The sequence below is a fragment of the Platichthys flesus genome, chromosome 2, assembly GCF_949316205.1.
Source record: "Platichthys flesus chromosome 2, fPlaFle2.1, whole genome shotgun sequence".
NCBI classification, from domain to species: domain Eukaryota; kingdom Metazoa; phylum Chordata; class Actinopteri; order Pleuronectiformes; family Pleuronectidae; genus Platichthys; species Platichthys flesus.
This window is the reverse complement of record NC_084946.1, coordinates 23,813,144-23,957,322: the sequence shown is the minus strand read 5'-3', so window position 1 is coordinate 23,957,322 and position 144,179 is coordinate 23,813,144. Positions and strand designations below refer to the sequence as shown.

Below are 144,179 nucleotides of genomic sequence, written 5' to 3'. Positions count from 1 at the left end.
TGACATTTACTTTTATTCAAACAATGGATATCCATAGCACAGTTACAAACCATAAATGATATGTTAATATCCAGCTAATGAATTTCTCTAGCATAGGTATAGATCATAATGACGTGTTAATATCTTAAGGCGCCTTGAATCTTATGTTCAAACCTTTAAGTATTATCTCCAGATGTTTTCAGTTTGTTTCTCCTTGTCTAAACTATCCTTGAACTGCCTATGGAATAATGAGAGGAGAGATGGTTTTCAGCCAGTCCTTAAATCTTAAGGTATGACAAATTCTCAAATTTAGGCAGAAGGCCCTGTTGTGTGATGTCATTTTATCTCTAGGTTTGTGATAAACAACTCCCCTATATAAGTACTTGCCTTGCAGAGGCGAGTCAGATTTTCACTATTCGGCCTGTGTGATTTCTCCGGGCAAACCATGGTGCCCGTCTGACCTGTGAAACTTCTGTGTAATAAATTCTGTTATGCTGCAAGTTCTGGGTCTGCGTCTCCTCTCGTCAAACACCGACTTCGACAAGACACTGCTGCTTGAAAGATACGATAACACAACAAAATAAAACAGGAATACTGCTATGAAAATGAAAAAAAACAGAAAACGTGACCTGGGAGGTGGACGGGTCAGAAATGATCCTCCACGTCCAGTCCGCCCTGACTTTTAACTGCATGAAAAAATATTGGTCTGTCATCATCTTTACTTTGAGTCCCTGAGGTTAAAATAATGCATTGTTCATTACGCTTAAAAATGTTGGATGAAAAACAAGTACCCCCCAGAGCATGAATTTGCCTCTGATAATTTCACGGTACTCTGGTTATTAAATCACTTATTATTTGCTTTCTGGCCATTTAAAATCAAAATGATTCATCCTCAGGGGAGCATAAATGTTGGCAGTGTTTTGTGGGTAAGAGCAAAATGTGGCCTGTTGGTGGCGCTAAACCAAAACCCCAGTGGATCATCAAGTATCAGCAATGAATATCCACATTTCCTAGTAAATTTGGCTAATGTCTGTTATAGAACTCTCCTCTGAATCAATGTTGGACATGTTGACTCACAGGCCGACCTCAACGTCCTCAAGGCCGCAGCTATTGACACATGAAATATGCTGAAACTAAAAAAATCGCTCTTGCCCGTGGATATCTGCGATGTTAGCATGTCCTTCATTGGTTGATACATGAGAGGAGAGTCAGTATTTTATCACAGACACCTCAGCAGAAATCCAACATGTCGCAGCACAGACTGCAAAACTGAAGGTTTATTTCCACCTCCTTCTTAGGGATCCAGGAAACATGCTGGTGATGGCACCACCCAGTGAACCTCCCACTTCATAAAGAGAGGAGTCGACTTCTCCTCTGTGAGGAGTCGACTTCTCCTCTGTGTCCCTTTGTCTCTAACGCTTCATCCACAGTGTTTCATGGTGTCATGTGTCTTTTGATTTACCGTCACTGTAGCTAGCAGTTTATTTCAAATCATTTGGATTTACATGAAGAAGAATAACAAAAAGTAACCATTCATCTAGTTTGTTTGCAGTATTACGATAAACAGTGTTCAGCAAATCATAATTTTAAACTTAATTATGAATTAATGGTTGAATTTATCATTTGAATCGTTACGAGAATCATCATTTACATCAGTCAGGAGAAATAAACAGTATCTTGTAGATTTTAATATCCGTAAGAAAAACTTTAAAGCAACATGACCTAACTTTTTTAAAGTGACAGCGCCCTCTGCAGAAACACGTGGGGATGTTTCTTTTGGGCCTCATGTCTGAGCAATAAACGGGTTGCTCTCACTGCAAAGTCCCAGTCCCTAAGCTGCAAATGAACAGTGCCTATTTCCCTTGATGCCTGGTTTCCCGACTCAATAGAGCTGCTGCTGTAACAAATCCACCAAACTCTGTTTAGAATCTGTCATACTTTGAAAGTTAAATTCTCCAAATGATAAAAAATGCCAGGTCTATAAAGATCTGGTGTTCAAGTCCCTGAATCATCAAACTGAAGCTGAAGCTGCTGTTTCATGGTAAAACCCAAGTTCCCTGGTGTGGCACTGGAAACAGTTACTGCTGCACATCGACACCAGTTGCTCCTGTTTATGTTTGGAAGATGAAATAAGAGTCAGAAAGAGAGGAGAGGGAAATCCTCTGTTGACTCTCTCCTCTTTAACACATGCCAAACAGCCGGCAGCGGTGGATCTCCTCTCGTGTAGCAGCATTATTTTGATGCATTTTAATGAAAAGCGAATTCCCTCAGACACCAAATCTCACCGTTGGCGGCCCAACCTAGATGAGGGCCCAGGGGGGGGGGGGGCTATTTGTGGACTCCCTAACCAGAATTTGGGATATTGCCTTGCTCTAGTGTGAATAGATTGGACGCTTTAGGCTGCTGCTAGACAATCCCAGAGAAGACGAGGCCTCACACCGACACTGTATCTCCTTTTTCTATCTTTGTTGTTCCATTTTCCTCTGACAGTACCTCACCTCTCGTCTCTGTCATTGTCCTCTCGTCTTCTCATGTCTTCATTTGCTAGTTTGCATCCACAGCTGATCCTCAATCAATACACATCCACGGATCAGAATCGATCCTTCAGCAGCGGCTTCATCTTTCTCCCCTTCGAGGAGTTTCATGAGCACCCTCAGGGGTTAGGTGAATGCGGCTCGCTGTGGTGACAATAGATCTTTCTGTACACAGCCCATTTTTCCCCCCGAGCGAGGACACGTTTAAAGCTGTCAGTGCACAGAACATTTCTCTGTCCTCCCACGCTCTTAGCTCTGAACTCTCCATTCAAGTCACTGCCCTAAAACCATCACTGCCTCGGACTAAACCAGCATCAGGTGGGAAAGTCTATCAAGTAGCAGAGCTGCTGTCAAACAGAGAAGAGTCCAAAACAACGACAATATGTGAGGACCACACAAATATAAGAATCAGCCAAGTGAACAGGTTGTTTTTGCTTTTACTACACAAACCTATTATTGTTTTGTGTTCATAGTACCACTGCTTGTGTCTTTTATGCTTTGATATACTTTTATATTAATAATTCTCTCACTAATATGGAATGGACCAAATATCAAAACATTACTGAAATATTTACATTGTGAAGCTTTTGTCTGCATCGGAGAGGTAAAGATTTGCTTCCTTCTTCCCCTCGTGAAATAAAAGGTCATATTCTAATCGGGCTCATATGTCGGTCCGAGTTGTAATATTCACCAAACAGATATTTGAGTTTTGAAAACCACCTGAAGCCAATTGAAAGCAAATGCTCTCATCTGCTCTGACCCGGTGTCATTAGCTGGGAGGTGATTGGATCTGTGGCCTGGGAAAATCCACTTTCAGAAATCACTGTGCGACACAGGCCACGGTTATGGATGAACGTCATTTGTGTGGAAGTTGCCTGAGGAGACAGACACTCCATCACAATAAAGCTCCGGTTAGTGGAGTTTAGCTGCACTCACAACTTCAGCAGATGTTTGAAATGTGATGTTTTGCCCTTTGAGAAGTTTTATTTGGGTCGTTTTTTACACATACTTTTGTTTCTGGGCCAGAGGTTGTAATCCTGAGAAACCATTATATCATCATCGTTTTCCTATTTCGTCTCTGAAGCATGAGCCTTGTGTTGTTGCGTCTGAGCAGAGGTGGCAAAATGATGTTCTTTACTCCAGTAGAAGTTGTTTAGGTATATGTATTGAATCAATCTCTCTAGTATAAAAGTATAAAAGTACCCCTCTGAGAGATATTTAGTCTGTGCAAAGCAAATGAAACCAGCCTGTTTTGAAAATGTAAGTAGTAGAAAGTAATAAAATAATCAGCCAAGTAAAGTACAGATACCTGAAGATTCCACTTAAGGACAGTAGCAAAGTATTTGAACTTCACTTCCCACCTCGGCCTGTGAGGACTTGAAGACTGAGGCAGAGTCCCAGTCGAGCGGTGGAATTGGTGAACAACCTGCAGACCTGCTGCCGAGCGAGGACACAGTCTGTCTGCCTGTCGGGAGGAAGGAAGGGAGGGAAGCATCAAGGCTGCCTCTTAGATCTGTATTCATTATTCAGACCTTGGCTCGATGCCGCACAGAGACGAACGGAAATGTCAACATCATGCGTCTGTAACGAGCTGCAGTCTCGTTCCATTCCAAAGACAGAGCTGACGAAAGGATCTTTTCTCTGTTTGGTGTCGTGAAGAACAGGTTGTTCCTCAGGCAGGTTCGTCCTTGTGCCTAAACATCACCAGCTACGTCTTCTCTCTACTAACACATTTTAACAGGTGTGCATCAAAGATTCCTTCGATCTAGGACCACTGACAATGTCACTGCAGGAGTGGAGTTGTTTGTGTGACATAAAATCGATCCTTGAGTCAGTGTTTATCTCCCTCTTGCTGAGATGACACTCATCTCAATTTGAAGCTGATCTGATGTTAGCCCTGGGACAAGTACCTCAAAGTAGAAATGTGGAATATGGCCAAAATGGCCACCAAATGCAAAATAGCAGGCTTCCTGTTTCATTTTTCCAATTGCACCTATAGACTTTTTAGATTTTATGGTCATGATACAACTGAGTATCGATTTTTGTGAAGATCGGTCAATTTGAACGCGTTCCAGGGATCTCGGGGGGGAACCCGTTGAGCCATTTTGCAATGCTCATTGAAAATTCCTCCAGAATACTTTTCACCACTTTCTAATATCCTGCAAATTTTTGTAAAAATCCAAATATGTTGAAGCCCTCAAAAAGCCAATTAATTTGTTATGTAATTAAATTGAGTTGATTTCGGCTCAGGTCCCATCCACACACATGGAGGAAGCAGTGTTCATGACCTTCACTGAACCACCAGGGGGCTCACTGAGTGGTGTTTCCCTTCTGGGGATCTTTTGAAACCGTTTTACTATCAAATGTAACTCGTAGCAACTCTTCACCAAAGATGAACCTTCGACACGAAGACCTTCTATATTCAGAGTTCATTATAAAACAATGGAGTGCTCACGCTACATGAAAGATGACGACCTTGTGGCACGCTGCCACCGCCGAGCAGAACAACCCCGTCTGCTGCTTTGTTCTGTTTCTTTTATCTCCATTAATTATTTTGTTCCTGTCTGAATGTGAGACGAGGCAGAGCTTCGACGCCTCCGAGGACCAAACGGCTGCTTTCACCCAATCTCCTTGTTTTTATACTATATCTTTCATTGGTAGTTGTATTATTACATCTGCCTACAGTGATTTTAATGCCCCACTAGTTGAGACCTTGTTGTACCATTAGCTGTTCAGTGAAGTTGAAGCCTGATACTTATATTTAAAACTGTGAACATTAGACCTTGTTTCCTGGCGCCATTACTTCCTCTTCTTTTTCTTCTTCTTAGTTTGGTTTATTGGCGGATGGTGTCAAGGTGCCTTACCGCCATCTACTGTGCGTTTCATTAACCTTTTTCTTCTTAGTTCAGTTTATTCTCAGATAAAAAAAAAAAATACAACTCCGTTCCATCATCTCTTTGAAAATGGTTCGTCACTGAAGCTCAATGAATCCTGGGATTGATCGGCCTGAGAAGGATCCGCCTGTTGGAGCCTTGGCCGCTCAGTGGATTGAAGGATGCATGTGTTGGCAGCATCGGACGGGGCTTTTGAAATGGGACTCGTCACGCCGCTGTGACACAATCAGTCCCCGAAGGATCCGGCTCCTGAATTGAGACACAGCGTCTGTCAAATCCCTAATCAGTTGATGAACTGTACCACTCACACTGCTTCTCCAGCATGTGGCGGAGGCCTCGCTCCTCACAGAGGGCCGTCTGTCAGCTCAGGTTTTATAGATGTCCCACACTAGAGGAGCTTCATCAGTTCAGTTTAGTGACCTAATTCAGAGCTGCGCTGCTCACAGGCTCCGGCTAAAGAGGACAAATCCTTCTATCCAGGTAAATTGGAGATGCAAGTGGGCATTATGATTCTCCACAAGTCAGGCCCGGGCTCTGCTGTTAACCAGGGAACATTATGCTCCACTCTGCACCGGTGGCTCCTGTATAAATCGGCCTCTCCACATGAGTCAGGATGCACTCGCATTTCAGAGTGAGCAGCAGCGTGACCCGGGAGGAGGATGATGGTGAAAGTCGGGACGGTGGCTGTGATCGCTGCGCGCTGGCGTTTCAGCGGCGGCTCCCTGTCGACACCATTTGTGAAATGACATGTTTGACGATGGGTGTTTCATTGGCAAGTGGAAATTTCATGTGAAAACATGGCTTTTATTCCACAGATGACAGGTAATTATTCATTCCAGCTATTGTCCCTGCCGGCGCGTGTAGAGCCATTGACTCCCCTCTCCACATGAGTCACGATCACTGCACATACAAGAGTGGGAGAGCGAATGGGGGGGAGGGCTGGTGACACAGTTCTATGTGTGCTGGATTTCCAATAAGTCGTGCAGTAACACTCTCTCTCTCTCTGCTGGAGCTTACATCCCTTTATGTGTTTTTCTGCTCTTTGGGAAAAAACAATCAGCTGCAGAAGAAGCCTCTTTTCTATCAGTGGATTGGAAATGATCCAGTTTCTCCATTGAAAAGCTCAGTTCTGCTCTTTCAGCTGTGAATGTCAGAAATGGATCATTTGCAGCTATAATTATGTTTATGTGGGCGGGAAGAATAAAAAATGCGCCACAACTGCAGGTCTTTGTTATTTGATCCGTTGTCCTAACAGAGCGGGCTATGTACAAATTGTGCGATGCTGTTTGTTGTAACTTGATTTGTCTGATTTGACAGTTCAATCAATTAAGCTCCACAGGAATCCTGTATCGTCTATTGGGATCTTCTTCATCCGAGGATCTGAAGTGGATTACATTGTTTAATAGACGCTGATAACAGGAACAGAATGTCACCTGTCATGCTCACATTCCTAATCCATCCATCCATTATCTATACAGCTCATCCTTTCAGGCCTGGTCTTTTTGCTTGAGCAGATATTTTCACCTCGGTCGTTTTAGTAAATATCTCCCAACAGGCGAGAACACAAAAAGAAACGCTCAGAGAAGCATGTGGAGACAGAAGGTGGCGATAAAGTCTACACATCAATGATCCGTCAATTACCAGAGAAGAATGCTGTGGTCCTTGACCCAAGCTGTGATGTCATTGTTGCATTAGCGACTTAAAATGTCACTTCAGTGTGGACACGAGCGGCTCAAACGCAGAGGAAGACCTTTGTGTAATAAGTTACCCACATCACTGTGGACAGGGTATTGACCCGAGTGTCACAAAGGGCTCTAGGCAATCCCAGTGGACATTGGATGAGAGGCAGGGTCCAGGTGACAGGTCAAACAACCATTTAATCTAACCCCAATCTGTAAATCATTGGATTGTGGGAGGACGTCAGCGAACCCAGGCAGACACAGGAGGACCCAACTGGGAATTTAACCTTCTAGCTGTGAGGCGACAACACAGGATTATAATTTGAAACCAAGGTGAATGTGATCTGCACCTTAACGTCCTCAGGCCAGTGAGGAATCTAAACACTGAGGATTCTCAGGTGAAATTTAGCTGGAAGGGATTCTGCTTCCTGTGTGATTACTGAAGGTTTTCCCAGGATGTGTTTTCTCCGCTCGGGCCACAGAAGGAATCCGTCTCCTTCCCTCTGGGGGCGACGCAGCCTGGTGATCTGTGTCTGCTGGTCCGTGCCTCAGGCGCCATTGAGCCTGGGATCGATCGAGCTCATTTAATCTCACTGGCGGTGTAACAAACTGGAGCATTACTGTTGTAAAGGTGCGCGTGAGAAAATAACTTCCCCCTGTCCTCTGCACCTTCTCCACCGTGATGGAAAAACACATAAGTGGAGAAATGGAACAGTGCGAGGAGGGAGGGAGGGAATGACTGTGTGTGTGTGTTCCTGTGCATTTTGTGTGTGTAGTGTTATTTCCGAGTTCAGGGGTGAGTAAGCGGCTGTTTGTCGTCTCCCGAGGCAGAAACAAGTCTCTGTATGGCTTCATAACTCAGCGTTACTGCGATGGATTAAAGTTATTCGCACAGTTTCAATTTCAATTCCGAATTCAATTTGCCCTCTGAACACTGATGACCCCGTAAGAAAGCCAATGGCGCTCTCCCAGGTGTTTCCCCTCGGAAGACAAAACAAAACACTTATTTTTACTGCTTCCACACCGTCCTGATGGAGCAGATGGAACTCTTCATAATTGAAACCTCAATAATTGTGTCTATAATTTCAGCTCAGACATTTACTGTTATGCAGAGATAAACATCCGTGTCCATCCAAATATCCATTTCTGCTTTAGCTCCTCACACACTTCACCTACATCAATTGTGTTTCCATTACACTTTGTTACTTTTGTTGATGCAGCACCTTTACCCAATACACAGAAAACTCTTTTTCAAGCTGTCGGGGTTTTTATTAAATGTACAAATTAAAAAATTCACAAACGGATAAAAAACACATTTATTCTCTCTTGCATTAAATTGTCCCTGGAGAACCTGGGGGACGTTAGATGACAGGTCACTCAGATGCTGCCACAGTGCAACGTGACATCTTTAAACTGCAGATCTCTTATCGTATTCCCGTGTGTTTCCACGGCCTCGCTTGCATCAGCGGCTTCATTCACGCTCCACCGACAGTTTGGCAGATCAACTTCTTCTAATTGTTCATGTCACTTTTCTTCTGATCTTTGTTTTGGCTGTCGTACAACTTATTTAATTATCTTCCAGACAGGAAAAGCAGCTCTGGAAATAAATCATTGGGAAACTGCAGTGTTCCCTGAGGGATGTTGGTGTGTGTGTGTGGGGGGGGGGGGGGGGCTTGTGAGCTTTAAACGTATTTATTCACCTATTGAAATTAGATTTTTTTTTTTCTGTTAAAATCCAAAACAGAAATACGAAGGCAGAGGTTTATAATCATGTTGTCTCATTAATGTCTCGTTGGGTTAAATTAATGATGGTTTCTGTTTAAACGTAACAATTTGCATATATAGCAGCATATTTGCATTTTGAGCCGATGTTCTCATCCAGCGCAGCAAACTTTCTGATGAGCCAACGAACCACCATGTTAATTATACTGCGCACCCGTGTTGAACTTGGGTCACTTTATTCAGTTTCTATGCATCCAGCTCTTTTCTGTATTTCCATATATGGGTTTCCTGGTTTCCCCCCTCAGGACCTGGAGACCCCGGTTGGTCCACTCCCCGCTCTCCTGCCGTGCACCCACAGCGCTGGTGGAGCCGCTCACTGTGGGGTCCTGTGGGATGGAGGCCGGTGGAGGTGGAGGATGGGAATCAGGGGCTCACTGTGGCAGAGCTGCTGAATAATACATGCTCTCCCCCACCCTGCCTGCCTCCGCTCCTTCCTGCAGTGCATCCACCCAGAGAGCTCCATAACCGTGTGAGGGAAAGATCTCAGTCTTCGGCCTCTACATCTCAAATGAGGAGTTCTATCTTGGTTTTGGAGAGATTCATACGGAGGCAGCAACAAGACACAGAAGCTTCGATTGAATTTTAAACACTACTCATCCAGGAGGTTGTTTCAGGATCGCTGTGTTCATTTTATATAACAGTGTGAAGAACAACACACAAAGACTGCACCCTAACTACAATCAGTATTTCTTGGCACGCGGCACACACACGTGCACTCTGTCAAGTTCAAGATAAACATGCCACGCGCACGCCGAAGACCTGCAGGACCCTGCTGAGTGGGGGTGTTAATGGCCGAGCTCGCCTTTGTATAAATAGGGGGCTCTAAATTTGTCTGACCTCAGATACAGTGGAGAGAAATGGATCGGCCGGAGGGGACGCTTGTTCTTGTTCCTTCCCGTCAGCCTCCTTCCAAATGTCAGATTTGCTTTTCACCTCACAGACACAGAGACTCCATGTCCACCAGCGCGGCAGCAGTCCTGGCTAATGAGAATCAGTTTTGCTCTTCATTAGTATTCACCAGGGTCACTGGAAGGTTGGCCTACCTTGTTAATACGACTCACCACAGGCCACTGTCACTCATGCTGAGTTCTCTGCTGCACGGCTGATCAACACACAGAGAGTTAGACCTGTCATTTCTCCACATTTACATCTCTGGATAAAACGTCACTTTTGGATTTAAGTGGAATTTGTTGTGTTAACATGTTCTTTGATGTTCCTCCTGCTTATCTTAAAGGGATAGTTCACTCATTATCTACTCACCAGTCCGCCGATGGAGGGGTGGGTGAAGTGTTTGAGTCCACTAAACACTTCTGGAGTCTCAGGGGGTAAACAGTGTTGCAGTCAAGGTCCCTCCTCTTCTTCAGACGTTATAAAAAACAACAGAAAAAAAACAGGAAATGCCTCCATGCTGATCCTGTGATGTCCTCCATTCGACTCCAAACTGGGTCATTGAAACTGTGTTTTAGGCCCAAATGTCCACTATCGGAAGTAGGGATGTGAACTCACACCCCGCTTGTGTCCCGAGGAGAGAGAGTGAGCGCTTCTCCTGTGTGTCTGTGGACGAGCCTCCGAGGATATCAGATTACATTTCGGCTCAATGACCTCGTTTCGAGTCGAATTCGAATGATGACACCACAGGAGCAGTATGGAGACATGTTGTTTTTTATTTATTGTGTTGTTTTATTACATTTGAAGAATCTGTCACCATTAACTACAATTGTCTTGGATTTGGCTGCAACGGTGTTTAACCCTGAAACTCCAACAGTGTCTTGGGGACTCAAACACTTCACCCACCACCTCCATCGGCAAAGTGGTGACTAGATAATGAGTGAATTTGCATTTTTGGGTGAACTATCTCTTTAACCACCCCCGGATGATATACCCTGTTTTTTTTAATTGAAAGACCTGTTTGAAAACACAGAGACAAAGGTAATCTGCATCCCAACGCTGCTCCGAGGGGAGAAGGAGGAACGCCATCTGGTCCCATTAAGCTTCCAGTTCATCGTCTGACACCAGTTTGAGTCTCATCATCGCAGGTTTCCTTCTCGTTTATCTCTGCAGCCACACAAATAAAAAAATACAAAGCGCTAAAGTACAAAGCGCTGGGGGCGGGCTGCGTCTCCCGCTGTGTTTTCAATGCATCATAATTTCCTTTTCCACGACACACTATGCCCATACGACTGTGGTGTCCTCCAGATCTCCCTCCCCACAGCAGCATCCTCCTCCTCCTCCTCTTCCTCACCCTCCTCCTCACCCTTTTATTTCCACTTCACCTCCTGGTAGTTCAGCCACCACTTCCGGGCTCTTTGCTGCAGACACTCTGTCTCTCCGTCTCTCGGCGTCTCGAGCTTCACTTCGTTGTCATGTCTCTTACACTGTCAGTCCTCTCGAGCTGTCACAGTTGATGTGCGATGTCAGAAATAATTGCCCAAGATGGAAAATGAATAGCACCATGCTCTCGGGCCATGTTGTTCTCTCTCTCTCTCTCTCTCTCTCTCTCTCTCTCTCTCTCTCTCTCTCTCTCTCTCTCTCTCTCCTGCTCTGAGGTCAGCAGCTTCACTGAGTTGCAGAAAGAAGAGACAGAAAAAAAGAATGTATAGGTTTTTGTTTTGTATTTATTGATGCAACATAAAGATATATATATATATATATTATATATATATATATATATATATATATATATATTTAAGCTACAGCCAGCAGGCAGTTTGATGATGTGTCACTACTTCATACGACTTTCCAGAAATGCCAAACTAGCCAAACTATTACAGATATGAACCCTGCTGTGTTGAACCGAGTACATCAAGAACTACGTAAAAGGACAGAAACCTTCATTGAGAATATTTTTTTTTATTTTGGCCCATGTCCCATCCACTAACATAGAAGAAGTGGGGTTTATGAACTACACTGCAGCCAGCCACCAGGGGGGGGTGGATCCTCTTTCAACATTTTGCACCACCTCGTGTGTCTACAGTGGAGAGGGTCTTGTTTCTCAAACTGCCTGAATGCCACACCACTGCAAACAAGGAAAGAGTCCCATGAAGACAATAAATAGTTTTCTTTCAAATCAGGCTTGCACTGTACATATGGCTGCAAGCAGAATTAAGTTGCAACTGAAAAATAAATACACCTGGACTGCATTACTGGGTTTTTCAAAAACGTTTCTCACTTCATGTCAGGCAGCATCTCCCTCCCCCTCATTCAAACATCACTGATTAATTTGTCTGTACAAGGCCACAGGGACTTCCTCTAACTCCCGTGCACCTTCAGCTCGGCTTGTTCACTCAGCTTTATGTGGTGGCTCGGTGGCAACAGCAGCCTGGAATCTGTAGATTACTGTCACAGGAGAGAGGTTGAAACCCAAAGTGTGGCTCCATCTTGACAGAAGCCACTGGAGCATGGGCCTGTGTGACCCCCAGGGAGCAGGGATTTGCATAATCAAGTCTTGATTACACAGAGATTGCAATTGGTACCAGAAGTGGGATTTTGCAGTTGATAAATTGTGGGTGCTTATGAAGACACCAACTCCGCTGGATGCTTCCCATGCCCTCCATCCTGCCCTTCACTCTTCCCTGAGTGCTGCTGAAACACTGGTCGCCTGCTTGTTTCCCCGGCTGACAAAGTTCAGCACAGCGGGCGGACCGACTGTGCACAGCTTCCGAAATCGATCGTTTGCAAATTAAATTGCAAATGTCACAATTATAAAGCTGCAGGACACTGAATACATATTTCACCCAGAGCTCAGTTTGATGCAATGTCGTGCTCCGTAGGTTTCAGCTCAATTATCTCATTGCAATTGTTGTGGCCAATATATTTATTAAAGGTAAATAGAGTGTACTTAGTGTATTTTCCGGTTAAACGTTGTACTTACAGATAGTTTTGTGCTTTAGATACACTTATTTTCAGTTTTAAAGTTGAAGGATCAATTACAACATCATAATCTACTGTAACACACTTTTTCTGTAACACACAATCCATTTGTTCAGGTTTCCCACTCACAACTCTACATTTGATATTCAAATGTCAGCCTCTTTCTTTATAAATATTATTGGGGGAAAAAATTCAATACAATTTCTTCTGTGACTGTGACAGGAAAATGAAAAATTACTGTGTAATATATTATACTGGTCATCACAAGCCAGGTTCTCCAAAGGGCAACTGCTCAACACATTTTCACCATCCATCCATCATCCATATGTTTATCCTGTGGGGAGGAAGTCTCCAATCAACCTCATCCAAATTTGCATGTCCTAGGCATGTGGGAGGAAGCTATAGAGAACTCAGAGAACACAGATGTCGACACGGGGAGAGCAGCTTTGGTTTGCATCCTTTAAAATTAACCAGTTCCTCCTCCCAGTATGCCCAATCAGTACACATAAATCATACTTACATAATGCAAATGCCCTATTCTAAAATGTCATTGCTCACACACGCACGCACACACACACACACACACACAGACTCCTGGTGTTTAGACACTCACTACAAATCGGTGTGAGCTTAATGGCTGGTGTTTGATCAAGAAGAAAAGTTTTTCCTTTCTGCCAGCATCTGTGGCTCCCCCCCCCCCCCAAGCTGCCATCGTCCACACATGAACGTGTCCATGTGAGAACTCCTCAGGTCAGTGTGTTGGAGGCAGAGAGCCAGAGAGAGGAGGGGGGAGCAGGGAGGAGCAGGGAGGAGCAGGGAGGAGCAGGGAGGAGCAGGGAGACTCTGAGGTGGTGTGATCACCGGAGGCACCGGGCTAATCAACACACAGCAGGGGCAACAATAACAATAACAACAGGAGGCCTCAGCTCCTCCATGCACTGTGCATCCGTCATCATGTCCTCCATTTAGCACCATATGTTTCAGATCATAATACATACAAGGGTTTACTTTCACTCGTATGCTCAGTTTCCTGTATCAACAAGCTCTGAGGCTTTATTTGGTGCTTTGCTTTTATTATTAGTCTTAGATCGATCTGTGTGTCTCCACTGTCAGTTCCTCTGCTGTTGCTGTCTGTTGACTAATGGCTTCATCTCATCAGTGTTACTCACTCATCTTGTAACAGTTCTTCACCAACATCATCAATTATAACTCCAGCAACATGCAAAACTACACGAAAAGTATCTCTCTCCATGCTCGTGATGTTTGAACTTTTTGTTCCTTTACTCTTCTAGTGTCCTCGTGGGTTTATTGTTTTGTGGTTTTTTATTCCAGGGGAATAATGTCAGCATATAATTTGTCAAGCATTAGTGACATGGTTATGAATTAAAACATTTACAGTTTTTTAATTGATTATCTTCGTCAGGTTCATATTCTTAAATTCCATCGTATTTGTCAATTGAGAGCATGACTGGCTCCACTGAAGTCAAATCATGTTTTGGTTCAGGGAATGAAAAAAATGTACAAATCTAGAGTTAATGTTTAAAAGTAAATTGATATCTGATATTTAATCATTCATCTTCCTGGAGATATGTTCTCAGATGATGATTCCTGATGCTGCAGTTGCTTGATCCTGGATGTTGTCTTGTTCATCAATAACGATGTTGACCAATAGATGGCAGCAGAGTAGCTCACCTAGTCATTTAACACACTTGGGTATTGCTACGACAAAGAATACGATTATCATTATAGAAAATAGTCTGCAGTGCATCTGTCTGAGCTTTCTGAACTCGTGTATCAGTTTTGTAGGAGTCTTGTTAAAAAAAAAAGTACTTGTTCAATATATCGTTGTCAAATAGACTCAGTGTTTGTTCTGTGCTGTGAGATGAAACTCTGTGTTTTCTCCAGTGTGTTGATTCATCATGTTCCCTGCTCCTGTACACTGTGACTGACTGACTGACTGACTGCTGGGAGACCTGGGGACCCTGTCACACTGCAGGATCCAGTGTAATGCATTGTGGGAACAAAGAGCTGTGACAATCACACAAGATGCAAACGCCAGCGAAGCGTCTCAGCTCTTTCTCTGGTTTGTGTTTCCTCCTCGCAGCAGATCAAATCCTGCAGATACATGAGAGAAGTATCATTAATCTGCTAAATATTACAACTTCAAGGTCCTAGGTGGCCCACTGAAGTGCTAAATATTTCAAAAGGTAATGGTTATATGTGGATAAATCACTGTGTCCAAGATGATGAAGCAAATTATTTGGTATTCATGTTTTTATTTAGTTATTTTCACTTTCAGAACCACCAGCACCAACTGATTGATTAATTGATTTGCCTTGATTCAACGTGGAAGGACAATTTAACATGTATCAAGTATGTAAAGTGCAAAACAATTTAAATACATCATGTCCTGAATCCATACAACACACTAATGCTCTGCAAGTGTTTAGTGTGTAGCGTGTTCATACTGGAAAGGTGACAAAATAAATTATTCTTAGACTGGAGAGCATGCATATTAAATATGTATGTTGTTTTGTTTGAGTGAGATGTTAATGGATACCAATGTCCCACAATGCAATGCACAAAGAAGATGCTAAGGGCTGAAAAAGAATCAAACATAATGATCTTTTAAATAACTGTTGTCATCACATGCGATGACAGTGTATTGTGATGATTATAAAGACGATATAAAACTGTGTGTACGGTGGCCCTGAAGTTCAAATCACATCGACAAGTATGAAAACACAATGGAATTAACATCTTACACATCAGGTAGGTGTCTGCAATTGCCAAGATTTATTGTTGAATTGGAAGGAAGCATTTTGGTTTGTTGTGTTTTCTTATTTCCTCTCATGTTGTCTTATCTATCACAAACCTCAAGGCGAACAAATATGTCAAATAAATACTGAATAAAAATGGTAGAAGTCAACTTTCATTGTTTCTCATTATTCAGAATCAACTCCCAATGTCCTGCTCGACTCGGAAACTCGGAGGTTTAAGCCTCAAATAGCTCGGAGTCTTTTTTTTATTTATTTGAGAACCACCTCTGGCAGCAGGAGTTATGATGAAGCATTTCACAGTAAATATTGTATCACACCATGAAGCCCTGGGAAAAACAGGAAGGATCCTGTTGCTGTGTTAAGTGTGAGACGCCTGCATGGAAATGAGAAAAATATTATCTAGACAAACTGTGGCGTTGAAAGAATCATCAAAGAAACCTCTCACCTCATTCTTATGAAGAGCAGCATTTATGTTTCAAAGCGTTGTCCTGGACTCGGGATGTTATTTATTCAATGGTTTATTAATCCCTGTCTGGGGACGGACTGCAGAGCGGCTGCTTCACAGGAAAAGGTGCAGAGACAACATTTGGCTGCATGAATATCACATTATGCTTCCATCCTGTCGTCCTTCTCCTACTGCTGGATGGTTTGGATGTTCATCCTCCTGTGGAACCACCGGCCTGTGAGCTCTGGCTGCTGCTGAGACTCCACCACAGCAAATAGGAGCTGAATGGTTTTTTTTTTTCCGCTCAAAGACAAATTGACAGAGTGGCTTTTGATCACTTCCCCAAGGCAGCGAGCGGATGTGGGCCACTTAGGGCACTGGTGCGGCACTTCAGCTCTTCTTGTCGTACAAAAGGGTCACGAGCCCTGTGTTACACACTTGTAGAAGAGCAAACGTGCAGGGCTGTGAGCACAGTGAAATCTGGAGTTGAACCTCAAGGGGCCTTAAGTGTAAATGGTAGAAAATGACTCTAAATAGCCCAAACTAAAAACATTGCACCTCATCATTATTCATGTATCGATTTCACCTCCGTCTCATTTCCATCTTCGGTCCGATCTCGTTCCTCTCAGCTCCACGGGGTCCGTGAGCTTGTGGCTTTGTTTGCACACAGAACAGAAACTGAATGTATAAAATATCAAGCGCCGCTGCCTCATATCGATCTGCAGCCTGTTACATGATCCACATCTCAGCTGTGTCAACGATTCAGGATTATATTCAACCTTTAAGTTTTTACAGTAATACCTGTGATAGAATCCGTTCCTCTCATTAAACACAAAGCGAGGATTGTGTGTTATTATTGCACAGAAACATGGGATTAGTCAACAAAAGAGGACAATCAAACAGATTCTCCAGTGGCGACAACAATTACACACATTAATCCGAAGGTAGTCTGTGGAAATTGTGGAAATTTGCTTTTTAAAAGGGGGCCGGCCCACCCTGTGTGCGGCGTACAAACCTCCTTCCCCTCGCTGGAATCAATAATGGCAGGACATCAAACCACGTCACAGTTATATATAGCAAACATGCCTTTGAACTGCTTTATCCCATCTATCAAGCAGAGGGGAGGGATTTATCTGTGTAATTACAAGTGAGGGAAATATGGAAGCTTTACCCAGGGTCCCCGGCGTTCAGAGCCTCTCCGCTTGGTTCCACCCTGGAGGTTCTGGCCGCCTCGCTGTCTGTCCGGGCTACAAACGCTCATGTGCCAGAGTGGGATCCAACATATTCAAATGCTCGTCCTGTATCTCATTATTCAGTGCATTGCTCTCGGCGACCTTGAGAATTCTTTAAACGGCAGCGGAACACTCCAGGACTTCAGAACGTGTGCCGGTTGTTTGTCCTCTGCCGTTTAAGTGGCTCTCTTGTGAACCGGTCTAAAGCCGAAAGGTCACAGATGATGGATAAATGTTGTGGTCTAGTGTTTTGAATGTGTGTGGCTGCTACTGTGCAGCCATCAGAGGAGAATGAGACATTATCCAGAACAAACAAACATCGAGAGTGAGAGAGGGGAGACTCTCCGGCTCTTTACAGTCAGATGGAGGACGTGAGTGTCTGTGGAGACGATAACCCTGATGTCTGTCCTCTGGAGGTCGTCCATGGAGGTTAACATAAAGGCCTTTCGTGAAAACGCAATAATAAGCTTGTTATATTTCCTCAGTTGTTCTTATATTTTATTCTTAGAAGATGCACAGTTTGAGTTGCAGCTCACACCAGTCAAAAACGTGCTGATCCTCTTCTGGACAGAGATCTTTGATGTTTTGTTCTTCAGAGCAACTTTCCAGTCCCGACTCCTCTGACCCTCCCTGTTGCCTCTGCTCACCACATCCTCTCCAGCTGCTCCCTCAGGGTTTGGTCTTTTTCCAGCCTCTCGTGCTCCTTCTTCTTCTTGATGCTGCTGTCTCTTGGGGTCACCACATTGACCACCACATTGACCGGTTGGTAAGCCAGCACCACATTACCTGTCTTAAGCCAGACGTCACACAGAATGTTAGCTCTCTCATTCCAAACCACCTTCTGGAGGCGTCCGAAACCGTCACCGTCTCTAATCTCTTCAACCGTACGTCGACGATACACTTGTTTTTATCAACAAACTGCGAAACCTTCCATCAGATGAACCTAATAACGATTATTATTATTAATCAGTGACATCTCCAAGTCATCTCCAGGGAAAATGTGTAATGTCTCACATTGTCGTAACAAAATAATCCAAGCTAAGGGTCCGGTTTCTGGTTTTGTAGTTGTCAACCACATTTCAGGGTCTCCTCCAGCGAACAGAGACGTCTCAGGGTCATGTACAATCACTTGGTATCATGTGAGCCGAGTTACACATAATGACCCCCCAGGTTCCACTGGCCACTGAAAAAATCAATTTCCATGCTTTGCTGCTGCGATCAATATTGTCATACATCAGTAGATTACACTACGCCTGCAGCGCATCACTTGTAGTAATAAATCCAGAGATAATCACCACCTGACTCCACTCAGCTCCGCTCAGGCTCTCATCGCTTCATCAGGGACCAAAACAAACACACACACACACATTCACTCACACTCTGCCGGTGCATTTGTCAGGGGTCAGACTTTTGGATTCATGTATCTTGCCGAAGGACAAGGGACAGGGGGAGAAAGGGATCGAACGGCCCACCCTCTGGTTGGTGGACCACCGCTGAACCTCCTGAGTCACAGCTGACCAATGCAATGCACGGTGTGGTGTTCACGTATGGGCTGTTAATCCATGTTTTACCTTTTAACTATTCTAGTGTCACATATGTTCTATCAACAGAGGTTTACGTCTCTGGCTCCAATTTTAACGGTTGGTTTTACTTTAAGTATTTGTGTATATATATGATATATTGTAATAATCTAATATTATTTTAAAACGCTGGTTACTTGAAAGAGGACACTAGATGTGAGTGATTTGTTTTTGGATAAAGCTAAAAAAGGGAAATCTGTTTATTTTCCTCCTTCTCTCGTTTAACCACTGATGAAGAAGCTTCCTGTGTAACTTCCACAGACTGGATTCTGAAGGATAGATCAGAAATTGTTATCATTATTAAATTCGTTTGGGTAGGAATTTGTGTGTCTGTATATTCAGATAGGTGAGGGAAGGAAGACATGAGAAAATATATATATTTATTTATTCATATGATATTTTCATCTGTCGGGGGGGTCAACAGTAGACGACACAGAATGGAGCAGACGCGGGCCACTCTTTGGGTCTTTGTATCCAATTCACATTCAAAGTCAGCTCATCAGTCACTATGAGCCTCCCCCACCTTCACAAGTTACTGCAGCTACTCAAAGGTAATAATTTTGTAGTTTGCTGCCCCCAAGAGGAAACTGTGAGTTTAAAGAAAAGTCCAAAACTTCATTTTTTGAATGTATGATTTCTTTTTATTCAGCCTTTCAATCCCTCGTACAAAACTGTAGAAGCTCCGATTCCCATCCATCACATTCCATGGTCCCCCTCAGCAGAGGCTCACACTCCAGCACAATTACACACACAACTTTTAATACAACAAACATTAAAATATGATATGTGCACTAAAAAGCTACCGACTACATCTCATTGGAACGATCTTTCAATGTAAAATCTGTATTAAAAACTATTAAAAGTTATTAGGCCACAATATTGTCAGATAGTAAATCCCCCCAAAAAGGTAATAACGTGGAAGATATTCAAGACACTACACTAAATCTTTAATTTATCTATAAAAAATGTATAATAATAAACCTAAAACTTAAATATGTTATGGATTGGGAGCGGGCAAGGCTGTGGTGACCATCATATTTACATCTACCTCTGTGCTTTCGACCACCAACCCAGACCATGAGGCTACATGAAAAATGAAATGCCCACGCAGGAGTGTGAATCTATGTACAAGATTTTCTTTTTATAGCTATGCAGTAGACATGATGTGTGGGGACGTGTGTGTATTGGTGCCATCGCCCGAGTTTACTGGTGATGTTGTGTGTTGTGATGTGAAACTAGCTGCAGCAACAGAGACGTGGATGTTACAGTGCATTCCAGGACAGGTGAGGTGACCCACTCAAAACAAATAATATATATATATATAAACTATAGAGTACTACTATTTACAATAACGAACAACTATGGAATGATTACAATTTGTTTGGGTCTACTGGGTTTGGATTTGGATCAAAGTCCTTTGACGTTATTGAGATTATGAATATCAACGCATTCGCTCCCAATTGACCTGTGGAGTGTGTGTGTGTGTGTGTGTGTGTGTGTGTGTCTATGTGTGCGTGTCTTAATGTGCTCGATACAAGAATGTACTAGATATGAACAAATGACAGATTGACATACAACTTAAAAACATCAAGTAATCCATCAGCAGTACTTCAGTCTCTCTTCAGTAAAAGTTTCCACACTGTTTAAAAAAGACGACAGAGAAACATCCCAGTGAAGAAAATAAAGTGCGGCTACAACAGGTGAGCTTTCCCCCGATCAAAGCACTTTGAAGAGAAGAAGCAACACACGTGACACAGCAGTCGTGGACTTGTACGGCAAAGTGAGCAAAGCAACAGGACACGACTGAAAAGAGAGAGAGGACTACACAATGCTGCTTAGTGCACGAGGCACTGCAGCGTTGAGTGACCACCTCCTATGACTAGAAGCTGTGGAGTGCAAGGGACTCTGGGAGTTTGGTAATGGGAAAACCGTTAAGGTTGATGTTCATTCTGGTCCCCATTTTTTGTCTTCCTTCCTCCTCTTTCTGAAGATACCCTGTTATGATTGTTTGTAGAGGAACAGCCTGCAGCTCCGGGTTTGTGTGAAACAATCCCAGACACGTGTCGTTCAGAGGCTCCACAGCTGACCTCAGCTCAGAGAGGCTCGACACAGAGGTGAAGATCCTCCACTGACAGGAGCTCTGGGTCTGACCCGGGAGCTGAGACGGGCTGTGATAGGCTGGAGGCAGAGGAGGCTGGATTGTGTTCGACAGGCACTTAAACTCGCAAGCGTTCTGGTTTTTGCAAGACAGTTTTGGGATTGTGTGGCTGCTGATTGCCGAGCGTGTACTTTCCTCATGTTATAGTAAAAAAAAAATGGATTTATTCATGCAGCTTCACTGCCAAGTTCAGCGCTGTGTTACAGATCTGTGCAGATTCTGCTCCTCCACCGCAGACCTGATATTCATTTCATCATCTGCGATGACCGAATCTTTTGATCTATCCAACACAGTCGTGACTTTATGACCAATAATAAAAGGACAATTTCAGTAACAACCGTAAACAGAGTAAAATATTGTCGCGTACGAGTAAATCAGTAACAAATCTGTGTAAAAATGTGGATCACAACCACTGGAATCCTCGCAGACATGCAACAGATTGTGTTTTCAGTAACTTAAAAAGGTGCAAACAACTTAGTTTTGATCAGTTTCTTCAGGGGAAGGCTCCACCTGGTGGAGACAACGTGTAGCTGTGCAGCTTCTACAGTGTGAGAGTCTACAGTGATACAGCACGGTCAACCGAAAGTACTTTTTTTGCACAGTGAACGGATTCTACAGCTACAGCGCTCGTCATCCATATAATAACAGACCTACTGAGTTGTAACAGGCTACAAAGAACAGAGCATATGCAGGTATAATAATAAATTCAGTGAAAAATGTTTAAAAAAGAAATTCATTTTTCTTCTTTTAAATATTTAAAATCTTCCCCGTCTATCCTCGAGTCCCCTCGTCAGGCGTCAGCGCCCTCTGAGTTCTTAGATCGACGTGACGTGGACGGGGCAGCAGGAGATGTCATGTTGGGAGAATCACGCTGGGCTTGTTTTTCCTTGTTTGGTGAAGACGCCCGAAATGTGGTGACAGTGTTAAAGTTATTCTACCGATGGATCTGTCTACGTCTAGTCAGTCGTTCCTCCCCCCCGGTCTGAGAAAGTAAAAGTTTGTGGGAGCGTTGGAGCTCAGAGCTGAGAGTCGGCTCCCAGGCTGTTGAGCTCCTCCGGTGAGTGCTTCTCTCCGCCCGCGGCCGTCTGCCGGAAGCCGGCCGTGATCTCGTCGAACGTCCGGCCTTTGGTCTCCGGCACTTTGAAGTAGGTGAAGACGAAGAAGAAGAGCAGCAGCACGGTGAAGATGACAAACACGTAGGGGCCGCAGTATTCCTGTGAAGAGATTTCAGGAGGAGAATCGGTTATTTAGTCGTAGGTTCGGTGAAGGTGAGGACGTAAGGTGGCTTCGACAATTTGGAAAGAGTGCAAATAAATAAATAAATAATTTGTTTGATAAACTTTGGTTTAATGAGGTTATGTGTTCAGGAAAATTCCAATAAATATCGACAATTGAATCAAATCCAAACTAGAATAATGTTTTCTGCAGAGTTAGCAAACCACGTAGAAACTAAAAACACATTTCACAGTTGCTTGATCCAGTGTTTCCTCATGTTCTCGACTCACCTGTACATACTGGAAGCTCATTCCCACTATGAAGTTGGCGGTCCAGTTGGACAAACCAGCGATAGCCATGGCTGCAGGCCGGGGTCCCTGCGAGAACAACTCGGCCACGATGAACCAGGGGATGGGACCCGGTCCGATCTCAAAGAACGCCACGAAGGCGAAAATGGCCACGATGCTCAGATACGACATCCACTTGTACTCCTCCTACAGGGACAGAGCACAGGAAATAGAATACAAAGATTATTCATTGTCATTTTTAGCGCAATCGCTGCAGATCTAGTTAGATGCGTTTGTTGATTTACCAGCAGTGCCAAGGCAATGGTCATCAGGATGGCAGACCCGGCCATTCCCATCAGCCCCAGCAGGTGCAGAGACCTACGTCCTGCACGCTCCACAACAAACAGCTACAAGAAGAAACAACAAACCTCAATGAAGACACATTTCAAAAATGTCATTCCTACAGGAATGAGCATTTGCTCTGGTACTACATGACAGATCCTCACACTGTTAAATGGAAAGTGATTTCTAGTATATTGGTTTAACAGCTACTAAGTATCTTGAAAATCACCCGAATCATTTCTGGGTAAAGAGTTCTCTGTGGCAAAACAATTTCAAGAGAAAAGTCTAAAAATTAGGAAAATAAAGTCTAAACATTACAAGAAAAAGTCAGTTTTATCAGAATAAGGTCTTAATACAATGAAGTAAAGTATATTGTAATATTATGACTTCACTCCTGTTATATAACATTATTCTTTAAATCTCTTTTTCATTAATATGGCCCTAATACAACGTTGTGCAATAATTTGATGATGACACAATTTTACACTGTACTCACCGACACCACAGTAAACGCTGTGTTGACGACCCCGGCACCGATGGTGGCGTAGACAGGCTGCGCTACCCCGGCTTTCTCAAAGATTTGGGTGGAGTAGTAGAAGATCTAAAGACACGACAATAAACAAAGTGATGGTTACCATTGGGTTTGTGTGTCTGTTCTCCAGAACCTCAGCCGCGGCCTCACGGTGAACAACAACATGAGGTGTGGCAAACTCACGGCGTTGATGCCGGACAGCTGCTGGGACAGCTGCAGGATGACGGCGACCAGGAGGGGCTGGCGGTAGTGAGGCGACATGAAAAGCTCCTTGATGTTCACCTTCTTCTCCCTCATCATCTGCCGGCTCTCCTCCTTCATCTCCTGCATGTCGGCGCTCACGTCCGTGGTTCCTCGGAGCTTCTTCAGCACTGAAACGAGAGAACGGGTCGACAGCGGTTCAGCCACGTTTCTCTTTGTCTTTTTAGATTTCGGAGGATTTTTTCTACTGCAGTTATATCGAATATCATCGACTTCATGTATGTGAACCACAGACTATTTACAGAGATTGACAACAAGACAGCTCTCAAAAGTGAAGCCAAAACGTCTTGATTGCCCCCTGGTGGCTGGTCATAAACCCTACCTCTGTATTAGCAGGTGGGACATGGACCACGCTAAAATGTCAGGGTACACATCAAATACAATTTCCCCAACAATGTTTTCTATCATTTTCTGTAGTTCAAGTGTTTATTGCTCCAGTAAGTTTGTTTTCAGTTTGTTATTTAATGCTAAATGCTAATAGACTGACGGCATCTGTATCTGCAGCTCCACACCAGGTTCAGAGTTGCAAAAACCCGGCACCCGGTAAATTTAAGCTTCAACAATGGATGATGCGCCTCTACTTCTATTATTGCAGTCTATAATGTCAAGAACTCACCGTTCTTGGCCCTGTTCTCTTCGTTCTTGTTGATGAGCAGGAAGCGGGGGCTCTCGGGGCAGAGGGGCAGCAGGATGCACTGGGCCACAGCCGGGATGAAGGTGAAGCCCAAGAGGAGCGGCCAAAACCTGTCGTTGCCCATTATCGCCTCCATTCCAAACACCTAGCACAAGCCCACACAATCCAAACATGAATCTCCTGCAGAGCCTCAACCATGCATTGGTATAAACGACCACACATCTGACGAGGGCAGCTTTGCACCAACCTGTGCGATGAGGATGCCGAGGACGATGCCCAGCTGGTGCAGCGTGCCCAGGGCTCCTCGCAGAGCCGTGGGGGAAACTTCTCCCACGTACATGGGCACGAAGCCCGTGGAGAGGCCGGAGTAGAGGCCGATCACGAACCGACCGATGATCAGCATCTCCCAGGAGCTCGCCATCTTGGAGAAGCCCATGAAAGCAGCGGAGACGAAGGCCAGGATGTTAGCCATGAGCATGGAGTTCTTCCTGGAGACGACACGGAACAGGACAAGGTCAAGTTACGTTTCTCAAAACTTCTTATGTGTCTCAGCTGAACAATAGAACTTATTCTATTCTATGTAGCAAACTAAATTCAGTAAAACTTTTTATCATTTACATTTCACGAGCACAGAACCACTGGATGTTGTGACTGCCTTGATTCTTCACTACTCCTGAAATATTTGATTTCATTGTGTGTTTGTCTGTATAGTTCTTTTTTATTCTATTTACTATTCTATTCCTTCCACCTGTTTTATTCTTTACTTGGGCAGCTGTAATACCCACAGGTCTCCGATGGGGATAAATAAAGGAAGTTCTTTATAGATTATTTCTACCTATGTAGATTTTCATGTTGACACTGGGCAGCTGTTTTATATAATCTATAGAACTTGTGTTCTCTCTATATAAAATCCAGCTTGCACTACTCTCATCCTATCCAGCCTGTGCCTTTGACTGCACACCATGTTGTACTATGTGCTTTGTTTTAATTACTTAATATGTTGCATACTTCTATCTACACCGGGGATCAGAGAGAAACAGCTTTTCATGTCCTGTACAAAGCAGACTTGACAATAAAGTTGACTTTACCTTTTATTTATTTTCTTATGACTTTCATAATGTACAATATTGTTTTCTTTCTGTGCCGTTTGTGTGTTTATGTGGAACCCGGGAAGAGGGAGGCTCCTAATAAAAACATGATCAAAGAGCAACTCAACCCTAAATCCACGTTACCGTCCTGACACTGGTATCTACAGTGTCCATTACACAGGAGGTTATTTGATTTTTTTAGGATTCATGTAATAGTGGATAAGTAAAGTAGAAGAGCGATGACTTTTCCTGGAACTTGCAGAGGAACATTTTGAAACCTCTAAAGAGGGTGTTCCACGGTCTCAAGGCCGAATGCATCAGTGTTTGTTCTGTGAGGTGGGTGGACGGATCTACCTGCGTGTGCACAGGAGCAGATGTTTATTGGGAAGGTTATATAACATCCGAGTGTGTTCAGCAATAATCCCTTTGTTAAAGGCCATCAGGAAGTTTGATTCAATTTGTTTTGCAAATTGATTGAGAAATGTTATCACAGATCCATCTATTAGACGCCTAGTTCCATGTTGTAAGTGGTTTGTATCCACATCATACCATTTCTATTTTATTATATTTCAATACCAGCAGGGACTTTATCCGGTACTTACCGTCCTAAGCTGTTGACAAAGAGCCCGACAGAGAAGGATCCTATGATGCCACCGACGGAGAAGATGGAGACAGAGATGGACCAGATGGCCGTCAGGGAGTTCTTGGTGATTGGTTCGTTGTAGCGCTGAAGCCATGTTTCATTGATGAAGGACTCAATGATCTAGAACCACAAACAAAGAACAAATGTTTTGTGAGCTGAATCAGAAAAATAGGAATTTAAACATTACCACGAATAGGATCTTTTTTTTAAGTTTTGCTGAATCACATTTAAAGAGGATCTTCGTTATGTAAGTGGTGTCACACTCAATGTCGTCATTGCATTTACTCAGCAGCAGATCAGGTGCCTCTGTGTTCCTCTTGCTCAGGCCCATACATAGTGTTTCTCTGTGACCAGCGGATGGCAGCACTGTGTGATCATCACCATAACCTGGCAACCAGGAAGTTTACCAGTGTGGTTTAGTTTCCATTCCCCCCCCTCCCCCCATCTCCTTTACGGGACGATTTACGCATGTTTACAAACACACGCCCACAAGAGCTGTGTCTGTTTACTTGTGTCATACACCTCTCATGTGATTCAGAGGTCACCGCTCCGTCTGTGACTTCAACGGCATGTCTCTCACCCCCCCCCCCCCCCCCCCCCCCCCACACACACACACACACACCCCCCCCCCCACTGGCCTTAACAAACCTGAACCCTAGCCCTGTCATGTGCCTCCCTGATAGTGTCACATCATCCATATTTGTTTTGAAACACTTGGCCTCGTGTCAGAGCTCATGATGTACTCAAGCTCTTCTGTGGTATCTGGATTAAATACTCCGCCGTGTCCTTGTGAACTATTTAGGAATAGAAATTCTGTCACCCGCTGTCAAGGGCTTCCCTGCGGTGTGGGAATACATATAGAGTGACATCTTGAGCTCGGGTCATTTTTCCGCTATCGTCTAGCGCTCACAAGACCTCGCTTGGCCATAAAACAAGTGCATCATCGTGCGTGCACTGTACTGCCCCCCCGACCCGCATGATTATTAGCGTTTGGTTTCAGCTGGTGCCGTCGTTAACCAATAAGGAGCCAGGACCCAACATGATGATGAAATACAAATTCTGACTGTCCAGCCTCAAACAAATAAAAGGACAGTTGTTGTGTATGTATTGTGTTATCTGGCATTTGTGTCAAGTGCTTCTGTTAAGATTTAATTCCCTGGTTCTGTTATTTCTATTTAATGGATATTAGTATTTAAATGCAGTGTACTGGATCTGTGTTATCCTTGTTCCCGACATCTGAAATTCATCCGACTTTTCCACGACAACGGCTGAAGAGAAAGGAAACGGCAATTCAGTCTTATTACCGGAGCTGCAGTAGCAAACCTGCACCTTCCCCTGCTTGGTAGACGATGAACCCGAGTGGCTGATCTTGAAAAGTTCCGCAATTAGTTTGTGTTCTCGGCCCGAATCTAATCTGATCACACCGCACAGTACAAACCCGCCAGCTGGCTCTTACCGTACAGAGGAACAAGCTGCCCATTCATTCGTTCAGCCTGTCAGCAGCATGTGTTGCTGGAGCTGACTGGTGACCAGGCTGTCAAGGTGAGCACTGTGTATGGTGCACACACAGGGAGCGTGTAGAATCAAGTGGAGTAATCGTCCTTCAAAACTCTGCATTTGTTTGTTTGTTTTATACCAGGATGAAACTTGGTGGAGGCAGATCCAGGAACTTTTTTTTATAATCACTTTCGTCAATATTGTGTATTTGATGTTTTCTAAAATTTCCCCGGGACAAATTTATATTTAGGGGACTGATATCTATGAGTGTGCACACTGTTGTGTAGCCTGGTTGTATTTAATGGGACTGTTTGGCCTTGGAGGACGTATGTGATCCGTCTCAGTGAACTGTGTGGGAAAAAGATAAAGGGGGGTTGGATTCAGTGTTGTGCAATTTCATGTGAATCCAATCTAAAATCTTGATCTAGCGGACATGGGGTTGGTTTCTGGGTGTATACCAACAAATAGGACAAAACAACTTTCTGTGTTGTTGAAAAACGTAATGTGTTCTTTAGTTATAAAGCTTGTTTGAATTGAAAGAGACCTGCAGACATATGCTCCACGGAGTCCATTCCTCTGATCTAGAATTTGTATATATCCAGCAGCATGTTCTTATTTATTTATGTATTGCTTCAGGAACAGTAAACTAGAGGTTTGCATGTTTAAATATCATTAATCACAGATTGTGTCCTCCTTTGGTGCACAACTTCCCAAATAAGGACACCGTGTGCAGTGTGGAGCAGAGACAGGCATGAGGAAGGAGCGTGTCCAATCAGAGACGCTATAACACAGTGGAGAGCCAGCGTCACAGGCAGCAGCAGCATCGCCACCATGGCCTCTATCACAAAGAGCGGAGAGGGGCTGCTGATAATCTGAAGTGCTGTTGCTATATATAAAAGTTGTGTTCGCGCAATTTCAGCCTCTTAACTGGTTATTAACAAATAAAGGTTTAAGAACCTCTGCTGGGCAACAACTTTTGCGCACACTGCACGTGATGCTGCTTAGACCTGAGACTTTTGTGTGTGTGTGTGTGTGTGAGGCCAAAGCTGGGGAATGGTAAAGGGATAAAGAGCCAAGAGGGCAGGCTCATACTGGCCCAGTGTGTAACAGGTGACAGGTTCCCCGCCTCCCTCCCAGCGGGCGGCCACTCGAAACGCAGTCAGTGGCTGAGCCGAACGGGAGCACGTGTTGTTTTCATGGTGGAGACAAATCTTTGCTGCTGACAAAGTGTCGTGCTATTGAGGCAAAACACAGGATTAACTATCGGAAGAATGTGCAGGACTTTTCAGGAACTTAGAGCCGCTGCGATTAGCCGATAAATAGGAAAATTAAATCGGCCGCTGGATTTAGCTGCTTAAATGTGAGGGTTGGCTGGAAACAACCGACTGATTTGTCTAGAAAAGCATTGGCTCATGAAGTAATGATAATTCAAATTATTGTTAATAATAAATTATTGATATTTTTATAGCCGCAGTTTACGAAACGTAAGACAATGCTTTCTAAAAAAATTATACCACTGTAGTTTGTCTTTTGATAACTGTGGCAATAGGACAAATCTGAAAAAATGACCCAAAGCCTAAAACGTTATGACCCGAGAAGAAACGTACATAACAGCAGATCTGGAGTCAGATTCTCTCCTCTGTCTATTTCAGCTCTTTTCACTCTAACGAAACACAATAAGAGAATGTATCCGGTCTTTCCACGCGGCTTTGACAGTGTGACGACAGTCCTGATAAAAGTCGTCCTCACAGGGAGAGCAACACAACCACCTGCGGCTCTGGATCCACGTGACAGTCGGATCTCCTGCTCACGAGGACTCAAAGGAAACTTTAACAAAGAGCGGAGGAGGCGGCGCTCTGGCGCGTCTGGTGACACACCTGTGACCCGTGGTGCGTCGGCTGTGTAGCCGGGGGGGGTGTGTACAGACCAGTGCAAACCGGCCAGACAGGAAAGTTATTTACACCAGCTCAATAGAGACATTCCCCAGGAAATGAATATCTTTAAAGTAGCTGTCTGTTAATCAAACCTACTGTAGATTTAGTCCTCGTGGGGGGGGGTTTGGAAAACACATCTTCAATTAGATTGTTTCTATACGGGGATAAATGACTCAACTTTAATTTCCTCTGAATTCCCTTGTCTACATTTTCCCAGCCTGTTCCCTGCAGCCCGGCTCCAATTTTGGTCATGGACTCACTCTTTTACACAGGGATCGCTCAGGGCCTGTTAAGACAGATGTCCTTGGACTTTTGCCTAAACGCAGCTATTATTATCTCTGCAACCCGCCCCCACCCCCCCCCCCCAACCCATCAACTTTCTGTCTAGCTCTTCAATCCTACATGTGAGTGAACAGCAGTCACTGAGTCTCGGGCTGTGCAGCCATGCTACCATGTTTTCATTTACAAACACACTGCACCACTCGGGAGTTTCAGGGACGCCAACACAGAGAAGTTTGGAAATGCTGCTGGACACGTTTCAGTTTGAAAGACTCCAGGGTTGCGTTTGAGAAGTTTGGAAACGGTGACGTGGAACGCTCCCAACCATTTGCTCATTGGGTCTTTTTTGTCGGGGCCAATCCTGCATCGATTTATCATGAGCCTCTTCCAGAAGGAAACAACCGGCATTATGTGTTGCTGAGCCTCTTGGCCATCAAGCGTTGTGTGATTAAATTCTGTATTTTGCAACCGCTACTTACATTTTCTTCCTGTGTTTACACCGGCACGAGCATGTCCAGTGTAAGCGAGTGGTCATGTGATCTCTGCTTCAGGCATGTTTGTATTGATGAGTATTAAAACTGATTGTTTAGCACGCACACAGGTACTTCACACTAATGACTAACAGTGTCTGATTCATGTCCTGGAGATGCTGTTTGAGCAGTTCCATCCTGGGTGCACATTCCTCGTCACTCACCTTCTGAGGGGCATTGATGACGCCGGTGTTGTAGCCGAACTGCAGGGAGCCGATCACAGCTGCTCCGACGCTCATCAGCAACGGGAACGTGATTTGCTGCAAGGGAACAAAGAGAGGAGAGGAGGACAATGCTGTGAGCGACTCGACCAGTTTGACCAGTTGTTTGACATTTTTATCCGACGGACGGAACAGAGGGTTTGTCTTAAGAGCTGGGACATGATCTGCAGTGGTTTCATCTTTCCAGTTGCACAAAACTTCCACTATCCCCATGTATCACTGACTGAGATCTTTTATTTTCTGATATTTGTGCTTCAGCTGCTGGAACATCATGACTTCAAAATAACATTTGAGGTTTGTCAGCCTCTAATTTTATCTGCTCTGTGTGTTCCTGTCCTGAAAAATGAGTAGACTATTAAAAACCTGAAATATGTTGACGGTGTGGTCGTCTCAGACAACATTATGCAACAAGGTGAGAAGTGGACTGCTTGTACAACTTTAACCTTTTGACCCCTGAAGCCAGGAGGAACAGGGAAGAGACTTTTCTCTTGTTTTCAGGTTTTATGACTTGTGTTATTGTCTGCGTTCTTGTTCCCGTTATTGCAAAGTTCATTTCCAGCTTGATCTCGGCAGAGCCTGCTAGATTAGAGGAGATTTGTCCTCATACCCAAAAGCTAATAAACCAGAGCAAAGTATGTCGCTGTCTGTGTCCAGTTCCCAGGCAGAAAAACTGCCTCAAGCCACAATTTACCTTTTTTTTGGTCATTCCACCTTAAGCCACAATCATCTGTGTTTGTTCTGCTTCTTTACTCATAGTGTGTGCGCGAGGATGAAGATCTTATAAGATGAAAACACACGTTCCGTTTTCAGAACAACTATATAGAAAAGCAATAAGCTGAGTTTCCCACTATTTCCATTTTACTATATCTCATAACCAGACATCATGTCTGGAGGATGGACATTTGCCTCAGTGTCTTGCGATTCACACCAAATCCTTTGCTACACTGAGTCACACCAGGTTCCTCGTGTTGTGAAAACAAAACGACCCGACCTTCACCGGTGGGAGACGTCACCTGTAAATCGTTTCTTTATCGTGTGGAGACCAGAAACATGACTTCTTCTTCAAAAACACGATATGAATAATTTTATCAGGAGAATAAACCATTTAGACTTTGATACCACAGAGGATACACACACACACTGGAGGGGGGGGGGGGGGGGGGGGGGGGGGATCTAAGCTTGATATTTACTCTTTTACTCCTTCGTGGCTGGTTTTTAGTCTCCATTGATCTCTGAGGGAAACACATAGACTGTATATAAAGACTTGGAAAGTTTATTTGATGTCTGTTCTTAGATTTTTAGTTTGGCCTTGTGCATCAACTAACATGGAGGAGACTGCAGCCAGGGGGCATTTCCGACACTTTGGTTTTACTTTTGGAAAACCAATCATGTCGGCCATTTTTATGTGAAGTCCTTGGGGCAAAATGTGTTTTTTTTTAGACTAACCCACTCAGCTTTGGTCACCACCTGGTTGTTAAGCAGATTTGTGGTAGACAGGCAGAACACAGTGGGTTTTACCTGAAGACAAAACAGTAAAGTTGACATAAAAGATTCTAAAAAAAACTCTGTAGGGCTGAGAACTGCAGGGCTGGCTGATTATTCAACTTATTTCTTAACAACCAGTTGATCCACAATTAATATGAAAATATTGATTAAAGAAGCTTGAAGTACAGAGTCAGGTTTGCAAAGTTTTCCACTTTTAGTCACACCCTGAAGCGGACTCTGAAATATGAATTTCCTGAGAAGATAAACAAAAGGCCACTCCCTCGGAACTATGTGTGCTCTTCTTTAAAATCTACTTTTAAACAGCAGTGGCCAGACACACGAGTTTAAAGAGCTTCTGTGTATGAGCCTCAGAAGCACTTTCTTGCATAATGAAAAGGGCGGAGAAAAGGAGGAAGAGGAAGAAAAACCTCTGTGTGTAGTTGGGGAGGCAGTAACTCTACCATGCTCCGTCTAAAAAAATGGGGCTGGCTAGAAAGACTTAAAGACCCGAGAACATCTCTAAGCCAATCAGGTTTCTTGTAGGGGAGGGTCATCAGGTTCATGACACAACTGTTTAGGCACAGTATGTAACACAGACACACAAAGAGACACACACACACCCACCCAGCCACGTTGCAGACGAGAGAACCAACCAGAAGCTAGAATAAGAGCCAAGCCCATGGCTGCTGCTGATTCAAGAACAAATGTACACACCACCAGCTGCTTTTTACTATAAACACAAAACGCCTGTCTTTCCCATCTGGGGAAGGGCTGTAATTGTTTGCAGAAACTCCCCCTGAAGGTGGACCTCAGGATCCAGATGCAAGCGTGGAGACGGCAGCGTGTGTTCTTGTGAAATCAAACACGCCTCTGTGACATCTTTAACTTTAACCCACAAACCAGGAGACCTCCCTCGGCCTGGCCTCTGTGAACAAACAGCGTTTCATGGGGGCATATGTTTCTTAAGTCCACATATAGTGATCGCACTGTTTCTTTAAATGACTAAAACATGTGGAGCGTTTTGATAATCAACAACCCTCAGGGCAGGAGAGGGTATTGATATGGTTTCTCGTACGAGGGAAGTGGCAGCAACACAAAACAATGGAGTCACACCCAATAAAAGTATTTTTGTGACTTTGTCCTTGAAGCTGTGGTAAGTGACCAGTCCCTATCCGCTGCTGTGGTTCTATCTGCAGTAATCTGGAGCAAATCTCAGGAAATGCCATCGTAATTTTTGGGGCTAAAGGAATACACTGTCATTAAAGAATCACGAAATCTTGATAGGTTTTGAGTTTTACTGAGGAAGAGAGATAGAGAGAGAGAGAGAGAGAGAGAGAGAGAGAGAGAGAGAGAGAGAGAGAGAGAGAGAGAGAGAGAAAGAAAAAAAGAAACGTGACTCTCTGGAACTAACAAGCACAACCACTCAGCTGCCAAGATCCACCAGGATCTGGCAGGACTCTGGAACCTGGCCTCTGAAAACAAGCTTTTCCTCTTCCAAGACTGACTCAACGAACAGTGTGGCTGCTGGAGAGTTTTCTTCAAGCCACAAATAAAAGGACAAAATCTTGTCTGCGTCATCTTTATGTAAAAGTATCAAGACATAATTGCAGGAAGGCGATATTCCATTATCTACTTCATATGCTTTTATTTTATGTAAATGCACCCTAGAGCCCAAACACGAATTAATGCAAATGTGCCCTCTTTTGCATGTGAAAAGTAAAATGTGATGTGGGGAAGCAGCCAGAACATTCTAGTTGAGTCATGGCTGTGGTGCATATTAACACTGTTGATAGCAGCTTCCGTTGCGTGACAACACGGCCTCACGACTGAGGGCAGGCACCAGGACTTATAAAGAGCCCGTTAATAAAGCACATGATGCAGCTTATTGGCAGAAGATCCGTGCAAACATCGAGACAGCAGCTCAAACTGTAGACTTACCATAGGCTTTGAAAAAAAGTGTTACTAATGCTACTAATGCTAAAACACTAAGGAAGACAACTGTATTAACTTGCGGTCTAACGAGCAAAGTCAGCGGCCAAAGTGTGACAACTTCTTTGAAACACAAGGATGTTGTGGTTGATATTAAAAAATAAGAGCCTGGTCACAACCAAGTATGTAAACAGGATGTGAGTCTATATAGAAACGGCAGCAAGACCAGATGATATGAGGCTTTATGGGATGATCACTTTACCAGCACTATAAAATAAGATGTATTATAGCAAGAGTGGTTATCTTTAATCTAAGTGGATTTCTGGCCACTGTTAGGCCACAGGTCGACTGGAAAGTGATCCTGTATTTCTCTTGCGCGATGCTTTGACACTTTATTGTTATCTCTTAATTAACTTCACACTACTTCAACTAAACACTACTTGTATCATCAGAGTCAGACTCACAGGGGATTTCCTCTACAGGAGCTCAGACAGTATCTAACTTTAAAGAATAAAAAGGAAGAAGTGGGCGATTCTCTGTAATTCGTCAGGGTTTAGTTCCTCCTCGCCCGGGCTGAGGCAGAGTCGAGGCGATGGCCTACGCTGCCACCATCACATCTCCGCACGTGGCCTCTTCAGGTTCAGCTTACACAGCGGCAGGGAATCCAATCTGTCCCCCCCCCCGAGCTCACCTCCTCCCACTACGGTCTATTCAGCCCTGAAGCCTCCTCGTCCTGATCTGATCTGCCCCTTTGTTGTATCAGAGAATATCATTCACCATAAAGACAATTTACAAGCTGTTCAAATAATAGCCCCAGAAAACAAGAATAACTTTCCATTTTTTTTCTTTACTTTAACTCGTGACAAAATCAATCGATGAATTCATGTAAAACTACAATGTTGAAGAAGAGCATTGTGTTTTCTTTGATAAAATATCTTCCTCTGGTTTATATCTCTGTTAAATCTCATCCAGGTTAGTCTGGGACTTCCTTGTAATGAGAGTATCACTCACTATGAGTCTTGAAAAAACATTTCCTGGTCACTTGAAGCAATAAAGAATGAAAAACCTATGTTGTTTATCTTATCAAGTGTTTTCCTGGCCTCTATGTATGTACAGTGGTGCTCTCTGTTTGGGAACATTGTTGTACAGTACCTCCGCCAAGGACCAACTGTCCTGCAAAAATATATCTATCTAGCTGCACCAAATTTTACAAGTAGATATAATCTCCCCAAACGTGTCTGATTTATCATCAAGACCCATGAATGATTCCCTGGGAAGCAACGCCCCACCTTGAAATGTTAAAGAAAGGGGGGGGGGGGATCCTGGATCAGCACCAAAGTGTGAGTATTTCTTCCATGGACCAACCCACATCCTTCCACTGAATTCTGTGGTGTTCCAACGGTTCGTTTTTTTGCATATTCCTTCTGACTAATTTACAAACAATCAGACGGGATAAACAGGACCTCATTGGTGGAGGGAGCAGTGGGACTGTGGTGCCTCTGTGAGCTCAGAGTTAGTATTTGTCATGATGATATCGATCAAGGCAGGTTTTGACCCCTTTGTGAAGGGTTTCGATCAATTTAGGTTTGTGCTTTTTTTTTTCCAGCGACATTAAACGGAGCCTGTCGAGAAGGCGGCAAGCAAAATCGAGCGATCGGTCCAGTGACTATAAAAAAAAAAACATTACACATGCACTCTCGCTTACTGGTTTATCTCAATTAAACCCCGAACAGATCTTTTAATCCCAACTTTCGCAGCACAGCCTCTTTATGACTCATTAGGACGTGGTCCCACTCTAAGACGTACTGAGCGGAGCTAGTCATGCAGACATAAGTCCATCTACTGGACCCGGGTCTTAAGGAGAGCAGGAGCTGGCAGATTTTATGAGCAGCAAGAGAGGACGGAGGGGGAATTAAGCCGCATGTGCAATTCATTTCGGTACAATGTGAGGCTGGTTGTTGGCTCCAGGCCCCCAATCAAAATACCTGTGCTGTCGAGTCGGTCAGAAATCAAATGTGTAGGAGCTGGTTTCGCTCAAACCAGAGCTGGTCAACTGTATGCTTGACCCCAATTAGCATTTTCCATTCTTTGTGGGGGGAAGATTAGAGGATGAGGTGAGTTTTCAGGCCCAATCAAAGCTGAGTGTTGTTGAGAGAGACGCTCGTAGACAAAGTGGGACAGCGGGCTTCATTCGTGTCACGTTTTGACAGAGAAGCACGCAAGCTGTTTTTTTTTTTTAAATGGAAAGTTACAAACCAGAAGACGGTTGAAGTTGCCTTGTGTGAATCTGCACATGAACCTGGACAAAAGGCAAGAGCGTGACATTAACTGAGCCACACCTTGCTGACTCGATGACAGGACAGGTTTTAATACAAGCACTGATCAAACATCCTACACCCTTCCCTGAATTGGATTCATGTCACCAGTACCATGAAGCTGCCACTTCCTTTACTCTGGAGGATTTCAACACTAAGTGACCCACTAGTCCAAATCTGATGGAAGCAACAAAACCCCCCAGAGGGAGTGAAGCCCAGTCTGGGAGGGAGAGGGTCAAGGCTTTCCCTCCCCCAGGGTTGACCACTTCTCCCTGCAAATGTGCCTTCTGCACATATCAGCGGCAACTGGGACCATTTCCCATCACGTCCACAACAAACCAGTCCAGCTGAAGGGGGCTCGGCAGGATGCTGTGCACGCTGAAGCACAGCCTGGAGACAGGGAACAGCACCAGCTAGGGAAACATGTTCTGGCCACTGTGTCAAACTGAGCTGCCCTGCACAGCTCTCCTGGGTGAATGACGTGCGCACCTCACTGGACTGCTTGACTCCGTTTACGCAACAGTTACCGCAAGCCTCAGCTGGATGGAAAACGCTCCATCACACGAGATCCCTTCTATTTACTTTCTGAGCAGCGAGCGTCACAGACTGAGAGAATAAGGGGCGTCTTCACTTTAAATCATTATAACCACCCAGTTGGGATTAGTGATTGTTTACACTGAGAATATCAGGATTTAACACTTTAATAAATTACATTATTCACAAGTGAACATTTTGTTTCCAGTGCGTACTCATTTCAATTTGGGCCAAATTTACGATTTCAACAAATCTGCAAATATTGATTATTGAACATGTCTAGATTATTAAAAGAGACTTAAATCATTATTTCTTAAATGTCCTGTTTGGTTTCAACAAACAGTCAAAAAACAAAACACAAGCTGAAACTATTGATTGATCGATCAGTTCATTTATTTTTTATAAGTCGTTATCAAGCAAAATGCAGACTTACTTGGTATTTAATATTTTTGCATTGTTGTATTGCCATTTTACAACTGGAATAAATCACAGTAAGCCACTTCTTCCTCAGCTGTTCCTATACTATATACATTAATATATACATTAATATAAGTACAATATATCCCTGTGAAAATGTTAAAACAATAACTCGATACTTTGCACTAACTTATGGCAATAAAGAAATAAGCAGATATCAGTTGTAGTAGCAGTAGTAGAATAAAAATATCCAAGTCCTCTTTTAGTTAAATACTACAAAAAATACTACTCAACAAATAAGAGACTTAGCGGATATAGTCAACTCGATGTTTACCCTCCATCATTTCACATGAAGCACAACAAATACATATTTCTAACCCACGTGAGCAGCGGAACTAGAAGTCGGTAGAGTTGGGGGGACTATTTAGGGGACACACCGGTCTCATCGCACGGCTCGTTGACAACAAATGAGTCGAGGAAGTCATTTACCTTTCCCGAGTCCATAATGGCAGCGATACGGAGGAAATAGACTCGGTCTTCCTTCCTCCTTCACAACGTTGCCCGAGATGGAAGAGCTTCCTCCGGGGAAGAAGTGGGAGAAGGCGGTGTTGGTGGCGGCGGCAGAGGCGAGGGTCTCCCGGTGGGGTCTCTCAGAAGGAGTCGCTCATCACGGAGGTTGGGTTTTAAACTTAAGTTGGAAGTTCTGGTCTTCTTCAGCTTCGGTGAGTCTCTCTCCGCTCAGTTTTCGGCCGACGTGTGGAAAGTCTCTACCCCCAAGATGTGAGCGTCTGGCTCCGGAGGCTGCACCGTGGCTTCGGCTCGGAGGAGTCCTGTCCCTGGTGCCTCGGACCTGCTTCAAATATTGGGGCTGACGCAATGCCTGTTTGGGGCGTGTCTCCATCAGAGCCCCGCCCCCGCCTCACCAGAAATGTGCTTTCTGCCTAAAGCATTTATGAGCTAAACTAAATTTGATTATTTACATTTTTCATTTAGCAGAACGCTTTTATCCTTAGCAACTTACAATAACTGCATTCAACCCCGCAAGGTACAAACCCAGAACAACAATAATTAAGAAAGTAAAAAAAATTCCAAAATAAAGCAAAACTACAAAGTGCTATAACTAAGTGATATTTAAGTGCTACTAATTGTTAGTTTAAAAAAAAAAATGTATTCAAGGTATAGTTGGAAGAGGTGTGTTTTTAGTTTGCGGTGGAAGATGTGTCAACTTTCTGAAGTCAGGATGTTTATAGGGAGCTCATTCCACCATTTAGGATATACAATGTCATAAATATATATATATATACATAGCCTTTATTGTTTATTCATATTTTACAAGATAATTACTAATTAATGACTTACGGAGAAGGGATGAGATCAATAAGGTTTGTACTTCTTCTCACTCCTTTTCGAATACGTAGATTAAATCATTAAAGGTTCAGTGTGCAGAATGTAGTGACATCTAGTGGTGAGGTTTCATGTCACAGCTGAATACCCTTCTCCTCACCCCCTCCCCTTCCAAACAGGAACCTGTGGTAGCCTTCGGGTATCATAAAAACTCAAAAGGTGTTTAGTTTGTCCAGTCGGGGCTACTATAAAATAAAACATGTCCACCTCCGTAGAGAGGAGCCACTCCCGGGGTAAATATAAAGTTATTGATTATAACGGCCCATTCTAGGGTCAAGAAAAAACGAAAATTCAAACAAAACATCACCAGGATTATTTTATATTCGATTCTGCCAATAAATCCCTTTCAACTGAATATTACACACTGAACCTTTAAGTGGCTGTAAATACTTTTTTCACTTGGTTGTATAATTTCTCTTTTTTTCATTTACATGTGTGTTAAAAATGACTGAATGAATAAATTAACTCTCTATAAAAGCAAAACGTCACATGCACATTAATGCATCCAAATCCCAGTCCAATACAGAAATGGGGTATTTTTTATTGAAAAAAATTATAATTTATTTGTAATATACGTTTGGTTGATTATGCATTTAACTTTTACTTGTACGTGTAGGAGTTTTACTTGTAATGGAGTAGTTGTATACAGTTGTTGTGTATTGACAGCCTAAGTTTGTCCCTTCACGGCTACTGTTACGCCCCCTTTTATGTTACGTGCTTGTGTTGTTGCGATCCTCCGTTCTGTGTAAAAACTAATACACGTTTACGAGAAATTCTCCCGTTCCTCCTGTGTATTAATTATTGCCGATAGTACCTGATAATAGAGTGAGTACAGCACAGTAGTATACTACTTTTCCTTATTGTTAAGTGAGTGCCAGTGTTTATTCAATTAAGCCATTGGTTGTTACTTTGAATTCAATGAGGGATTTCATATAACTGCCCAATTAGTAAAAAAACATTTATGTCAGAGCTACTAGTATATATTTCTGATCTTTCCACTTTTTTTGATATATGTATATATGAATATACTGCATATGTAGCAACTATAGCAGATATTTCTATTCTATACGGATCTTTATTCCATGTTGTGTTGAAATGGTTTTGAAAGTGCAGCATCTTCAGTGAATAATAAGTGAATCGTTCCACATGTCTGCCCTCCATTTCACCTCCTGTGATCTGCACTGCTTGTTTGCAAAGGCTTGAAAAAAAAAGAAAGTACAAAATGAAAAGTACGCACTACCTTTTGTTTGGGATTAAGGGGAGGTGGGGGGGGGGGGTCTCAGAGTGAATGTGAGAAAAAAATTAAGAAAACAATTGGAGTAGCCAAAAGGGAAATTTGTGTGCTTGCACTGCGTATGAAAGCACAGGGTAACTTGTTGAATTTGTCAAAATTGGTTCCCTTCATATTATACCTGCTGCCTTTTGAAACCTTGGGGAAATGATAACAGTGAAATAATGAGGAAGAGAGGGGACCACAAATGGATAAAACTGTATTTCCCACCAAATTAAATAAATAAATGAAAACAAATACAGCTACTTTAAGTTTTGACTTACTATCAAACATGGTCAGAACCATTTTTCCAGGTATCACTCGTCCTTCTCACTCACTTACACTAAATCAGTCATATATTTGTATAAATTTTAACAAGAGAGGTATCTGTTTAAGCCCTGAAATACAACCATGTATATTCTATTCAACATTAATATGTAGTTTGTGAACTAATTCTTAAATAAAATATGTTTTGAACCAATGTAAAATATTTCCCCCGCATCCTCTTCCTGTCCACAGCTACTGTAGTCGATATCCCATACACAACTAAATATGAAGTGCCATCATGACTGTACCTGTGATGCACGCCTCTCGCTACAATGGAATGGAAAGAAAATAATCGTTATAGTAAAAGGGGAAGCGCGTCTGCATTCATACGACTGCAAGTGGACAAGGAGAAAATGTGTTCCAGTTTGTTGATGTTTCATTTCTAACATGTTAATCCTTTGAAAGCCCAACAAAAACAATAACAGACATTTTATGGAACAAAGACGCAGGCGAAGGTTCTGAAGGATGGTATTGTGCACTAAATCAAACGCTCAGGATGCCAGTCGCGAGGAGTCCCAAGTTTTGTCCTGTTTAGGCAAAGCCTTTGCTGAACAAATAAAATACATGGCATTATTAACTGCAAGTTTTGCGGCGCACAATAATCCTGGAAGTTATTTTTTCAAAGACGAATCCTCTTTTACCCGAATGCCATTGGAGTCAAGAGAATTTAAAGAAATAATATTTTCCGGTAAACCACTCTTGACTCCCTTTCTCGTATTAAGTTAGAGGACCTGGTTGATACAACTGATGACCTGTACAGTAAATACAGTATAAATCACCAGTCGGCTGGCTCAATGGAAGATAAGATAGCATCTCGATAGGTCACTAACACACATGTTTTAGCTCAGTTGTTTAATCCTTACAAACACTTACATTTAAAGGCAAAAGGTTGTAAATAAACAAAATAACTTTTTATAAGTGCTGGAAGGGTGGATTATATTACATAATATACTCTCAATGAAGCTGGCAAACTGGCTGGGTGCTCCTGTTCCAGTCGAAAGTAAAGCTGAGTAAGACTCCTCATCATTTAAAGAATGTAAACCAGTTTATATTTGATGTTTTTACATTTTATACAAACAAGATGTGACCAAAACTAGGCTGGCCACTTCTCTCTGCATCTCACTTTCATTCTGCTCTGAGATAGCCACCTGCTTGCTCTCGCTTATCTACAACCATAGTGTCAGTGGAAGGGACACTGGCCAAATTAAAAAGGTCAAATAGTGGAGCATGTGTTTCCGTGTGGCCTCACCACCAAGGTTCCAGCTCCCATTTGCCACTGAGCAGGCTCTCCTCATGACATGTCTGGCGCACGATTAGCACATTCATATCCTTGACATTGCCGCCTCATCTCGGGATAGTGAGATCAAATGTCCATCTCAGGCATAACACTGATATAGTCTCGTCCTCTACCTTGCAACAAGAAAGTGGACAAGATGTTCGGATCAAATTTCATAATATTCCATTTACAACACGTCACCCCTCTGTGGTTTTTTGCTGTTTATTTCATCGTAGAAGATTTTGCATGGTAGATTAAGTCAGACGCTCCCCTCTTTACACGTTTTTTTTTTTTTTTTGCAAATTTTCACCCGAGTCAACTGGCAGCTCAAATTCTCGTGTTCACAATAAGAGCCTCGGACCCGCTTTGTGCCCTCGTGCACGTAGGCTCCCCTGCCATGTTATTCTCACGGGTCAGTGTCCAGCACCGGCCTTTGTTTGGCTAATACTCTTCTCGGAACAAGCTTTCAATGCTCTGGGAGCTCAGAGTTTTCTCTCCCTGGCTCTTCAGTGACTCCTCTGTTGGTATCTGTTGTAAAAACAGTGAGCTACACCCAATCTGTACCTTGTAAAAATAATCAGCAGCAAGCATCCTCCTCATATCCGCAAACTCTGAGTCACTCCCCATGTCTAGGAAGCCTAATACAGGTGCCCGTCTGGGAATGTACTAAAATGGGTGTTTTGGGCTTTATGCATGAATGGTAACTGACTTCTGTTGCAGAGCAAACCTCACATGAGATAAATGGTTCTACAATAACTGAATAAGACAACTAACCTTATAAAACCAATGATAAACTATAGCTTCAACGCTAGAGAAAGATTTAATTTACATTTGTATTTTACTGGATTGACGTTGAAACAGTTTATACACCTTAAAGTGTCAAACACAAAAGCCAAATAATCAGGTGAAGACTTCTGGAGAGCATCCAACCTAATTTCAGCCTGTGTTGGTATGTGTTAATAGGTAGGGCATGGATGTGGGCGGTGGAGTATTTAAACCCCAATGCACATGACTGGAAGAGTGATTTAGAATATTACAGGTATGCAGGACAGTGGAAAATCACTGCAGTGTTAGCATGGAGCAGTCATGGGTTTTAAAGGAATAGTTTGAAATACTCAGGTTAATTTCTTACAGACAAGCATATCTGTACAATAACATTGAGCCAGATCTAATGAGCAATGAGCTGCATTAATGCTGGTTGGTGATTTGTTTAACTATACAATAGCTACTAGCTGAAGCAACATGTTAATCGTTGACATATGAGCGAGTCAACCTTTTCATCTAAAATAAACAAATATTCAAAATACATCAAATGAGTCCTTTAAAGTCTCTGTAACTAATCTTTTGAGTTTATCTCTGCATAAGAATGACTTCCATTCTTAAACTGATCTTATCTGATCACAGTATATTGATGATGAACGTCATCGGGGTATTCTGTGAGCGGAAATGCGACAACAGGATACGTATTACGGCTTCCACCTCTTTGCAGGAGCTCTTCCGTTAACCGAACATGCAGACGCAATGCGGACACTCCCAAGAGCCGGGGCTTCTATCAAATACACAAATAAACCTGGGTTGTGGTCCAGAACAACCCGGAATGCTTCAAAGTCCTTCTTTTATCCTGGGGTCACAACAGTACATCATTGTCTGTGTCTGTTGTTCTCGTCACGAATGTTTACAGTACATGGGAGATTAGACCGTGAGATGTCAGATATGTTGTTATCTTCAGACATTACACGTCACAAGATTCAGTTGTTAAATTAATTAGATTACAGATAACAATTTCTGATAAGGATATCATTTAAAGGCTTTATTGTATATACTGCCGCAAGGGACTTTAAGATACATTTGAGCATAAGCACACTGTTTTCCCCAAAAAATATTTAAATCATTTGAAAAAAAGTGTTTTATAAATAAAAAAGATTCTATAGGATGAGATTGTTTCTATGATTTTATTATGATGTCACATTTGTGGATCTTCCATATTTGAGCTGTGAACACAGAAGCATTGTAATGGAGCAGTGACCCTCCAGTGGACCTGGTTTTCTGCCACTGCCCGAGAGTTATGGACTTTGCCTCTTTGTTGAAAGTGTACCCCTTGGCTCATCACTTACATGTCTGGTAGGCCAAGCCCTTAAGCTGACCTGTCATTCATCTCTCTAAGCATTTGGTATTTAATTGGCCAACTGGACTTAATGCCAAGTACTGCTGCCAGTTATGCCAACCCTCTGAATGGGGCTTGTACTGGGCGGCCATTACTCCGGGCTGCATTACTTGTAAAACCATGGATACAGCAAATGTAAACAAATGTATTCTGGGACAAAGAGAATGAACCACAGTTATTGGAACACCTTTTCAAGGCTTGCTATTGATATGGCTAGGGATAGCAATGTATGTCTGTCGGTTGGTCCAGACTGAAATCTAATTTTCCCAGGAGCATTTAAAGACGCTTTGGAGGTGGGGGGGCCCTACATCCAACCCAACCGGAACCGGAAAGTGTCCAAAAGTTGTATACACATACACATACATCTTTTTAGAGGCTTTTAAGTTGATCGTAGACTTTATTGTTGTTGCTGTGGACTGACCTATTCTGCGGAAATTGAGGCCCCCACTTAGCTTGGGCCCCCTGCACGCTATTGCCTGCTTTGCCTATCCGGTTGCAAGGCCCCCGAGGACAGCATTGCAGCATTAAGACATACATGTTTATGTCTGTCACAAAATTGTCGTGTCTCATCAACTGAATCTGAATACCAAAACTCTTCCATATACTCAACAGCGAAAAAACAACAACAGCAAGCAAGGGCCCAGTGCCTATGAATGTAGACTTCATTGTTCTACTCCATCACCTCATTCACCCTCCTCTGGGCTGTGAAACGAGAGCTGACGCAGGACAATGTCAACACGTCTAAAATTGGGACATCTGATTCGGCTAATCTCTAATGTGCTGTCCCTATCAGCAGGGACTGATGTGTTCGCACACACTCAAATATCCCCATTGAAACATCCAATCTGTCACTAAGATAAACCAATCAGCTTTGATACGTACCCCTGAGAAAACAACAATAGGTTATATATCTACACTCAACGGGAATATTGAGGACTGTCTGCTGGAGTTTTCCTCGCACTTCACATTCTGCTGCTGCCTCTGTCGCAAGACAATGGTTAAAGCCTAGATTACGCTGGAGCAGGGCCAGTCTGCAAAGATCCTCTGGGGTCAAGCAAGCATGAGGCTGCTAACAATGCTGCTACCTGCTAGATGTTAGCATAGTGTAATACTCATAATGCTAATGTAATGTCATGAGTCTTGCAGGTTGTTTGGTCAAAAGCCATAGAGGAAGAATATCTAACTCCCATTCATCCTTTAGACATTGGGCAAGAGGTGTGGTCAACCCTGGACAGATAGCCGGTCTAAAGGCAAATTTATTTAGAAGAGATGCATCCATTTCAATGAGCCTTGGAAATTTAAAATATTTATCTCTTTATTACCTTGACATTAGCGGCAATATCAAATCAGCATTCAATATTGTCTTGGGGGGCTCTATTACATCATGCGCATGTCTCTGCATAAAAGACATATTGTACTATTAAAAGACAGGGAATCACCAAAGTTCATCCTCAGAGGACCATGAACATCTGTCTGAAATGTCTTCACAATCCATCCAGTAGTTGTTCAGATATTTCAGTCTGATTCAAAGTGGTGAACAGACATTGTGGTGGCGCTGTGGCCAAAAAGGTAACAATGAGGCAACAGGCAGGTGCTGTGATCAGGAAGGTCGTGTGACTGATTTATCTGAGGGGAGGAATGTTTCACAGGTGTTTTAAAGTCCAGATGGTGACTTTCTCTGTTTGAAGTCCTCTAGTCTCCTTTTTTCAAAGACATGTAACCAAGCAAACAATATGCAATGTCATGATAAACAAGCAAAAATGAAAAGCTTGAAAAATGTAGTTGGAACAAATTAGTGTGAAAAGACTGATACTCTGTGCGATTTTCATATTTCTATTAATACTATTGTCATTTATTTCATATTTATAAAATATCTGCTTGTTTTTTGTTGTGTATAATTGTATAATATTAAATGTTGCAACACATATTTTAGGTGAACTGTGCCTTATTACATTTGAAAGGCTGCTGTGCTGGAGATCACTGATAACCTCTGACCTAGTGACCTCTGCCCCTGGCCTCAGCTGACAATGTTTATATGCTTTTCGCAGCTTTTTCAATACAAATAAAAAATGATTAGAAAAGAGTTCTACACCCCCCATTAATCCTCCACTCTTCTCAGAGGTGCTATACAATCGAACCTCTGTTGTGACCTCACAAAGCTGTGGCATGCAAATCTGAATCCCTCTCAACTGCTTATTATCGTGGCTCTCGTCCAAGATGCCTTTTCCCAGCCTCTTCCAAGGTAAAGCAGGTGAAAGCAAAGTTCTACTTCTTCAAATCCGACAACTCTTTCGACACACAAGTGCCAACAGGGTTATTCTGCTGCTAGGAACAGGTCGGTGGAGAGAACAGGGAGGGAGAGGTATGGATCTAAAAAGAACATAAAGTCTGCTTTAGCTGTTTCATTTCATGTTGCTGTCATTCAGCCCAGGGGATTAACAATAAATATGTTACATAACAGCTGGAATTCTGACGCCGACTGAAACGGTTGAAGCACGTGTTCATCCAAGTTATGTTGGCAGCCGTAACATTCACACCCACGGGGGTCACATTTTAGCTATCATTGATTTGTTTATATGTAAATTAGTTCTTGGAAATGTTGTTTGCTATTAAAATACTTCCTTTCATACATACTTAGCCACGTATCTATAAATACAGTATATGTATTCTAACGGTAAACCAACTTGTCCAGGAAAGCAGTTTATTTCCATCTGTATTTGAGACAGCAGTCGCCGTGAGAAGGGACAGGTTGAACCACAAGCATGCACACCTAGGAAGAAATGTTCATGACCAGTGCCAAAACCCGTGGTTTATGACATAAGAGGGTTAAAGCTGTTCCTTGGCAAAGTTACCACTCTCCACTTTTGTTGAAAACAAACGCCAAGTCTTTGCTCTGCGGTCACTGCACGGTCAGGTGATCTCCGGCTGCTTTTAAACAGAACCACTGCAAACTGAAGGGTCAGTCAGACGATCGTTTAATGAGGTCTGTGATTACAGGTTGCGGGGGGGGGGGGGGGGTTGTTGTCCGGTTCAATCCAGTATTTATTGTCCAAATTCAGGGCGCAACAACTCCCAAGGACGTCAGCCCCAAAAGCATTGAATAACATCCTTTTTATCATTATGGGAGTTTATACTAAATAATAACATATCTGTGTTATCCTATCCTATCCTATGGAAAGCCCTGAGTTCTGGGACAGATGTGTAAATAACCCCACAAATACTGGGATGGTTTTGGGAAGTATTCCGGCGTCAATAACTATAATAAGCAGTGTAATTATAGACACACGGAAAAAAAGTGCAGCGGTTTCACATGCTTTACCTGCTTCACGTGAATTCCAGTTATATATGTCCCTATATCTTATGCAGAGGACCAACAAAAATTACTGTTATGTGTGTCATTTTATTCATTAACCTGTAATCAAAACATATTTAAAATTGTCAAGTGCTACTTTTCCAGTTTAAGTCGTATGAGTCACATTCACTGCTAAATATGTTTTCACAGCATAGTCATTTCAGCCCAGAATGAAAATGTGTTGGGAAACTCTTACACGCTGTCTTGCACAAAGCATCCCATTCTTAAAACATGACAGCTACAGACTCATTTCCTGGATATCAGTTCGGCGTCATTCAGCTTAGTTGTACAGTAAGTGTAGAGTGGGCTGATGAACATATTCACGTGGGAACACATGGCCATTGTTTCATGCATTTGTTTACTCCAACTCTGCTAAGCTCTTATGTCACTAACACAGACTTGGTCTTTGTGCTCATACATTTGTTTTCCAATAACTGTGTTTGAGATATCTGCACACTGCCTGTTCGTGGTTAATGATCCATGTCAGATACAATAGGGGAAGGATCAATGGCTCTGCATCAAAGGAGCCAGGAAGTAATTCTATTGTGAAAAGTTATGTATGTAAGTTTTACTTCAGTGCAAGAATCCTGCCGTCGCACTTTTCTTTTGTCCCTGCAGAAGTCCCAAGGTGACGACATAGAGCATTGTTATTGAATACTGTTCAAACGTGAAGAGGTTATCTGTGCACATATTTTAAAGCAACAAATATTTGCTTAAAACTAGATGTGTTGTTTATTATTTTTTGTCTTGAACAGTGAAGGAGCAGAAGCAGCCATATCCCCTGGTGCTACAATTTGGATCATACTTTTGATGCTGAAGTACTACCAGGTACAATAAGTACTAAGACGTTAGGTTATACTTTCATTATCACTTTATTTCCTTTGAGTGGTATTTTACATGACGTTTATATATATTACACGTATATATGTATCAATTAATGAGAATACAGTGTCAATCTTAACCACACACTGGTCTGGTGTCATGTCTTATTATGAACCTGATTCATTCATTTGTTTGAAAACATTGGAAGATGCATTGTGGGAGGTAGCCTTATTTTTAATGGGGCTGAGGTCCGGTCATACAATGAATGAAAACCAGTTAATTCTGTCTGTCTGTGTCACATTTGTTAAACCTGAACGTCACAGTGTAGGTGCATGAATCCATTATAAAATTAAGAAAAGAAAAAACTGAAAACTATTAAAGAGATGAAACGATAGATGAGAAAAAAGAGAGAGAGATGTGTTGGCAGACATGAGGACAGCTTGGTGAGTCATGGTCACATGCACTGAGAGAGAAGCTGGACCAGTGGAGTCCTGAACGTGCTGGCTGCTGCTGAACTGGTTCCTCTTCACCCAATGATGTTTGAATTATTCACTCTCACCGACAGCAGCCAGCCTCAGGTTTCCCTCGGCTTCTCGTCACTTCAGCTTTACACGGCTTTCACCACCGTGTGATGAAACGCAAACAAAGGCCTTTAACCCCATATTAGATCTGCTTGGCGTGTGACAGAAAATAAAAATGGTGATGCTAACATCCTCAGTCCCTCTCCTGTCAGCAGTGATGCAAGAATTACATATCTGAAAAGACAGAGAGGAAAAGGAAGCAAATATCTCACTGTAGTGCCCCCGAATGTCAGCTTGTTCTTTTCAATTATGGGTTTTTGATATGATGGTTCGAAGTGGCAGGAGTCTTGGTTTCCCTTTGTGGGAATGCATTGCATAACTGTGGTAGCTTAGTGAGAGCTTATGGTTTTGTAAGAGAAGTCGGGGTTATGTGAGGACAGGGACATTATGACCAATAGTTTATGACCAAGCAAAACTTCCATCGGCTTCATCTTTGTACATGTATGGTACTTAAGAGTTATCAACAGCATCCTCACACCTATGGTTGATGAGACAGAATTCGTTTCATAGGAGGACCAGGGGCCTGGCTCGCATGTCCTCCGTTTGGCTCGGCTCCCCTCTCAGCCTCATTTGGCTCGGGCTGCAGACCTCCGAGATGCTCCAGTGGATTTCTGCAAACACTGGCGTGGCGCGCTGATGCCATGTGACAATCTGTTTTTCTATTTTGCACGGTTTTGGAGGCAGCAGCGGGAGTGACATGTTTCTAATTGGAGATAATGATGAGGAGGGACGGAGGTGGTGTTCCCTGTTTGAGATTGTAATGAGCTCACTGCTCGCTCTTCTTATCAAGGGCAATGTGCAACTCTTTGATGATACTTTATTTCATGAAAATCTTGATAATGACCTAATATCCCATTTTCTGCTGTATAACAATCAGCTACTACATTTAGATCCGATAACTACAACAGCACTCAGTGGAATTCACTCCTCCGCCCAGCCAAAGAATCCTGCCCATGATTTTTAAACCCTTGTGGTAGAAACAAAACCTAAAAAGGAAGTAGGCAGAGCACCTTTATTAGTCATGAAACATATTGGTCTATGAATAAAGCAGAGATCCATATATAAAGCTGTGCTAAAAAGACCACATCTAAGAAGAAAGACTCAGAAAAGTTCTCAGCTGGTTTGAAAATAATGTTTTTATTTATATATGCATTCATTTATTGATTCATTCTTAACTAGCTACATCTTTTTTTATGTTGTTTTGATGTTCAGTGAAAAACTAATAGATAAAACAAAATTCTTAATCCATATCCATACTTCTCATATATTCATCCACCAAGTCTATTGGAGATCAGTCTAGTCATATTTTTTGCCTAATCCAATGTACAAATAAACTGACAAAAAAAACCTTTGAATTGAGGAAAGCTGCAACAGACTGCACACCATGAAAGATTTCACTCTCCTAAATATGACTTCTTGAGAAATCTACAAAAAAGTTTTAAAAACGCATTAAGGTCAAAATAAAATTCTATCAGTAGACTTCAGACAGTCAGATAAGCTGACATGAAACCATGACCTACTTGGTGGAGGATGTGAGCATAGCATCGTCTCTTCCTCTTTTTGCTCATCTGACACCATACCTGGAACTGTGACACTCAGAAAAACTTTTCACACACAAATAACACTTACTGTACATTTAGCAAAATCCCTCCCCTCTTGCTTACAGTATTATTTATTTTTTATGTGTATCTCTGCTAGGCAATAAAACCTGATTCTGACCTGGACTTATGTTGTCCTGGTTCTTCTCCCTCTACAGAAGTTGGAGTGAGAACTGAATACCTCTCGACTCCTGTAAGAAACGTGTCAACATAACGACGTCCATCAAAGTAACAACAGTGTAAAACTTTACTCCATCAGAGGGTCTCAGCAGACGCCTCTTAGCTCGGCAAGTGGACGTTCGGAAACTGAAATGAATTACCCGAAAATTCCAGGTGATGTAAGTTACAGGCAAAGTCTGACAAAGGCACGAGGGTCATGGGAAAGTTTACCACTAAACATTTACATTAAAGTTGAATACTTCATACCGCCCTCCCTTTGTCTCTGACTGTTTAATTACTGTGGGATTAGACACTTTTTCGCTCTCCCCAGTTTGCTCTCCCCCTCCATGCACCTCACGGGCATCTCAATCAGGGCGGACTTAGGAGGACCGTGGCACTGGGGGTGCAGCCTTTTGTGGGCCCTGCAAAGAAAGGAAAGGAGTGTGTCAGCGATTTTAGCTGACAGCCTCAGCCTAGTTTGGCCCCTCGCCTGCAGCCTGGTCAACTGGGTTTGTGTGGGGCGACTGGGCAGAGTTACGGGGCCGTTTACAGTGAATCAAGACCTTGTTGTACCGTGGTGAGTTTGCAGAGATAGATGAGGCGAGGAGGAGAGTGTCAGAGCGGGCATTCAGTCCCTCCGTGGGGAATCTGCCTGCTTCAGAACCAACTGGTTGGATCTGGTTGGATTTAGAGTGGCAATTCAGTGACCACACTGCCCAAAGCTGGACCCATTTGTTCAGAGGGCTTCTGGTTGGTACTGTGCTGGCAGGGAGCAGGGACTAGCCTTCAGTGCTTAGACGTGCTCAAGAGACAGAGAATACAAAGAAAGGAGCCAGGCAATTTATAAATTCTATTTATTTAATTTAGGCATAGCATAGGTCAAGAAAAGAGTTGAGCAACATTTCCCTGAATGTTGTTTCTAAGTTTATCAAAATACATTCCGATCAATCACTTTGCAAACACTGTGACCTATCGGCACCTTTCACGTCGGCATCCAGAAGGCGGTTGATAAGATCTTATCTAAACTGACGTTTAGCACGACTGAAAAGATGACAGAGTGAAGTTAAAGGACCTATGTGAGAGTAGAAAACCAAAAATATGATTTGTCAGACACTGTGCTTCATCTCAACCAGTCAGTTTCACGACCTCTTGGCAGTTGGGTGAAGTGAAATGAATGAGTCTGAACGAACCAGTGTGACCACAGCGGACGTGCCAGCTCTCTTAAAGGGCAACGCACACGCTGGCATACCGCACTGCTCGGCTGTCTGTTGCCTTGGTGAATATCACTGTTATTTATTTGAGATCAGGAGTTCGTGTTAATTTCATCACACCTAGTGTGTCACTGAAGCTGCATCTCATGAAACCGGTCTCACCAGATATTTCTGCTTCGAGCCAAATTGTCAGACACTACATGACTAATCATGTTAGGAATTTACTGGTGTGAGGATTCATCTAAAAATGGTCATCTCAAATCTGTGTTTCATACCTAATTTCCTGTTTCTTCAGTATTGTTTAAAACAAAAGACCAATTTTATTTGATGTGTTCTTACATGGAAATCTGTTTAGTAATGGGGGGAAACATAACCTTCTTGGCAGAGGTAATCTAAAAATAAATACTCTATTGTGGAGATTGAAGGAGTCAGGGTGATTTGGTGATAATAATTCATTTAGATAACTAAGCATGATCATATATCCTTTCATTTGGTCAATCTTGTTCTTAACTCATTTATGATGCAGTACAGCTGGAGAGTGGTTTGCTCACATCCCTTTTCTATGTGATTCTGCTTCTCTCAGGCGTTCATGGCAGACGTGCACCAGGCCTCATGATCACACTCTGAGTCACTGACTGTTGCCAGAAGAGAGCGACTTTACCGTTCCGCCTCCTCCTCGCAGCTCACAGGTCCCCTGTGGTTCAAACCGCCACCACACTCTCACACTGACATGGAAACAGCAGAATGTGTGCGTGCAGGCAGCCATGTCGTACCTACTCAGCGCGGTGCAGAGAAGACTGTTCTGATGGACTTCACTCTTACACAGGATGGACGTCACAGGGGGAACTACCAGACTGCACCTGCACTACTAATGAAATACAAATGCGATCATTGTTTTTGAATTTTTTATAAAAGTGATCAAGCTTCGTTTTAGGCATAACCACAACCTTGTGTGTGTAGTGTGTGTGGTGGTGTGTGGGTGTGCAGAGCTGCTTGTTTATCCCCGCCCCCATTATTCCTGTTAAGTCACCTCATTTAACCTTACATACACACATAACTGTACTTCTGTATTAGTAAGAGCACTGATTGGCATAATGCATTCCCTATAGCCCCTTACCCTAACCCCAGCCATCATAACTAAAAGCCTAACCCTAACCCTAACGCCGTTAACCCTCAAATATCCCTTTGAGGTAGGTCCTCACTCCACGAGGTCCAAGCTCATAAAGGTCCTTCAAAAGGGTTAGGGCTAGGGTTAGGGGTTAAAAGTACACACCAAGGTTTGCACAGCTATGCTAAGTAGGAATGCATAGACATGATTCATGGTGGACTACCTAACCAAAACCTTGTCCCTAACCCAAACCGTGATCAGTCCTTGACTGACCCAAACCGTGATTAGTCCACGACTTACCCAAACCGTAACCGTGACCAGTCCAGGGCTAACCTTTATTTTGCTAGTGTGATAACGACCTAGATACTGAGAATAACCAAGAAAATATGAAACCCAGACATGAGCATTCTCTCTTCCATGCATAAAGTAAAACATGTATGTGCCTGTAATTTAAATGTTTATATATTTCATGATTTCATGGGCCGGTGAGCTCATTATCTCATTCAAGATAATAACATTGAGGGTTTTATCTCATGTTTCATCACCCATCCAAAATAACAGGAACAGTGACAGGTTAAATACCCTTTTACGTCACAGGAGTTAAGTTGTAGATGAAAACAAAAGGCAGGAAGTTGTGGGTAAGGTATTAAAACCTGGGGTTCTGCTTTTATAACAGACACATCATCAGAAGTAAATAAATCATAACGGAGCAGATTTACATTGTGTTTTATATATAATTTTATATTTGTCATATTAGATGTATGTGTGTATGTGTGTGTGTGTGTGTGTCTGTGTGTGTGTTAGAAGTGATACAACATTATAGATTCATGTATAACTTTCTGGCAGCTGAGAAACTGATGAAAGTAAATGTAAAAACACGGTGCAGCCACAGGACACAAACCAGTTGCACCACCCATTCACCAGCAGTGAAACTGGACCCTTGTTCCTCCACACACACACTCATACACACACACACACACACACATCCCTGCCCACTTTACTCAGCGTGTCGTAATGTCCCTGGCAAGAATCCTATTATCTTGATCGGGTGTGAGGAAATTGAAGTAATGAGCCCGTTGGTTCGATGGCCATTCAGTGTCTGCCGAGAAGCAGGAGACACTGCAGGCTGCTGTAATTCAGCTGAGCTTTTCCCCCCACTAATGGCTCTTTAAAGAAGCCCATTGTCTTATTAAAGAATAAATAGAAGGAAAAGGAGACGTCAGGCGGCTCGAGTGGAGATACGAGCCGACAGAAAGGGACGTGATGCAGAGGAAATCCTTGTGAACGCTTTCCAGGAAGCCACAGAGGAGTCTTAACTCAGGTCCAGAACAGCCACTGGAATACACTGGCCCTATGGTCACTTCGTCTGTGTGAATGTGGGCTTGGCAGTTCCTTTGATTGCCTCACACTGCTTGTAAATGGATGTCGGGTAAATATTGGAGATAGAGATTTACCAGTGCACCGTGATTAAGCGTCTGACGCAGAGGTCAACGCACCAGGATGTCTGTATTTGCCAAATTTTTTTTTTGTTTTTTTTTTGTGAAATCTGTCTCATTCAGCGGGGAGGGGATGTCTGCTGCAGCTGAATCAGACTAAATATCCTTCCTCACAATTGTCATCCCCACTGTACAAGCACAGAGTGAGACAAATCAACAATGAGCGAAAACAGCGACTCACAAACCAATAAGCAAACTTTGATGCTGGGCCGTCACTCCCTGGCTCTTTTCAAAAGCAGTTCCTAAAAGGCATCAAGGTGGTGGTGTCGATTCGCTTTGAAGAAAATAATAAAAGCAAACACACGACAGCAGAGGCCAGTGGGGAAGCAACTGCGCACGGCATTTGACTCTCATTGTTTCATGGGAACAATTCACCTTGTCCCTGGATTCTATTTTAAACACATTCACCTCTCCTGAAATATTGTACTGAATATATAATAAACTAGTGAAATATTCTCATAAACTGTTTCCGATTTGAGACCAGACATAAACTTCAGGTTGAATATTTGCATGTTCTAAATGTTGATAGATTCAAATCTCAGTTTTACACATGAAACAATCCTTGGATTTTTTTGTGTAATGTTCATACAAACATATATTTTCAAGAAACCATAAGACTCCTCTATTTGAAGGTGTGAAATGAGGCCTGCTCAGTCTGTCTCACTACTTCTTACACTTTATTTTTAGTTGTGACTTTATTTCCTGTACAGTTGATACTGAGCTGCTTGTCCTGTGCACACCGGTAACATGATGGCACCCTCTTCTGGATGACAAATGCAACAACGCATCCCTTTTCAAATCTGTACAGTCTAATATACAGTATGTGGTTACACGTGGGGAATTTCTGAATGACACAATATCATCTGGAGCACAATGTCCAGGATGAATAAAGGTCATAAAAAAACACACCCTTTACCCTTCATCCTCTTACTAAACCTCATTGTTCCTGTGATGTTTGCTTTTTTCCTGTGACTAATTTTACTGCCATGATATCACACGTCCCTCTGATGATCTCAAGCGTGATTATGTTGCTCATTGATTATTACGTCTTCTTAAGGGGAAAACCATAAATTGATGATGGTCACTGGGTCTGCATTGGTCAGGCCTGGGTTGCGTCATCCTGTAATACAACCTCTCTGCTGAAGGGTTTGCACAACGTTGAGACATAACAGGAACAAAACAATAGTGTGAAGGGTTAGGAGTTATTCACTCTGCAAACCTCCTCACAGCACAGAACGTTTCCTCATGCCCTTCATATTTGCTCTGATGAAACTGACAGCGTAGGCAGGTTTTCTTTTGCCACTAATTACCGGTCTGTCTGTCAACAAAGGGGGGGGTTATGTCCACTCCTGAACATCTCACGTGAACCTTGAATTTAATTTTAGAATGAATAATAATCCACTATGACATTTAAGCAACATAACAAACAAAGAAAACTCATCTTAGTGTCACTGGAGTGTTTTCAAAGCAGAAGTGTTCCCTGTAGTAAACATCCTTGTTATGTGATGATTGCTGTGCAATATCCAGGGGGAAGTGACTTCCATTCATTCATAGACAGAGAAGCCACAAAGGGGAACTTGTTTTTTTCCGCATATGTAGTAATGACAAGACCCCATGACCTGTAAACACAGCAGATGTGTAAGAGAGGTGCAAGGCCTGAGATTCTCCACAGTGACAACTCTCCAATCAAGAGGTGTCACTTTCACTGAAGATTCAACCTTTATTATTATTTGCCCTGTAAGACATATTATCATTAAAAAAAACTCATACCTTTATTATTATATTTATCTGCCAGATTGTGTGTTGTTGTCTGTTGTTGTTGAAACAGAAATTATTTCCTTAATATCCACCTGGATCCTCAGTAAACCATCAAAGATATCAGACTACATGAATAATAACAATCTCAGGCAATACTATTTACCTTCAGATCATCTTATAGGTCTAGTCTCATTTTTTCACAGTGTTTTATTGAAAAACATTAACTAAGATATACAAGACTTTGATAAGTTCAACTAAAAATAATATTTAAGCAACTTAATAGATCTTAATCAATTGCATTTATTCATCATTTATTGAATAATTTATTTAACATAGATATTTCAGTCAGAAATAAGGACAATAAAGAAACTATAGATGAAAAGTTGTATATATTAACAATGTATACAATATTTCATACTTTTTGATATTTTAAAAGTTGACATAATGCAGGCCTTATTTTTCATAATGTAAGTTTATTTCAATTGTTTGGAACATTATACTGAAACTAATGCTGCTTCACTATGTTTTGTTTTGAACACTAGGGATGTTGTGACTGTGACCATGTGACCAAAGCGGCTTCACTTGGTGAAAGATTCAGAAACACAACTTACTATGTTGTGACCTATGTTGTGATTTTGCTTTTATGTAATAAATACATGTATATTTATTATAAAGACATGTGTCTGTATTTATTCATATAAGAGGATCAGGTAACAAAGGCTTGGTGACCCACTCACGCAGTGTCATGTTTTCACTCTGTCTCCTGCTGTTCCGTTTAGAAGCAGTGAGCTGTGGAGACACTGGGACACAAAACACCTCATCTCTGACTTTGTTGAAACCGACGACCAGTCAAGCTGATCGAGAGCCCATATAAATATTCCATTAAGATTCTCATGTATAATCTACACAGCATTACATGTGGCCCGGGATATTTAATACACATCACTTTGAAGGTATGCTGTGGCCCAGCAGCTCAGTGTTTCCTGTAATTCATCATTACTAGCACACAGCCTCGTCTGGCTGAGAGCCAATAACGTGTCTTAGGGGATCAACCAAGTTACTGGAACGATACTGTGTTCGTGCTGATGCTGCGGGGAACGTATCGGGGGAGCTATGAAAGAGCAGATAATTAACTCGGGGGGGCCAACCAAATAAGTCATATTCTGATTAATTATTCAGTATTTGCAGGCGGATGAACACACGCCCTGCTCATATTGCAGGCAGCTCAATAAGGACACCGCTGAAGCATTAGCGATTCATTGCTGTCCGTTTTATTGCCTTTCCTGGTCACTTCCATCTGGATACACATTAGAGATTTAATGTCTAAACAATTGTGAGATTTTGTATTAAGGCAAAACACTTTGAGTGCATTTCAGAACCTATAAATGTATACTTTGATTTAAGTCGTTTCTGTACTTACTTGAGTAAATAATGGGTTTACTTTTACCACCCATGCAAGTAAAATAAATGCAACATTGTGCTTTTACATTCACTCTCGTATACAGTACTTGAGTACATGTGCTTAGGTGATTACATGTACTCAGCTCACACCGTCAAGAACCCATGTGAGCTTTCAAACTTTTTGATGTGACACAAGTCTCAGTTTGCTGTGCACAGATACAGCTGGAAGAAAATGTTTTACTTTTATATTTTGAGTTCATTTCAGTACCTGTACTTTTATACTTTTACATGCGTCGTCTTTAACACAAGTATCTGCACTTCTTGAGCAGAGTACCACCTCTGCAAGTAATATACATGCAGCATTCTGCTTTTATGTTTACATTTACTCATTTAATTTGCACTAGTGTAGAAATAGTTGCTTCTATTCTCAGCAAACACCACGAAGAATCCATGTGAGCCTTCAAACTATATAAATGTGACATGCAAACGTGTATACTTTTATACTTTGAGTGCAATTCAGAACCTGTACTTTAATAGTATTAAGTATAGTTTTGAGTGAATGTACCCAGTTAATTTGCACCAGTGTCAAAATAGTTGCTTCTGTCCTCAGATCACACCACGAAGAATCCATGTGATACTTCAAACTATAAAAATATGACATGTTTGATTTGCAGATACAGCTTGAAGAAAAGGTTTTTAAACTTTGAATGCATTTCAGAACCTGTACTTTAATAGTATTACGTATTAATCTTGAGTGAATGTAACCAGTTAATTTGCACCAGTGTAAAAATAGTTGCTTCTGTCCTCAGCTCACACCACGAAGAACCCATGTGATACTTCAAATACGAGTACTCTCAGGTGGCTTTGCACAGATACAGCTTGATTTTTCTTTAATAGCTTATGTTAATTTGAGAACCTGTACTTGTATAGTACTACGTGTAGTACTTGAGTAAATGTACTTGCCTGTGTCCTCAGCTCACGCCGTGAAGAACCCACGTGATCCTTCAAATACGAGTACTCTCAGTTGGCTTTGCACAGATACAGCTTGATTTTTCTTAAATAGCTTACGTTAATTTGAGAACCTGTACTTGTATAGTACTACGTGTAGTACTTGAGTAAATGTACTTGCCTGTGTCCTCAGCTCAACCCTCGAACAACCCACGTGTTGTTTTCGCAGAACTATAAACAGAACAGTGCATGGGTTCAATTCTCGGGTGTTGCCATGGTGATGAGGACAGCGGCCACCTTGACAGGAGCAATGGCGTAAGAGAGGGGGGGCGGGGGGCCACTGTTGAGTGACAGCAAAGAGGGCGGGGTATAACACAACCCTCGCCGCTCATTGGCCAGATCAGGGTCACGTTACCAGTTTGGAATGCAAAATGACACGAGTGGCCGGGCCCCGCCCCCTGCTCCTCCTGCGCGGGTCTGACGCAGCAGGAGCAGCGCGGAGCCTCCGGACACTGATGAGAGGAGAAGCGCCGGAGAAACTGTGAGGGAGCCCGGCCAGCTAGAGGAGCGAGCCCCTGCGAGGACCCAGGACTAAACGGTGAGGCGACGGTGACATTCACCGCTCGGTCACGGTAGTGGGGCTCCGGGGGAAGGGAGGTAGGGGAGAGCAGGCACGGCGTGTGTTTATGTGTGTGTGTGTGTGTGTCGGAACGCGTGAGGGGAGAGGAACGGTCGCACAAGCTAACGTCTCCACGGGGGGGGGGGGGCGCGGAGGTGTGGGGGGGCGCCCCTGTTCGGGTCGCTCACGACACTTCCACGGCCGAGTTGAGTGCGCGGAGCCTCGTGCCGGTGAACTGAAAGAGAACCGGAATAAAACCAAACATGGTGGCGGGTGAAGTGTGGCTAACAGCGGGAGCTAACAGTGTTGTGGTGGAATCCGCGCGGCGGCAGCTCCGGCTGAACGTGACCGTGAGAGCGGAGGAACTTTTCTGACCTCAGGCCCCCCCACCCCGGTTGTTTTAGCTCAACTTGGTTGGAGGAACTCCGGAGGGCTCGGTTCGTGACCTTGGGGGGGTGGGGGGGGGGAATCACGAGCCAGATGTTTTTACTTTTTTGGAACAACTCTTGGATGGTCCCCACTTGTTTACTGTGGCCATGGCCGCCCAGAGTGACCCCTGTGTGGGCAAAGACGTGCCACAGACAGAACCCCCTCCCCTGTGTTCAGCCTGTGTGTGTGTGTGTCGGTATGTTAGTCGACTTCAGTCTTGCTTTGTAAACCGATTAACCGTTTGTGTCTTGTTTTCCAAGCAGTAATGACTTGTTGTTGTTCTCTGTCTTCTATTATAAACATCTGTAGGTTTTGCATCAAGGCTTCAAGGATTTAGCAATGTATTTATTAGGCAAATTAAATAAACAGTACCAGTAAGTAGTTTTTATAATCTATTCATTAAAATGGTTAAAGGGATAGTTTACCCAAAAATGTAAATTAACTCATTATCTCCTCACCACTATGCCGATGGAGGGGTGGGGTGAAGTGTTCGAGTCCACAAAACACTTTTGGAGTTTTAGGGGTAAGCAGCGTTGCAGCCAAATCCAATATCAGTGACCAATCTTCAAATGTATAACACAACAACAACAACAAAAATCATGTCGTAAACATCCTGTCTTAAGTTTGACTTGAGGGATGACACCACATGAGCAGTACGGACGAATGTTATGTTGTTTTATACATTTGAAGAAATGGCCAACGTTATTTGATTTGGCTGCAACACTGTTTACCCCTAAATGTCCAGCTATTGTTCGGAACAAAAGTCAAAACAGCGTATAAAGCATCCTGGGCCAGATGTAATGGTGTGTAGATTATACATGAGAATTGAAAATGAACCCTACTTTGAATATAGACCATATACTTATTTAAGATAATCAGCAGTTACCTTTTTCTTTGGTTAGTTGTATCTTGAAGTTTTTATTCTATAAAAGATTATTAAAAAATGAGAAAGCACCCAAACATCTATATTTTTTATCATCAATCTAAAAGAAAAGCACATGAGCATTTTTATTTAGCTTGGAAAATGATTGAGTAACTGCATGACAGTTCCTTTTAATATTGAACAAGTTGACTATTTGAAAGTTTCAGCCCTGGCTCGCACCACAGGCACCAAGTGTCCTCTTCTCTTTTGAGGTTGCCCAAAATGCAAATTCTCACAAAAGGATTGGGTCAGTCAGTTCACCAGTAAAAAAAACAAAGCACCCATAAAAAGCATTAGAGGGATACTGTTAACCCTGAGCACACACTGCATGTCCCCCAAGTAGGTAACTTTTTATAGTTTAATGTCATGATGAATGATTTGTTAATCCATATAAACTTAAGATAATGGCTCTAATATTATTGTTTGAGAAAGTTAATGTATTATTATACTACACTATTCATAGTGACATCATGATGATGCATTTCTTACCATATTATAACTTTTACGATCTATGCAAGCTTGAGGTTGTTTCTGAAGGACTATAAGTTACCTCTGAAGTTACCTCTATCTACTTTTCTATGCAGAATTCTATCTTTACATTTACTAGACAATGTTACTCTTCTATTGGGGCCCCAGCGAATTATAGCCAATGCTGGACACCTCCTCAAATTAACCCATTTTATACAGCCATGGTTGAATTATTCCACCTTGCTGCTCTGTATTAAAGGTACCAACAATTAATGGAGGGCCCGTGTTGTTCCACCGTAAGCCAGCCTAGGATGTAGTAGCTGGATGGATGTCGGATAAATGCCGATGTTGTGTTGTTACCTGTCATGCCTCGAATTCTGAAACCATGACATGCAATCTAAAAGCACACACACAAACTCTATTATGCTGGCCTTTCTTGTTTCAGTGTAAGCAAGCAAAGATGACCTAATGATGGCTTCTTAACAGCAATATTGTGGGTTGTCTGTTTAGAAGTAGCATCACACTTGGCAACAAAAACATTGATTTTCTTATGCTCTTCTTGGGTTAATTGCAGGTGGATGATTGTTATAAGAGCGTGTTGAATTCGTGTCTGTTGAGAGTTATCTAAGTGTTACGAAATCTGATGAGATTGATACGGCCAGACCTTATTCAAATATTTAGTTTAGACAGGTGATTATTTACATGTGAGATGGCCCCACTGACCAATCTCTACCCAGTTTGAATTAACTGGCCTCTTGCATGACAATCTATTAGACTCGATCCTGATCAGCATTAGAGCTGCTTATTCTTTACTTTCAAATTAACTTTTTCTTGTGCCGACTCAGCATAGCAGGATACATTTTTGTTGGCAGGATACTCACCAGCTGTGCTCGCATATGTTCAAGGTGCCAGTTTCAGTCCTAGCAACAGCCAGCTTTTCCACAGTCACAGACAGGTTGTCAGTAGTCATGCATCATATCAGGAAATAATTGATTTAAAGAGAAAAGCTGTCAAGGTCAAGTTTGCTTGATTATGTTGTGTCAATTTCAATGTTCATTGGGAAATTATAAGTTGAAAAAGGTGTGTTTATATTTTAAGATGGTCTATTTCTGTTAAATTGTGACAACTTGTTTGAATGAGTCAAATCAACATCCAGTTTGTGCTCTGATAAATTATTTTGATGACTGAAGGGAGCAGATGTAACTTATCAACAAATCAATTTAGTTGTAAGGACAACCTCTGTTTACTACCCTGGTTCAGTTTACAGTTCACTGTTTGCAGTTGGTTCTTTTAGCCTAAAGTACTTAAAGATAAATCTAAAAACACAATGTTTGCAGTTAGACATACTACAAGGTTCACAATTAAAGCCTTGAATAGGAAAATTGACACAGCCTCCCAATGCTTACAAGTTAGTCTAGTTGTTCTAGATGATTTGCCATGTTGGTTGTTGGTTGTCTTTGATTGAAAAACTGGTGTTGGCAAAGACTAAAAGCATGGCTTATTATGCATCTGCACCAAGCAGCTTAATTACATTAAATATAAAATGCATGGATAAGACTATCCACTTATTAATATTGACATGTGTCCAACTGTCCCTATCATTCCATATCTCTGAAACTTAACATCATTCAAAAGCCTTCGGATGTTGAGATAACAAGAGAACAGCACAAAATACAACACATGTCAAATCAGGTCAAAGACCCCTCTGCCCCTGTGATGACCTGTGAATGCTTAGAAAAGAGGCTTAAAGATGATTATGTTGTCTTTTGCACTTAGTGTTACAGTCTAACAATGAAACAAGGATTTCCAAATAACAATGATTTCAAGCAGGATTTGCTGTTATCATAAAACGAAACAACTGTAATGCACATTTGATCTAGTCCATAAAAAAGTAATAAATAAATGTATATTTGCTTATATAACGCTTAATCTTTCTGAGTCTCATGTGACCCGATGAATGATTGTTCACTTGTGGAAGCTTGTTTCTGAGAGGCCATGAAGCACTATGTTTATCTGGGCTGCTGCTCCTCTCAGCTCATACCTGACCTATTTTTTTTTTCAGTTGGTGCGATCGACTCTTGAGAGCGATGCCTCAGAGACTGCTTTGAAAGAACAGTGCGAATGGAAGTGTGCTGCTAATCTACGAGCTTTGCCAGAACAATTTAACCGTGGTATTTTTAGATCAGACGGAGAATATTTCATTTTGTCTGTCATCCCACTGCCCCTCTCTTTGCCTGTGCTTTCCTGTCCACTTCTCCCATATTTAATTTGAGAGTTGTTAAGCGTCAGGGCAATTTTTTGTTTCCTTAGCGCAATGTGAACCTAGAGGGCGAGGGTCTTACTAAACGGAGCTGAACAGAAAAAGACCAAAGGCCTCTCAGAAGAGTCAAGTGAACGTGTTTTGTATTTTCACAGCCTGAGGCTACATGTGCTGGAATGGCACACGCTTAGCACACTTAACCTGGAAAGCAGCCAGAGTGTTTTTGTACTGGTCCAATTGCTGTAGTAGGCGAGGTCCATCTGAGCCAGATAGCTCAATTTACGGCTAGCTGAACAATCTTGCCCTAGGATCAGTGGATATCTATGTCTTACACACTCTAACAAAGGCACTGCCCTGCTTGGTATGTTTGGACAAGACCCATTGACCATCATCTGCCTCTGGGGATGACCCCCCCTCTCCCAGCCTTGCAGGAGAAGTGCTGCTTTTTAGAGCATGGGATGTGGAAGCTGACTTTTACATTAGCGATTCATAGGCAAGCTCTTTTTATTAGGAATCAGGTGAGAGTTAATGACATATCGCTTTATCTGTAAAGATACTAGGAATGTCACAATATGTAGGAACTCGTGAAGACACCAGTCTTACTGACTACACCAACACTTTGGTTGGCTCAATACCAGATAAGTGCTTAATTTGATCCTAAATGTTTTGCTGCTGGACTCATCAACGTTTCACTTATAGAAACACGGTGCATGGTTGTCTTTTTTTGAAATGGGGGCTGGCAGGAAATGTTTAAGAAAATATCTGGAAGAACAACATTTTTTAGAAATTTTCACTTCAGTGCATGTCTGAAAGCCTCTTTACATCATCTTAATTTACTGGGAAAAAAACATTTGAACAAGCTTGAATGCTCTGTCCGTAGCTGTGTATGAGTCTGGCTGGCGAACGCTATCCAATGGGCCCTCCCCCCAAAAAATAAGTGGAGACAGACATATAATTAATTTATTCAGCTCCATAAGGGCTGAATCAACGAGGGCTGTTTCTGTACAATTCGTCCTTTTGGAACTCGTTATGCCACAGATGAATCTTTTTCTTTCATTTCAGACGTTTCAGATGAATCATAATGAGGAGGGAGAACTTTACTGATATATTTTCAAGCTTACTACGAGAACATGGGCTGGCAGGGACATTGATAAAGAACTTTAAAAGGAAGGCTCCTGTGGTGCTTGCATCATTTATTATTACACTTCTCCCCAGAAGAGCTTGTTAGGCATCAGTCTTCTTTGGGGACAAAATGTTGACTTTATTTGTCCTCAAGCCTCTTGCTAGATCACCCCTGACCCGCCACTTCAATGGGACCACTCTGTTTATTCTTGTATCTCAAAGCAGAAGGTCTCAATACCTTCAGATCTTGACGTCCAACATCAAGCAGCTCATACCAAACAAATCCCCATCCTTTCTGTTCTCTTCCTCTTGTTTTGACCCCCCCCCCCCCCCTCCTTCTCCTATGCCGCACATGCTCTGCGCGCCAAATGTGAGACTCGAGGCTTGCATGTCTGGCTCCACCGCCAGCTAATCTATATGCTAATGACAAGATAATAATCAATGAGGTTCACGCATGGTTGGCCCCAATCAATACCACATTGCACCAGCAAACCATTCAAATGGCTTCATTTCATACATGTAGACAGTTGGGTGGCGTGTTAATGTGGCGGAGCAGACCATAAGTATGCTATTATCCTCTGGTCTTATCCTCCATATTCCACCTAAATGCATTCATTTGTCATCAAGGAGAGGTTTGAATTGAAATGCAAAGCATTTCAAATTTATGAGGGATTTGCAATTTTCTACTTCCATTGTTTTGCATTTCATTTTCACAAATTCCTTTAATTGGTGGTTTGTCACTGTTGTGCTGTGAATTGGCAAAAAATATGTCTCCAGGTTCCCATTTACTTTTAATGGTGCCCGTTTTAGCAGGTGTTCAGTAGGTTTATGGTACGTTTTGCCAAAGGTATAATCTGCCATTACCTCACTTAGTCTGTCTTACCTAGTGGCAGATACTTGGTAATTGCTGTCTTGCTGAATCAATTATTTTTCCTCAAACCTCAATGTCAGTAATGTCTCAGAATTGATTCTGATACTGGCCTGCTGGTTAGTTGGTGGGTTAGCTGTTCAGTTTTAGGTTATTTGTGGAAATTGTGCTTTGTGGAAATGGTTTTGAAACCTGCAGTCTCCAAATTTGAGTCACTGAAATGAAAAGTTTGCCTTCAGCTGTCCAGACCAAGCGTAGGCAAAATAAAGGATATGCCATCTCAGCGCTGTCGTTTTAATAAAATGCCTCATTACCTTAGGTTTGTGGCTTTTCATTAAAAAAAAAATTAAGGTGATGATGACAGTCCACCTTATGTTAGAGGGTCTATGTAACCCCCCAAAAAATTCAGGCACCAGCCGAGGGGGAGGGGAAGGACGGAGTAAAATCATTACCATCATCTTCATTAGAGAGCATCCTGTTGTCCAATCAGCAGGCTGCTCTGCACGGGGAATCCATAGGCACCCCGTTGGCTGTCGCTAGGATACCACATAATCAGGAGGCAGGCCGCGGCCTGGTTGGTGGAGTGGGGTGTTGATGCTGGGACGACGAGCTCGCTGTGTGTTGGGGGTAGAAAAGCGGGGCCGGGGATTTGGATACAGCACAGGAACACACTCGCACACGCTCACTCATTCAGTCAGCCAACCAGCCAGCCACTCAGTTTGGCAGACAAAGAAGAGCAACATCCTGCAGGAGGACCGCACACTCCCGGGGGATGGGGCATCATACCCCTGCATCGCGTTGGGGGGGCCGGAGGAGGTAGGAGCACCAGGGTTAGGGGGCTTTGTCTCAGCAGCAGCAGAGTACCCCATCCACACAGCCATACATTACTCTTAGGATCTCTTATCTGCTAGCTGTAAAAGCCATTATCACACATCAATCGATTGGGGCAGCTGACAAATGTTTTCTTGTGGTAAATTTTAATGTGGCTCATCAGGGTTTTCCTTAATGTGAACACTGATTGACGCTCCTGCACTTCCTCACTGTGATCTTAGCTCTGCAGAGACAGCCAGTCTGTCTGACAGACTCTTAACAGCTCTCATCTTCCTGCAGGCCATGCAAATCCTCTAGACACAAACCTGACAGCCGGTTCCTGCGGTCCTGCAGCGCCGGCATGAGTCGATCAATATGTCCTCTGGAAACGGATGTAAGGGCTGAAATTGTGTTGTTATGGTTTTGACCGGGTCTTTGCAAATGCACTGCACACTGCCGGTGCTGCTTTGATGTGCTCTCATACACTTTGGCTCTGCCACTTCTCATGGGTACCATGTTTTCCCTGGTATCGGCTCAAGGCTTGATGTGGGGTTAAAAACCAGAGTGTGTGTGTGTGTATGGGGGTTGGGGGTTCTCCATCATACCCCGTTCACTGATGGATGAGTGACTCCTCTCAGAATGACTGGGGCTGAACTGAAGGCATTATTACCAGAGGGGATTCCCTCTCATCTATACATGCGGGGAGGCAATGGGAAGCAGACTGGGATGTAGGCTAATGAATACATTCAGGCAGGCAGGCTTTGGCAGCAGCTGTGCTTTGTTTACAACCACAAACCCACCCTTTCCTTATCTGGATATCAGCTTTTTCCTAGAAACAAATATGTGGATGGGAAACGTTCAAGTCATGACAAGCACTCATTGTTTTCTTGTGTTGGGATTTATTTTTATTTATTTTTGTATTGTTCCGGATAGATATATAGTAACTAGTATTTCCCGGGATTCATTCCTTATAATCTTGCTTCAATAATTCTAAAACGTCCTCTTTTGCATTTTGTATAATTTTCTTAATTGATATATTAATATTTACTCTAATTTAATTAAAATTATTTAGAATCATTTCAAGTTTTCTTTTCGAGGTCACTTAGTTTATTTGGTGCCTGATTTGTTTACTTAGACATTTTAAAGCTGTTTAGGTTCTTTCAAGCTGCCATTTTAGGGAAAAGCATATGGTTTGGTGAGATTGCAGTTTGTTTCCAATTCTGCTTTGTAGCACAAGTGGGCCATCGAGCTGTGCTTTGGCCCCTAATCCGCTCAAAAGAATAATGAGGAGGAGGAAATAGCTTAAGAGTTGCGGCATGGCGGCAGCATTGCTCCTTATTTAATTACTTCCATCACACCCTCTCTCTGTTCTCAAGCTCATTTAAAACCCTCGACCTTCACCTGTGCTCTTTCCCCTCCAGCCATCCCCCCCAAAATAACTTCACGTGTACACCTCTAACCTCAGGGCTAGAAATTCCATCCTCCCCGTTTTGGCCTTTCTTTTCAGCTCTGTTACCTCAGCTGTCACGCTGTTTGAATTCTCCTCCCCACACTCTCATTAATCCCTCCTTCTTCTCTACACCACCAGCATCTCAATCTGTTTTATAACTTAATATTCATATCTTTTTTTGTGAGAGCTCAGCTTCATTAGAGACTTATAAAGTTGCCTCATATCCTTTTCACAACTTCATCTTTGCTTTGTCTCCTCCCATACGCTTCTTCTCACTTCTCATTCTGAGCTACTCCCCGTCTCATCTGCTCTGAGAGCTCTGGACCTTGTTTCTCCTGTGCTAATGGATAGCGGAGCACCAGGGGACCAGCCCTTAAGAAGGCTTTTATGGAAGGGCCTTAAATCATTGTGCTTTTTTTTTTGTCCTTGACCATGATTGACAAGAGTAAACGGATGTAGAAGCAGAGATGGCCTATGTGATTAATGTTGTTTTATATAAATTAATTACTTTTTTTCCCAAACAAATAGACTGGACTCTTAATTAGAGGATTTTGAGTAATCGTTAGGCCTTTTAATGATTGGTCTGTTTTTGATATGCTTGTTTTGTAACAGCCTCTGTTGCCTTCACATTGAGCTTTGATCAAATATGTATGTTCTTGTTTAGCTTAAAATCCCCAATGCTTGAGATACAGTTCAGTAATAAAATTTACTGCTACTCTGGCTTTTTGAGCTGGAATTGACTGGATTTCATTAGATTCCCAAATCGCATTTTTGTGTGCTACTCTAACCAGCCTCGCTCCGCCTTGCCCCACTTTTTGTTTTTGAGAATGAGGTCAGACTCAAAGAGTAGATTCTCCGAGTTAGTGTCTGTCATCTTAGGCTACTAGAGGAGTAGTTTAATACTGGCTCCTAAATTTAGATGGAGTTTCTGTTTTTTTCCTGTCATGCATTAAAACAACAGACTTCAGAGGAACTAGTCTTTTCCCAGTTGAGGCTCTGGTTGTTCTGCAGATTTGTGGAATGCCCCTCTGATCCTTGCTGTAGTGTTCACAGCTGTGTTCACATCTTCAGTCACATGGATTATACTGGGAATATAACTGGTTTAAAGTCTTGTGGCAAAGCTGGTTGGGGTGTCCTGGCAGACATCATATCCATGAAGGTGTCAAGGCTGTCACAGACTCTGAAATTATTTTGTTTTTTGTTTAGTATTAGATTAAATGCATAAATTAACAATGATCAATCAAAGAGCATATCGTAAATCAAGGCTTTCGGTAATAACAATACATATTTTTCTTTATTGACATTCCCAGAAACTGTATATTGAACTATTTTGCTCACTATGAGTTTAACCTTGCTTAATGTTTTGATTGAATTAGAGCAGTGCCTTTGGTTGCAGAACATTTAGTCAGGTCATATAACTGTTCGAATTGGAAGATGGAAAAGTACTTGAATAAATAAACTTATCTGTAGTGAATATATATTTTAACTGCTCACATTTCATAAACTGATGAAATTAATTTCTTGCTTGACATTTAATATGTCAGATTTTCCTGAAGTTGAAATGTCGTGCACAGGGGAATTTTAGCTTCAGTTGTGTTGTGACTAAAAACAATTAATTAGGTTTGGTATAAAGAAGGAAAATAGTGTGTCCTTTTTCTCATCCCCCTCTCTCTCTCTCTCTCTTCCAGGCACAGGAGAGCCATTCAGAAGAGCCGGGGGTCAAAGGTGAGAAGAGCAGAGGGCACCATGGAGAGTGAGCCGGGGGCCCCTGCCTCCATGGCTAACAGCACCGGGACCGCCACTTCCTCCACCACCAGCTCCTCCACCACCACGGCTGCCAGCAGTAGCAGTAGTAATACCTCCAACCCTACTGCTACTACTTCTACCACTTCCGCCAGTAGTAGTATTAATAATAGCAGCAGTATTAGTAACACTACCAGTAGTTCCGGTAGTAGTACGACAACAGGAAGACAGACAGTGCCTCAGATATCTGTGTACAGCGGGATACCTGACCGACAAACAGTGCAGGTGAGCTTGGCTTGAATACAATTGTCTGTCTGTCCGTCTCTCTGTCCATCTGTCTCTCTGTCTCTCTGTCTGTGAGATACAAACTCAGGCCTCATTCACATTGAGATGCACATAAAGAAGCCCACTTTCCTCTGCTCTACTGCCCCCTGTTGGTGCACAAAAAACTTCCAATAGAAGTCTGCATTTCCTCATCAGAGCAGTTGATGAAATACAAGGCACTTCTCTCTCTGATCAATACACTGATGACGGCAGCTCAAACAAACCGTCACAACACAGGATTTGTTCAAGTTGAAGGAAGGAATGCGTTCAGTCCTTTAGTGCTCTTGACCCATTGACCCTGGGATTTAAACCTTTGCAGCAGATTACTCTCCCTGAATAAGGTCCTCTCAACTTTTAGGGCTGATCCTGTGACAGCAGGGTTTTTGTGTCATCTCACCCTCCTTTCCTCGCGCTCACCCTGCTGACAGTTAGAGGGCAAACCCTATTGACAGCAAAAAGCCCTCTGAGCTTAAGGGACTGCTGGTCATCTGTGGCCAATGAGAGCTGAATGCATGTATGTGTTGCATCCCTGCTAATTGTACCCTCCTTCCAAGAGATGTGGGTCTGTAGGGTCCACTGACACCACAGACCACAGGTCAGCATCCTTTCTGGTGGCTTGGCAACCAGGCAGAGGGCCCTTCCAGAGGTGAAGGGTGAGGATTTATTCCCAGTGGTTTAGCTTTGTTAAACTCTGGTCAAAGAATTGATGAGACTTTTGTTGCTGACTGTGATTGAGATTGTATTTGTGTCTGTTTGCAGCAAACACAAGTTAAACTCCTTTGAAACACTCCAATTGGATTTATCTCGTCAGTCTCACACGATTACTGCAAATACATGAAAACACACACTGCACCAACCTTCAGATTTTAATTATTTGATCTACTGATGTTTACAAATCATCAATTTAACTATAAATCATTAAAAACAAATATTAATCATAAATTCCCATTTTACAGCTCTGCGACAAAGGTGATGCTTAAAAGTGACCTATGTTTGTGGTGATCAATGAATTGATTGAATTAACTAATTGTTAAATCTGTTTTGTTAAAATATATACCATAACTAAAAAAGTTATGATTTCTATTTTCCATATTATCCCATAGAGTTATACATAAGTATAAGTTAAGTTAACGCAGGCAGTAATTCACTGGACCCTGATCCTAACCCTGAGGAGGATACCCTTTACACTTAATTGCAGCTGACAGGGTATCGTTTGGGCACATTCCCTGTATATAAAAAAACACCTTGCCTCATGACCCTTTTTGTCTTTAGTTAAAAGCTGTATCTGCTACGAATGCCAGCACCACTTGCCTGGTGTTGACTGTCCCTCACAGTAATTTAACTTCATGCTCTCTCTGCTTTGACATTTGTGGGGCCACCGGCAGATTTTATGATACTGTCGCAAGTTTTATTGACTGCAGATAGAACGTTATGATTTCACACAGTGTTGTACACAGCTGTGTTTCTGTGGGGGGTGGGATAGCTGGAAGCAGGCTTGTGATTTGGGAACGTAGGAAGGAGACAGGTAACATGCACACACACACACACACACACACAAATGTATACTTGTCACACAAGTGTGTTCTAGGTTCTGAAGGCTGCATTGTTATTTGAAGAAGGGCTCAGGAGGTGGAGAGGGTTGTCCACTAACCAGAAGGCCGGTGGTTCAATCCTCGCCTCCAGTCAGCATTCCAAAGTGTCATTAGGCAAGAGACTGAACCCCAAATTAACCCCGACGGCTGTTCTATGAATGGTGTGTGTGACAGAAATAGCTCTGTATACAGAAGTATGTGTGAATGTGCTTTGAGTGGTCGATGAGACGGGAATAGCTGCTCTATGAATGCAGTTCATTTTCCTATTCATGCAGGATTTGGGACAGATGTTTGTGTATCAGTGTAGCTGAATTTCTGTCTTTTTCGTTTTCTGTGTCTTGTTTTGTACAGAGTGCATTACTCAAACCTCTTTGTTTGTCTGTCTTTATATTCAGGTGTTTCAACAGGCGCTACACAGACAGCCCAACACAGCAGCACAGTACCTGCAGCAGATGTACGCTGCCCAGCAGCAGCATCTGATTCTGCAAACCGCTGCCTTCCAGCAGCAACACAGCCTCAGCACCGCTCAGCTCCAGAGCCTGGCCGCTGTACAGCAAGTCAGTAACTGACCATGAACAAGTCATTTATGTTGGAGAGATAATCCTAAATGCTGTTGTTGACTTGGTGCAAGATATGTTTCAGGAATCGTTATCGCTCTCATTTACACCTATTTCCTTCTCTTATGTTGTATAGGCCAGCATCGCAGCTGGACGGCAAAGCTCTTCACAGAACGGCACTTCATCTCAGCAAACAGGATCTACTCAGGCTACGGTAAGTGCACTTTTGAGTGTTGGCTCTGTCCTCTAAGAGCCCCTAAGTTTAACTTATAGCTGTTCATTAGATTATCAAGAAACTAAGTTGATTTAGCACCAAGATACTTAAAGCAATATGGGCCCCTGACTGCAGCAGCTCTGTGCATTTTGCTGTTAAATTAAGTTGTGAAATGTGCTGGGTCCAATCAATCCTTGAAATTGTGTATTTGACAAAAAGCACAGAACAACTTTTTGAAAATAGCAAAAATAGAAATTGATATTCATACTTATAAAGACTCTTAGTGTTATTATAATAATTTGTGACGTCTGACTATTTTATGTTGAGGTAATTGGTGCTGAAAAGTCTTTGAATTTGGTGTGAAGGAAAGTGTGGAAACCCTGGTACTGGTATGATGATATACATATCTGTACATGTACATAGGTGTGTAAACTAATTATCCTGCTCATCTGCTCCCCCATTAGATCAACCTGAGCACGTCCCCGGCGGCCGCTCAGCTGATCAGCCGGGCCCAGAGCATTAGCTCCACCCCCACCAGTATTTCCCAGCAGGCTGTTCTGCTGGGCAGCTCCTCCAGCCCCACACTCACGGCCAGCCAGGCACAGATGTACCTGCGAGCACAGATGGTGAGACCTGGGGCGTAGCCACTGGCACATTTACATAAGCGTGCATATATGCATAAACAAAAGCACACACACACACACACACACACAACTTGAATAAATAAGAATACTCCTCCTCAGATTAATTTCTCTTCAGAATAGGTGAATTTTGGCATTAATGTTATGCATACATCTTCAGACAGTAATTGGTGCTTTATGTTCATCTTGCCACCAGAGTAGGTGGTCAGGATGATCTCTCCGGCCCCATTATAAACACAGGATAGTTCATTGAATATGTATGAATGATCAGAAATCCCTTCTTGTGACCTACAAGGTCACATGTGTTACCTTGTCTGTAGGTTAATGTCCTAAAGAATTGCTGAATGAATGAATTCAATCTTCACTTCGCTCCGCTGGTCTATTTTGGTGCAGCTGGTAGTCGGTAACTTGTTTGTTTCAATTTGCTGTAAATAATGCAGCTGCCAGTACACACAGATTGCTCCTGCCTCCTCATTATAACCAAGTACCCAGCATTATAGGGTGTCTTTGATCATTGTGACAGGCAGCAAAACACATTTATCAGGTTAGATTGTCATAGCTTTTATTTATGGTGCAGCCTTCTCGGGTTAAATTAATGCTTTAATTAGTGTGAAATTAGGCCCTACAGATATTTTCATTTCTTTGAATAGATTGTTTTTCCACGCAATCACCATTTGATGTTCAAAACAGTGGAGGCGTATTATTACTTCAGTTTAACGTGTTATTAACGGCGTTAACGCAAACTCATTTTAACGCCGTCAATTTTTTTAGCGCGAGATTAACGCAGAGCTCCCAACTCTCACCCTTTCGCCGTGTGACACACGCTTTTGCATGTTGGTGGTTGACCCAATCATTTTTTAAAACATCATCGTATCAGGCCGTCGTGAAGAACAAGGAGCGGGCGAGTGTGTGTGGTTCCAGATAGCGCACCGTAGCCCCGCCCCCTGCACTCGCTCAGGGAGACACAGTGAGATCAGAGCTCGTTCATGTGGAGCAGCCTCTCAGTGACTGACTGCTTCTTATCTATGAAAACAGTGAAAACACAGAGTTTCTCCGGTCCAAGCTGATCAGAGATCAGTGCCTCAGCTTCTCGATCAGAGCAGAAGCTGCAGTTGGTTTTCAATCGAGCTTCAGTATCTGAGTTTGCCTCCAGTCTGACCTGCTCTCGCTTTTTGTTTTAATATTTCGGCTATATGTTTTTATTTATTTCAAAATAGGGTACTTCTTATTTCATACATTTTCCACAAATATGGGAAGGACTCAAATAGCCCTACACAGTTGTGTTTACTTTGTTTCATACATAGGCCGACACTTGCCTGTGTATTTGATTTGTTTGTTATTTTGTTGCTTGGCTGTTTGAGAGGCCTGACTGCTATGCTCACAGCAAACTTGAAAAAAAGAAAATATTAAGCCATGGTTTAACTGCACCAGGTATAGGAGTCCTTGTTTACCTGAAATGTGTACTTTATTATTTTATTTTGTACCGCCCTGTTTGGCAATGTTGTTTTTCAATAAAATAAAACATTTGCATAAAGCAAGCCAATCCACTTTCCATGTTGATAGAGCATTAATACTCCCAAAAAATTATGGAGAAAAAATTAATGAAGGGTCATTAAGAATAGATACAAATTTGCGATTAAGCGCGATTAATTTTGAGTTAACTATGACATAAATGCGATTAATCGCGATTAAATATTTGAATCGTTTGACAGCACTAGTATTTATGTACTGTGTCTTTCTAACCATTACTTCTAAACTATTGTAGAGAAAAGAAAAAATTAAATCCATGAACCTTTTTCATTCAGTTTACCTTTTGGTCTTTTCCCTTCAGGCCCAGCAGAATAACCTGGTGCAGGTGGCCAGGAGCCTCGGCCGGGCCGTTCCTCTGTCCCCTCAGCTGATCTTCACCCCAACAGCCACCGTGACGGCTGTCCAGTCAGACGGCTCCTCACAGGCTTCCTCACAGGTATGGGATTTTTTTTGTTCCTCTTTATATCCGCTAAAATTATAATTACTCTCTTAAATGTAGTGTTTATATCCTGGACTGGAACCCACTTGTAAATATATTGTTATATGCAGAAGTGAGCATCATAGTGGAGAATGTAAAATGGAAGTTGTAAATATTTAACACATTTATCAGATCGAATGTATTGCACTATTGTAGTATTTTTTTTTCTTTTGACACTATCATTATTCTGGAAAGCTACTAAAATCTATTTCTTTAACCTTACTTGAAAAGTTGTCTCCATATTTCTGCCCAGAATCAGGTCCAGAACCTTGCCATCCGTGGCCAGCAGGGGGCGGCCACGTCTTCCTCACAGGCTCAGGCCATGCAGGCTCTCAGTTTGAAGCAGAGCCCTGTGCCCATCCAGCCCACCCCACTCATCAAGAATCCTAACCAGGGCATGCAGGTCGCTGCAGGAGGGAGGACCAGCTCCTTAGACAGCTCGTCTGAAGGAGGGAAGAAGGGCGAGAGCACAGCAGTCACAGAAGTCCGAGCCATTAACATGAGCCGCAGTGTGACGGCTGTTAGTGCTCAGCCTCTCATTGCTCCAGGTAAGAAAATCTTGTAATCCCATTACCTGAAAAGCTCAAATACTGGTGCAGTATGTACAATGGAGGCCTTTTAGCAATCAGGCACAGGACATCACAGCTTAACCAAACAGGCCCAGAACTCTGCAGAAAAATGACACACTTTTTAAGGAGTAGAGATAATAAATAATAAATACTACTGATATGGATAATAGAGATGACATATTTGTTAGTTGCAGCAGCCAAACTGTCAAGATTTACTCTTTTTTACATCTTAAAAGATAGTTAAACAGATAAATCACTTTGGCCTGTAGGAAATTGCAATAGGCATTTTTCACTTTTCATTTCTAATTTTATAGCTCGGTCAAGTGACCTATAAAGACCTCAGGCGCCTGAATAAAAATGCACTCTACAACTTAAACATTGTTTTAGACAATCGCTGACAGATCTGACAGAATTGTCAACGATCATTCGTTAGCGTAAACATCCTTGATTTCATTATTTGTTATTGACCTTTTCCTTTAACTTCATGAACATTTTTTACAGACTCCTAGCCCTAATTTGTCTGTGGTACCCCAATTCTAAAAGTTACCCAAATCAAAAGGAAACACTGATAGCTTGGTTATTTTCCTTTAAATTTCATACACATTTATAAATCAGGTATTTCACAACATGCTTTTGAAATCCTTAATATCGATCGGTTGATCAAACAAGCTGAAGTCAGTAGCTTGTCTCCAAATTTCCCATAAGCCAGCCCAGGTTCAGTAAATCCCCTGTCAGTTTTTGTCCGTGTCTCTGACAGATAGTCCACACTGGCTACACGGTAAATTATGGGTATGTTAAATTTAAACCAGCTGCCTTTTTAGAAGGTCCATGTTATTTCTGTACATACAACTACACTCAGTGTTCCATAGGAATGCTTTTATTGTGGGCAGATAGATTTAGCTGCCAGATTGTGTTCCAGCTGCTGCCTGCTGCTTCTTTTTTTAAAACACATGTACATTTTAAACCTTTAAATAAACTTGAGCCTTCAATCCACTGACGGATATACAGTAGAAACTTGCTCGCGTGTTTACAGTAAGCTCAGATGAGAAGACGTGTTTTTACTCTTTGCACTTTTAATAGCTTTCTCTTGGCTTGGGAGTGTGACATGTCGGGGCCTGCATCACAAACCCAGTCATTCAGTAAAGGGGTGAAACCAGGCGTATTAAAGTCAGTGTGTTGGGTTGCATCTGAAACAGTGGGGCTGCTGAACCAGAAGCTGTGAACGGCACAATGCCACGCAAGAGGCTCTCTAAACCACTTACTGTGTAATTGGAAGTTGGCAGCTGTTATTTTTTTTCCCTTCCCTTGCAGTGTGAATTGTGTGGATATGCCAGCACTACAAGCTGATTAAGTCAAATTAAGTCCAGAGTGTCTGTAGGATAAGTCCCTTCAGATGCATTATCTCATCTTCCAGAGGCTCCTGATAAGACACAAAATACTTTACAGTGTGGACGCTTCTTGAGCTTAAAATTATGAAGTATGAATGTGCTGTATGTGGAGTGCACATGAGTGTAAACCTTATTTACACTGGAATACGCTGTTAATGCATGCTGCTGTTTTTTGTCGGGCCTATTCAGATGTGTTTGCGTGCCCGTGTGTTTTTTGTAGCATGTGTCTGGAAAAGTGGCGGGGTGGGGATTATCCGAATGTGCCAGCGCACAACTGCGTCTTGCTTTGTTGCAGTAATGGATTCACATAAAATGAAAGGGAGGACGGAAGAAGAAAGTCTAACTGCCATAGCAGCAGCCCATGAGGGACAGGTGTGCACACGCGATGCCGGGGAGATAATACACTGTGGTAAAGGAAGAGCAGAAGCAACACGGCTGTCTGATGGATCCAACTTGACTGTGACTGGGTCATTATGCACTTTCACTGAAATCACCGAAAATGTGTCTCGGCAGGGCCGTCACTGTCTATTGTAAATAAAACTGTGTCTCGTTCCAGCTAATAGAAGTCTGCTGTGGTCGGAGTGATGAGTTCACACCCCGTCTCTAACCTTGGCTTTCATGACTGTAGATATAATTAGTAATCTAATTAATTAGTCTTTTAATGTTCTTCCGTTTCATGGCATTTATGTACTTATTACTGCTGAAAAGAGCCTTTAAGTGATTTTACTAGTTTGCTGTATTGCTTTTGCTTTCTATCCTAAATTGGTTTTGTCAAGCTCAAATTTATTAGGTCAATTTGGGACTAAGACATTAAGAAGTCCATCCTCTTTTTAGTCCCACTATGGTTTAACTTGGCGTGTAACAGCAGCAAAGATAAAGTAATAAATAAGTAAGGATATTTATAACGATGTGATGCGTATAGATATAAGACGTGATACAGTAATTAAGTAACTGACAGACTTATTTTATTTGCTAATAATTCTGGGCTTTTTCTTTTTCTCCAATGTCATCTTACTTCTTTGCCTCAAGTTAAGTCTCTTCTTCTGCCTGGAAACACAATCAAACTGATAAACAGATAATATGCTGGTGAATAATTAAGGAGACTCATAACTTTTCATAACAAACCTTATATTAACCATATTGGTAAACACAATCTAACATTAAAACTAGTTAGTCAAACTCATATTTTCTTTATTTGTGTTCAAAGTGACTCAACAGAGACAAGTCTGTCCCGAGCTGAGACCGCAACAAAGAGGAGGTGTGATTAATATTTGTGTTTGCTATTTTTGGTTTTCATCTCGCTCTCCGATACACGACAGTTCATTTTGGAGCGATGTGAAAACTTAACAAACTTTAAAAGTCTGTTGCTTTTTCTCCAATAATAGGAATTGGGCTGAATACCAGCGTTTGGCCATCTGGCATGTTGCAGTCGGTGTTTGATCACCTCCTCTTGGCAGAAACGAGCCACCTTACTATAAAAACCACAGCAGGGAACCCCCAAAAGAACCATGCTCACAGATTAAAGAGCAGGTCTGAACACGATGCCTGCGTCTTGGCAAAATGATGCAGCAACGGCATTGGTTGCCAGTTTAACTTGAATATGATGACAAAACAAAACCTGGAAAGACAAAACACAAAGTGATGATGAAACCCTTTAACAAAAATGAAATCCCAGCCTTCAAATGTATGTATAACTTTTTCACTGAGCAAATAATTCACCCTTTTTTGGCCTTGTCTGTAGTCTTCTGAAATATCCACTGTTATTTCATTTAAAGGATTGAAAGGACCAGGCTTGTGCAGAATACCAATAAACTTCAAAATTGGTTTTCTACCTGCTTTTATTTCTTTCCAATCTTTAGGCTCTGGGCTTTTACTTCAGTTATTTGTAAAATAGGTTTTATTTAGGACGACCTGGCTGTTATGTTTCCATTATTCTTTCAGTGCAAGTCTCCTATTTGATTATGTATCTGATGAATTGTATTGAAGTGAGGAAAGATGGCCTGAGGCCTGAGGCCGCTCTATTGTTTAAGGCTGGAATGTGCCTTTATGAAATTAAGCCAAAGCAGCAGCCAGTGAGAACGTGGAACCTCAGGGATTTTCCAGGGCCTGGTGCTGTGAACTCATTAGAAAGCATATACTGTCCTCAACCTCAGAGCATTGCACAACTCTGCACCAATAGATATATATATGCATGTCTAAGTGGGCTGGGAGGCCAAGCTGCAGATTGTATGATTGCATGTGTGTATATATAAATGTGTGGGTGTGGGTGTGGGGGCCCTGAGTCATTCCTGCCCTTAATCCCAAGACCTTGAGGGGGAAGAGCAGTTAAAATGAATTCCCCTGTCCACCTCCTCCTCCAAGACTTTTCTCTGTTCCTCATTAGGGCCTTGAGAAACTTGTCAGGATTCATGGGATAGGCTTGTCGTATCCGGTGTGCACTGATTCAGAATTCCCCTTCATTTGCACAGGCTGGAGCTGGGGAATATAGAAACTGCACAGTTCCATTGTGGGCACTGCAATTCAATTAGAAAACAAATATCGTTGTATTTTGACCCTTGGCAGTTTGCCTTCATTTGTTATTAGGATTTTGGTGCCATATTTTATACACGATTATCTATTTAATAATTCTGGTCTATTGTCTGTTTGTGGCTCGCATAGCTGGAGAACCGTTCATCTTATTGGCTCCTCAGTTGACATGTAGTGTCAAGACTTGCAGAGGCATTGTCAGTCGGTTGGTCCAGACTTAAACATCTCAGCAACCATTGGATGAATTGTTACCACAGTGATACAATCCCACTAGACTCCTCTCTACTGAAAATGGAGAAAACATGGTCAACATGAAATATTTAAACTTTTTGCTCAGCAGCCTCACAGAACTGTTGACAGGATTTTGGAGTCTTGGTCTTTGTCAACACGCACAAGACGACCAAACTGCATCTGCTGATAAAGACCATGTAAAACAGTTTAAAGTTCTATTTGTCATCACGGGCCATATATGCTTATTTTCAGTATTGATGAATGAAGATCCAGTATTGTTGCTGATTATTTATCTAATTTATCAATTAACTGATTGTTTCAGCTATAGGCTCATCAAACTAACATTTCAAAAGTCAAGAATTTATGTGTATATCCACCAAGCTCTGAACACTGTAAATATTATCTTCTGCGTAGCTACCCCAGGTTTCTGTTGGTGGGTTCCACTGTGTCTCGCCACGTGAAAAAGAAAACCGTTTTCAGCAGATCCTGTAGCGTTAAAGGGACTAATGACATGCAAACTCCGCTGGATTGAAACATCTACATTTTCCGCAGCAGGGCAGAGACTGCGGTTAGACCCTTGCAGGGAAACTTTGAAACCAGATGGAGCCTATCCCACACAAAACATCATGAAAAGAACAGAAGGAGGAGAAGGAGGAGGAGGGTGAGGATCATGGGGATTTGAGACAAATGCTGATGTACTTGGCAGTTTTCCATGCTTGGATTTATTGGAGAGGGGTTCATTAACATTACTAAACACACCTCCATGTTCATGCGGCTCATATAGCAGAAGCTACCGTATAGTTCTTCTCTGCAGGGACAACTCATTTGTTGTTTGGATTTCAGTAAAATGTCAGAGTCTGTTAGTTCTTATTGCCTCCTGGTACAGTCATTGGAGGGAAGCAGCAGACTGACTGACTGGGATCCACTGACTCAACATTACCTCTATACAGACTGTGTCATGGACTGCCGACTCCTCATGTTCGTTCCTGAGGCATTTCTAATGTTTGAGTAGCCTCGGGCTACTTCGCCTGAACACTCGCCCACTCACACATGCTCCCACAATGCAAGATTGATGCTCTTTGTCCTGGGCTCCGGGGCAGGTTATGAGCTCAGGATGTCTCTTTACCCACAACACCACTGACAGGTGATGACAGGCTGTTTTGAAACAATTTGTGAGTAATTTTCAGGCCAAAACTGTAACTGCCGCGTCAATGCACCTTTCAACCAGCCCTCAATATTAGCTCCCGTCATCAGGAAAGTGAAGCAACGCCCACAAAACAACAGACATCTTCATTTGTCATTAATTCTGAGCCTGTGACTCTGATAGACACTAGGTTCTCATGGTCTGCAGCAAGTCATAGTTCAATGCAGCAAAGATATTTCTAAACTACTTCATAGAAAACAATAATGTGTGATCAAATTGCGTAGAATTTTTTAAACATCAGGCCGGAAACTGTCTTTTCTTATTGATTGATCTTACAATTAGTATATGTCTTTTCAACATTTGAAGAAAAAATTCCGTGAAGCCAGGGGAGTGTCTTCAAATTTGTCAAAAACCTTTTTTGGTTTAAGAAAGCGGTAAATATTCACGTTTTGAGAAGATAGTAAAGATGATGTTTGCCACAGTCATTACTATAATTATTCACGATTGACTTAAATAAATAAGATTAAATAATAATCTGCCCTTTCCAACAACTTCTCTAGCTCTCTTTTGTTGATTTATGTATTTGTTGATGCAATGGAAGGCTTCAGTAATTTAGAAATAAAACAACACTTGTGCATGGTGGAGGCAGCAGTAAGGTGCTTGAATAACTTCTATATATTGTAAGTGTCACAGTCTTTTTCGTTCCAGCGTACACCCAGATTCAGCCACAGTCCCTGGTTCAGCAGCACAAGCAGCAGCAGCAGCAGCAGCAGTTTGTCGTCCACCAGAGTCCAGGTTCCCAGAAGACGGCGGGTCAGCTGCTGCAGACGGCCTCCATTCAGCCGTCGCAGCACCCGGTCCCTGTGCTGCCCAAACCGGCTCCACACCAGCCCTCCATGCCCAGCCAGCAGGCGACCATCTTCCACTCCACCATCAGCCCCCACGCCCTCCACTCCTCCCTCAGCCACCACGCCAAAGCTCAGCCCGTCCAGCTCACCGCCATCAACCTTCAAATACAGCCAACAGTGAGTACACTTGAAATATGATCTTGAAGGAAAGCTCTTGTAAGTGTAGTTTAGTCGGAAGCAAAGTTATTATTATGTTGGTTTATTTGCTTTGTTTAAAACCTTCACATTTTAATGCAGACTAATAAAAGTAAATTCTCTAAAACAAACATCTGTACAAACAGCTGAGATTCAATCCTTCTCTCACAGTAATTTACCAAACATCATCCAATTCTACTTGTTTCCTAGATTGCGAAATGGATGTGATTCATGGGTTTGTCCTCCATTTGTTTCTAATGAGGCGTGACTCTCTGTTCTACTTCACATCCGGGCTTTTTGTGTCATTCCCAATCTTGAATTTAATATTTTGAAAGTGGTAACCAGAAAAACAAAAACTACTGTTCCAACAACACCCACAGTATCGATGTCAATTCCAAGACACAAATGTGAATAGGGGATCTTCTGAATTCCTGCTGTAATATTTTCCCACTGGTGTGATGTTTTCCAGACCTAATGGTTTTCAGTTTTTGACTCGCTGGCATTAAAAGCACTTATGGCCCCTGATGTGTCTTTCTCACGTTTTTTCCCCTCTGGCTTTTATTCCTAATTCCAATTGAAGGCTTCTCGGCTGCTTCAGGACAATAAAGACAAGCCAACCTCACTGGTGGTCAGAGAGACGTGTCCGACCCCGTTCGCACAACAACCGCAACAACAACCGCAGCAACAACCGCAGCAACAACCGCAGCAACAACCGCAGCAACAACCGCAGCAACAACCGCAGCAACAACCGCAGCAACAACCGCAGCAACAACCGCAGCAACAACCGCAGCAACAACCGCAGCAACAACCGCAGCAACAACCGCAGCAACAACCGCAGCAACAACCGCAGCAACAACCGCAGCACCAACCGCAGCACCAACCGCAACAACAACCGCAGCAACAACCGCAGCAACAACCGCAGCACCAACCGCACCAACCGCACCAACCCCACCAACCCCACCTACAGCACCTACAGCACCTACAGCACCTACAGCACCTACACCAACAACAGCAGCAGCAGCAGCAACAGCATCAACAACAACAACAACAACTGCAGCAGCAACAACAACAGCTGCAGCAACAACAACAACAACTGCAGCAACCTGTACCCATACCATCACAACCTGCCAAGCCTGTAGAGCAGCCCAAGGTCGATACCGTTACACCAGCTGTTCAGCAACAAGGTAATGAATGATTCAGCATGGTTTTCTAACCTGCAAATTGACTCCCTGTGAAACACTTAAGTGTTTTGGTTAATAAACTCTTTAAATCATTAGCCACTGGGACAATAAGTCTGGTAGCAGTTTAAAATCTGCGTTAACCACAACTTGTCACCTCAACATGGAATCTATAACCATATCGCTGCTCTCATTGATTTGGTCAACTCTGGAAATCTTCAGTGAATGGGAAAATCAATGCTGATGGTTTATGAAGTGTATTCAAGCACTTGTTGTTTTTACTTCTTTATACTGATAATGGAATATTTGTGCATGAAGAGTTCCCTAAAAATGTTACTGGGCACTTTTTTGGCACACATCAGAAAAAAATGTCCGGAAAATTGGGACTGGACATTTTGTGGACTTTGTCTTTTTATATTTTATTTCTGAATTCCACAACTGTCTTCTTCTTCTTGTGCACATTTTGTCGTCCAGATGATTTGCATAGAATGGAAAAGCAGTTCTTTATAAGACATTTGATTTTGTTGTCATCAGTTTGGCACTATAATACTAATACTGCCAGAGGATGATCGTGCAGCAGCTAAAGTCCTCTCGCTGAGCACATACTGAGTACTTGTGTCTCGTAAATGTTGTCATAGATCAGTCTCTACAGTGATGTTTCTCCAAACTGCTTGAAAAATAAGTACTAACGCAGTGTTCCTTGTAAAATGAAACATTCTGTAAACCACAAATTGCTGCTTATGGGCAATGAGTTGGGTGTGATGTGTGGAACACTTCTCAGCACCAGAGCAGGAAACTATTTCGGTAATCCACTGTCTGCAGGGGCTGATGACGGCAAATCTACAAAGTTTCTGTTGGTTTGGGTTTTTATGTGGTGTTAAAGAAAGAGCCTCTAGAGAAGTTGGTTGGTTGAGTTGTTCAGACGTCAACTGCGCTGTGTGCTAACAGACACATAATTCTGATGTTTGCTCCAGGAATGACAGCTGTCAGAATGGCTCCGTTCACACAAATTAGCTTTGAGAGAGTGACCCACTGAGACACAAAATATAAAAATAGCGGTTTCAGTTTCAGTTCTACAACAGCTGCAGTGAACTTTGTGAACCAGAAGTTGTTTTGCATGTTTTATTGATTTTTTCCGCTCTGCAGTGTTGTTTATTAATGCTAAGTGTCCAGCACTTACTAAGTCAGCAAATTCATACTGACAGCCTCTCTGGTCGGCTGGCTGCAGTACAAGTTGTAAACCCCACCTGGTTGCTGTCAATTTTAGGTAGTTCTTAATCACAGTGATGTTTTTTCATATGGTGATTTTCCAGTAAGCTTTAATTTGTTATTGGATGCAATGATAAAGGACTGAAGGTTCATGATTGACAGATAAGACTGACTTCTGATTGGTCTGAAGCGCCTGTATTGGCGAGATAGCAACTCTTCACACAATCGCTACTGCACAGACTCATAGAAGAAGTTTGATTTAAGTGAAATTTCAATTAATAATAATGAAGTATAACCTCTGCCTAGAAGGTAATTTAATTCCCATCTGTTTGATAGTTTATTTATTAGCAGCTTTACACAAAAACTACTTAACTGATTGGCACAAACTTGGCTGAAGTCGTGAGGTATGTGTCTGGGGAAAAAAACATTACATTTGGTGCAGATTCAGGTTTTTCTCTTTCTTAAAGCTTGTGAGTTAGTGTCTTTCGACATTTTCATTGATTTCTCACAGAATGATGTGAATCTTTGGGGGGAAATTCTGACATATGTAGGGGTACATTATGGTGCTGTTCCAAGTGAAGATCCAGATCTAGTGGATTTAATCTGACTTTATGAAGGGACTATTGAGCCTTGGCTACTCTAATTTTATTGTCATAAAATCAGGATGTTTGGACTCAGGTATAAATAATATCAGAGACCCCCCCCTGTATGGGCCCCAGATATCGGTGTGACGCCCCTGCAGCAACAGTGTCTCGGTTGGTCTGGCTCTTTGATGAGTGGTCATAGGTGAACTGGTTCTCGAGGCTGGGACATAAAGATTGATGGTTGGAACATGTGGTCCTGCACCAGCAGCCTGTGGAGGCTCAGAGCTGCTGTGGGAGGAAACAGGAGGCGGATCCTGGGTCCGAGCGGCGCTGCAGCGTGAAAACCCCGATCAGACCCAAACTGCAGCGGGTGGCTGTGTGTGTGTCCGTGGGAGCGTTGTGTTACACAGACCAGCTCAGACCAAACCGCACGTGTTCCCCGTCTGAACGCGGAGGAAGTTGATGGGGTAAGGAAACTGTTCTCATTCAGCGCTGCAGGCTTTTCAGAGGACAAAGCATGGCGGGTGTTTACTTTCGCTTTGTGGTTGTTGTCGACATGAGACGACAGATCCATGATGCGTTCAGGGACCGACAGCGGGTCACTCACACAGGGACAATGTGTTGTTGTGGATATGGCCAATCTAGTGTCTGCGTGTTGGGGAGTTAGTTTGCATGACGTTTAGTTTAGTACCCGATGCTTCAATGTGTGATTATAAGAAGACAAATCACTTCTTATACAATGAATTAAAAGTTCATCATCAAAGGTTTCCAGACATTTTACCAGTTTAATTATTATTATTATTATGGTTCACTGAGAATCTCATTTTAAAGGTGAGTTAACCAGTATGTAACTTTCTCCACAGTAAATAGTTATTCAGATCAAACCGGGATATTCACCTTTTGAAATCGTACCTGTTTTTTTATTTAGGATCACAACTAATAAGTGATTTATTGCATTTTTAATGATTAATCTTCTGATTAATTGTTTAATGTGCAAAAAAATAGATTCCTGACTCCCCAGGTGATGATCTTTAAATGTCATGTTTTGCCCAACAAACAGTTTAAACTCCAAATTAATGTCCGGTTGTGATCCTGTGAGGAAAAGTGCAAATACTCACATTTGAGAAACTTAAATGAAATGTTTGGATTTGATTAGTATTGAGAATTTAACCTAAAATGTATCAAAACTGAAATTCAAAATCTCTAAATGACTTTAGTCGTTCATTAAAGTTTGAAATACGGGTCAAATGGATTTATCTCCCAGCCCGAGTATTGTTTTGCTGTTCTAAGAATAACTCTGACAATTTATCTAAAGGCTAGCAATTACACTTTTTTAATTAGTTATTGATTGATTGCCAACAAACATCAAATGTTTTGATTTCTGACGTCTGGCTTTTTGTTTTTCAAAATGACAGAAATGATAAGTTGTCTAATTATCCCTGATGTAATTTCAAACTGACCTCAGCAGGGCCTATTCTTCACAGAGGACATGCTCTTAAATATTAACCACTCAGTGTTTTATTCATGTCTCGGTCAGGAGGGGGCCCGGCCAAGAAGCCGTCCGCTGCACCTGCGACTCCACCTCCAGCCATGACCTCAGGAAATGAGAGCGAGGCGCCCAGCGTGACAGGCAGCACGCCGCTCAACGGGGAGAACAAACCGCCCCAGGCCATCGTCAAGCCCCAGGTCCTCACACATGTCATCGAAGGCTTTGTCATCCAGGAAGGCGCCGAGCCGTTCCCGGTCTGCGTAAGTACCTGATCTCAGTTCTGCCAGCAGGGAGACGTGATAAACATCCTGAAGCCCCCACATGTCTTCAGTGTACATGCCTGCAGGGAGCTGTCAGCAGGCAGACACAGGCCTGCTACCTGTGGTAGCTGGCAGCTTGTGTTTGATTCAGTCATTAATTATAGTCGGGTAAGAACTCTGAAGATGGATGAAGGTGTTTGTATAATGAGCTTCATCAAAGTCTCTCAGCTACTTTAACTTAAGGCATCGAATTCCTTCTTTATTCCTCGTCGTCTCCCTTGAATGTCACGCTATTGTTTATACATTGTAACTGCAGAACTGTCATCGACTTTTGCATCATCGCATCTCAATAATATCTAAGAAACAACAAAGTTAAACTAAACATTTTGTTCAGATGCAGCATAATGTTTACTGAGAGTTCTAGACTTTGGGCTCACTGCCTCCTCCTGGACATTGCGTGTAAATGCTCACTCTAAACATTAAGAGCCAAACAAACAAATATAATGTACTTTGTATTCAGCAGGAAAGATCATAGGATCTCAATTTTAAAGAAAGCTATAGGACCACTAACCAGATGTTTGATGGTTTGATCCTTGGCTTTTGTATCCTTGAACAAGATGCTGGACCCTCATGTAGCACCTGATGTCTTTACCGGCAGTGGATGAATATTGTGTGGTAAGCAAAGAGCCTGGAGTTTGTACCATTTTATTCACAGCTGTAAATGTTTTCTACACCAGGTGGAGCGTCTTCCGATTCTCATCGACAGCCCAAAGAAGCTGGATCATCAGCTCTCGTCCGACCCCGACCAAACTCCAGTCAGCAACGCAGCAAACACAGACTCCGAGCCGGAGGACATGAACCAGACAGGTGAGCCAAAGAGAATCCGACAAGTACACCTGTGTGTGTGTGTGTGTGTGTGTGTGTGTGTGTGTGTGTGTGTGTGTGTGTGTGTGTGTGTGTGTGTGTGTGTGTGTGTGTGTGTGTGTGTGTGTGTGTGTGTGTGTGTGTGTGTGTGTGTGTGTGTGTGTGTGTGTGTGTGTGTGTGTGTGTGTGTGTGTGTGTGTGTGTGTGTGTGCATATCACTTTACGAGCGTGCTGAAGAAACTCAGCGTTCTCCGATCCGACCTTGACCATTTATTTGCAGTTCTTTTAAGGGTTATAAATGTTCACAATTACACTGCATCGCCGGCACACCCATCTGTTCTTAACCTAATGTAGTGAAATGCCTGGTGGTACAGACCTGACGTAGATCAGGAGCCTCTGAGATGAATGATGATGGTGCTGTACTCGCTGCTCCTCTTTTTGTGTCTCAGCTTAATCTCATGCTTCTGCTTCTCTTCACCTAACTCCAGCCTGGCTCCTGTCCATTCATGTGTGTCTCATGGTTATATATCGTTTCCACCTCCACAGACAAAGAACCAGAGCCGAAGCTGACGTGTGAATACTGCGGCTGGGTCGACTTTGCCTACACCTTCAAGGCCTCGAAGAGATTCTGCTCCATGGTTTGTGCAAAGAGGCAAGTCACCTTTTTTTTAATATTAATAACTTAAACCATCAGCTGCTCCTTCTGTAAATGAAAACTGTAATGAATCTTTGTGAACAGGTACAATGTGGGCTGCACGAAGCGGATAGGCCTCTTCCGTCCAGAGAGGAGTAAACCAACCAGCCGCTGGCGACGAAGATCTCAGGGTCGTTCCGGTGTAGAGGCTAAGAAGCAGGTACAGAAAAACACACACCATAACCATCACAGCTATATATCTCAACTTTACCTAATAATAATATATTAATAACCAGAACCCTAAATACAAGTTGCTGCCTTCAAAAAGAAGTTTGAAACTGGAGGGACCCCATGTCTGGTCCCGACCAAGTTTGTATCTCATCTAAAGTCCCGACCAGGATCTATAACAACTGTACAAACACACACACACACACACACACACACACACTGTCCTTCCGCGCTGTAAAACTTCCTCATCAACACTTCACCTCCATTACATTCTGCCTCTCCTGCACATTTTGTACCCTGCACTCTTCACGCCTGGTGCCTTTTAATGAATTGAAGCATCATTTGTGCCGGTGCCTGATCAGCTCCCTCTGCCTTTAAAGGGTCATTACGTGCTTTATGATCCTTGTCAACCTTTATTGTCGACCATCAAAAACGGGAAACTGTCGGTTAAGGTTTTCTGCATCCTGCGCATATTATTTAAACATTTTTTAAACTCTCTGATAGAACGTCTACTTCTATCAGCTCTTCCCTTACCTTTAAAAATACCAAAGTCTCTACCATTACACTATTTATTGCTGGAAAATATTTATTTGGCTTAAGGCGAATCTTTCCAAGCCAAAACGTTTTGAGTTATATAATGTCTCAAGGGGTTGGTCTAGAATACCCGGTTGGGGGGGGGGGCTTTTGTCTCGTGTTTGGACCAATCGGTGAGTTTTATAAGCAAATGAATCATTGAGGCTTTGGTATCAGTCCAGCAGTCCTATCATCTCCCTGCAGGTATATAGCAGTCGTGTACAGTATAAATCTTACTTATTACCCCTTTTAATCTTTGCTGTGACTAACATTATGTCCCTGGAGTGTTTTACTGATGAGCTGTTAACTTTCTCTAAACATAGAACCCTGAAGTCAAACCTGAATGTTTCCCTTTTCAGAAGCTGTCCCCGTCGCCGCAGCAGACACAAGGCGGCTCCGTGTCCTCGCCTCATCCCTCGCAGCCCAGTCAGGAGGAGTCCAGCCCGTGCTCGGACATGTCCAGCTACGAGGAGCCGGCGTCTCCCCTGTCGGCAGCCAGCTCGGGGCTCCTGGCTCCGACCCCGACCCCGGCTCAGGTCCCCGTTCGCCGGCAGCAGAGCCGGGCCTCGGACCAGGAGGGCGGCGCTGGGAGAGATGCACCGTCACTCTGTCAGCGGTTCTTACCCAACGACCCCACCAGGTGGAATGTGGAGGAAGTTTATGAGTTCATCTGCTCACTGCAAGGTCAGTTTTGTGGGAGGTGCATCCAACCACGATTCACATTCTGAATCAATCACTTTTTGCCTTTTCATCCTGTTTGACTGTGATTGACACGGGTCTGTTTTTCTTGCTCCTCCTCACGCAGGTTGTCAGGAGATCGCGGACGAGTTTCGGTCTCAGGAGATCGATGGACAGGCCCTGCTCCTGTTGAAGGAAGACCACCTCATGAGCACCATGAACATTAAACTGGGGCCTGCACTCAAGATCTTTGCACGCATCAACATGCTTAAAGACTCGTAGCAGTGAAGTGTGTGTATTGATCCCAGTGCGTCTTCTTCTGTGTGTGTGAGGGAATACGTGTGTGTGTGTGTACGTGAGTGTGTGTGTTTCCCTTGGCACAGGGCAGAGGATGTGTCACTGTAGCACTGACTGCACAGAGCACTGACTGCACTGTGACCTTGCCTTCTCTCCACGACTGGACTCGTGCTCTTGATTCAGAATCTCACTCTAACTCGACCCAACTCCACAAACTGCTCATGTTTAGAAACCATGTGACTGTTGAAACTGGAACCGATGGTGTTTTCACCACGAGCACTTCAACACCACATCTATTTACAATGCATTCATATCTCGGACCAAAACCAACCCTTCCTCGGGCACATCTCCCCCCTCCCTCAGGCAAGAAGCATTTAAACACACTACACAACAAAGAAACAGACAAACAACTGACTAGCTGCAGCCACGGTGATAGTTGTGCCAAATTATACAGCGTGGATTCTTATATACATGAGTATATGAATAAACTTGATGTGGCTGATATCTGATCCAGATACAGCTCAAGGCAGGGTTGGAAAATGGTTTTTTGAAACACCTTTTATCTTATTTGTTGACATTCTCCTCACGTCCTGATATCCATCAACAAACAAAGTTCTCTTCAACAAAAAATAAATGATGTCACCCTCACAGAAGTATAAAAAACACGACCAGTAATTCATTCATGCCGAATGAAATGATCGGCTGCTGTACCTGTTTGCACTGCATGGCCCCGAGTCAAGCTGCCCATTACAAAGCTCCAGATGACTCCGACTGCTTTCACGTGCCTTGCTGTGCATTAACGTTCTAAGATCTGATCCCAATGCAGGTTGAATTAAGATAAGAGAAGCACTTACTTATCCCAGGCCTGGACAGGTCCTTATCAAATGTCTTCAACCTGATCACACGTCTGAACAAAGATCCCATGATAGAATCAGGTGTAAATAGGGCAGTTAAACCCAGTGAAGACAATAAGCCTGGAAGAACAAGAGATGATGACATGAACAGCAAAATGTTCAGTTGTGTGGGGGTTTTTGGGTCACACTGCGACACAGTCATTGGTGAATTGCGGCATTAATACACGGGAGTGAAATCTGGATTCATCGTTATGTTATTCGTACAGTTTTGTTAGCGAGCGGATGAGGGAGAAGACTCTGGGCGGATCTACTAAAGGTTTGCACGTGTAAAAAAATGCTGATTTCACCAACAAAAACATGCTAGCTGATTTACTAACGCACTGAGGATTGTGTGCAGAATAACCTGCGCTGTCCATTAAGTCAGTTTCCTGAATGAAGATGCATTGTCAGGCGTTTCTACCCGAGTGCGCAAAACATTAAAAGTAGTAGATGCAAGTAATTTACTTGACAAATACGATCGACAAAGCCTGAAAATAATCGCGGTGGTTGTGACTGCGTTTGAAAGGAAGGTGCTAATCGGCACAGTGTGACGCACAGAAGGCTCTGCAGCTCTTGTGGTGAGGAGGAGATTGCAGGAAGAGGACGGAGAGAATTGGATTCTTCCTCTCCTGTTAGCATGTTTGGTTTGACAGAAGCAAAATGAATCCCTCTCTTGCCAGGGTACTGATGGGCATTGAAAAATGAGCGCTACAATGGCAAGAGTGTCGCGCTTGTGCCTCAGAAAGTGAACTTCACCTGCTGCGCAATATTGGTGAGAGGCATCTCTTCCACCGTCCCCATCCCCCCCGACTGTTTTATTATGAGCTTTTCTGATGTCCTGCCTTCTTCTCAATTTCATCAGTTGTTCTTTTAGTTTTACCCCCAGCATTTACTTTCTCGCAGGTACTCTCAAATGTCGCGTTTCTTTGAGCTGTATTAATTTGTGTTAGCTGTAGCTCAACGACATGTTTGTTTGCCTCTTTCACTAACAGCTGCAATTCCATGGCATTCAATTTTCACTTTGCGCTTGTGGTCACTCTGCTCTCCAGTTAACCAGTAACACACGCCAAACACTCATTTAAATACTACTGCCTCTGCCAGGATTGCACCTGTTATCAATTTGCGCAATTATCTTTAGTAGCTACCCCGTAAAACGCCCACAAACCAAATGTGTGTAATCTGTTACAATGCACACTTCGCACTCTTTATTTGGGATCTTAGTGGACTTGCTCATGTGGATCAAGTGGACTTGCTCATTCTAATTCAGTAGGTGCCCTTTTCCTCAGCAGCACTCCCACTGCTCTGGAATCTAAAGCTTGATGCAGTGAATCGATTCAAGCAGCTTCTTTTGTGCCATCGAGTTTTTTTAATTCATGAGGAATTTGCAAGTTTTCTCCCGTAGATTCAAACTGCTTACGATTTTGTTTTTCATAGGACACTAAGTTATCTAAACAACTAATCTGGGTGTGCTGCGTCCTGCACGTCCCTGCTCTTAGCACTTATTTTCTTTTTCATTTGCTTTACGGTTTTATGAGTGGCGTCTGTGGAGTGATTCAAACGAGTGTATTTGTACACAGCAGCTCAAGTGAGGAAAGAGACTGTAACTGAGTGTGAAACTGACCTTTTTTTTCCTAAGTTATCCTTGTTATTTTAAAACAGAAATTTATTGGTGTTTTAATATTTTGAAATATGCAAATATATAAATAGTTGTTTTTTATTGCTTTTATTTTCCTTTTCTAATGAAAATATGTTCATATCTATTTGTGTTCTGTGGCTGTGATGGAAGGTCAACTTTTTTAGATAATGCTTTGTTTAATGCCCGTATTTATCAAAATGGTTTGTTACATAACATTTTGCAATTATAAATCATTTGCAGTACATTTGTGTCTTGGGAAATTCTTTGAGTGTGTGAATGTAGAAATAACAAATGTTTGAATTTTCTTCTTGGTGGTTTTATACTTGCTAATGTTCATCTACAGTACAGTAATATTTAAATAAGATGTACTTGAATGTGGTCACTAACAGGGAGATTTAAATGTCACTGCATCAAAACTAAGTTCTAAAACTTATTAAAACTACAATATCAATCTAGTAACAAAGCAAAAAAAAAAAACTGACTATAAACTAAATCAGAAAATCTACAAGAAGGGCACATATCTCCTCCGAGGTCCAAAAGTTCTGTTTGATTCAATCAAGCTGCACATAATTACACACACTTAAACACATCAAAGTTATAAGTAGACTAGAGAATATATTTCATGTTTAGTTTTTAGAACATCAGAGTTGTGGATTTTACGTCACAGTTACTTAGAGCTTGAAATGACACCATCAAAAGTTCCCTTTTGTCCCACAGACAGTAAACACCTCGTCACTATTTTGTTTGCCACATTTTGAAAAGATCAAAGTCAATTCATTGATCACTTTCGTAATTTTTCAAAGCTGTGATTGATTTTCTGTTCATCAAATCATTGATCGCTCAACTGATCACTGTTGCTCCAAATTGTTGAATTGCTCAAAGACCAGTTTCATTAAGTCGTGTCTTATTTATGATTCACTGTTTGAAATGTTTAGACTGTTGCTGAAATGGCAAATCAAAGAAAAACAAGGCGGTGGACGACCTTCCCCAGCTGGATGTGTGTGACCCTCCTGCAGCTGTGCAGCTTTATTATAGCACTTATTGTTTTTAAGGCACGTTCAGGGACCATTAGGGATTGAATTATAACCACGGTGGCAGTTTTAATTATCTGTGGGTGTGGGTCCTGTCTGTGGTGTCAGAGAGCCGGCCCAACGCCTCATTATCCAGACTGATGGAGCTGAAGAATCGTTTTTTTTCCAACATGAGCCTCGAATACAAGATGGTGACGAACCTCAACTGCTTCTTCGAATTCCAGGAGACTCCCACGGGCAGGCACGGCAAACTCCACCTCAGTCACCTGACCACGGTTACTCTTGTTTTGAAAAATCCATTTGGGAGTTCAGGCTCTTCTTACTGATGTTCCTTCCTTCAGAAAGTCTAATCCTAATTTCCTTTAAAGTCCAGAAGTCTTGAATACATTTAGCTGTATAAAGTGTTTTTATATACTAGTGGGCTATTTGTGTATTAAGTAAAGGTGAGGCTGCTTAATTACAATTTTTTAGACAGTGACTCAAAGTTCATCAATCTATCGGCATGCATCAATTTCAGTAAAGAAAAATAGACGACTTTTCATGAACAGAAAAAACAACACAATCAGTGTGTTAAACTCTGACTGACACACAACCAAATGGAGGATATTACCCATGATCCCTCTGCCTCCTGAACCAAAAGAGCTGCGGCTTTGACGAATAAACCAAACTCTGTTTAGAATTCTTCATATTTTAAAAGTTTTATATCTGAATATTAGAAAAGAAAGATTATTTCAATGACTTTCTAACTGATCTAGAGTTCAGCATTACTCTTTAATTCATTGGACCTATTTCCTGTTGTTTAACCTGCGACTATCAGTCACGCACTTCTCACACATAAAACAGGAAAAGACCGTGTGAATAATAGCGTCAAACTAAACAGGAGATATAATTGTACATAAAACATTCAGTGCTAAACATAATATTATACATTCTTATCATCACTACTCGCTTCGCAACATTTGTCAATTGTGGTTTGTTAAATTTTGTTTTAAGCAGCACTGTAATGGGATGTCCTAAAAAGTGATAATGCAAAAACATTAAATATTAGCAGAAGCCCAGCTCTTCAAAATCGAAATATAAAAATAATATATGAAAAAAAATGCTCAGAATCCCAGAGATTCTGCCACTGAGGGACCTGAAGGACCCTGTGAGGCAGACGCGGTGACGCTCGGATTCAAACCATTTTGGCAGAATAAGCTTAAAGGAGACACATGATGCTTTTTTTGGTTTCTCTTTCCTTCCTCTTGTATTATAGGTATTTTATGTGAAAGTTCGGCAAAGTTGGAAAGATCAGAGTGTAAAGGGAGCTCAGTAGTCCGGCAGGAAACCCTGCTCCTGAAACATTGTGTGTCAGTAGTCCAAGATATCTCAATGGTTGATGTTTTCAAAATGAACTTCCAGCAGTAACTTCATCGGGAGGCGGGTCTAAAAGAGAAAGGCGCTAAAGCCAAGTGTTTCAGACAGAGGCTGCAAAGAGGAGCTGCAGCACTGGACAGGAGCGATGGGTTTCTTCTCAACATTAGAGCATAAGAACCTTTCCAAGCCATAACACAAGTTAAAATTATGAATCTGAATATGAGCATCAAACGTTTCCTTTGAGCCTGAAGATCACTGAGCCCAGATGATTTGAACCTCATAAGACTTGTGTTTTGTAATAATCCCTTTGCATGTCAGTTTATCTTTGGATAAGGTCTCATGCATCTACTTTATATTTCCACTACTGATAGCGTTTAGGTTGTGGGTTAAAAACGTGTGGTTCTGATGTGTGCTCTCCCTCTGCCCCTTCCTCTAAGTGCTGCACAAATAGAGTTTGCTTGTTTGCACGCTGGTGTAGTTCTGAGATAACACCTTCCAATAACGTTCACCCACACATGACCCTCCTCCCTCGCTCGTGATAGATGCTAAAGGTGACTTTGTGAGCGTGGGATTTATGATCAGTGGCCGTTCCAGTTTTTTCGATTTAAAAATAAACGTTGACCCCTTGACACTCCGCAGCGCCAAGCGCTGATGAACTGTGGCTGTTTGAGCTCCGATAAAATTCTGCACAAGTACGGCTGTGTAATCCCAGTCGCTGGCAAAGTGTCAAGCTGACAAGTTGGCTCAACTGCTAAAAATCCTTCATGACAAACTGTTAGTCGTCTGTTCCTGACTCCTTCCTGCAAGATATATATTGTCATTAAATCCAATACTTTGGCTGATAAGTCAAATATTGCTGTATCGAACAATTGTTTTATCATCAAGTGTTTTATTGTTACTTGATTACTTGTTTCCGTCTTTAAAATACAACAAAAATTATAGGTTTTTGTGATTTTGTAATAATTTCAGCTGTTAAGCAGAAGAATATTCAATGATTGCCTTCAGAAAGCAGTGATCTCCAGACGGAGCAGAAACTCTTTGTTGCTCAGACACTTTCAATATTTTCTGATAAAGAAAACAAATACAACATTGATTTTACGTCTGTGTCGTTAAAAAAGAAACAAACCAGAGTCTCATTTCCACCTTTAGCAAAATCTCAGAGATGATCCAGGCCTTTCCACACGGGAGTGATTCTGTGACTCAGCAGTTTATCCATCTTCTTTATCATATTTACTGTATTTCTGTCTGTTTTTAATAGATGTTCTGGTTGATACCATCGCTCGGCTTCAGGCAGCTGTGTTCGAGTCAAGTCAGCATCCACACCATCATCAACCGGGCTGACATGCGTCTTCTCTACTGGGATCAGGAGGACCAGTAGTATCCTGAGGTCAGTGGCAGCCTCACACACTAGGCTTTTTTTTAATTTTAATTATGAGTAATTGATTATTCAGGGTGTATTAAGTCTTTCTTGACTTATATCACATCCTCCCAACACGTTTGGCGTTAATCTGTTTTACATTTTTTGCATATTCTTGCTGAGAATCAAACAAACTGGTGAAAAATATCCATTGCAGCTTTTTTTTTTTATCAACCCAGATTGTTTTCATTTAGATAGCTTGAAATCCCCCTCGAGATTGAGCACATGTGACCCCGACCCAGATGGTGCTGCTGAACCAAAGGTCCCCTGGACGCTGTGGCCCTCCGGCTGCAGAAGCCGGTCCTGGAGGCGTCTTCTTCCTGCAGGGGTTTGATGATGAGCTGAAGCAGATCCACCGCTGCCTTGCTGGAGGACAGTCAGGCCAGGTAAGAGGTGGACACGGTGATGCATGCACCGGCTGTCAAGAATAACGGGTGTCGTACGAGTAGGAAAACCAACGGAGGTGACAGGAGGCAAGAGGCCTGTCAGAACGGATCCAGCTGACCTCATTCTTTCTGTTCAGGAGAAGCCCGGTCATGATTAGTGGATAAATGTGGAACAGCAGCTTGTGAGTCCAAAGGCCTGTTCACACTCTGAGCTGAGCTGCAGTAAAACATGTAGCACAGGCCATTTCTTCCTTAATCACCTTTTATTAAAATGTAATTTTATTCAATCGAAACCTCCTGAGAGACCGAGATGTTATTAAGACCCAAATTTATTGACCTGCACGAGTCCCAGACCTCTCAGCATTGCCTGTGAATTGCCCTGTGACCCTAATGCACATCTAATGAAGCCTGCTTGAGGCTGCTGGAGGGAGGAGGACCTGAAGGAGGCGCTCTTGGGGCCTCGGGGAGAAACTTGTGCTGCAGGTGAACCAATGAGGGGGAAATGCGATAACTCCTTATTTCATATTTACATTTCCATGTATTTACAGCTGGATATCAGTGGTGGTTATTTTTTAATTTCATTTCAGGAGTACTCAGGACATTGTTTTACAGATGATAGAGAATACAAAGCCCTCAAAGCTCAGTCAATATTTTCAAAATGAATTCATCCGACAATTAAAGGAGACATTATTATTCTGCTCATATTCAGTGTCATCATTTTAACTTCATTAAGACTTGAAAAGGTTTACATGCTCTGATAGAAGTCACATGACTTTCCTCAGACTGTCCATCGCTGCAGCTCCTTTCTAGTGATGAAAAAATGTTTGTATATTTGCAACCATATGTTTCATTTAAGCTTTAGATCCTCACGTGTCAGGAGCTGGAACCAGGGGATGTTCAGCAGTTTAACCTTAAAATATATTAAATTGGAGTAATTGTAAAAAACTGTCAATGCTAATATGTGTTATATAATTATTTTTTTGTGTTACTTGTTTGGTCCCATGTTGAAAACTTTATTCCGCTAACCACTGGTTGGCGGTCGTCACCTTATATTTCGAAAATTCAGACACTTCAGGTTGTTAGAAAAAACCTTCAGGGCTAAAACTGCATTTTATATAGTTTGAATATATCTCGGTCTGTCCTGATTTTTATTCAACAAATGAAACATGTCTTATAACGTCGGTTATCTCTGCTGCGGCTGCAGAAAACGGACTTTCTCTCTCTCTCTCCATCAAACACAGGAGGAAGGATGAAGGGCTACCTCTGGGCCTTGCTGCAGGCCAGTCCTGCCAAAGGGATCTGGACCCATGTTGCTTCCATATAAGAAAAAGTCAAAAAAAACAAAAAGTAAACTGTTATATTTCATTAAAATTATCATATTTAGACAATAAAAGCTGAACTGAATTATTATTATTATTAGAGGGTGATACAGTCTGGTGGGTGATGTGTGTTAATAGGGTTTTTTCTGTGCTGTACCAATAAAATAACATTGGTGGATTTGTTCGGTTTCACCTCTGTCACTGTCAACAGGAAAAACAAAGTACCAAGAAATATGTAAACAATTTCTTTGTGTATGTTTGCACTTTCCTCTTTTTCTTCTGATCTCTGTTGATTTTCTTGAAATCACAAACCAAACACAGACTTGATATTCGTGACGTCTGTGTTATTATTCAACAGCAGCTTGTTCGTGGTTAAATACCCAAATTGAATAATATTCTATTTGTCCAGGCCGCCGGTTGATCCGTGCACGTTGACGTCCAAACAAATGAAAACGCACGTATCTTTAAGTTTGACAGTTTATTCCTGCGAGATCGGATGTGTTGTCCCTGAAGGTCACGGACATGTGATCGATTATACAACATAAGAAAGTTTCAAAGGGTGAAAAGTCGAACACTATTCAAGCGAGTCACATGAGGACATTTTCATATTGTACAGAAATAAATACACAGGTTACCTGCCACAGTAAACAAAGCATTAGTGTTCTCTGCAGAATCTTTAGAGGAACTGTGTTAATTTGTGTTAAACCACTCGTGGGATCTGGAACCTTCTTGGGAGCTTGAACATTTAAATGAGTGGAAACTTAAAAACAAAACAATGAACACAAGAGCTTTTATACTTCATTTGGTTTTAAAGGTAGGATCCTCAAATACGTGTTTAACAACATGAATAAAAACAATTAATTAGTCGGCAACACCATAAACAGATTAAACCCAATTATTAGTCCAGATTGGCAGAAACATCGTGATCTCCACATTTACCACGGCAAGAGAAAAAAACACAAATGCAGTAATGTGTTTAAAAAAGTGGAAATAATATAATACTTTCATATAAATTAAGTAATTCTGCATTTTGTTTTGTTGATTTGTTGATGTTCTTCATCCTCATTGGTTCAGGGAGTTTGTGACGACACAGAAAATACGATACACAATCAGATGTGTTGCTCCGAAACTTAAACACACGCAAATTTATGCTGATGGTTTAAATTAGAAGTCGCACACGTCTCACTAATCTCTGGGAAACAGTGAAGGTTGTAATCGTTCAATAATTAGCAGGTTGTAATAGTCGTCTCTTTATTGTTCAACGGCTGGTTTCACGTTCTCTCTTCTGTCTGTTTATCACTCAACCACAAAAACAAACAGTCATGCCGACAACAGACGTGAGAGGGATTCTTTTTGTTCATTGTCTTATTTAATTTCATTGATATAATATTGCTTTGAAAGTTTGAGACAGTATCACATTTCCACTGAGCCACACTCTGTCCACAAACATGGGCAAAGCATCGTATGCTGGTACAGTTTCATTATTTTTTCTTTTCTTGTCTCTACATTTCTGTTACAGCTCTCTCTCTCCCCCCCCCCTCCCCCATCCCATAGACCTGAATCAATAGAAATGCTCATTAATGCTCTATATATCTATTAATGGTCTACGGTGCTCTAACACATAACAGTACCTACATGATGAGATCAGAGAGTCACACGGAGGCCAGGAATTAGTCTGGACCTTTCATGGCTGACCTTTCCTGGGGACGGGAGGGAAACACCTGGTCCCGCCCGGCCGCTGATCGGGTACAACGGGTTGCGTCTCGTCCGTGTCGTGTTGGGTTTCATATCGTGTGGTGTGTGTCTGTGTGTGTGTGTGTGTGTGTGTGTGTGTGTGTGTGGGGGGGGTATACAGAGTGGGATCTAAATGTCAGAGCAGCGCTGGTCGGCCCTGCATGTTTTTCGTAATGCTTTATCTCTCTCTCTCTCTCTCTCTCTCTCTCTCTCTCGCTCTCTCTCTCTCTCTCTCTCTCTCTCTCTCTCTCTACCTCTACCTCCCTTCCTCCCCCTCTTCTCTTTCCACTGCTCTGCCCACTAAACTCAATGCACGCACGCACACTCGCAGCGGCCGCTCCCCGTCAACTCACAGCTTGGTATCCGGAAACTTGAACGCTGGGGCGAGCTACACAAGGAAAACACCAATGTTAAAAAGAGACTGGTACATGCACAGCCATTATCATGCCACCAAAACTTTGCTTTAAATAGCTGCTGCTCATTAAAGTGTAATGCTTTTTTTTTTTTTTTCAATATTGTGCATCCATACTGGAGCAGGCTGTCTTGGTGACGCACACAATGGGAGAACACATACGTGACAGAAAACCTGTAGTTGGGGAAAGGGATGACGACAGTGGAGGAGGGATGAGGGTGATTTGTGTGTGAGGAGGAGGTGGGGGGGTGGGGGGTGGAACATAAAAAGCAGATGAGTGAGAGGAGACGAGACACTGCTACGGTCACAAACGACGACGGCTCAGGCCAAGTGCATCAGAGGGAGGACACAACACACACAGAGAGGAGACACTGCCAACATGCATCGGCAGTGGAAGCTAACAGTGAACACTCAGAAACAATGGCGACGCAGCCACGGGCACCGCCGCACACGAGGCCGGGTACATCTTTTTAAAACAGTCTCCAGCAGACACACACACACACACACACACACACACACAACCGGAGAGGAGCTCGGATAAAAAAAACACAAAGAAGAAGAAGAAGGAAACCTGGCATCTCCCTCAGCAGCAGCAGCAACACACAAACAAGGACGGTGGCCGGTGATGTGACAGTAAGAGTCCCAAACTCCCATGAGGACACACAGAGGAACAAGGCACACAAGCACGCACAGCAGGTAACGCACACAGAGAGGGGGGGGGGGGGCACAGATATGCGTCGACTCCACAACGAGCATTTCTGAGTCACAGTGCAGCAGAAGGAAGATTCTTCAAAATAGAAATCAAAGATAAAGATTGTGTCACGTCCTCAGCGTCACAAATCCATCCGCATCACCACCGCACAAGATTCATTTTTATTCTTAAAAACTTGGCTCCTTCTTTTAAAACTCCTGGAATTGAATCATTTCTATTTATTTTTCTTCCACTAACGTTTATTTTCACCTCGCGTGTTCTGCTTTTATTCGAAATCGGTGCGAAAAAAACAGCATGGATACCGATAATGATGAGATGTTTTGAGGGAAATGTGCAATATTGTGCTCGGGGCTGGTTGATAATTCACTGGAGTTAAACTGAGGTTGTTCTTTGTTTACCGATTGCCATAATTGTGAGACGCAGAAGCAAAGCCAGTGCACTCCATTATGCTTGTGTTGTGTCTTTTCCCTTCGCCTCGGGTTGTGTTAGTGTCAGGATCTCCTCCACGACCTCGTCTTATATCATCGCTCACTCCCAAAGTGGTTCAGTCAAATTCCCCCCCGTCTATCAAAAGGTATCGCAAAATGCACAGATTTGTTTTCCTATATGCGTCGTAAGAAAAAAAAAAAAGAAGAAGGTATTAAAAGGGATACTGCCACGTTCTTTGTATTTTTCTTTTTTTTTTAACACAGTGTTTTCTTTTAAATTGACAATAAGAAGAAGATGCCGTGATTTGCAGTCTCTCTCTCTCAGTGCTACCGTGACTGCTGAGAGGCACAGGGCCGTACGAGACCAGAGCGGAAAGACTCATCCGGACCGAGCGGTACCAGTTAGAGAACAACGTCATCCATCCCAGCCAGTCGGAGTCAGTTCAACACGACAAGTCAACAAAGTCTCGCAGAAGCAGGGGCTGGGGGTGCAGCTGTTGGGTGGTGGTGCTCAGGGAGGTCAAGGGGCAGGAGGTGATTGGGGTTCGTTGATTATAGATAACCCCCGATAAATCAAGTAAGGCTGTTGTCCTCGGAATAGTGTAGGAAAGTTGTCCTCCAATGTGTGTGTTTGTGTGTGTGTGTGTGTGTGTGAGCATTCAGTTCTCAGTCCGTTTGAGTTCAGACATCAGCGATAGAGTCCGTTGTGTTGTTGTTTTCATGAGTATTGTACAAATGTGTAGAAAGGAAAGAAAGGGTTGTCTGCTGCATGTAGCTGCTTTTTTTTGTTTGTTTTTTGTCTTTCACTGATTATTTGTTCCGTCTTGCATTCCCATGCTAGCAAAGCAGCCGCCTCATGAGTGCCTCACAGTGGTAGATGCCTGGTAAGACAGGACAGGCTACAGATGGAGAAAGAAACAAATAATAATCATGTCTTGAGGCAAAACACCCAAATAAACAAGAATATTAACAAAAGTAAAATTAAAGTTATGCTGAAAATCTTTTTATAATATTTTACACATGGGCAGTTTAGATCTTGAGTCTAAGAGTAAAACGTTTCTTTGCTTTCTTGCTGAGAATAAGATGCAACACCGATAACACTCTCATGTCCATGACATAAATATTAAACTACAGCTAGCAGCTAACACTGAACCGAGGTGAGAACACCCCGTCAAAATCAAAAGCGACAAAATCGGCATTTCACAGGACGTTGTGTCGTCGCGACTCTTTATAAGTTAAAAAAATAGTTTGAAACAGACAGAACTCAGTAAAGTTCCTCTGCTAAAACACTGCTCACACTCATAGATACCAGATCCCCTAAACATCACGGATTTCATCAAAACCCATGAATTGTTCTCTGAGGAATCAAAGAAATATGTAGAGAAACACCCTATCTTGCAATTTTAAAGAAATTGAAAAGTTTTTTTCCTGGATCCGTCCACTTCCGTACCAAAATAGAATGGGTTCGTCCCTGACACATACCGCATCCTTCCACCAGGTTTCGTGGAAATCTGGTCAGTTGTATTTGTGTAATATTGAACATAAACAAACAAACAATCAGGGGTGATAACATAACCTCCTTGGTCGAGGTATAAATACAAATTGAACTTGGGGCTCTACCAGGGGCGTGCACTCAATGTAGAAGGAAATACTTTGGCACAGAAAGAAGTTACTTGTCATCTTTACACTTTGAACTTGATATGGATTCAAGAAATGAGATGGATGGACGAGTGGACGGAGCCAGAGAAGCTGTTTCCTCACGTTTCCTTTACAATGAGCTGCAGCCTGTAGCTGGATGGACTTGAGAGCACTATCGGTATTCTTATTAACTCTCTGGAAGAAAGCAAACAAGCTTGAGCCATTGACAGACTTCTTCCTTTGGTGTGACATCAAACTTTTTACTTCAATTTTAAAACTTAAGCTTGCTGGAAACTCTCAAACTTGCTAATGAGGAGTCTAGATGCAAAATAAGAATATCAAGCTGTTGTCAATCAATATGAATAAAAAAAAGAAAAAAAGAGGAAGAAATATAAAGATGCAACCTCTGGGAGGTATCGGGGATTTGGAGGCAGATGCAAGCTGTCAGGAGGAGGAGGATGAGGAGGAAGAGGCAGTTTGGTTGAGAGAGCAGGGCCACTGTAAAATGAGATCGGTCCGAGATCCTCCGTTCCAGGGCTCCGCCATTGGCTGCAGCAGCAACAGGCGAGGGAGGCTGCCGGGGGGGGGGGAGAGGATTGTCGGAAAGGGGGGGCACGCACGGGAGAGTTTGTCATGGCGGGCGGGAGGTTTGGTGATGAAGGTCGCTGGGCAGGGCAAAGGGGGGTGCAGGAGTAGGCCGCCCTGAGGGGTTGCTATACCATCACAGTGAGAAGGCACGGGGCTCGCATGTACGTATGTGTGAGTGCAAGAGAGAGAGAGAGTTAGAGAGAGAGTTAGAGAGAGAGAGAGAGAGAGAGAGAGAGAGAGAGAGAGAGAGAGAGAGAGAGAGAGAGAGAGAGAGAGAGAGAGATGAAAGAGTGGATGCAAGGTAAGAGTAAAGTGTGTGGGGGGGAAGAGTGGGCAGCTGTTGGGTCGGGGGTTGGGGGGGTGGGGGGGGTCCGGCCTCAGAATATGGTGGTCTCGTACTTGGTGCTGACGGGGCGCCTGTTGGAGTCGCGCTGGTCCAAGAGCCAGTTGGTGCTGCCCAGGGACTGCATGTCTGCATCCATCTCCAGGGGGTCGATCTGCCGGGGGGGGGGGAGGGGGGAGGAAGGGAGGGAGGAGGGACGAGAGGAGGGCGTGAGACGGGCGGAGCAGTGGAGGCCATTTTCGCCAACACTGGCGAGTCCTCAGCTCTCTCTCTCTCTGTCTCTGTCTCTCTCTCTCTCTCTCTCTCTCGCGCTCTCTCTCTCTCACATACACACACACACACACACACACACACACAAGGTGCATGTGGATTCAGAGGCACAGTCCGGTGATCGTCTGTTATCGATCACAGACGAGGTCGAGGTTCGTCAATCCACAACATGGATGAAGTCTGACAGGAAATACACTCAGCGGGAAAAACCAAGGCTACGACTCCAGTGACTTAGAATTACAATGTTAAAAAACCTAGAATGTTATAGTTTACACCTTCACTTCAACATGAAGGCAGATACACTATTCAGCAAATGATCCGACAAAGTCCACTTCAACTTCTTTTTCTATCACCGCTATGGAATAAACCCCCTCACTGGCCAACAGTCCTCGTAACGACAAAGTTTAAACACATCGAGAAAACAAAAAAACCTTTTCTCCTCATTGTCTGGATCTAGCTGTGTCTTCAGGTGTGAAAATGAGATGATGAAGATGAGAGATGGGGAAAGTAAAGGCATGAGGTTTTTAAGATCCACAGGACGAGGGGGGGGGACCAGAAGGTGCAACCAGGGAACGTAAGAAAAGAGGGGAGGGGGGTGGTGTGGAAGCAGATGTGTGATGAATCAAAGGTTAAATAGAGGAAAAGGAAAGAGAAGGACCTGGACTCCAGGGCTAACAGAGTGCAACGGGAGGAAGGAGGGACGGTGGGTAGTACACGTGTGACAGTGACAGCAGCGGCATTCGAGCGGAGGGGCACCCTGGGAGGCAGGAGGACCAAGAAGACAAGAACAAAGACATGTTAAAGAAAACGACAGAGAGGAGAGAGGGACAGAGCATTGAAAAGGCACCGGGTGTTTTAAGTGACCGCGGTAGGAGATGTTTTTAGTTGTTTTTTTTCCACAGGAAAATGATTCAACTTCACATGTTGTTATTGACCGGTGTGAAGCTTTGGTTTTCTCAACATGTAAAGATTGTTTTTCTTAAAACTTTTCAAAAATTGAAAGCACAAGAAGTGAAGTGTGAGGAATGAATTATCTGCCCTAACGTTAGCTGGGACCATCAGCATGTAGACTGTTTATAAAGATGGACGACATGGAAAGTGACCCCACCTCCTCCATGTTAGTCAATTGGACCAAATTAGGTAGTAAAAGTAGACGTTAATTTGGGGTGTCATGTTTTTACAATAGGTGTGGAGACGTGTCCTACATTTGGAGACGTGTCGTACATTTTTATATACAGTCTATTCCCCTCAGCAGTGAGTCCTTTATAAAGTTACAAGTAAAATTTCCATGCACTTTCTGGAAACATGCAAAGAGAGCACACTAATCTCCATCAAACCTACGAATACCAGAGATTTACGAACATCACATTTGTTAAAGACATTTTCAATTCCGTCGCATCATAACAACCTTTTCTATTGTAACGTTATATCATACGTACATATAAACAAGTAGCAGGTAAATAGGGTTATTAAAGAACAAATATCCTGCTTAAAATAAATATGCTAGGTTTAATTAGCTTTGCAAGAACAAAGTTTTTTCTTTATTTCCGTGCTGACTTTTTCCTCTGTCTTTTAGCGCAATAAACTATATAATAAACCACGAACTTTACGGAACTTCTTAGTGTCATTTAAATCTCTTCATAAAGCTTTTTTTTTTTTATCGTAAAGCTTTCATGAAGTTTTGACGTAGGCTATGTTTTATTTTCGTGTACAATTCTCATTTTCTTCTCCTCTGTTTTATGAGCCGAACATCTGTCTCTTGCTTAAAAATTGAAAATGCTCCGCAGTCATTTCAGTAGACAAAACTGACTTCTGGTCAAATTGCTGCTTTAAAGGGTAACTCAATAGTTAGGAATTCTCCTGTTATCATCACTGTTTATGGATGAACTGTATTCAACCAGAAAAAAGCCGGAATTCAAAGTTTAACAGGTGTGGAGCCTCGCTAACTGTTTGTCTGCAACACTTTCTATCTAAACCAAGCAGATTTGGTTTCCGTTCGCAGAAGCATTAATAAGCAGGAAACCTAACAAGCAGCCGCACTCATTATGCAGCTCTGTGATTACTCCATATTTTATCCTGACAGGCAGGTAGTAAAACAAAGTGATTTGTATCCCTGCATGAGCATGTGGTCCGGGAGCTCCCGGCCGTGCAGCTACTCTCGGGTGACAGTGATCACCGCAGGCTCACGCTCACACGCAGCCTGAGAGGTCAATGCATCAGTGGCGCGGCGCGGAGGTCTACGTGAGCGTTTACGCAAAACACTCAATCAATGGCGAGGAGGCAGCGGATGGGTCCAACCGGTGCAGCAGAGTCCCACAGGAAATCATACACCCACCCGAGAGCAACAAATAAAGCTATTCATTAATCAAGGTTCTCATATATGCACAATAAGGCAACCCCCCCCCCCCCCCCCCCCCCGCCGATCGGAGTGAGTCACTGTGTTGGGCAAGGGGAAATTGGATGTAAAGTAATGACTCAGCACTTTCTCCCACACACACAGTGAAGCCTCCTCTGTGGGCGTCCGACCGGTTATTCACAGGAAGAAGTCGGTGACGAGTTCCGTGCACGTTTCGTGACTCACGAATCGCACAAACTCACAGATACACACTGTCATGGTGCTCCGGTGTTTGTGAGGTGGTACTCACTGCTGATCTCCGCATGCTGCTCCATGACTGGGACGCAGGACGGGTGGTTTTGGTCTCGATGACCTCCGGGACATGAGACGAAGGGGGAGGGACGTACTGTCTCGCCCTGGACTGGATGGCCATCTGGTAGGCCACCTCGAAGGCCTGTCCCAGCGTCAGGATGATCTCGTAGGTCTGCGTCTGTGAGAACAAACCAAAAATGAGTCCTTCTACTTCAGCTGCTGTGTACACAACGTCCTCACAGGGGATGTCTTAAAGTTTTAATAGGTTTTTAAATTGAGTCACAGTTTATTTGCAACTAATTTGATTGGATTCTTAAACAACCTCCATAGTAAACCGCCGCTAAAAAATCAGTTGTTGGAAAAGCAACAAGTGGCTTGAATCATCAAAATTTACCATGTTTATAATTCTAATCACTTCAGATGCATTCAATATTTTATATATTTTACATTTCGATAACTAGAAATACCACAATTATTTCAGCTTCCTTATGAATCACACAGAAAAGCTTTGCATCTCGAATCGTTGTGATAATTACCATAATTCCCCACAGCTTATTTTCAGAGAAAAGCAAAACACAGTTTTTTTTTTTTACTTGACTTAAATACAAATGAGTGACGCATTCAATTTATAATCTGGTCTTGTGAAAACTCAAATCAAATCATAGTGCTCAGTTAAAACCGTTTCCCTGCAGGTAAACGTGGATCTGCAGTCGCCCGTCGGTCACAGAGGATTAACTGTAATCAACCTTTACAGAAGCCGAGACACAAATTACAACATAATCGGTGCCGGTTCGTGGAAATGCCAAGCGCAGCGGGGGTGGAACTTCAATTAAGCCATTTGACGAGCCAATCAAAGGAAACCAGGTCCCTCGGATGCAGCACGCAGTTCTGACCGCAGGATTTCTGACATCGCACAAAGGAAACCTGGTTTTCAGACTCAATAATGAGTTTATAAAAACCTCAAGACTGTAAACAGTGTAAACATTCGCAGAGGCTAATGTCAAATCCCCTTACGTTAAAGGAAGGGGAGAGAATCAACTACATCATAGACTGTTTGTAAATATGGACGACATGACAGCTGCCCAAAAGTGAGGCCAAGTTGATTTGATCGCCCCCTGGTGGCTGACTGCAGTTTAGGTCTTAAACTCTCCATCCTCCATGTTAGTGGATGGGACATGGACCATATTAAAACGTCCAAATCCGTTTTTCTCCAACATGGCATGTTTCACTGTAGGTGCTTCTTATCACACAGATGAACAAGTGCAGATTATTACAATAAGTGTGGTTTTAATTTGTTATTTGATACTTTAAAAATGGGTGAAATGTCATGAATATCTCGGTTGTATTTGATAGCGTGGCTCCATCCCCCCCCGTTCGCTACTCTGGTTCAAACTAACATCATCATGCATGATTGCATCGTTCATATTCTGCCTTCACTTCTGGCTAGTGGGAGGAAGTGGACACGCATCGTTCATCTTTGTCTTTGCTTCAGACCGATGTTTCTAATGGTGTTGACGTGTTTTCCTCACCACTTCCACGGTGGTGAAGACATGACAGAAGTGGTGGCCGCTCTTCAGATCCTTGGTGATGTAAGCAAAAGTGCAGAGGTCGTCAGGGTCCTGGGCGGCGCAGGAGATGTTCCTGATCTCGTGCTCTGCGACGATGGACTGATGGAGAGAGAGCAAAGGAGGTGGAGGGGAGTGACTGGATATCAGCTGCTAATGGAGGCTGAACCTGGGGTGTGTGAGTTGTACCGATCAATAAACACAAAGACACACAAACACAAACACACACTGTCCCTTTACCTTCGTGGCTGCATCGATGAACTTGACCCCCCTGTAGGTGATGGACAGGATGACAACTGGACCCTTTCTAGAGTCTTTTGATTTCTGTAACGGACAAAATAAAAATAGAAGGCACATCATCTCCATCGCCCCCTGGTGGCTGCACTACAGGTTATAAACCTTTCCTCCTCCATGTTATTGGATGGGAAATAGCCCAAACTAGTTTTGGATCTTTGATGATATCAAAAACTGAATACATACTATGACACACAATAGTTCATGCAATTGGTGATTGTGAGCCAAAATCATCACTGCAAACATTTACTGTCTTTTGTTAAAATTCATAGTCAACAAAATGGTTTCCGTAGTTTTGAGGAGCAAAAGATTCTTAGTTATTTCCAGTGATATTCACCCTAATTTTGGCGCAGGCGTCTTGTGTGGACTCAATCCCTCGTAGATCCCTGATGATCATTGATCCGAGGTACTAGGGGAAAGAATGGAAACCACACCAGTGTTGGGTCAAACTGCTCGATGGTAAAAATGGGTGTTATCTATTGATTCATTGTGAATAGTGAAATGTAAAGAGAGTAAAACATGACTCACGGTGGCCTCGTAGCCACAGGACTCCAGGATGAGTTTCTCGGGCTGGTGATGCCAGGCGGACACCGTGGCGTAGGTCGCAGACTGGCTCGGCGGCCGGAGGTTTATACGAGAGTCTTTGTGCCGCTCGCTCTGTCTGTCCTGTAGAGAGGGAACAACACTGTTTGGTGATCACAATGAAACGAGGACACAAAAACTAAACCTGTGACATGAAATGATACAAATTCATCTGGACGACAGTGGAAAAAAATCTGATGTCTTAGTGTCAGGAACATATATTATATATATATATATATATATATATATATATATATATATATATATATATACCAAACTTATCGTACAAATCTTCACTTGTTCATCTGTGTGATAAGAACCACCTACAGTGAGACATGCCATGTTGGAGAAAAACGTATTTGGACGTTTTAATTTTGTATATATATATATATATATATATAAAGATGGCAGCTCCCAAAAGTGAAGCCAAATAATTAGTATAGGTCATAAACTCTGCCTCCTCCATGTTAGTAGATTGGACATGGAACAAACTAAAATGTACACGTGAATTTTTTTTCAAAGATGGTTTCTATCATTTTTGTTAGTTCTTATCACACTGATGGTCCAGATTTTTTTTATTTTATTATCTATGAAAACAGAGTGAAACATCATGGTTGCAGCTGAGACCGACTCACGATTGGTCAGGACACCATGATCAGGACTGCGCGGACTCTGGCACCAAATTACCTCAAAAGCCAAACTGGCAGCAGCCAATTCAAGGCTGTTTGGCTTAATTCGGGTGCAGTGGGAGGACGTGGAGACGTGCCAACTATTTATACATATACTGTCTATAGTCAGGACAAGGATCCACATCTCAAGACTATAATGAAGCCAGTTTTCTGCATTATATTAGAACTCAACAACAGATCAAGGTATGACAACACAACTCCATGTCCTTATTTGTGTGTTTCCGTCCATCTGTCCCGACGTCTGACTGCCACACATTAGCATGAGGCAAAGTGAAGTGCACCTGGTCAGCACTTTAATAAAAATCCTTTTCTATCTGCTTCTACAAACATAAATATTCATGCCCTGGGTTTGGCCTTGAGGTCAACGTACGCTGTGCTCAGCTCTTTTTTAAATCACCTGTCAGTGTAAAATATAATGATTACAATAATCCACTAAGCATTTCGAGAAAAAAGATAAGTATTGATTGGACATATATGGAGCCTGGTGAGTGCAGTCGTGAAACTTTTCCCCTGAAGGCACTGCTCTGTGTTTTGTGTTCAGCCGAAGTGAAGCAGGTACCGGGCGAAGGTTTGTGCAGCCGACCTTTTAGAAAATGGTCAATTCTGATCACTGAGATTCTCTGAGTTCATTCTCCAAGGCCCAGTATCACACATGAGCTGAGGGGATTCAGGGATTTTTTTATGTTTAGTTGTTTGTTTTCATTATATTAAACCATCTCTAAATTAAAGGCAGCTCTGGATTTCACTCTGAGATCAAATCCCCTAAGTGAAGCCTCAGTGCTTCTGGTAGAAGTCATTTAATTGAAAAAGTATTAATACAACAATATTGTGTTTTAAAATTAAATTTAATCCAAATTAATGATTTGATGCCTTTTGAAATCAAAGAATAACAAGTCATGAATAAATGATGATGTTTGAACTCTTTATCTGAGGTTTTTTTTCTATGAAATTCACCATATTTTGCAATATATCATTTTTGAAATAAGAAAAGGGGAGAAATGAAAAGCTAAACTTTTCCCTTTTTAACAGAGGAGTTACTTAAGTTATAAATCTTATTGTGGGGAAACAATTAAATTGATAAGATATCCCGACAGGAAAGTGACATTTTGGTTACTGAAGTAAAGTAAATGTCAGACAAACCAAAGTAATTATTTTAAAAATAGTCTTTAAAAAACTCACTGCTCATGGATTCCAACATTGACCACAACGGTCTCATAATTCATCCTCCAATATAAAAGAGACAGAACAAACAATACCGCCAATTTTAGGACAGTAAACTAATTCATATTGTCTCACTTTATATTTTCCTAAATTACTCACCAGTCAGTTTCTCCAATTTCAATTTTCCCAATCACAGTCTAATGCTGTGGTTCTTTGGCTCTGACCACTGAGAAATAACTACACCACAAAAGTTTGTTTTGCATCCAGATCAGCTCAGTGTCTCAGTGTCTCAGTGTCTCAGCGTCTCAGTGTCTCAGTGTCTCAGTGTCTCAGTGTCTCAGCGTCCTCCTCCATTTTCCTTCTAATCGCTCACGCCCAGTGAATGAGAAGGAGTTTCTTGTTGTTGTTGTGGATAAAGGTGAAATGAGGAACTCACTACAGAGCGCGGCCTCTCGCTGTACGAGCGCAGGGACACACTACAGTCCTGGTCGGCTGCTCTCCGCCGGCGGTCCGAGTCGCTCAGCGGCAGGAGCATGTCCATGGAGCGACTGGTGTAGGGGTCCATCTGACCGAGGGGGGACGTGGTCTGGGACAGGAGGTCATGAAACTGCCACACAAACACACACACACACACAAAAGACCACAAACATATCACAGATTAATGGGCTGACAGCGCTGTGTACGCAGGCCAGTTTCCCCCGATCTACATCCGAGCTTAATCCTCCACAAAGAGCCTCCTCCGTGGAGAGTCTCCATTCTTTCTAGCCCAGTTTAATCTGCCTGGGAAATCGGCCCTGAGTGTTTAACCGTTGTGAACATAATGATATTGAAGAATCTCAATTCCAAAATTAGATTTCCTGCCGCAGAAAGGCGAGGATCCATTTTCTCACAAAATGATGTCGGTGTAGAGACACAGATCTCCACGTGACGCTGGTTCAACCTCCATCTTAAGCTCTGTTCTGATTAGGGTCCAATAAGAGAGGAAGCATCATCTCTGTTCAAGTACTTTTTATCTTTTGAAAGCATTTTATGGTGTAAAGCATCTCGCAGCGTCACTGACTCTTAATATGGGTCACACTGAGGGCATCTGCACATCCCACCCTTTTATCTGATTGGCCATCTTGAGCATAACCAGTGTATTAAGTGAATTAGCGCTGACGGTCTGTTTCTGCAGTGTAGTGGTGATAAAGTGGCTCGAACGCTGCTGCAGTCTGATTCACACTCAGGGCTTCAGATAGAAACATGCTGCTGAAACTGGGACTTCCTCCGTTCTTCACACAGAGAGAGAAGATATCAAACCTGTGTCGTCTAATGAACACCGGGGTTCACAGAGTTAAACCGCTTCACTACAACACGCAACAAAATGTTATGATTATCCACCGAGGCCCTGAAGTACGAGTCATCTCAAAGCACATCGAGTGATAAGACGACTCAGCGACATCTGTTGTTATGATTTCTCACGTTTCACAGTCATGTCAACAAACCAGTGTGTGAAAAAAATCACTGAAAAAAAACTGTGCATTTGATTTCTAATGAAACTATTAATCAATCATTGCTAATGTGACCTGGATTTAGATCATCGACATGATCGATACCAATGTGCGCACTGAGAGAAAGGGAGAAAGAGATAGAGAAGCATAGAAAGAAAGAAATATAGATAGAAAGAAAGAAAGAGAAAGAAAGATAGAAAGAGACACAGAAATAAAGAAAGAGAGGGAGAAACAAACAAACAAACAAACAAAGAGAGAGAAAGATAGAAAGAAACATTGAAAAAAAGGAAAGAAAGAGAGAGAGAGAAACAAACAAACAAAAAAAAACAGAAACAGAAAGATAGGAATTGGAGAGACACAAAAAAAAGGAAAGAAAGAAAGAAAAAAAGATCGAAAGAAAGAAAAGAAAAAACATATTGGTCTGAGTAATATCAGAAAACTGAAAAACTAAAGATTTTCCATTTATTATTTATAAGACAAAGAAAAATGACAAAAGCACTAACGTCTGATTAACTCGCTGAACTTCTACATTATTTGACTCATCATTGCAGCTCTAGTTCGGATGAGCCATTAAAAGCTAACCTATTTATTCAAGGTCTGGGAGATCAAAGCTCACAACACAGATCAGGCCATGTCACCAGTCTCACCATGATGGGGGACAGACGCCGGGACTTGCTGGGAGCCTCCTCGTAGGGCCTCTCTGCCAGGGAGGCGATGATCCTCTTCCTGTGGCCCAGGGCGCCGATTTTAATCACCTAGAAGCAAACACGACTCCGTCAATATGTCACAGAGACGAATTCATCTCCTCTAAGCAAATACGTGTTCATCCAAAAAACAAAACACAGAGCGGACGTCTCCTAGCTGGCAGCCGTCCGGCGGCCGAGCGACTCACTCTTGTCAATAATTCAGCCTCAATCTGTTTTTTGCCGTGAGCCTAAAGTGCAGCAGCGTCTCCCTCACACAGCGCCTCTCATCGGACAACACGGGAGGAAGTGCGGATTTATGAGATGATGGCAGGTAGAAATGCAAATAAGAGAAAGTGATTTGCTGAAAACTAGGAGGCAGGATGTTCAGATGTACGTTTTGAGTTCACAGTATTTCCAGCAGCTGCCACACACGGCTCCCGGGTGTCTGAACCTTTAGTGAATGTCTTTTCAAAGTGGTGTGGCGAGGAAAGGAAAACACACACGTGGCTTCATTTTATGCAGTGAGAGCTCATTATCTCAATACTGTACATTTGCATAATTGGCTATTAACGTCCGCACTCATCCAGTCGAGGTGGATGTCGAGTGATTGATGTTAAATTTGCAATTACGCTGCTTGCTACGAAATACTCTATAACCGGCTCGTGTGGTTCTTTGTCTGAAGGCTTCGCTTATTTATTCAGTGGGAGGCGCAGGCAGAGGAGGCAACTGGTTCGTGCACTGGATTTTCCTTTTTCACTTATTCTCATGCACAGAATCCCAGCGAGACCAGTACGTGCTGGTGGTGAGCAGCGTAAGATCATTTAAATTGCAATAAAGAGCCGTGGGATTGAACGGCAGAGTAAACCAGCTCGTACATCATCTTGGCGCTTGGTACTGTTTCCTGAAAGATGCTGAGGAGGAAGCAGGAAGTGTTCTGTGTGAAGTGAGTCCTGGCAAGATGCCGGGAGGCCGTTCTGCGGCGCTGCACACGGGCGGTAACGTGGCCCCGGCGCTCACGCCCATCTCGCTGTGCTGCATCGCATTCTGCTGGACCCCGTCCCTCAAACACTGCACACACTGCACACACTGCACACACTGCACACACTGCACAGTGCGTTCGGCTGCCGCTCTCCTGCAGCTGCTGATGCAACTGCAGCTGGTTTCACTCTCTGCATCGATCAAGCCAGACACACCAGGGACTGACGGGGAAACATACTTAGAAATATGCTAAGAAACATACTTATCCACACGCTAAGGTCACGTGTTTGCATCGTCTGGCTGCCTGTCGTCACTCTAACAAGCTGCTTCCTACTTGACAGGTGGTCTCCAGTGAAACTAACAGGGACAAGTTCAGACTCCATTGTGATGTTGAGTCAATAATTATCACAACATCAGTGTCATCGATGGCAGTATTACGCTGGAGTATCCGGGTCATGATGAAGAAAAAGGAATTCGGAGATTTCGAGAATAAAGTGATCATTTTAGACACTGTGTCATGTTAGCGGGGGAGTATTAGAAGACCAATTTGTCTTTGGAACATCTTGTGAAGTTACACTTTAGTTTAAAGTATCAGGACTTTGAAGAGATTGGAAAAGAAACTGTCTGTTCTGAAGGAATAAAAACCAGGGACTTGAAGGACAGTGTGTCTGATGAATATGTTTGGCAGCCGGTGCCTGCGAGGTCTTCTTTAGTCTGTGAGCTATTCAAAGGGTTTTGAATAGTTCAGTCCCTGAGGTGAATAAAGTCAAATAAATCCATCCATCTATTTTTTTTGCAAATCGCCTGAGGGTCACCGCGGGTCCAGCTGACATTGGGTGGCGGGTACAACCTGGAGAGGTCGCCAGCCAATCACAGGGCTGATGTACAGAGACAAACAACCAATCTGTGAGCAGTCTGCATGTCCCTGGACTGTGGGAGGAAGCTACTCAGACACGGGGGGGGGGCATACAACCTCCACACAGACAGACCCTGGTCCGTCCTCAGGTTCAAACACACAAACTTCTCACTGTGAGTCGACTTGTGCCAACCAACGCTCCACCGTGCCGCCTGTAATAAAGATTTCTATAAAGAAGCTCAGTAGCTGTCATCAATTTTAACTTGTGACTCATACGAACAAAACTTACAACAGCATCACGACAAGTTCAACCAAAGTTGGATTTCCTCTCTGAGGTTGAAAAACAATCCGGAGCTTAACAATAAATTAATGATTAGAGAAAATGTAGCCGAGGATAATATGATTTTATTTCATCTTCTCTGTTTTCTGTCAGATTCGTCCTCCGCCGCCGTCGTCTCAACACAAACACAGACACACTAACTCCGCTACACAAGTTCAACTGATGAATTACATTTTAATACTTCCACAGCTTTTCAATGCTATTTCCATAATGATTAAACCAAATTCCCTGTAATCACTCAGCCGGGGCCTTTGACTTCACATGAGATCGCTTCTGTTTCCACTAATCACTGCCTCAGATCCACAAGGAAACCAGTTTGTCAGAGGGGTTGAGAACATCACCCCCTCCCGAGTCTTTGTCAAAACATCACACACTGAACAATAATCGTCTCAACCATCATCCGTCAGAGCCCAGAATGAGAAGAATACGATCAGTGACTCGAGTGGTTGAGTTCTTACATTGACGATCTCCAGCTCCCACAGGTTCTTCACACACTCCAGCGTGCGGTAGCCGCTTGACAGGAAGTTGGGCAGGTATTCATGCAGACCGAGGCCGTCCAGCCAAGAGGCGAGAGACGTGCTCCCATCACAGCCCAGAGCTTTCACCTGCAGAGGGGAGGAGGACACGTGAAACACAGTGAGGACTGTACCATGTAGTACAATGAGAAAACAACTTCAAAATATCAATGTACAGTAAATGGTGGTTTTCCAGTTGTACGAACATGCAATTAGCGATCCCTAGAAGCAGGTATAGACACAGGAGTCCTTCCCTGGACCTCAGGATGCTCTGACAGGTCTTTGAGGTTTTATGCATTGTTATAAACCTGATAGAAATATTCATGGTTCCCAGAGGATAGAACCTACTGACTTCCTCTGGTGCCACCAGCAGTTTGACAAGGAACTGCAAATTTGCTCCAGATATTAGAATCACATAGAGGATAGAATCCCTTTGGTGATCTCTGCACATTAAACGTGTTTTATATCAGGTGTCAAGTCCAAACCCCCCCTGCTAGGTGACCCCCCCCCCCCCTTCATACCTGTGTGGTTGACTGACAACACCAAACAGTTTGTAGTTGTGATTATGTGGTGGAATCGTTGTGTGTCTCAGGATGAGCAGTATCGTTAATGGATGGATAGAAACTATAACGGTTTTTCCATCTATCGATCCATCCAGCCATCCATCCATCCATCCATCCATCCGTCGATCTACCCATGCATTATCTATACCTCTTATCTGGGAGCTGGAGTCAATCCCTGCTGACGTTGGGTGAGAGGCGGAGTGAACCCGCCATAAGTCACCAGGTCTGACAGAGATTGATTTCACATTTCTCCATGGGGGAGGCATGTGCTCTACTGAGTGTTATTCTAGTTGATTCAATCAGTTGCACCTAAATCTAAACTATCTGAGGTAAAAGGCAAGTTTTTGCATTTAACCATATTTTTTTAAGGCTTATATATAATCTCAGATGAAGCAGAAATCAAGTGATCATTGAGTCAATGCTCGATTACGAAAAACTAATTCTATTTTTGTATCTTTGCTGATTGTTTGACGTTTCCCTCTCGGTGCCGAGGTCACGAACCTTGGGCAAGTTGCGCGCCGCGTGGAGGATCTTCTTCCTGTGTCCTGGGTCGGTGATCCCAACGTCTCTGAGGTCCAGGTCCTCCATCACGTTACCTCCCTGCATGTGCACAAACACAAGATACAAAGTGCAAATAAACACATTCACACACAAGCGCACGCACAGGCACACGCAAAACACATCATCCCAGACAATCAAGCACCCGCACAGACACAAGGTACAGTAAGGACACACAGCAGCACAACACAAGCTAGTCCATCAGTTATTTAGTGCACGATAAATCTCACTCACACACACAAACTGTACATTTGCATATAAAAGACACAGCACTGACAAATGGCAATGAGATCATAGGTCAATACAAGTGTCATGACATATTGTACGATGACAGCTTCCAGGGAGAACACACAGAGACACACACACACACACACATCTGTGACACAAGCAGGAACAGCAGAGTGGGAGGACGATGAAGTCAAATGAATTGTGCATGCCAAGAGTAATCAATCTGATCCGGTGCGACTCAAAGGGAACAAAGCCTCCGTGGCTGCTGCAGCTTCCTCACAGTCGCTTCGCTGCCGCGTCTCATCGAGGAGAAACTCAACCGTCCAACAAGGAATACAAATATTTAACTATAGTTCGGAACAATTCCTCAATTAGGGAAACAGAAAGAACGATAATCGTGTTTCCTCTCCGTCTAATCTGGAGCAGGTTCTCGTCTGTCCTGGTTCCTGCTCGTGTTCTCGTCTCCAGACGCTTTGTCGTCTTCCGTCAAGTTTACAGGCGCGAGTAATAGACGCAAGGAGAACCTTGAATATGTGGAGCTAAGCGTTTCTCCCCAGTGGAGTGCCTCAGATTAAATCTCCCTGGCCAAGAATGTTAAAATGTTCTGTAGTCTTTACTCGGTGTGCTCTCACTGGATTGGCTTCAGAGCACAATGCAGCAGTGTACGCGGGGCCTGTATCAGGGCGCAGCGGAGAGATTACTCACTGATCACTAGAATAAAAGGTCAAAAATGAAGCTGGGGGGACCGAAATAGATTCCCCTCACTTCCATTAACACAGTTTGGAGTTCGACGACGCCTCAGGAGACTCCGCAAACTTCTACATTTTCATGCTGCATTGGAAACATGAGGCGGGAATGTACGGTTGAGTTCCTTACATAGCTTATGAGCTCTTGTAGTTGGATCTAATCGGATACGACTCGCAGACGCAGCCACGGTAGAAGTCCTTCATCTCACTAAATGCACTCAGTTAATGCAGCAGTGAATTGGAATTTCCGTGCCCCAGAGAGGAGATGTTTGGAAAAGTCTAATTTTGTCTGCAAAATTAATGCAGCCGTGATGTAAATGCATGATGGAGCATTTCTAAAATGTTTCTCACGAAGAGAGGAAAAGCAAAGACCAGAAGTCATTTTGAATCTTTGACTGTAAACGAGACGTGCAGGACGCGATTGGCCACGAGACCGGAAAGCCACGGGCGCCCCAATTCTGGCAGCGTGCAGCGACTTACAAAGTGATAACCATCGTGTAAAAATGATGAGAATGGGCACACAGCTGTTCATAATTCATGATCCCTCAAAAGCTGCATCTCAGAGCAATCATGGCATGAGAGAGAGCCGACTCGTGTGAGCGCCGGCTCTCTGCTCGGGTAGACAGGCCAGAGGAAAAAGTTCCCAAAGCTGCACTGTGGATCTTCAGCTGTGACAGCGGCGGGTCAGTCCAGTACCAGATCTGTGCCACTGCAGAATTACAAGGTGGAAAGTTCTCATCCTGCTCTGGACGAGGAGGTGAAGAATCTACCTGGTGTTTAAGACTCACACACACATCTTCTTCTACCTTTCCTCTTCTTCTTTTTATCACATAAAGGCACTCAAACATGACGCTGACTTGGAGACGAGCCCCAGTATACCGCCCCCTGCTGGATCAGCCGTCTATTCTTTGCAGCGAATCCCACAAATGAGTTCTGGAGTTGGGTCAGATGGATCACATCTGAAGTGAGCGTGACAGAATCTAAAAGGGCACAATATGAAACATTCACAAAGTCGGCCTGGCTGCTCTGACCTTTCCCTTTGGTTTGCAACCTCCACAATCCTTGTAAATATTCCAAGGGTAATTTGCCTGGTGAGCCTAACGATTTATCTGCTTGATCCATCAAGTCCGGCTGACACATTGGCCGTGGCATGAAAACGAGCATCAGAATGCCAAATGACCCGCAGTCCTCATCACGCCGCTGCCCGCAAATCCTCTGCAGCATACAGTAGGATCTCAGAGTGGAACTGCACTGGACAGGAAGGATGATTTGTTTGCTCTTAGATAACTATTCGCTGGCGTCGGCCAATTCAACTGCATGTATACACAAAATAAGATCATAAAAATGTGTCAGGCAGTAAAGACTTCAGCTGCATTTGGAGATGTGTAATAGTTCTGTATGTGATGAACTCTGGATTTATTTTGATGTGTCATATCAGAAGAAGATGGACGTTATATTCAATTTGGTTTCTCTTGTGATCTCAAAAGGAATGAACCGAATGCATTGACGTGATGCAGGAATAGAATATATGTGAGTGTTTGTCTATTTGGTTTGTTGACCTGAACTATATATGTAATAAGGCAATAAGCAGAACTGAGTAATGGCAAAATTGAATTTATATGATTTTTTCTCATCAATTTAATTAGTAAGGACTTTTTTTATAACACATTTCATTAACTTTAGGTTAATGAAACAATCTAATTTATTCTGATTATAAACACTTTCTCATTTTCGTTATCTTTGGCACTCTATAATAAAATGATCCAGGTGAACTGGTGATCAAATACATACCATTTACTATGAAAGGTAAAGGATGATGGGTTCAGTTTTATCTCAACTTCTTTGTTGAGCAACTTTCTTCACCTCCATCTCTCCTTGTTCCCTTCACTATGTAATGCCAACTCATAAATAAAGGCATTATATATACTTTGCATAATTCTGGAGAATTTCTTTTTAATACCCTATATCTAAAATCAAGCTTGAAAGCATTTTACTGTTAATAATAAAGCAAAAAAACATGAACAAAGAATTTGACCATGAAATTCAGAACACCGGAACTTTTCTGGTCTCTGGTGAAAACACTGTTGTTGCTATCTGTGTTTCTGTGCTGCAGCATTTTTGTTACCTAATAATGGATATATACACAACAACGTCTGCCTGCATCAGTCCAGTTCTAATCCACATCACATACTGTTGCCTCTTTACCACGTCTGGTTACTATGACTGTGTATTCTGCTTCTTTACGCTTGGCGTCACCTCGTAACCACATCACGGTCTAAAGATGTTTACCTGCTCAGCGCAGTAGGCGTGATCACATGTTCGTGAGGCCGTCCATCATGTATTCATCTCATTCTTCAACCGGCACGCCTCAACTGAACCACTTAGTGAATCCAACCCCCCCTTCTCGGAGCTCACTGCCCTCACTCAGCTGAGCTCAGCTGTGACAAACCGCTGTAACATATAGCCCATAGTGCTAACGCAGCTCTGCGGTCTGACAAATGTCCGGGTGCGCCCTTTGGGCCTCGAGTTATTTACAGTGTGCAGCACATGTCTTTTCAGAGTAACATGTCTGCGGGAATTGGAAACATGATGGTGTTTTCAACAATCACCAGCCAACGCAGTATCGGGTCTCCACGCAATGTTCTTGTCGGGAAACATGATAACGCTTTTAGTCGTTATCGCACTCAAGCTACGAGCTGCCTGTTAACTGACGATATCAATATGTAATCTGACCGGGGAGTTTAAAAAATGGAAAACGTTCGTGCAAACCGTGTCGGGTACTTTCAGAGGCGGTAATCTTTACAGTCCACGTAGGGGTTTGGATAATGCACTTACTTATGACATAATAAATTTGTCACCAAATAAATGTCTGCATGCCGACGCGTGGTTAGAATCCAAACACAATGATTACACAGGGTTTATAAATATCGCGTTAAAAACATGCTGCTGCAACGAAATCACACGTTGTGCAGTTTGTGCAAGATTGTCTCAAAAGCAGCACAAGCAGAGCACAAAGCATGATGGGTAGAAGATTAAGGGAGATTTGGGCGAGCCACCATGCAAAGTCTATTTAGAATAGACTTCAGTGTGTTGAGATAAGGGATTTGTGTAGTGTTAGCCTTAAGATTAGGGTTAGGGTTATGCTGAATGTCCCTAGCTCAAGTCAAGTATCTGGAAAGCAGAGGATCCAGTATAAGGAAAGGAGATGACTGCAGTAGCTGGTAGAGTAGATGAGATAGCATGAATGGGAATGCTGGGGGAAAAAAGTTAATGGGTTTAGGTTGTCATTTGTCTTGCCACTGATGACAGCCCATGTTCTTTAAAGGGATTCAGTGATGGGCCATAAATCTTAGCGGGGTCATGCATCGCACAGAGGTGAAGAGGAGTTATGAAGGGGGGGGGGGGGGGGGTGGAGAAAGGTTCAAGGCTGAGTGTGACACAGGGAGGAAGTGGTGAGAGACAAGCAGAGCGGCGACATAAAAAGACAAACGGAGGAGTGATGTAGAGTGGACACGACCCCCCCGGTGGTGGACGACGTGCCCGCAGGTGACTCACCATGAATCGCAGGTCGTCAAAGCCATTGACCAGGAACTTGCTCTCGTACTGCGGCAGCCCCACGTGCTCCAGCCACTCTCCCACCGGCTGGTCCAGGGCTCTACCGCAGGCCCCATCTGCCGAGAGAGGGAAGCGCTTCAGCAGTGAGAAGCCGTTCAGCCGGTAGCAGCGGCACTCGGAGGACGACACATGGCATTGCCACATCATCCTCGGCCAGCAGAGGCAGAGCCGAGTGCAGCAGCACCAGGCGGGGTGGGGGGGAGACAGGGTCCAGGCCGGGGGTGAGGGGGCTCCCACGGTACAGGCGGGGGCCCGGCTAAACCTCAAACACGGGTGGAGGACGGTAAGTGCTGCGGGGGCCCAGCTCAAGCCCTGCGGGATGGGGGAGGGAGGGTGGGTGGTGGGGAGGTTTTTGGGGGGGGGGGGGGCGGACTAGGCTAACTAACACACACGCTCGGCTGTTACTGTAACTGTCAGGCGAGGGTGGAGGTAGTGCAGGGGAGGAAGCCCATCTGAAGCTCGGTGCTGTTAGTTATGTTGGACCGAGCCACTACGGCATCTTCCAACAAACAGGGTTCAGTAAACATTCCATTAGTGGGCAGATGAGCGAGAGTAAGAACAAGTGTCTGGCTAGTCCCAAAACATGACACTACCGAACAGGAAGGGGGGGGGGGGGGTTGAAATATTAGGGGAAATGGAAATTATTTACCACTACATGAGACATTTTCATACATCACACATTATTTTACTCTGCTTCAAACTATCCCCCGTCATTTTCCTCTAAAATCGCTCCATCAGGGTGTAACACAGAAATATTTCAGTTTCCCCCCAAAATGAATTTGTCAGGGTTTTCACCACATACTTGTAAAGCTCTGGCTGAGTCCCATGGCTTCATTGGTCAACCTCTTTGAGAGCTAGGACACGGCTCATACAATGAAGGTAGCAGCATTCTATAAAGTACTGTTGAGGTATACTCGCGTTATTTATCGTCGAGGGACAGCATTTGTTTTTTTTAAATCATGTTTACTCCACAGTCACTAGAGTCAGGTAGACGTATTGTAAATCCTGCAACCGAGACAGAGAGAGAGAAACGTTGGCTTCGGGGGTTTCCCCACAGTGTGCCGATTCCAAACTCCTCAAGCCGTGGTCAAATCCCAGTATAGATTCCTTTGATAAAGCTCCCGGGGAAGCTGAGTGCCAGTGGGAAAAGGCTCGGTGTCCTGGTTGCTCCCCGTGCTGCCCAGCGTTCACACTCTTCCGCAGGCGCTGCCGGGAAACGTGCCTCTCATCTCACAGAGCGGTAAATCCAGAGGAGCAGATCCATCGAACGGCAGGTGAGCCTCTCAGGACGACTGCGGGAGGACCACAGTGCGGGTTAAAGCCAGCTCCTCTTCCCCCCCCGAGGCAAGCGCCCCCCCAACCTCCCCCACTCCAACACACGAACCCCCCAGCCCACCTGGTTCTCCTCCTCGCTGGGTGCAGCTAGCAGCCTGAGGTTTGCTCAGGGCAGAGGTTTGCTGCATCCCCTGCCTGTCTGAGACATGCAGGCAGATGCAGTCACACGGCAGCTGCTCCTGGCTCACACACGCTAACCCCCCCCACCCCCCACCCACCCCCCCCTCACTGCTCACAGGGCATCACGGTCCTGACGCCGGCTCGACTTCTACACGGGAGACCGGGATCTGATCTGCCTCAACCTCATTCCTCAGTCCTTCCCACGTCCACCACAGCCGACGGACTCAGTTATCGTCCAACCCCCCCTCTTCTCATCTGAGCAAATCTCTCAAGCTCCTCTTTTCAACTCCCCCCCCCCACCTTCCTTTCTCTCGTCTCTCTCTCTCTCTCTCTCTGCTTTCTCCCTCTCGCTCTCATAGCCCCATTCCCCTACGCTGTGTGATCGCACTGCAGGGCTGCCGTATGCTGCCTGATGAAGTGGGGTGCTTGCTCCACGTAACCAGCTCTCCCTCTCTCTCACACTATCCCAGCCACCCCCCCCATCTGCCTCGCACTCTCCCCCACTCCTGTCTCGCTCCTTTGCCTCTCGCTCTCAAAACGCAGATTCAGAACACAGTCTCCGTCTGGTGCCTCATCGTCTCTGTCTCTCTGCCCCTTTCCCCTTCTCTCTTGGTCCCCCTCTCGAATGCACTCATACTCTCTGTCTGTCTTTAACTCCCCCGTCTCCACCACCAAAAACACCCTGATACCCCACCTTGAATGGAAGGAGAGGTGGTGCATTGATTAGAATGGCACAGAGGCACTCTGTAACTTGGCAGTGGAGAGAGGACACTTCCATCAGAGACAAGGAGCCAGTCCCCAAAAACCATACTCCTTCACTGCAAAGAATATAAATGACGGAGACCCATCGAGTTCTGCAGGGGGACTTTCATCCTTTTTCTTTTTGGGGCTAACATGGGGTATTGAAACAAAGCCTCCGCTTATTAGCAGACAGCTTTACTTCATTTACATCTTACTTTGATGATAGGACGAGGGGGGGCAGCATTGGTTCAAGTCGGTAGAAGTTCTATGATGCACGAGGAGAGGAAGAGGACAGGAGAGGAAGAGGAAGAGGAAGAGGAAGAGGAAGAGGAAGAGGAAGAGGAGAGGGGAGGGGAGGATAGGAGAGGAGAGGAGAGGAAGAGGACAGGAGAGAAAGAGGAGACACACTTCAGGTCCATCTCCATCTCATCCAGTCATACAGCATGACAGAAAAGAGGCAAATTCCATTATGCCCTGTACTCCCAGATGCTCGTGTCACATCAACCATTTTTAGAGCTCAGCTGAAGCCACTTACGGGACATGCAAGTGCGATGATTTAAAAACTCCAGATACTTTTTTGGTGGCTAAAAAGAACTGCTACAGAGGTTGGTACTTCAGCAGCCACCTATGTTGGCTGGGTAGGGCTGCAGGCAGGAGCGTGATTATGCAGGTGGTTTTCAAGCTGCTCGCAATCACCTCACAGATTCCCAAACGGGTTTGCCAGGCTGCTCGGTGAGGCCGTCAGGGGCGAGGCGATGCCAACCGAGGGAGGGAGAGTGAAGGGCTATTGATTGGACCTCCTCCGTAATTGGCCGCCTGCTCCCCGCGCTGCTGTGCGGAGCTAACGATCAGGTAAAAGGCCAGGGCAGGTCTCCCCGTGACCCGTCAGTCATCGGCCGGGGGCCTGCACTCATCATTCGTGAGCAGGAGGAAGAGCTGCTGTCAGATTTTGGTCCGGCCGAGGAGAAGAGTGATGGAGAGAGGGAGCGAGAGGGAGCGAAAATGAGCGGAAGACAGATAAGAGAGGCAGAGGAGGACTAATGGAGGAGGAGGCGATGAAACACACGGCTGAGATAAAATTCACCATCTTATCTCGAGGAGGTAAGGAGGATTGAAGTGGACTAATTATGATTCACTACAAGATCCCTCAACTCGTCCTCCTCCTCCTGCTGCTGCTGCTCCTCTCTTCCAATCTGAGCTCTCAAACCAAAGTATACCCTTACACCAACAATATCCAGACAAAGACTGTTAAAAATACCAGCCACCTTATCCAATTACCTCAATACATTCGGGACAGCAAAACCTCCCACAGTCGTAGGACCTAATTACTGACTGACAAGAGTATCCACTGCTCCTCCCTGGGGGGAAACTGGGTCACTGTCTTATCCCATGTTAAACAGGCCGAGCCCTCAAATCCATCCAAATGTGTTTCTGCACCTTCTGAGCACTGAGGTCTGGACTAGACCCCGAGGAGCAGCCATCAGCAGCACCTATTTACAGAGGAAGAGGTAGAGGTTGTGCCTGGGTAGAGCAGAGCCTCTTTAATCGGAGCGGGAGGAATGAACAGGCTCCTTGTCAACACACACAGGGAGCAGGAGAAAATGAGCCGCAAAGCTGAATTAATTCAGGGAAACTGAAGGCGGACTCTTTCCCTTTGAACGTCAATGTGTGCCTGTACACAAGCCAGAGCCGATTCCTCCTGCATGCTCTCAGCTGAGCTCTCTCGCCGCTCCCTCTCTCTTTTTAAGCTCATTTACTCGGCGCTGTCTTAGCGCACAATCGAGGCGCTTGTGATGGATACACAACACAAACAATCTCATCCTCTAACCTGCAAAACGGCACGAAAATGAAGGGGCTGGGTTGTTGTTTTTTCTCACAGATGTTCAGACTTAAAGATGAATTAATTGGCCGTCCTTGGCTTCCTGGTTGGAGTAGGACAGCACAGAGGGGAAAGGTGCATGGAATGGTTTTCACACTTGTAAATAAACAAAATAAAGGTTGTACGAAGAGCGAGCATTTAGTTTTTAATATTTGTGTGAACCCTCCTTCTCTACTTCTTCTCCTGCCTATTTCTCTTCAGTAAATTGTTGAAAAAGAAGCAGAAGCTCTTCACCAACGTGCACAGACAACAGAAGCAGCCTCTGGAGCTACTTATGCAGAATCTTCCTGTTAAATCTGCGAGCGGCTGCATGACTCAGCCGAATCTGGGACACGTTCCTCAAACGAGGTCTATAAATAGCACACACCTGTACGTGAAACACACAAACAAACAAACAACATATTTCCCTTTATGTAATCGCACACCACCTCGGGTCTTCATTGTTAGCATAGTAATTAATCTAAGAACGCGTGAGTGTGCTTGAAGTCGAGTTACAATTAACATCAATACCATGGAAAAGCAGCTTTGCTCCCAGGTCGCTCAGTTTATATGTATCGTAAAATAATGTTAACGATTATAACAGATTTTTGTTTTAGTTTGAAGCTGCCTGGAAGGAACTGATGTAGATTCACATGATGACGTGAGAGATGTTACAACAAAGTTATTTTATAAGTTGATTTAATTAACTGAGGCACATTCGGTTTCTAAACGCTTCTGTATAAATTCCCTTTTATTATAGTGATAATTAAATTGGGGAATGGCCGCTGTTCTCTTGACACTTAGGACGTCGACTTTCCTCTCACCACTCATCTACGTTTCTCCTTCATTAGTGAAGTCCAATTTTCACGTATGAACTCAGGAAGAGAATTGATGGAATGTGTAGATTCCCTCAACGTTTTCTGTGCTCAGCACTTACATTAATTGGCTGCTTGGGTCAAACTGAACTCGCTTGCATACACATCCACTGTCAGACTTTTATAATGGGCTGACAGGAAGACGATATGTAAGGATAAACTTTATTATTTCATCATGACAGTTTTAATTCTCTTTATCCGACGTTTCTTTGCTTTTTCTCAGCCTCCTTGCTTTATTGTAATTTATCACATTTCACCAGTTCCCGCTGGCTCTTCCACCTTGCTGTGGTCAGCAGATGTGAGGTCAGTGAAGCACACTGCGCCAAATTATTCAGAACTTTATTCAAACACGTCTTGTGCCGTGCTGGGCAGACCCAGATAAAAGGCTGTTACACAACCGAGTATGATGAAACGTCCTTATGGCGGAGGATCTAATGGAGGTGGGTTTACGCTGTATCACCTCAGGAGTGTTATCTAAACACACCGAGCTGACGCCAGCTGGCCTCGTCCTCTGCACTGCCTGAAGGACCCCTGGTGAAGCGTGCTATCAGCTCTGTCCCTATAGAGGTTTACATTAACTCGAGAAAACAGGAAAATATGACAACGATGGGGGATTTAAAATTACGTTCACCATTAGCAAGGATGTGTCAAATGAATAACAGCCTGAATCTCTGTAACTTGTAAGGACAACAACGTTTGTGTTTGAATAAGACTTAATAAGACATAAATGTATTCAGGTACAAGGTGTAAAACGCTCGCTGCCAATGTTACATACATTTCCTATTCAATAAAATATATAGGACTATCATCACTGCAGCACCAAGTCAGTTAGGAGCTTTATAAATGGTTAATGACTTAATTCCCATAACCCCCAAATTATTTTTTCTGCGTTAACCAACTAATAAATAACTAACCACAAATTCATATGTCTTTGAAAAACTAGAATTACCACCCGACTGCCAAACACTATATATATATATATAAAACATTTCAGACTCATATTATATCACTGAAACTTTTTAACCACTAAAATCTAATCAATGAAACTTTATCTTTAAGTGAGAACTGGTCAACATTTGAATAAAATTCCCTGAAGGTAGATCCAGATTCTTGAAAACATGATCTGTGAGGTCACTTTGACCTTGAACTTTGACGGCCGACCACAGAAATCAAATCAGTAAGATTGTGAGTCCGAGTGAACAGTTGAGCAAAATTTAAACGAATTCCCTTGAGATACTCCTGAGATATTGTGTTCACAATGCAAACAGATCTAATCAGTTCATTATTAAATTCAACAGAATATTTGCACCAAATTTGACGAGATTTCCTCGAGGCTTTCCTGAGATTAAACCGGACGGAGAACGGACGGACAACCTGAATACATAATAAATCCGGTCAGTGGACCGAACTGCACAAATTGGAATCAATCATCGTGTAAATAGAAAAAGATGTGATGCATTACCTGAGCTCCGTGTGGGCTGTTTGCTCTTGGACGTCTCTATGCCTGCCCCAATCAGGTCCATGATCTTCTCGATCTGTGGAACAGCATAAGAATGAAACATGAAATATCAACACTGATTATTCTCACAGAACAAAGGATGAAATAGTGTTATTTTCAATTTGACAAACGTGCATGAAAACTCGTATCCCTCCCTCCTCCGTCCCTAACAGAGCCAAAACAGTTACAAAGCAATAACACTGCAGTAATGGCACTGGGTGAGGAATTACAGCGGAGAGGTGCTGCTGGGAGTGTTGGGACGGAGGTGGTCTGCTTTGCAATGATGGATTACAAGTAACGGTCCGACGTGGACGGCAATCCAATGAGTAACCCCGGCACTCAGCGGGCTGATAAGATTAATCACAATCAGAGAAGCTTTTGAAAAGTCCAAATTGTGGAGGCCTGCAGGAGAGACCCAGGTCCAGGCTCACACCCAGGGAGATTCAGATCTGTTAGGGGAGCATTCGATTGGCCTCTCAGACCTGTATTATTCAAGCTTGGCGGAATAAGGAAACAGCTTTCTGCAAGGTTAAGTGAGCACAATGCTGCATGCAGGAGATTACACAGCGACTCGCAGACGAGTTGTTTAGGGACTCAGAGCCAGAAATGTTTATTTGAGTAGTCTCTGACTTTCCAGGAGACACAAAATACATTTCCATGTTGTTTATTTTCATTTGTTTATTGTGCTGGATAACTGAATAGCAGCTCCAGATAAGAAACGGGGCTTTTTGTGCCAGATGCAGGATGTCTGTTTATCAAGAGAAGAAACAGAAAGTATTATCAGATTAGTTGTGAACATTGTTAATTTATATATTTTGTTTTGCAATGAAACGCTGGATAAATACTAGGGTTAGTGTATGATAGTATAATATAATAGTTTTATCATAATTCACTCATCAAATCCTCATCCTTTGTACAACAATACATCATTTGCAGATAATTAAAAATAATTCATAACTTCGTTGGCAGCAGTTGAGGAGCCAGAAATGGTTTTTAATCACAGCTACGTACTTAACATTCACCAAGTTCCCGACCTGTAGCTACAACCTTCAATGAGACATGAACAACAAGAAATATAAAATATCAACTGTAGATTATTTGATTCTACTCACACACATTTGATATATTTTACATAAACCCTGCCTCCTCTATGTTAGTAAACTGAACAAAGACCAAATTGAAAAGTAAAAAAAAAACGGGAAATTTTTCTTTCTCCGAAGATAGGGTAAGTACTCATGTTTCTAGTAAGTTAAGTTTAAATTATATATTTGATGCTATAAAAAGTTCAGACTCCAGCTCCAAATTACGTCAAAAGCACAAGATGGCCGCCCCGACATCTGGGATACTTCACTTTCATACGAGAGGACGGGGAGATGCGGTGTCCATCTTTATAAAAAGTCTAGGATAGGAAACAATCCTATAACCATACTGACAATTTAAGCAGAGGAGGTAACGCACATGATATTTGACTTCTTTACACAATAATCAAAATCATTAGAGAAACGTTTGAATAAGTTCATCTCGATTCCGACGCCTCGTTATAAACAACGATGTTAAACTGAATCATTTACAGCCGCTCTGTCTCTGTTCCATCTCACACAAAGATTAAATTCCCCTGATCTCATTCTGCCCAAAGGAAATAGACATTTCATCTAAACTGACATTTCCCTCAAGCGCCCAATGTCATACATCTTCAATATATATAAACACAAAGTAGTACATTTATTAGAGATGACATTCCAACTCAAGGAAACATTCGAATATAAATCAGGCTCATCGCAGGTAGAACGTAAGCAACTTGTCTCCAGAGCGATGCCGCGCTACTTCAAGCTTCAAGGACAACAGGCCCCTGTGCACTGAACAAATGTAGCATTCACCCCTCTTTCAAGAGAACAGCCTCGACATATTAATGCTATTTGATATCTTTGGCTGTTCCAGGAGGGGGACGTGACCCCTCGTGCTTGTTTTGACACCTTTGAACAAGGCAATTAGTGGGACGGGGGTCACCCTGCAAATTTATGGGCAACCTTTTGTGAATCCGGCTGCTGGGAGGGAGCTAAATTTAGAAAATCACCAGAGGAGTGTGTTCACAATGAGCAGTGGACATTTTAGTGAGCTTGAAAAGCTGAATCTGCTTTCAATGGTGACACCAGAGACACAGCCGGGCATATTGGATGTAATATTTAGTGTTTCAAAAAGCCCTATGCACTTTGCTCGTGGCATCAACACTGTAGAAAAGCCTTGATTCATTTGGAAGTCAGGCACGTGGGACGCGTGGCATATGCCTCTAGCAATGCAGACCTCACATTACTCTTTGAATTAACCCAGTTACATTCTATATCGCACACACACACCCACACACACACACACAGACACACACACGCACGGACGCCAGGACAGCATTACATCTTAGCTTAAGTGCACCTTTATTAAAACCTGTCACCAAAATGCTTCTTCTGAGGAAACCAGCTTCATCACGGTTAACGTGCGGAAATATTTCATAACCTCCTGCACACGCGGCCTCATTCGCTTGCATATCACCAGCTGGAGGTTTGGCAATGAGCATAAATCTATTACCTAAAGGATTCTCCAGGTTACAGTGCAGCTCTTTCAACCTTCAGCCATCTCCCATGAATCAAACAGTTATATTAAACTCTGAGCAACTTAATATGTAATTGATAAAATACTGTGTTATACATTTTAAGGGATTCCGTATATAGCAGATTGTGTCTCTACAGTGAGCCGTGGACATGTCCTGCACGCTGATGGGCCACTCATCAGTGTGCCAATGGGCCTCTGGACATTTACACTTCCAATTCAGCTGCAGAGATAATTAACATAGATTAGCATAACTTTGAGTTTAAAAATAAGAAAGTTACTTTAATTATACCATATTCATATATAATTCTGTCTCATTATTCTGGGTCTTACACAATATGTCCTTGTGCACTGTGTTGCATGAGGTTCTGTTCTGCAGCTGCTGCAGCACTTTGGCCCAAGACAAATTTCCCCCGTGGGGGCAATTATGATATATTTGATTTGATATTGTCATAATGACATTTCAAAATGACATCATCATGATATCATTATTAAATGATGGGGATGGGGGGGAAATCATTATCCAACGATATGATAATTTCTTATTTATAAGCTCAATATCAGGTCTATCGTCCCATGAGTTGCAGAAATACATTTGGAAAAATATATATTTTACATCATTTAATAACTTCTTCTTGTTGACCTTTGACCCATCAGCTCCAAGAGTTAATGATATGAATCAATCCACCAATCCATCCACATTACTAGTTAATCCTACCTTTCCAATTACTGCAGGTTACAACTTTAATTATTTTAGCCCTTAGTTTATGATGCTGTTAATTATGTCTCTGTACTAGGAGCTGTTTCTAATATGAATTTTGCCCTTGTTGAAAAAGTATATCACTGTACATGAGCGTGCGCTGACATGACATCATGTCAATTTAAATTATGATCAGGAAATTGAGTAACGCATTAACTTTTCCTAATTGGACATGTTTTAAACATTTTAAAAATGTGTTTCCCAGGAAACGTCTGGGATCACGAGGGAAATAATAATCAACTGGATCCATTCACGAAGAAAAGTTATGGATGGAGCCGTGATTATGCACATGGGACTCGGAGTGGTTATCATTAAATCAGTGGAGTCTGAGTGATGGCTTCCTGAAGAGATTTACATGTTCATGCAGGTGGATCTGCTCTTCACTTCCTGCACATGCTGCAAAAATTGTTTTTATCTATTTTATTTCATCATTTCAAGTTCAAGTCTGTGAAAGAGGAAGGTGAAATAACTCTGCCCAGTTGGGACGTGTTATTAACTGATGTCCTTGGCCCCGGAGTCATTCTGCATCATCTCCAGTTCGTCGTCACTTATTCTGCTCAAACTCAAAACACATGAACTTTCTTTAGAGGATTATAACCTTTTTAATCTATGTTTTCTAAGATATAAGACGCATCCTCAGATAGCTCTTATGGTCAGAGTCCTTAGCCGTCAGTTGATTTCACATATACCCTTCGCAATTATTCAAGGTCGCAAAAAAATCTGGCCTCTAACATCCTGATACAAAAAAGCCTGTATACTTTTTTTTAAATATTATTTACTAATAATAATAGTTTACTCGTATAATCCTTGTGGTTCAATAAACGTTGCATATAAATTGTATATGGTTAATTTCGGTTTATACATGTAAGTCCGGGTGTGGGGGACGCCGACCAAACGAATGTGAATGGGGCTCCTGAAAGTTTTGGCAACCATGTGACCTGAGTCTGCTTTTTAATCTGTTGTTGCAGATTTTCCTTGGAGACTTTTACTTACAGCCAATAGGTTTTGATTTACATTTCTTTTAAATCTAATGTGATTGGTTGACCCTAGTCAGGTGAGTCAGACGTCTCTGAGTTACGTCGGCCGTTAGCTGATGGGTAAACACATGGTGACTATAAATGGAACTATGGTCAAATCTGGTGACTTCTTTAAAAAAACACCTCAACAAGAGAAGAAGAGCTTGGTTCTGATTCACAGATTCAGTAACAAGTGATGAGGACGATTTGGATTGTGTTGTTTGCATCTATTCTCCTGGGAATCAACAGATCGTTGGGTTAATCCAGTGATTTCAAACATGCCCCCCCCCCCCCCCCCCCCCTTTGCTTGTTACTTTAAAGAAGACTCCATGTTGGCCTGGATTTAGCCACTGTCTCCCTGAGTCAGTCAACCTTACAGAGCTCCTCTACGCTCATTATGATTATACCTACACTCATTATATGCATCACTGCCCCTGGAAAATAAACAGAAGTTATAGATATGGCTCTGTTTCAAGAGTGAAAATCAGAATGACTCAATTATTATATAGCAGGAAATGGAATATTTTAATTTAATCAGAATTAATCTGAATGTTTCCAAACTGCTACATAAAATAGAGGGTTAAGACAACTTAGTGGCAACAATCCCCAAACAGCAACTTGTTTCTATGGACTTAAGTTCTTGTGTGGTTTTTACTTTCTTTAACATACACAGGGTATTATATTGGTGGAGGTATCTGATTGTCCTTCTACTTCCCTCTAGAAAGAAGAAGATGTTTTTCAGCCCTGTCCATTGGTTTGTTGTTTGTTAGCAGCTACACATGAAATATGCTTGACTGGTTTCTACGAAATTTGGTGGAAGAATGAGTACGAACTCTTATTTCTAACGTATTATTCTATCTTGGGTAGTAAGATCGTCATATTTACTTAGAGGAAAATGTATATTACTTGTGAGTTTCAATTATTTAATTAAGTTTGACTGATAAATTAGCCTGCCAGATATATACAGGCTGTTATTAGCTTTACATTGATTTATCTGGACCAGTTTTCCGTACAAGTAATGTAAAAGACACAAATAAGAGATCAAGATGGTGTCTAGATAATTAAATTGTAGAATAATTGCATGGATCAGTTATTGAGATGATCAATTCCAGCAAGCAGAAAAAGCAAAAGTGATTTACAGCACTTGATCCTGTATTCAAACTCTGTCATGATGAATCTCTGTCAGTAAACCAGGTCTATAGATTAGCAAATGTGGTACAAATGATTGTGTTTCCCATACGCACCATTATATCTACACTGTAAACTTTTTTACAGTCAGAATATAAGACTATACTTCATCATCTTCATCAGTTTGGGGCACGAGCTGAGAGTCTTGCTTTGTCTTTGGAGCACGACTGCAAATTCACAATGCAGAAAGAAAACTTTTTCAGCCTATGAGCTGCTTCTCAGTTACATTAGCCGTTGCTCTGAATCAAGATAGCGATGAAAGATTTATCGAAACTAGTGTTAATACATAGACAGACATGGAGAACTCTCATTTTGACACTTTTCCCGAGAGCAAAACCTCGAAACCCAGTTTGTGTAGTTTGTCCCAGTAAGTACGGAACTGGGACACAAGACATGTCTTTTGAGGGATGTGCAAGTTCAATCATTTCTGCCTTGTAGCAATAGAAAGACTTTTTCATTCAGCTTGCATAGCAATCCCAACATGCATTTTCTTGTCCAGTCATCAACATATAACCTCACAGAGACAGTGGGGAGAGAGTACAGTATTGTCTATGAGTCAATAATGGCTTCGAGCCCAGAACAGAGCAGATAATGGAAATGATGGCTGAATATAATAAAGGAAACTAAAAGGCTGCCTGCTTCACTGGCGCTGGACTGGAAACCGGATTACTGCCTAAGTATCATTGTCAATAAAGACAGATGGGCCAGCAGCTCCACAGCACCAGACCTAAATCACATGCTTCTACCCGGCAGAGCTCACGATTAGAGCTGTTTCTCATCGTTGTGACAGTTTTAAAAACCATTTGAAATAAAAATTAAAATACTGAGAGAGCGGCGACAGTAGCGTCAGGACTGCTTTTCATGAGGATTCCTGAACCCAGCTCGACAGGCAGCGTGCTGGGATCGGGAGTCAACGTCAGATCACGTCAGATTATCATAAATTTAATTCCTCCCTGTGTATATTTTTCTTCACCTGTATGAAAGAAGAATTCTGCTCTTTCTGTGACTAAAGGATGAGGAGGAATTTTACATTTTAAAAGCTTCATATCGACTTCATTTGACAATATTCTGCATGAGGAACTGAAAATTATCAACTGTTTCTGTCAATTTTGAGCCAAAAATGTTGGAATGTCAAATACTTTCTGTAAAACATGGAATAGTTTTACATTGGTAGTTTTCTGTGAAGAGAATAAACAAACCAAGCATGATTAAGGACGACTTCAACTTTCCAAGGAAACATAATCAAAATGTTGACACCCACTTGTAGTGTGAACTATGACGGTTTTTTTCTATGTGATCAAACATCTCAAATGCCGAGTTTAAGTTGTTATAATGCAAAAGAGCCATAACAGAACTCACGTAAATGAGAAAATATATTACAGTTACTCTGATATGGACACGATTGAAGTATCTACATTTGACCCCCAAAGTTAACCATCTGGTCAAAGGCCAATATTTTATTAGATATCCCTCCCCCCCTTTCTCTCGATGCCTTTAGTTTATCAAACCCACCACAACCAGTCCTGCTCCATTTGATGCAGAAACTCCATTCACACATCAAAATGTGAGGCTCATATAGGAGATGCTGGGAATTACATTTCTCAGAGTTATGTCACAAGATTTATGGAAATATTCACTCTTTAGTTTGCAGCTTTTTTTGTGGCACTGATACAAACCGAGTCGGAGAAGCTGTTCAACAGATCTGAAAAATGTCCGCATAACTTTCCTTCACAGCCACAAACTATTCACATATCAAATTTTGCCAGAGCCGCAGCCTGAACAAATTTGTCTACCGCACAATAAAAGTAGTCAAGCAAACAGACTTATTCATATCCGTGATCCTCAGACTGCTAAACAGAGAAAACCAGCAAACTCTATTCTCCACATGTTTGACACCAGGAGCCCAAAACGACCCAGATGTGTTCCGGAGCGTCTCCCAGCGCTCGCACCGTTCAAACTCTGGTGATACCCGTCACAGACCCGAACTGAATAGCAGGAGCTGAAGACCGAGCGCTGAGCCCAATCTCACTAAAGCTGCGTCTCGGGGAGGAGGAAGGAGCTGGTGGTGCGTCGCCATGGCAACCGGAGCTGGAGCCGGCTGCAGACAGCTGATGGACGTTTAGTCATTAACAGCTTCTCTGCTCCGAGATGTTTACACACATGCGACCGGCGTTTCTGGCACAACACACATGGATTTACTCACGTTTCAGTAGTTTCCAGTGGAAACACTGCTTTTGTGGCGTGTCAGTCGGTATCAGTCTGTAGCTCATTCCAGCCGGTGGGAGGAGAAACACACACGCTTGGATTTTTCAAATGTAAAATCATCCAAATCGGTCTCACAGAGGCTGAACAGAGACAGACACAAATATGTGAGAGACAGATGGACGACATGCTCATAATATAACGTACACAACACAGATTCCTTTAAAAACTAGAATGGCCATCAGCTGAACACATATCACCGCTAATTAAGCTGCAACAACTTTCACACACAAATTTAATCTCGAAACAAAAAACATTCTCGGGAATCGTCACAATGGATTTGAAGCAAAACTGAACGGGGTCTTTCTTGGTCTGTGCTGCAACCTTCCATCAAGTTTAGTAGAAATCCACTTAATAGTTTCGTTGTGACCAACAAACCAATGAACAGGGGTAAAAACACAAGCACCAAACACTCAGCAGCTGTTGAACCAACACAACTACTGGAAGATTTAGTTTGTGTGAGAAAGAAATGTCACAACTGGAATGACAATCAGTAGAGCACACACCTCCACTAAGGTCCAACACGCCCATGATAAAACCACATATACAGACACTAGATCTGGATTTGTAAACATGTCTGATCCATGATTTATTCCTGGAGATATTAAGGAAAATGTGGAATGTAGGTTTTGTCATCATCCTGTTAATGAACAAGCAAACATACACAAAAACATAAACTCCTTGGTAGACGTTAAAATAAAGTCACCGAAGTTTGAAAATGTTAAAATGTTACTTTTGCAATTATGTTTCCTGCTAAAGGCAATTTCCAAATGCAAAGTAGTTCCTAGTAAAAAGCCATTTCGGTTGTGATGCACAGACTTAAGTCAACAAAAACCTGTTCACTAGATAAAACAACACAATCCTTGTAATTTCATGACAGCAGGAATCCACCTCAGTGACGGCTCAGAGAGCAAAGTGGAGGCAGACTGGGGTCGCTGGTGTTACACCTGGTGGGAGAAGCTCCAGGCGTGTGACAGGTGAAGCAGGCCAGTGCCTCCCCCCCCGCACCCTGCACCCCACCAGCAACATCCCTACTGCTCTCATATTCATGTACCACATCTGTCTAAGCAGATCTCAGGATGTGTTCACTCTGCCGTGGCTCTCTATATGAATTATGAACCAGCTTGCACGTACTTTAAAAATCGTCCCTTTTTTTATCAACTGAAATCACCAACGGGAAAATGTTCTTTCTCTTCTTCACTGCAGCAAATTAAATAAATAGATCCTGAAAACTAATTTTGTTATTTTTGAAATCCTGTCAGGAGCTTTGTTGCATCTTTTTACCACACTGTCAATTTCAAAGTTAATCTATTAAAGATGTGTAAGAGCTGCATGCATCTAAAACCACTGATGAAGATGTGACATTATAATAGTATTAATAGTTTGATGAGGGGGGTCCCATTCTGAAAGTGAAGCTGCGCACTGGCTGCACTTTGAAAGCTTGCATGTGTAATGACCTCTGGAATACATCTGGGAAATTTAGAGTACTCACACGAAAGAAACCACTCAAGCATCCGTAACATGTGGTTGTGTTAACCTTTGCCTTTTGAGTATTGAACAGCTGCAGAGGAGCCGTCAATCAACCTTAATCATATATGCCATTTCTATTTTTAGTAGCACGTGCACCGCTTACTGAAATGCAGGATTCTTACGTAATGAGGTTATTTGCGGTACTGCTCTTAAAGGGAAAGTAAGAATTCACCTTATATTAGGGCTCCTATAGGGCTGAGAGTGAAGGTTTTGTCTTTAGGGTTTTTACATAGACTTTGTTCATAAAGATAAACGTGACAGCTTCGCAAAGTAAAGCCAGTCTGTCTGCAGTGTAGGTCTAAAACCCGCCTCCTCCATGTTAGCAGACGGGACATGGACCAAACAAAAAAATCTGAATACATGGTTTCTGTCAGATTACATTAGTTCCCACACTGCTGTATGTTAAAGTGATCATTTTCTGACCAAGTTTGGTTTTATTTCCTTTGATGCAATAAAACAGGGCTGAATGTTCATGATTGACAGCTGCGTGTATATGTCGCAGCCCTGCACCATAATCAACAGAAGGAAGAGGGACACTAATCATCCATCTTTATTTATTTCTGTTTTTTAAGTTTTATTTAGGAGTACTGAAACCCTCAGACTGCTTAATGTGTAGATACTTTACCTGTCCTGCTCTTTATTGAGATGGTCATAAAGACATTGTTTGTAAGAAAAAATATTGAAAAATGTCCTAATGTTCCACCAACATTCTGAGTAACCCTGCTACAAACAAAAGGAATGAATAGACGCTGATGAAAACCTAACCTCCTTTGTGCAGATAATAAAATTGTCTCTCTCTCTTTGTCTCAGTGAAAGCACAAAAAGAAAACTGAGTGCTTTCTCCACAACGGAAACCAAACAATGATCAGCGGTTACATAACCTTCCACAAATACCACAATTTAAAATATATATATACTGAGATGTTCAAAGGTTAAACTTCAACTCATAGCTTCCCTTTTCTCAAATTTGAATGTCATTGTTTGTTTTCAGTATGTTGGCTTTCTGTGTGTGTCTTTGTGTGTCTGTGTGCATCCGCCAACACAATCGTGTTTGTATTTGACAAACCAGCCTCCCCCCTGAGCCGCCCCCCCCCCCCCCCCCCCCCACACTGTCGCTTTATTGTTGATGCTGTTGGCTGATCATCTCATGAGATATACCCCCACAGGCCGGAGTTGGGGACACACCCCCATCTCCCCCAACCCAAACAAATCCCTTGAAATCAGCAAGAGGAACAGACACTCGAGAGCAGCTGCAAAACAGGATGCCCTTGAGAACAGGACACTCCACCCAAACTGGCCTGAAACAACATTCATGTCAAAGGGCGGGGGGGCTGGAGCAAAGAGCAGGGGCTGTCCAGCGTGGGATGACAAGGGGGGGGGGGGGGGGGGGGGGGGCATTAAAGCCAAGTGAAAGTTCAAGAAGTCTATAAGTGAGTGACACCAATGGAGCCCGATTTAATGATCAAAAAGTTAAATTACAAATACAGCATGTCCGTCCTATTTGTGTGACCAGTACAGGACTCTATGGAGACCACGAGAAACATCTTTACTTCCCAAGGTGCCCACACACCTGTCGTAAGTGGAAATGATGGAAAACTATCCACGTGTACCAGCTCCTCAGATATTAATACTTGCTGCTGGTGTCCCTGTCCTCTATCTATTGATAATGATCGTTGGTTGCAGTCCTACTTCTATGGTGTCAGGTTTTCTGCTCTAATAACTTAGCACAGAAATAAATGGAAGCAATTGGTGGAAATAGACTAAACAACTAATGAGTTCAATGTTAACCCCAGGATGGTAAACTCCTTTTAGTTGATATTCTCCTTCCTCTAAATTTCTAACTTTTAAACTCCCTTATAATTTCAATTCAAGTTGCAATAGTTCTCATATAAGTTGAACCTGGGACTTCCGTGACGTCTGCAGGACTGGGGCCCTCTAATCGGTTGTCAAGCCTTGGTGAAGACACTGCGATGAGTTTTTAAACAAGTCAAAGTTTCGAAACATAGTCCACACAAGTTTGAAATTACCAAGAAACAATCTTACCATTGAATTGTCAATCTCACAGTGAGAATCTACTTGGACAAATTCAACCATTCAGTAAAGTCCTTTAGAAAACTGAGGTCATGAGTCCATATTCCTCCGGATAAAACTACACTGAATTGCCACCACAAAACTTCAGTGAGAGTTTCTTAGAATTAAACTGGCTCAACTTTTCAAATATATTTTCTGGTCATATTTAGGATATTTAGGCTAAACTTTTAAAAAATATGTAATACCACTGTTTATTCCCATATTAAGCTACGGCTCTAGAAACAAAAGATTGTGATAATTTTGAATCAAATCACAGTTCAAACAAAGAGACTATAATAAGATCTAATAGATATGATAACAGATGTATGTCCTAAGCTTTAAGGAGTGAGAGCCATCACATACACATGCTTTAAATCAAATGCATAAATTCAGAGTGAGAAGTTGCTTAAAAGTAGGAATTCCACAAAAGAACAAAAGCAGAACCAAATGGGACGTTCACTGCGTATTTCCAGCCATGACGTCATGATATCACAATTATTGCATAATGCCTGTGAGTCTGATCCTATAACTGTTACAATTGTGAAAGGGATTAAGCATAGAGCGGGAAGTTGTCCCAAAATGTCCCAGTGTGCTGCGGACACTGGGAGTATGTCTCCGAGCTGTATGCAGCTATTTCAGCCACTGTCCCCACAGGTTGCAACTGTTTAATTGCTTTTTGGAAGTTGTGGTAAGAAATGATTATTCAATTCAAGGGGTCTCTGCAGCGCTTCGGGGTGTGCGCTGCATTAATGCTCCGAAGTGCTCAAAAATCACAAGTTAGGGCTTTTGGGGATAGGGGCGGGGGGGGGGGGGGCATCTACTCTCACAGTGTGGCTGTGAGAGTAGATGGCGCAAGACGGAGCCGAGGAGCCAGAGGAGTGCAGGAGGAGACAGTGGAAGCGTGGGTCGGCCCCTGGGACATGTACTGAGTGGATGTGGGATGACAGCACAAGCCCAATTAGTCTTGGAAGCCGGGGCTGCTACAGGGAGGTCGGTGCAAGTGATCAAGCCATTCATGCATTCAAGCACTCGGCCGCAGGCAGTCTGCGCCGACAGCCTGGGCAAAGTTACCCTGTCCCTGCTTCTGCTGGACTCCTGATCGCCCTCCTGCTGCTACTTCCCCTCTTCCTTCCTGCCTTCCTTCCTTCCCTCGCCCCCTGCCCCTGAAATGTGTTGCCTCATCCACTCCCTCCCTTTTTTTCTTATTTCACGCTAATCCTCAGTAGCTCTCTTCTTCTCCCACACATTCACATGCACTAGCACACTCTCTCTATCTTAAGGACTTGGAAACCCCAGTCCATGCCTCCATAGCCAAAGCACCACTCCCTCCGCCCTCTACACCCTCCCACTTGTTTCCCATCCCCGGAGTGCGAGTATTACCTCATCCCACTCAGAGGCAAAGGAAGGCATGCGCTCCATGGACAGCCGCCCCGAGCTGCAATTAGACACCGACCCACTGCGGCCAGCCAGACCTCCATCCTCTTCTCCGAGCGGTGACGCCAACAAGTCCGAGTCTGACTTGGATAAGTTTCGAATCAGCCCCAGGTCGGCAGGTCTGACTTTGACCGACGCGGCTGATGCAGGCTCACTTCTTGAGTCCTTGATATCAGCCTTTGGATTTTGGATCAACTTGGCAGGATTAGCATCCGGCGTGCTCTGTGCCATAGTTTTTTGGAGCTGCCAAGTCCAGACTTGGGGGGGGTCTTCAGTATCCTGCAGCACTCTGACTTGTTTAGTTAAGTCCAAAGATTGATTCAGGGTCTTTGTTGAGCTTTGAAACTTCTGCTGGAGGAAAGCCAATCAATGGTGGAGCTGAAAAACACAGAATGATAAAAAATAGAAGTTCTGTAGGCTGAGGGGATTTGCCTTTAATCCAAATGACTCAAACTCATGCTCTTGTTTGCAAGGAGAGAGAGCATATACTAAGTGAGAGACTTGTTGTGCGGTCATCCAGGTCCACCCACTACTCGTATCCTGTTGCCCTCCTCTTAGTGACGGGCTTCCCCAAAGAGCCCCCCCCCTATCCTCTGGGGTGTGACTTTTCTCTTTTGACTTTCCTACACTTACTTTTCTCCTTAGTTCAGCATGGAATTCCAAGAAGGGAATATCCCCAGTGGAAACTCAGATAGTACACCAGGATTAAATGAAGTAAGGAGCAGGGATCCATGAACATCTACATGAGATAAAACCGCTCAGAAACACACAAGTGCATGAAATCTGTAGTACTTTAAGACAAAGCCTTATGTCTGAATCAATCAAGTGAAATCAACAAAATCTCGGCTGCCTCCTCTTACCTGCAGACTCATTTAGTCCCCGGCTCGTTCCCGACTCCTTGTGCTCGTGTCCATCCTGTTCTGAGGTTGTTTCCAGACTCTTTGGGCGGGTCAGCTCTATCCCATCGTGAGGATCAGGGGACGGGAGGATCCCAAAGCCTGGCCTTATTCAGAATGACAGCTGGGGTAATCAGGTTACTGAAGCACTGGGTGGCTGCTCCATTTATTCGAGACAGGAGAGAGGGGATTCCTTCCTTGTTGCTGTCTGAGGGTGGGCGTGGGCAGGAGACCGGGGTCACTGGGTTGAGCTTTGTTTTGTTGTCGCAAGGCAGACATGGAGGCGTTGGCACTTCAAGTGTCTGTTGAGTCAGCGCTCTCTGAACTCTGTCTTTAGATCTGAAATGATCTTGACCCAGACTTTACCAATGGCCTGGAGCCTATAGTTGACGTCCCTCTTGGGTGCGTCATCCATTTTCCTTCTGAGGATCCTGCCTGAGCAGAAGATTCATCTCTTATAGACTCTCATGCAGATGTTTTATCATCACAAATCCAGTCAAGGCTAAAGTGGTGACACTTCACGATGGCGAAACATTGCTTGTGATGCCAAAATAATTAGAGCACATTGATTTTCTCCACCTTTCCGAGATATATTTGAATGATATCATTTGCCAAGCCATCAGTGCTATTAAATGTCTCTACTGAGTTCTCTGACTTGGGTTGTATACAAGATATATGAACCTCTGGGGATCTGCTGAGGTTTGAGAAAAAGTGAAGATGGGGAAGTGTTGATGATATGTGAGGAATGCAGAAAAGATCTCAAACGCTTTATGCTATTCACGGCTCTTGTCAAAGGGGTCGGGCGCTGACAAAAGGATCTCTTGTGAGACATCCTTGGTATTCACAGTCAACCGTGGCCCCGCACAGCGCGTCTCCGTGCCCTCAATCAACCGAGCTCCCTGCATGCTCACCTCTTCCCTGTGGGCAGCGCTGGTGTGTGCATGACAGAAGAGATAACAGGGTTCACACAGGAGCTGCTTGGCTGGCAACGACAAAAAAGCCACGACTAATGGAGCGTGTTCGATTGCACATCCAGTGATCGCTGTGACTGTGATGGGGATGAAACGGTTTTAAGATATCCACGTCTTCGGTGCCATTTTAAACAACAGAGGCTGCGCATTGCAACATGTTTCCAGATAATGATGTCTTCACGGCATATTAGAGCGACTAAAATAAAACATGCGTCCCCCTCCTTCAGCTGGCTGGCTGCCGAGCCTCGGGCGAGAGACAGTAGTGACTCATGAACACTCGTCTCTAACAAAGACATGCACACTGTGCAAGTCACAGGGAGGCTGCACGCACAGGGCTGCAGTGTTTTTCATGCATCGTGTTTTCACATCCCTACAAATGTGTCTGAGTTGTGTGCTCGCTAAATTGTTTGAGCCTTTTCAGGATTCTTGTGCGTGTTTGGGACATTCTTCAGTCAACGTGTCCCCAGGTCCACAATTGACATTTTTAATAACACTGCGCAACTTCTAACACCACTTCCTCTCACAGCTCAATCCAATTAATCAACATCCTTCTCTGCAATGTGGTGCCCTGCAGTTCCCACCTGATGAGCCCGCATTATGCAAGAATGAGACCACTGGGTAACGATCTAATAAAGTTAATCAACCAAGGGAAATTACCTTGAGATAGGTGTTTCTGGCTTCAACCTGATCTGAAACAATTACCACACAACTCCCGGAGTCTACAGACTGGAATGACAGCCATATCGTTTCATGCTCTGAGATCCCATGGCACTGTGTTGGTCCTGGTTCTCCTTTGAGTCTGAGAGGACATTAACCCAGACAGGAATGCCCTCATTCTAGCCTTTTGAGGTCATCTGCTCCCAGAGGCGGCGGCGGCGATGCGAATCATCCAATGTATCAATTTCAGAGCCCTGAAATGTGAGAATTCATATTGTTCACGCGGAAAAAATCAAGTAATAGTCATGCAGAAGATTAAATTGTGTTTTGAGGCTAATAACAGGCCAACAGCGGATATTTTTACATTTAACTCCAAACTAATTCAGTATCCCGGCAGTAAAAAGTGATTTTATTTCTATCAGGTTGGAAGCTATTGATCACAGGTGTCTCTTTGAACATCGCTTCATTCTCTCAGAAAGTTGAGAAGAAAGAAAGTTAAGGAGTTGAAATAAGTCTCTTCATCAGGGACAGCAGCAGAACTGCCTGCTGTTAGCCGAGGATGCTCAAAGACGCGACTCCTGTGAGAGCTTCCCAGCAGACCCGGACGGAGCCGACCTCTCTGCAGGGAAACGCGAGGGCGAGCGTGCACGGCTGAGTGAAGCTGTAGCGCTGGATATCCATCAGCACTAGAGAGGGGGAGAGAGGAAGTGACAGTGGAGGGTTGGTAGTTGGTAATCTCACTGGGGGTTGCACCAAATTAGCTCTTACCAATATCTGTAGGTTATTGGAAATTTGACATGAGGTCACTACTGGTGCAGAGGGGTATGATGGTATTCTTTCTGCAGATCAGAATCACTTCTGTCAGTCTGCGGCTTCCAGTGAAATGTCTTTCCAACGTTGTTCCCCGCTGAGGATGACTTGAAACTTTTACGATCCCTCTATCTAGCGCCATCCTGAGGTGAAGCGTTTTCATTTGGTTAATGGAAACCACTTTGCAAAACCACTGGCTTTCCCATCGGCCTCAGCTGCACTCCTTTCAGACATGCACTGAAGTCCAGTTGCTCCAGTCAGGAACATTTACTTGCAGCCAAATTCTCCCAAATATTAATGTGTAACGGAGCTGATCATCAAGTATTTAGGTTCCTAGTGAGTTTTGTCAGGTCTTTTCTGATCCTTTGACCTTTTGTCTTTATCTTCCGAATCCATCTGTATTCTCTCATGCATTTCAGCTCAGTCTCTTCCACTTGTATAGTTGTAATTCTCCCATGGAGGGAAAGGATATAACTCTTAACTGAAGCCAAATGGCCACAGCAGCTTTGTTGAGCAGGATCTTTATCACAAAAGACAGTTTTCTACAACGAGGAGGTTTCAGCAGGCGAGCATCTCAACCTCTACATGCAGGAAGAGTCACTCATCGACTGAAGGGGAGCAAGGAAACTTCAATGTGAAGGTTTGTGGATCAACAGGCTGTGATCTGATCTGAGGGCTTGGAAAGTGGTGAGAGTCGGTAGATGCCATCCAACGAGACGCTTTGTTTATTTGTGTTTAAATGTAAAAAAAAAATGGAACAGTGGGGCACTCTAGTATTGTTGCTGTTAAATCTCGCTAATGGTATACAACATCCTTTTCAAAATAAAATCGTTTCTGTTTTAAAGGGGATCTTGAGTGATAAAGGAACTCTCGTTCTTTTCTCTCACGCTGGCGGCATCGTGTTCCACAACAACTGCTGCCGGCCACTTAAGGGTGAAGATAAATCAGCGCGCTGGAAAGATCAGAATCAAAAGTGCAGCGTGGAAACTGAACTGTGGTTCCCTCGTTTTT

At 43.0% G+C, this 144,179-nt stretch overlaps 3 protein-coding genes and 1 long non-coding RNA gene across 8 annotated transcripts; 2 read left to right on the top strand and 2 right to left on the bottom strand.

Moving 5' to 3' along the window:
* Positions 1–19,393: 19,393 nt before the first annotated feature.
* Positions 19,394–37,926, bottom strand: slc2a1b (solute carrier family 2 member 1b). Its single transcript, XM_062407125.1, has 10 exons — positions 37,566–37,926; positions 30,340–30,435; positions 25,895–26,055; positions 24,452–24,692; positions 24,187–24,349; positions 23,493–23,680; positions 23,274–23,378; positions 22,741–22,842; positions 22,439–22,642; positions 19,394–22,147 (listed from the first exon to the last, which is right to left on the bottom strand). Exons 1-10 carry the CDS (start codon positions 37,578–37,580, stop codon positions 21,950–21,952), a joined length of 1,473 nt encoding a protein of 490 aa, XP_062263109.1. The 5' UTR covers positions 37,581–37,926; the 3' UTR covers positions 19,394–21,949.
* An 8,620-nt stretch (positions 37,927–46,546) lies between these two features.
* On the top strand, positions 46,547–54,750 carry LOC133970281 (uncharacterized). The gene is made up of 2 exons (XR_009924292.1): positions 46,547–47,697; positions 51,824–54,750. It is a non-coding gene; the product is annotated as an uncharacterized LOC133970281 (long non-coding RNA).
* Positions 54,751–58,423: 3,673 nt separating this feature from the next.
* Positions 58,424–91,646, top strand: phc2b (polyhomeotic homolog 2b (Drosophila)). 2 transcript variants are annotated; one of them, XM_062407123.1, is made up of 15 exons: positions 58,424–58,549; positions 68,588–68,927; positions 70,954–71,115; positions 71,252–71,329; positions 71,794–71,955; positions 73,802–73,936; positions 74,232–74,526; positions 80,545–80,861; positions 81,460–82,063; positions 85,388–85,599; positions 86,337–86,466; positions 87,010–87,115; positions 87,203–87,317; positions 88,258–88,582; positions 88,704–91,646. In XM_062407123.1, the coding sequence occupies exons 2-15, from the start codon at positions 68,646–68,648 to the stop codon at positions 88,856–88,858; spliced, it is 3,078 nt and encodes a 1,025-aa protein (XP_062263107.1). In that variant the 5' UTR covers positions 58,424–58,549; positions 68,588–68,645; the 3' UTR covers positions 88,859–91,646. The 2 variants fall into 2 exon arrangements, with proteins under 2 accessions (XP_062263107.1, XP_062263106.1); XM_062407122.1 differs by having other exon boundaries at positions 80,530–80,861.
* A 5,728-nt stretch (positions 91,647–97,374) lies between these two features.
* anks1ab (ankyrin repeat and sterile alpha motif domain containing 1Ab) lies at positions 97,375–140,295 on the bottom strand. 4 transcript variants are annotated; one of them, XM_062407117.1, is made up of 15 exons: positions 139,781–140,295; positions 126,941–127,013; positions 120,490–120,605; positions 115,904–116,002; positions 114,783–114,929; positions 112,112–112,219; positions 110,411–110,581; positions 108,071–108,208; positions 107,880–107,951; positions 107,489–107,572; positions 107,213–107,350; positions 105,682–105,861; positions 103,695–103,793; positions 102,823–102,920; positions 97,375–101,096 (listed from the first exon to the last, which is right to left on the bottom strand). In XM_062407117.1, exons 1-15 carry the CDS (start codon positions 140,063–140,065, stop codon positions 101,063–101,065), a joined length of 1,842 nt encoding a protein of 613 aa, XP_062263101.1. In that variant the 5' UTR covers positions 140,066–140,295; the 3' UTR covers positions 97,375–101,062. The 4 variants fall into 4 exon arrangements, 3 of the variants coding, with proteins under 3 accessions (XP_062263101.1, XP_062263104.1, XP_062263105.1); XR_009924291.1 differs by lacking the exon at positions 103,695–103,793 and having other exon boundaries at positions 102,240–102,920; XM_062407120.1 differs by lacking the exon at positions 103,695–103,793.
* Positions 140,296–144,179: the final 3,884 nt, after the last annotated feature.

Bases quoted from the DNA above. Each gene is read 5' to 3' on its own strand.
- slc2a1b (XM_062407125.1), bottom strand. The intron at 24,350-24,451 runs GTTGGTGCAAAG...GGCTTGTGCTAG, and splicing joins TCGGCATCCTCATCGCACAG to GTGTTTGGAATGGAGGCGAT. The intron at 22,843-23,273 runs GTGAGTACAGTG...TTCTTCTTGTAG, and splicing joins CAGCGTTTACTGTGGTGTCG to CTGTTTGTTGTGGAGCGTGC.
- phc2b (XM_062407122.1), top strand. From the start codon at position 68,646: ATGGAGAGTGAGCCGGGGGCCCCTGCCTCCATGGCTAACAGCACCGGG. The intron at 68,928-70,953 runs GTGAGCTTGGCT...CTTTATATTCAG, and splicing joins CTGACCGACAAACAGTGCAG to GTGTTTCAACAGGCGCTACA. The intron at 73,937-74,231 runs GTATGGGATTTT...ATTTCTGCCCAG, and splicing joins CCTCACAGGCTTCCTCACAG to AATCAGGTCCAGAACCTTGC.
- anks1ab (XM_062407117.1), bottom strand. From the start codon at position 140,065: ATGGCACAGAGCACGCCGGATGCTAATCCTGCCAAGTTGATCCAAAAT. The intron at 127,014-139,780 runs GTAATACTCGCA...GCTGTTCCACAG, and splicing joins TTGCCTCTGAGTGGGATGAG to ATCGAGAAGATCATGGACCT. The intron at 101,097-102,822 runs GTACGAGACCAC...CTCCATCTGTAG, and splicing joins AGGCGCCCCGTCAGCACCAA to CCTGTCCTGTCTTACCAGGC.